At 43.7% G+C, this 143,615-nt stretch overlaps 3 protein-coding genes across 4 annotated transcripts in view; 1 reads left to right on the top strand and 2 right to left on the bottom strand.

The window, feature by feature from the left end:
• BLZF1 (basic leucine zipper nuclear factor 1) overlaps positions 1-9,142 on the bottom strand; it is a 9,872-nt gene extending 730 nt beyond the window's left edge. The window contains exons 1-7 of one of the 2 annotated variants that reach the window (XM_059819955.1): positions 9,106-9,142; positions 7,191-7,247; positions 5,634-6,073; positions 4,757-4,956; positions 2,392-2,520; positions 1,589-1,808; positions 1-686 (exon numbers count right to left, since the gene is read on the bottom strand). The exon at positions 1-686 is cut by the window's left edge and continues 730 nt beyond it. In XM_059819955.1, coding sequence (XP_059675938.1) covers positions 501-686; positions 1,589-1,808; positions 2,392-2,520; positions 4,757-4,956; positions 5,634-6,073; positions 7,191-7,209 — 1,194 coding nt within the window. In that variant the 5' untranslated portion in view covers positions 7,210-7,247; positions 9,106-9,142 and the 3' untranslated portion in view covers positions 1-500. Of the gene's footprint in view, positions 687-1,588; positions 1,809-2,391; positions 2,521-4,756; positions 4,957-5,633; positions 6,074-7,190; positions 7,248-8,839; positions 8,871-9,105 lie in introns of those variants that run through there. The other variant, XM_059819962.1, reaches the window with a different exon arrangement.
• Positions 9,143-24,368: 15,226 nt separating this feature from the next.
• On the top strand, positions 24,369-101,382 carry NME7 (NME/NM23 family member 7). Its single transcript, XM_059822371.1, has 13 exons — positions 24,369-24,419; positions 27,708-27,746; positions 29,101-29,208; positions 32,685-32,851; positions 37,629-37,739; positions 41,468-41,518; positions 43,957-44,164; positions 47,472-47,577; positions 62,117-62,181; positions 62,985-63,053; positions 66,441-66,542; positions 85,297-85,404; positions 101,339-101,382. Exons 1-13 carry the CDS (start codon positions 24,369-24,371, stop codon positions 101,369-101,371), a joined length of 1,218 nt encoding a protein of 405 aa, XP_059678354.1. The 3' UTR covers positions 101,372-101,382.
• Positions 101,383-101,413: 31 nt separating this feature from the next.
• ATP1B1 (ATPase Na+/K+ transporting subunit beta 1) lies at positions 101,414-116,550 on the bottom strand. The gene is made up of 6 exons (XM_059826982.1): positions 116,417-116,550; positions 113,596-113,724; positions 106,311-106,466; positions 105,376-105,560; positions 103,439-103,519; positions 101,414-102,817 (listed from the first exon to the last, which is right to left on the bottom strand). Exons 1-6 carry the CDS (start codon positions 116,514-116,516, stop codon positions 102,551-102,553), a joined length of 918 nt encoding a protein of 305 aa, XP_059682965.1. The 5' UTR covers positions 116,517-116,550; the 3' UTR covers positions 101,414-102,550.
• Positions 116,551-143,615: the final 27,065 nt, after the last annotated feature.

Genomic DNA, 143,615 nt, shown 5'->3' with positions numbered 1-143,615 from the left:
CCTTTTTGTTACTAAATTTAAAAGGCTGAACATAGACTTGGGGACAATTCATCACTTTGGCTAAGATTAAAAAAAGCAGCATGGAGCTGACTGTTTTCCGTTGCTTTTTTAAAGCATAACCTATCAACACTTCATTTACTTTGGTATAGTTATGTTTTTGTCTCCCTCTAAAAGAAATTCATTGAGATTTGCTAGTAAGATTGTACACCTTAAGTAGTCAAGGGCATCTCTATGCTCTACAAATTGGACCAGCATAACATCTTTGGTCTCGCGTTTGTAGAAGAAAATAAGTAGCTTTCCAGACTGAAAAGTCATAGAAGTATCCCAGAGGCTAAGGAAATCCTGTCAGTCCCTAACTTCAAGAGGTAGAGAAGCAGAAACTGCATAATTTCCAATGTTAAACCCACCCATTATGGAAAGAAATAGGAAAAAGGGAAGCCTGCTGAACAACTAGCATAATCCTTCAGAAAGAGCGCATGTGCAAGTTGCATTGGCTGCGTTTAAAGGGCTATCAGCTCTCCTTGACAGTGATTGCAGCAGTTGAAAGTTACATCTTCATATCTTGTATATGGGTGAAACCTTCCAATATTCTTCTTTGTGGAAAGGAAGGAAGATGGAGAAGTCTCAGAAAAAGAAACTTCTGTTGATGTTTCTGTACGTGCAGCTGGATCCAGTACCCGTAGCACCTAAGGATGGAAAAATTGAGACTGAACATGTATCTATTACATTTAATGGGTTTTATCCTTCTCTAACAGCTAGGAAGGATTTCTGCTCAAAAGCAATTTTTCAATTTTCTTCCAAGTTGAAAACTAAATATCCATCTATCCAGACCCTCTATATAAAGACATTAACTACTGTTTATAAATTAGTAATTAAATTAGTCATGTCCATCAGAAATCCAAGGTATCATTTTAACGAGAATAAAAAAATTCTCTTCTTTTTAGCAGAGTTAAGCAAAACCAGGCAAGAACACCACAGATCACTAGGCACTGCGAGCATCCTGCTGCTCAACTACTACTCAATTGCTTCCCAACTAAACTATTGGTTTAGTTTGCTATTTAAACATCAAGCTTCCTGAAGTGAAAGCTTTATCTTGAAAGACAATCATATAGCTTCTCTCTGTGTTTCCACCCACTTTGAACAGAACTGATTTTTAGGGCAATATAAACTACTGCTGAAGTGTTATGACTTATTCCTAACTGAACTAGGCTTCTTCTCCCACTCAGTTTTTAAACTCAACTTAGTAATTTCAGTTGGCTTCCTCCTGACACACTAACTCTAAACAAATTTTGACCCAGTTATTTGTGGTGCTAGGGGCAGAGAAGGAAACAGTATGTATATTATTCATGTTGTTCTGCTTATTCTTCCAGCTTTGTTTTTGTGTGTGTGGTTTTTTTGTTGTTTGGGGTGTGTGTGTGTGTTGTCTTTTTTTTTTAATGAGGGAAACAGACAGCTCTATTCAGAATGTTTACCCTGTATATAGATTTTTTAAAAAGGCAAGATATCAAGTAGTTAACACAAAGCAAGGCACTTCTTTCTGGAAAGAAGACTCTATACCGACAGATGGAGATGCATGAAGAATTCTTACCATTTCAGCCATTTTCTCAGCAGGGGTATTGCAAAACTCCACAGCAGTTGAAGTCTTTTTTGGACTGTTAGTGCCAACATTTCCAAGCAGGTGCGAGCTTACAGCTTTGGCTAGCTTACAATTCACAGCTGCTAGCTCTGTTGTAGTGTAAGGCTGGGCACTAGGATAGTATGTCTGTTGTCTCCCCCACTGAAGAGAAACCATCAGCTCCTCCAGCAGCCTGTGCAGAAAGGAAAAAAAGTTTAATAGTGGGTTTTGTACCCTATGCTATCAGCACACAACATATTTCAGAGGAATCATCTCTTCCGAAGACTTACTGCACAAGCCAAATATTAACTAAAAAAGGAAGTGTTTAAACACAAAGAGGCAAACAGGCTATTCTCCAAGGCAAGGGCTCACCAACACACTATTTTAGTATTGGTAAAACTTATTTTACATCAGGCAGGATAAGTATTAAAAAGCTAATGTGGGTAGAAGATTTTGTATGTTTTGGAAGGAGATAGAGGAGACTTGAAGTCAAGACAGTAAGTGATTAAATAGAGAAAGTCTGAGGATATGAGGGATGTCAGTTCCACAGTATATATGACCCCTCACACCTCCAGGGAACGATGAAGAAAGAATTAATGCTGCTTTGGCTTTTTCAGCTCCGAGACTGAAAAGTGACTATACTATCCACCAGCATAATTGATTTTTGTTGAATATCACTGGAACAGGGGAAAGTTATTTGATTCTTCTCTGGCCTAGAATAAACTGACAGAAATGAAAAGTTTGCACAGAGGTAGTCTGGATTAGAAAAATCATACTTGTGTGTATCAATCATTTCTTGACGGAATTGATCACGTTCATTCAGCAAGTCCTGGATTGCACTTTGTGCATCCCTGGTTTGACGCTGAAGAATTGCTCTGGTATTGGTTAGCTCATCAGCCATAACCCTGCAAAAGAAATCTCCAATCAGTAGTGTCAGTGAGCAGTTTGAAAGTCACCTTTATTCTACTACAGACCGTAATTTGTCAGCTCAAACTAAGTATTAAGCTGTGTTCTCACCCCGCTCCCCCACGCAGGGCCTCTATCAACCTTATTACAAAGGACATGTATTAAGAGCAATTTCTGTTCAACTACAGTCAACTCAAATGCAAGATCTGTATCAGGAACAGTGTGGCCAGCAGGAGTAGGGGGGTGATCGTGCCCCTGTACTCGGCACTGGTGAGGCCGCACCTCGAATACTGTGTTCAGTTTTGGGCCCCTCACTACAAGAAGGACATTGAGGTGCTGGAGCATGTCCAGAGAAGGGTGATGAAGCTGGTGAGGGGTCTGGAGCACAAGTCTGATGAGGAGCGGCTGAGGGAACTGGGGTTGTTCAGTCTGGGGAAGAGGAGGCTGAGGGGAGACCTCATCGCTCTCTACAACTACCTGAAAGGGGGTTGCAGAGAGGTGGGTGTTGGTCTCTTCTCCCAGGTGACAAGTGGTGGGACTAAAGGAAATGGCCTCAAGTTGTGCCAGGGGAGGTTCAGGCTGGGTATTAGGAAAAATTTCTTTACTGAGAGAATCGTGAAGCACTGGAACAGGCTGCCCAGGGTGGTGGTGGAGTCACCATCACTGGAGGTGTTCAAGGAACATGTGGATGAGGCATTGTGGGACATGGTTTAATGGGCATGGTGGTGTTGAGGTGATGGTTGGACTTCGTGATCTTACAGGTCTTTTCCAACCTTAGTGATTCTGTGTTTCTGTGATTATGTTTTGACTTGCTGAGTTTAAACAATCTTATGTCATTTAATACAAATCTAGTAACATTTTAAAACACCTTGAGTATGTGAACATGGTGGACAAGCATCCTGACAGATAAAGCTAAATACATTTTGTTTTACTAACACAGTTCTCACAAGTATGCTGTAATCATGTCTTTTCATACTCATCTCTAAAGATGACAGCTATGGCTGCAGACTGCATTCAGTCATCTCTTTGCCTTTCTCAGGGGCAATAACTAGATGTTATATGTGCCAGATATGAGCATTTAAGAGCTACAAATAAGACAACTGTTGTCATATTTGGCTATGCCATGAGACTTGGCATGGACCCCTCAAGCAGGTATTTCAAACGCCTGTGATACTGCAAACGCAAAAAACAGAATGACATTTAAACAACCACCAGTTAGAAATCTGAGAGCTCAACAAACTAGAATGTTACAAATATCGAAGGGTGTTACTCTTAAGCACATCACCACACTGTTGTTCCTAGAAGGGACTTGCATCCCCGATCTCAGAACTCCTATTAATGCTAAAGAAACAAGTTAAATTAGTATAGTAGCACTTGCCTAGCTAGGACTATTACAAGTATTTACATTCACTCAACATGCTGAAAATTCTAACAACCAGCAAATTAAAGGGAAGACACTGTATTCTATTACCATTTCCTTCAAGCATTAAGGCCTTTTTGTAATACGCATTAACCATCATAATTAAAATTCTGTTAGTTATATGCAAGTACAGTAAAAGATTAAAAATCCTAGAACACTATTTACATATCTGGTAAGACAACTACACTTAGCAAGTTAAAAGGCTAATCCATTGTCAAATGAGATTCTGACATTCAGACTGGTTTAAGATTTGCTCCTGACTTTTGCTACCCATTATTTTATAGTTATACAAGTAGCAGTAAGGTTCTGAGCAGTAACACAATCAGCGTTTATGAGAAGGTGCCTCTACTCTTTCTTCCATACTGAGCTGCCCTTCCCAGTAGATCCCTGAATCACTGTAAGCTGAGTTCTTAACCAAATCAACTTCTTCACACATTGATGATTGTAACCTACTTGGGAGGTGAAAATCAAGCTAATTACTTTAAGATGAGTCAAGACAGCTATCCTAGAAGATACTTTTACACCCTAAACTGCACACAGTCTATCAGAAATAAGAACTTCTCTTGCCATGTTGACAAGAACTGTAGTTAAGAAGGTTAAGATCCACTGTATTACCTTTGAAAAGCAGAACTATTCAGATTTACAAGGAGCTTACTGTGTAGCTTTTCTGTATACTCTAACCATAGAGTAGGTATTAGTATAGCTGTTGTGACTGTCCTCGGCATATTTAGGCACATTCCCAGCCATTGCAATGGACGTATGTAATAAAAGACTGAAGGAGAATGCTGTTGTAACAGTTCTGTAAGAGGGAATACCTGCTTGCTAGGAATTTGCTTCGCCACACATCGCATTGTATAGACATGCGCTCCAATTGTTCAGACAACTGAGACATATTGCGGCCCAGGACTTCATTTTCTAGGATTAGCTGATTTTTCTCACGAGCCATCCGTTCAAAGTGATACTCCAGATCATCCCCAACAGAAGCAACAAGTAATTTCTTCAGCTCCCGGTTCACCTAGAATTAGAGCAGACTGTCTTGTAATTACCAATATAGAATGAAACACCTCCTACTTCCAGAATGCAGTGCAAGTTATTGCAAATACCTAACAAGAAATTGCCTCTTTCCAGAATGGGACAAATCCAATGCAGAGTATATTAAGCCTCACAATCCACTCCAGTGAGCATAAACATTTGAGATTAATGCACATTTAACACATTCTTGTTTAAACTCTAACAGAGGCCAAAGAGGACAAATGAAAGCGTGCTACAAGAAACAAATAAAGTTTCAGTAGTATTCAAGTCTTGAATCAGTAAGGTATCAAAGGATTAGACAAGACATCCACAGATTATATCATGCACAAAATTACAGTCAACCCTCTGTGGCATAACATTTTTCACTTAGTGGTTGAGTTGAGGAGCAAAATCTTTCCTCATGAGAGATCCATTACCCTACAGCCCTCTAATGTGTTTCTCCCAGCTTCGAGCCTTTGATACTTTCATCTGTTGTCAGAGAAGCAGCACTGGATTACTTATATGTACTTCTACTCTGTATCTTAGCTGATAAGTTCAAATGGAAAACTATCTGTTTCAAGGCTAGAGTGCCATAGCAGTTCTCTCTGGTCACATTCACAAACTGCTTATCTAAACCAAAGCAGCCCAGCTGTGTGAGAAAAAATACCTTTCATTTCTTACCTCTGTCTGTATACGCAGCTGATTAGAAAGACCTTCTTTATCCTGTAGCAACCGCTTTTCTGAATTCTTTAGCTTTTCGATTGCATTTTTCAGCTCTATCTGTTCTTTCTTGGGATCTGCAGCTCCATCTGACTGATGGAATGTGTCTCCTTTATGTCCCACTGATTTAGCTACCTTAGTATTTTTAGTTGGAACAACATGGGTGATAGCTGCTTTGGGGACTAATATGCGAATAGCTTCGATCTCCACTGATTTATCAGCATGTACTTTCCCTAGCTGCAGAACTCCGGGACTCAGGGAAGAGACTGTCTTTTTATGCGGGCTGTGGGGGATGTGATGGTTCGTAGTGTTGGCTCCAGTGATTACTTCCGCCGATTCAGCTGTCTGCTCTGTTTCCATGCCATCTCCAGGTCCTCGGATGGGTGATGAGGTATCATCAGCTAAAATTTAGAAATAGCGGAGGGCAAGTTTACCACCTTTCACTTTCTCATAGTCTCATTGTAACTCTTCACTTAATTTCTGTACTTATAACCTACAGGTTTTAATTTCACGCTGCATGCGTAAAATAACCCTTTGCAGCAGCAATTCTAAAGCGCAAGTTAGAAAAGTCCTTACTCAAGTGTGTGTTGCTCATTAATACTAATAATACGAGACACAGACATTGACTTGAATTGTGTTAATCTTAACTTCTTGCTGCCATACAAGGTCAGATGCAGACGTGAAAAAGAGCTAGTAAGGAGAAAATTCTGGATGAGTACTCATAGGTTGAAAGCAAAATCAGGTTTTAGGAGCAGTCTCATTTTAAAAGCAAGAATTAAATGAAAAGCAGCTATTTGCTATGTAGCTACTAACACCTTAAGAAGTCTGGCAGACTTCTAAGTACTGTCTACCATGTGCTTTAGTTGTCCGAGTGAAGGTTTAACAACAAGCTGTTCTGCTTCATTTCTAATCAATAGACCCCGGTATTCCCAGCAATACTGAATTCTGCTCTGAATTCTCCAATATGCATAATAATGTTTACTGACATTCATTTTATTTACGTTCACTAAGTTTTCAGCTAAATGAAACATTATTGTAGTAGTTTCCTCACAATGGGTGAAGGCAAGAAAGTTTCTTAGAACATAGCTACACATACTGGTTTTCTCCCTCCTCACACAGTGGGCAGTTAACATGAGCCTGCGTCCTCTATCCAAATAATGAATTTCAAAAATGCTGTAGTAGCACCATTATATTGCCCTGCTTTCAAGCTGGCTGAATCAGTACCAACAGGTTCTAGAGGAAGACTGACAGACAAGTGTACGGACAGATGACAGTACCAGTGACAAACTTGTTTTGCAATACAAAGCTGGATTAGAAAACTACATTCAATTAACTGTTCCGTCCAGGCAGCTCTGGTTTTCACTGCAATAATGAAATCACAGAACTACTCCCTAATAGCTACATAAAAGGAATAAGTTTAAATGAATGGAGCCTGGCATACAGTGTAACTCTGGTCTTTAGAATTCAAGTTAAAGTACTTTTAATCCAGCCTGCTTAGATATCATGTGAACCACCTACCTTTTTCTAGAGATGTCATTTTCTCTTTAGCAGTCAGCTCTTCCTAACTATGTAAGTCTGAGGAGGAAATGAGGAGAGGAAAAAAATCTTTAGCAAGGTAACAGTAGCAGTTAATCTTGGAGTACCCCATTTTCTAGTACAACCTCTAAACTCCAGTTCAGTAGCACAGTGAAAAACCACCACACCAAAACAAAGGAAAAAAACCCAAAATGATAAAAACCACACCAGGACCCAAAGAGTTAAAACGAGAAGGCCTATGAGACTTCTGGCACTTGTTTCTTTTTTCACTAAGACCTGAACTTCAACTCCTATCTCTTGCTCCTCATCCAGTTCCAGTTTCCAGTCCTCAAATTTCTCTTTCCAGCCTCCCTCCTGTTTTCAGCCAGCCTTCATCTCACCCTGTAAAACTCTAACACTCCCAGAGTACAACTGCATGACCATGCACAGATAACCTAAGATCATCACAGAACCACAAGAAAGGGAAATCCCACACTGAACTTAAAGCAGACCAAGAGGTGAGGTGGAAACAATGACAATTTTCTACAGCTTTTTTTAACAGACCCTATTCCCTGCTGAAGCAGGAGTCAGTGCCCTGAGTGGCTGCACATGCTTAGTTTAAAAAAACTCTACCCCCAGTGTGGCCCAAACAGCCATCCCGGCCATTCTCTCCCTTCTCCATGAACTCTGCTGACCATCGCCTCCTTTATCCACAGGTCCATCCGCTCCCAACTCCCCAGGGCACTCACCTCCCTTTTTTAAGGTCTGCCACTAGCTACATTAGTTTGAGATTGCTATATCCTGTTGGTTTTTTTTCTTTTGCTTTAGTTCTCCATTATTCAAGGGAAATCTCCCAAAGCCCTTACTTCCTTTCATTATATCACTACCTGAAAAGGCTTAACTACAACTTTTTGACTTTCCACTGCTACAGCTCTCTGCCCTGAAAAGATAATGGTCGCAGCGAACACGCTACTGCCAGCTTTCTGGATTCATGATCTGTTTTGCGAGAGGTAGGTTTATCTTTTGTGACGAACAGGAGACAAAAGAAATTACTTTCTCTCCTTGAGTTTTCTCAAACTACAGACACAGGAACATCTTGCTATCTGTTGCTTCTACAGCTAGAGTTATGCTTTCGCTTATTAAAGACCATGATGTGCTAATCACCGCTACTGTTCATTCATTTTTGATTGAGGAGCTCTACTCTTTTGAGGAGAACAAGGAGGATGAAAATGTAGCTGCTCAGAGAGAGGCAAGAATACTCCACAAAAAACCTGATTATGAGCATTTGGTCTTATCTGCTTCATCCGAGACCACCTGCTGCTGATTCTGCCCCTTCACTGTTCATGTTATAATACTGTCGTGTTACTTTCAAAGTCTCAGCGTAAGCCTCTGCACACACCCCCCCCCTTTTATCACATCCCTATAGGCAAATCTCCTTCACTGCTTGAATCGTTAACCACCGCACCTCTCAGCTAACGTCGTGCCCCGTAGAACCCCCCCCCCGACAAACACCGCCAGGAAATCCTGTACGACCACGGCTGAGTCACGACCCACGAGGGCCTCGGAAAACCACCACCGGCCCAGGCCCAGCCCCGGCCCCCCAGCCCCCGTCACCCCTCGGCTACCAGGGGCGAGGAGCTGCCCCCTCTCACCTCAGCCCCGCGGCTCGACGGTACGCGGGAGCTGGACGTTACCCACCGCTCCGGAGAAGAGGCTTCTCACCCCACGGTAGTATAGGCCAACACGGACCGAGTCCTCCCCCGCCCGCCTCAGGGGGCCACCCCCGGCTGCTCTCGAGCTCCGGCCCTGCTGCCACCAGGCCGGACGCCACAACCCCCCTGCCCTGGCCCCGGCAGACCCCCCCGACCGAGCAGAGGACCGCCCCGCGGGAGGGGCGGCGGGGCCCCGAGGACGTTACCGGAGCGCGCAGCAGCACTGCCACAACAGACCCCTCAACTGCCACAACCGCCGCCTCCCCCAACTTCCGCTTCCTGCGACGGGCGGAGCACTCCCACGTGATGTCCCCCCTCACCCAATCGCTGGGCCGCGCACGGGGGCGGGGCTTCGGTTGCCAGGTCGCGGCTTCGCGTGGCGTCACGTCGCGCTCGCGGCAGCAGGGTGAGGCGGGCTGCCTGCTGCCGCCATCGCCATCGCCATGGTGAGCGCCGCCGGGGCCGGGGCCGGGGCCGGGGCCGGGGCCGGGGCCGGGGCGGCAGTGGCGGCAGCTCCGCGCCGTCATGCCGGCCGCCTTCCGCAGGGCGGCTGCCGAGGCGGGCGGCGGGGCAAAGCTCAGCCCCGGGGCCGCTGGTGCCGAGCCGCCGGAATAACGGCCGCGGGGCCCGGCCAGGGCTGCCCTCAGGGGCAGCGCTCCCCGCTGTGCAGGCAGCGTGAGCGGGGCGGGGAGGTGCCGCCGCTGTCCGCCGCCTGCCCGCGCGGCCCGGTGGGCGCCGGTGAGGTTTGCCCCGGCCCTTCCTCCCGCCCTTTTCTGAGGGATCCGGCCAGGCGCGGGAAGTGGGTGATCTGCAGCCGGCGTCAGGTCTCGTTGATGCCCAACCGGAAAGCTGTTTGCGTGTCCTGAGCGAGGAACAGGCTAGTTCGGAAACTGGTGAGGGTCCCGGTGGGAGGGCAGCTGGTGAATTTTACGAAGGGAATACATTTCGGGTGCGGCAGTCTTTATTCCTGCCTGGATCTTCTGTTCAGTGATGGCGGGAAGATGACAGGATGTCGTTGAGGGGACACTGGTGAAAAAACAGTTTGCACTGATAGAACAACTGACTGAGTTCCTTTTTGCCGAAGATGGTATGCAAAAACCAGTGTTGCAAAGCTGATTAAAACCCAACAACTTTCGCATCGAATGTTGTCCTCAAACACACATGCAGGATACAGGTAAGAGCCTGGCCGATGCACCCTCAGCTTTAAATACCTGCCTCAAGCAGCTCAGATTTGCCCCAGCTCCTCCAGCCCCTGTAGCGGCTTTGTTTGCACCTTGCTTTCAGAACACAAACTCAAGATCGGCATTTGCCACTTAAGTAGGAAAGCCACTGTTTGTTTTCAAATACAGGGGTTACAGGTCTTTTGTTTAATAGGGGCAAAGTTGTAATTTTCAACTCCCATGTTGAATTTATTCATGTTGGCAGAAGTCCTGCTTTGTGAGTTCACGCAGATGCCACGTAGGTAAAACGTTGGCTTTGTTGTAATTGACTGTCACTACGAGTGTGATGTGTTTCTAACCTCCCTTTATTTTTGAGGTGACGCCAAGTTAACTGGTTCATTAAAGTGGTGTCGAATCTTACAGCAATCTCTAGCAAAACGTTTTATGGTGTATTTGTTTAATTTGTTTTGAAAGGCCTTCAGTGACAGGAACTGCATGATCTGTGACATAATTCCACAACAAGAAGGCCACCAGCATCCTGGCCTGTATCAGAAACAGTGTGGCCAGCAGGACCAGGGAAGTGATCGTGCCCCTGTACTCGGTGCTGGTGAGGCCGCACCTCGAATACTGTGTTCAGTTTTGGGCCCTTCACTACAAGAAGGGCATTGAGGTGCTGGAGCGTGTCCAGAGAAGGGCGACGAAGCTGATGAGGGGTCTGGAGCACAAGTCTGATGAGGAGCGGCTGAGGGAGCTGGGGTTGTTCAGCCTGGAGAAGAGGAGGCTGAGGGGAGACCTTATCGCTCTCTACAACTACCTGAAAGGGGGTTGCAGAGAGGTGGGTGTTGGTCTCTTCTCCCAAGTGACTAGCGCCAGGACAAGAGGAAATGGCCTCAAGTTGTGCCAGGGGAGGTTCAGGCTGGATATTAGGAAAAAGTTCTTTACTGAGAGAGTGGTGAGACACTGGAATAAACTGCCCAGGGAAGTGGTGGAGTCACCATCCCTGGAGGTATTCAAGGAATGTGTGGACGTGGCATTGTGGGACATGGTTTAATGGGCATGGTGGTGTTTTTTTGGTTGATGGTTGGACTTGATGATCTTACAGGTCTTTTCCAACCTTAGTGATTCTGTGATTCTGTATCATGATGATTTTAATAGTTCACTGAGTTTTTTTCGTAATATATTCTATGCTGCAAATGATGCTAGTGATTACTTGTTCTATCCTTGGTGGCTATAAAGATATTCTATTTTTGTCTTTTACATGCAGAAGAGCTTGAAAATTATAACTTTGCCCTTTCCTCTTTTCACATTATTCTACTCTAAACAAATTTTGTTCTCTTAGTATTTTCCTATTGATAGTGTGCTTTTAAAGTTTAGATTTTTTCCCACTCCCTCCGCAGATTTCTCTAAATGTGGTGTTTAACCTGTACATTGTTTGCCAACTGCTGTGTTTCACTGCTGCTGAACAGAGCAAAATACTTGTTTCTTTTGTCTTACATAGTGCCAAGTTTGCCATCCTTTTTTTTTCCAACTGTCCCTCATTGCACTCTTACTCTCTAACTGCAACCCACTTTCAGATCTTTTTTCCTGTGTTATTGTTGTCTGTCTAGTTTTTCCCCTTGTATTTGAATTTGTTTTCTTGATCATCATTGTAGTTCTTTGCACCTGTCTCTATAGAATTTTCAGATTATCATTTTGAGTTCTGCTTCTGTTTACTAAACTGTTTGCAATCTTCCCCGTCTTAGTTACCAGCCCAGATTCTGAAAGTGCTCTTTCTCAGTTTCATTGTCAGTGTAATAAGGAAAATACAAAGTAAAGCTAGGTGCATGGTTGATCATTTTGGAACACCATTTGACTCTCAGTTTGCAAGAGAAGTATTCCTAATTACTTCTTCATATAGTAGTCATAACTGTTCTTCAGTTTAAGCTGTAATCCCCTACTCAGTTTGTCAGACTTTCAGGTGACTTTGATTAAAAGCCCAATCGAAGCCAAGTTTGTCCCATCTGTGGCTTCTCCCTTGCTCACTGTGTCAGAGAAAGATTTGTACTTGACAAAAATTTGTTCTTGACAAGTTCACATTATCTGCTTTTTATTATCTTACTGTCTTCCTAGATGCCTAACGACTGACTGCTTAATTATCTTCCCAAAGACTGCAGTTAGATTGACTGTCTCTCTTGCCCTTCTCCGGTGCCCTGGGACCTCTCTCTTTTGGTTTTCTCTGGCCTTTCAAGTGTTATAGAGTCCTGCTTGTTTCTTTTATACTTACTAAGCCACCAGTTTTCCCACTCATGTACCTTCCTCCCGGCAGTTTCCTAAAATACAGAAGTAATAATTTGGTAGGTGGAAGATGATAGGAAAATAGATGTTTTGGGAATGTGTGCTGCCCAATTAGGTATGGACACAGCATCCTGGGAAAGGGATAAGTTATGTGACTGTTGGACACCATGACTTTACACACCTGATCAAGCTCAAGCATTTTTAAAACACCTTTTCTCAGGAACAATGAATCAAAAAATAAAAGACTCCTTCCAGTGGATTCAAATATCAATCTACAAGCTGGATTTTAGCCTCAGCAACCTAATTGTATTCCAAAAGTAATGAATTTTCTGCTAGAAAGCTTGACCAACCTTTAGTACTGTGTTGCTTCCAGTCAGTCATACAGATTGTATTACTTTTAACATATATACCTACTCAGAAAAAAACCTGTTACAAGTTATATCATGGCCACAGAAAAAAAATGCAATAGCTTTTAGTGGAATCAGTTTGGAGAGTGTGTTAGACCCTACACTTCAGTCATACGGAAGCAGCGCACTGGAAGTAGTTGTGTGTATTGTAAAACTGGGCACATAACTGTGGTGGAAGCTAAGGTAAGGGGAGAAATGTTCTGAAATATCCTGCAGTTATTTGTCTTTCTATGACAGCACTTTGGCTGAAAGATCTGCTAATCATTGGAAAACAGTTTGCATTGTCATCAGATGACAGTATTTCAAATTGGCTCTAATGCATTCTGGCATCTTGATTGTACATGTGTGACACATGGCTGCCGTGGATGGTGAGCAGTAAATTCCCAAAGGGAAACTTGCTTATCTCCATCTGAGATGTGTTGTCTCACTTGGCTGCTGGAATGTATTATTCTTTAATGGTGCCTTTCATGTAATCGCACGCAGAGACATACTGGACCATCATCTTAACAACGTTAGTTTCTTTTTATTAATGATTTTAGTGCACTCTGACACTTTGAAAGTGTTCCAGATGTAGAAATGCAGCATTTGCCAGAGAACAATGGCCTCTGTACGCAAGCAACGTGTCACACGGATGCAGAGCCTTATTGCACTTGGAGAGGCTGTACATAGGTGCAGTTCGGTGATTTCCTTTCCCTCCACTCTTTAAAACAATTATTCTTACCCCTGCACATCTGACAGCTGCAGCCTACATTACAAAGACTCTTTAAACAACAGGACAGGCAAATATTATTTCTATCTTGCCCATAAAGAAGTCGAGGCACATAAAAGCCAGGTGACTTGTCTAATATGATGCCATCTGGCTTTGATTTTGTGGATGTAGAAGCACATGGTTAGTGGAATTTGAGTGTCCAAATACCTTAGTTCTTTTTGCAAAGTTGAGGGAAAATATCTATGAAGTAGACTCTCCTGAAGTAGGTTGCCAGAGCTTACAGTCTTGTAATTTTGACCACAATCCTGCATGTATCTGGAGATGAGCAGTTCAGCTCACTTCAACAGAAAATTTTACAACTTGTATGTTATATATTTATTGTTGTTACTATTATTATGATCAGTTCATTGGTAAGACCCCCAGCTTAGAGAATATCAACATGGAAATCCTCAGTTTAGACAGGGAACTAAAATGAGTAATTTTTTAAAGTGCTTTGATTCATCAGTGGGAAAGACTTATTTCATGTTTTGGAAAATGGATCTTAGAAAACAGGAAGCGAATCAGCTGTTTCTAGAACTTGACAACAGTGAGTCCTGGTTTCCTCATGGTCCAGCATATCATGGTGTGATCAAACTTTCAGCTGAAGACTTTTTAAAGGCAATACAGCTCATGGGGCAGCTGTGGAATATACCTTTGTTTACAGGAGTTTCATTTGGGAACCAGTAATCTCAACCATACTGGATTAGCTGGTAAAACGGGATAACTTTGGTGAAGAGCTGTCATTCAGGGCTGATCATATAAACAGACAAAACTCTTTCTAGCTAACAGACTTTCCTGAACAAGTGCATGTTTATAAAATAACTTTTCTTTTAATAATTTTCAAATCATATACTTTTTGATGCAAAATGGTTGCCTTAAAAAAAAAAAAAAAGGCAATTATAACTCTTCCAGGAAAAGATATAAAATCTCCCCAAAAGACACTTTCCTGATACTTGAGAAGATTTGCTTCTTTGGTCTTAAAACGAGACTCAGTTTCACTTGAGTGCCAGCTGGTGATTACATTGATTTTTTTTCAGCTGCAGAGTGGCCTGACCCTTTCAGTTGTAAGCTTGCATGACAGAACCAACCACAAAGATAAGTTTCCTTACTTAATGGCTAACTGTCATTTGCAGCATTTCATCACAGGGAAAAATAAAACTTTGTATGCAGCGTGAGGAAAAAATAAGCAAAATGTTATCAGGTAGCCTTTAAATACTTATTGCATGGTGAGTCTTCCTGTGAGCATCAAAAATATGACATGGTTTCTTCTTGAACTAGTGTTTCCAAATCCTGCTAATTTACTTCTTGAGCAGACAGGCTATGTACATTGCAGAAGATGTAGCTGATAAAATAACAGACTCTTTGGCCCTCTGTCAGCCAAATGAAAACTGCTAGAAAATGTGTTTTTCCTTTCTTCCAGGAGCTCATTTTGGGTTTGATGCTGCCATCTTTATGACATTATGTGCTATATAAAATACCACGCTACAAATATAAAGTTGACAGGTTCAGAATCCATGGGATAAATTACCTCCTACTCCAGCCAAGTCTTGGCTTTGGCTTGCAGAAATTGCCATCTCTCTAAAAGTAATTTTAGATGCATTGATGGCTCTTTTGATGGAGTGGCTCAAATAGTTGACAGTAGGATAGTCAAAGTTATCTGGCATTACCTAATGATAAGTTCGATACTAAACTCCCTTTATCACCCAGAGTTGTCTCTCCGGATCCTTCGGGTTGTAGGTGCAGTTCTTAATAACGTTGACACATCTGTTCTAATTGTATGGTTGGGTGTTTTTTTTTTTTTTAATATTGTCAGAAACTGAAGAACTTCAGGAATTACTCAGTGAACCATTGCCAGGAATAAAGAAAAGTTACAAACTTTCCTTTGAGTTGGCAATAAAAAATAACAGGGTTTGATGACAGAGCCAGTGGTTATTTAGAGAACTGTTCCAGGCAGATTTGGTGTGGATAAAATTTATACTGAAGAATGTTGTGTCAGAGCTCTTAATTTTTTGAAAACACATCTAGACCGTTCTTAATACATGAGCCCAACAGATCTGTGTAGGTTCTGGAGAAGCTTGGAAGGATGGACGTTACCTTTGGGCAAGGAGCTGCCAAGCTATAATAGGAATCATAGAATCATCATTTAGGTTGGAAGGGACCTCCAACCTGCTCTAAACAGGTCTAACCAGACCAGGCTGCTCCAGGCTGTGTCCAGGTGAGTCCTGAACATCTCCAGAGATGGAGATTGCACACCTCCTCTGGGCAGCCTGTGCCAGTGTTTGACCACCCTCTTGGTAATTTTTTTTTTCCTAATATGTAACTGGAATGTCCCATGTTTCAACTTGTGTCCTTTGCATTTTTTGCTGTCACTGTGCGCCTTCGAGAAGAGTCTAGCTCCGTCTTTTTGGTGTCTTTCAGTTAGGTAGTTGTAGACAGCAGTAAGGTCACCCTCAGCCTTCTCTTCTCCAAGCTGAGCAGGCTCAGTTCTCCCAGCCTCATCTTGTCTGTCGTGTTCTCCAGCCCCTGACTGTCTTGATGGCCAGTGGCTAAACATTAAAAACTGAACCTTTTATCTTTTTCTGTTCAATAGTGTCTGTTTCATTTAAGCCAAGGGAATAGTGTGCCTCTGAAAAATGTTTTTGGCTGTTGAGTTGAGCATTTTAGTGTCAGTTTCTAAAATATTACGGTGATCTAGTATATCCAGGTGGAATACTCTGTTAATCATTAAGTGGCTGGTGAGGAACAGTGGTAGTAGGGAACACTGATTGCTGTGTGTCTGAAGAGGGCTTTTTCCATGAACATTGACCTTCAACTGCAATTGTGGCTACCAAGAATAATCACCAAAAGTACATTTCCTGGAAGTAAGCACTGTGCTTGGCCTAATCCTCCCAAACTATTCGGTGTTCACTTGTGTCCTTACACAGACAGAAACCAGAGGCACTGGTGCCTAAGCAACACGCCAGGGTCACTCAGTAGCGTTTTGTGGGTAGAACCCAGTAGTTCTCTTTCAGCCAACACAATGGAAATTAAAAACAGCGTAAGATTTGATAAAGGGAGTAAATTGTGTATAGCTGGGCTTTGGAACACAGTGCCACAGCTTAATACTAAGAATGAAAGCTTAGCAAGTATTTGCACGTATAACACGAATATCCCCCCCATCAGATGAGCATATGCAGAAGGTAGGAATTCTTTTTTTCTCACGCTAATGCCTGATAGAGAAGTATGATCCCAGTATGAGAGAAACTCTGTGAGGTGGCCCTTGCAAGTTGTCCTGGAGTGGACAGCTCTGGTACTCATTTAAAACATGTGGCATGGGCATTTTTGGAGGCTGGGTATTGAAGAAGGCCACGTGCCCATGTGTCAGCAGTTTTCCTGTGTGAAAGGACTTTATCACCCAGGCTGAGGTGATCTGTGCTTTATGATTTAGTCATTTCCACCTCCTTTTACAAGGTTACTAATTTTGAGGCATAGTGCACTAGGAAGAGATAGCAGAGATGGCTTCTTACTGATCGTTTCAGAAGTTAATTCTTGAGGTTTAAATAAGGTGCTCAACCTGCCTTTGAGCACCAGAGGGTGCTCCTGTATTTGCAAAGAAGTGGCTCTCTCCGGAGATGTGTTCCAGAGAGCCTGTTGCATGTTGTTTGCATGGGATTCTTCAATAATTTTAACTACCTTAAACATTTTTTTAAAATCACACTTTTTCTGCAGAATATTCTAACACACTTGGAAAGAGAGCCATGTGTAAGAGGTCTACACATGGGAAGGGGGGACATGTGGGCATTCATGCTTGAGGCTGTGTACCTGTTCTTCCACATGAACGCATGTACATTTAAGTATGATTCTTCGCTAAACTTAGCATCCCTCCTATTTTTATCCTTTCTATGTGTTCTTTCTCTTACTGTAGTATCTAGGAGCAGGACTGTATTATGCCATATATTTTCTACTTACATAATAGCAATGCTGCTCTCGCCCTGTCTGATGTTCTCTGTTACGGTACACTCTTTGGTAAGTGAACCACGGTCTCTAAGCCTGAACACCCCCAAATCACTGGGGAGGAGGAGGGGAACCGGTGTCTGGATCCAGTCCTTGCAGCTACTGACATTCTGGACTAGCAGTGGCTCCTGGGGGCAGCTGCAGAGGCGGTGGGCTGGGCAGCATTAGTGGCCCTTTCTAACTTCTTCCGCAGGTGCCTGGTTCCTGTGCTGCAATGAAGGGTCTGCAGAAGCGGGAAATGAGGATGAACTAACTGAGCTGCCTCTGCCATGTTTTCAGCAAAACTAAGGGGGGGTTTATAATGCCTAAATAGTATGGACATTTTAGCTGTTAAATCTTGCTATCCTTACGTGAAAGAAATGATGATGATTATTCCCATTTTACAAATGGATAAAGTGGGAAACATTGCCTCCTTTTTTTTAAAAGTGCTGAACATCAAATGCACTAATGCAGGGGGTAGCTGTGAAGGTGGAACTAAGCAACTTGACCAAAACTATGTATGGGATCGGAATCTCTTAGTCACTGTCTGCATCCAGCAGAGACCTGCGCATCTCTGAGGAATAACATGGTCTGCTCAAAGCTGTGATGGCAAAAGTCCTATGTTCTGGGAGAGAAATAATTTTTTTGAATTGTAGAACAAATCTTCGTAAGATGAACCTGTAAAAGCTCATTAGGATTGGCAGAGTTTAAGAACACGATTGTACTTACCCACTTTGCTTCCTCTACCCCACAGAAGTCTTTACTTTTTGACAGCTTTACTAATGGGAAATTGCTAAACCGCTTTTATCATGAGTACTTCTGTTCACATGTAACTTGTCATTAGTCTGACTTCAGAATAAAGGATATATGACCATGACATCTGTACTAGCTGAAGTCTGGATTTAATCCAACTACCTTAGAATGAATATTTGACACAGTCTGAGAAAAAATAGTATTTTAATGTCAACATTTGGTTAAACAGTAGCGCAGATAAAATGCTTGCTTTAAGTGCCCACAGTAGTGAATAAGGAACGTGTCGGCAGAGTTGTTTGTCTACTTCATAGGATCGTAAATTGTTACTCGACTGTTATAACCTCTGACTGTTCAAGGTAGGTGCAGCGTGTGTGGTCTTCAGAGCATTCACACAAACTCCTGGGTGCTAATGCTGGCGGTATCAGCTGCCTGAAGGACCCTCTCTCCCTTAGCTGTGATTCCAAGACAACCAACCGGTTCTTGTTAAAAATGCTTTTCAGAAGATTATTACGAGATGAGATAATCTGAAGATGCTGTAGGCATTATACTACTGTGAAGTGCTATTGACAGCTTTGGTTCAGGATTTGTAGGTGTTTCCTTTCAAACCTCTACTTCCAGCTGCTCGTAACTTTCTAGAATTGTAACCATTCTGCTTGAAATTTTCCAGGCGGATTCTGCTGGAGGTTGAAAATTTAATGGAAGACTTGAATAAGAATGTATGGGGGGAAAAAATTGAAAACATTTCAGAATCCTAATTAAAAAAAAAAATTCCGTGTTCCTCTGAAGAGCTTTAGTTCTGAAAAAGTTGGAAATTGAAAGCTGAAATTTTGCCAGAGGAATGTTCTCTATAAAAGAAGACTACCTTTGAGTATTGCTATCAACTTTATTGTTGGGCCAAGTTTTGAGCTTTTCAGAAATGTTTTTCCTGTAAGTACAATATAGGTTGGATCATGTAATGGGATGTGCACGGGTAGCTCAATGTACGTGTAGCCCTGTTTCCCTTTCTGGGATCATATGCAGACACTAACCTTGTAGTTCAAAGTCAGAGACCCAGCATTCAGCAGCTGACCATGGCAGCGTTAGTTCTGCCACTACTGACTGATTAGGTGCAAAGCACCTAAACTTTATGCTCAAATGTAATTATCTGAGATGAATTGTGTTACAAATGCTGTTCTGAGTCAGGGAACAGCTCTGCTTTCCCTAAAATCACTGTCAGACTCCTCTTGAGTTAGTGGAGGCAGATAGGCACATGCTGAGCACTACTGACTACTCTTAGAGGAATTACCTGTGATCATGTAATTAAGAGCACAATAATATAACTTATGATCTGCAGCTTTATAAAGCGCGTCTTGTAACATGCATTAAATGGTGACATATTCCCCTAAAGACAAGGTTTATCTGGTCTTCTAAAACTAAACCTGTCTTCACAGACCAGTAAACAGTAGTATGACATCCTTCATGACTTTTGGAGAAATTGTGTTCCGTAATTAGAAAAATAACATTAATCCTGTAACTACGTACTTAACTATAACATGTAATTGCAGAGGATCGGAGTTAATAGTTGAGGATTTCAATTTATGATTCTCTTATATGAGAGACTGGGAAAAAAAAAAGAATAGGTTACACTAATCATGCCTACACGCTTCATAGGAAGCTTGCAGAATTTACATAATCTAGTAGTAAAAGAAGATTTCTTGCTTAGTAAAGTGGCAGAACAGCCAGAAAACTTCTCTGATGTGAGGTGGGATTGCAGAGTCCTAAATCTGAGAAGACAATTTGGGGCCGTCAGCCTTCTCCAGAAGTGTTCATCATGACCCCCGAGCGTAATGGGATGATTTACTGAACTCAGATCCCTGTCCACGAGGAAGATTGACTTGGTTAGTGCTACAGAGACAGAAGTATCCCCATGTTACTTGTCAATAGATGGTCCAGGCAGCAATAACTATATGAACGTATATAGTCCAAAAGGCATCTGAGAAGCCTAGGTGCCAGTAACATTGGGAGTCAGATAACTGTGGATCTAAAAGAAGTAGCACCTATTTGCAGCAGGGTAAATGTTGTAAAAATATAAGTGTTTGGCTCAATAGATTTCCAAATATGATTAAGAATTTTAATAATTTAACCAATACTTAATTAGTTTGAAATAGTTGCCTAGAATTTGTGTGAAATTTTGAATAGGCAGGATTTGCTTTCTACAAGGGGAGGATAAAAAGAGGTATGCTTACAAAATTCACCAGTGAGCTTCTGAATATGAGGTTTAGATTGAGAATCATCTGTAGTCAAGACGTTGTGATGGAGAATGCAGTTGCCAGATGTTTCTCTGTTTGAAAAGTGATCTTTTTTTTTATTATTTTTTTTCTTTCGGACTGAAGAAAAGCCTGTTGTGAAAGCGGTGGGAGGTCCAACAGCAGCGAGGGAGCTGCAGAAGTGGAGTTCTAAAAATTATACCAGCTCATGGGTCAGAAACATGAATAGAAGAGGAGGAGGAAAATGAGTTTTAAGAGACAGAGCTAATTGAGTGCTCTATCGACACAGTGTTGTGGATTTAAGTTTTGCCTGGAAAATATCCTGTATTACGGGAACTGTGAAGATAGAAGATGGGTTGAATAACACAACTTAATAAGCGTGCGCTATTCAGGATTCATTTTGGGATTTAAGGTGCATTACAATGCTGAAAATGAGAGTGCTTTCTGCCACTCGATGTTATTTGTTAAATACCACCAGTAGGTCTGAAGTCTCTTGTTTCTGTCTTGCAAAATTGTCACTAATATTTAATGGCTTAGCTACTTCTGCACTTTTTTCCTTTCCTTTTTCTTTCACAAATTAAGATTTTTCTTTTAAAGAATTATTGATGATGGAATATTACTTGTAGTGTGCAAACAGAATTTTTCATATAGCTGCTTTCAACCCTTTTGCCTCAGAAAACCAAAGTTTGTGTGATCACAATCTGCTTGTGTGTATATGACCGCTATCTTGTGTCGTAAGTCCCACCCGCCCTCCCCGGTAAGTCTGAAATTTACTGGCAAATTTTAGTCAGATTTGGCAGAGGCATAATGATGTTCCTCCAGGTTTCATGAGAATGGGGAGGGGGAAGAAACCCTCTAAGGCGTCTTTAAAGAAAGACTTCAGCGTGAGCTTAACTGTGGTTAGACATCAGGGAATCCAAGTGGGTATGAGCCTTTATTAAATGCCTGAGCTGAAGAGAGGCTGTGATCAAAACAGTCAGGGATGAGAAACACGAGTATAGAGGACCAGGCCTCATTATTTCTTGTGCTTGCAGAAGTACTTGTTATTTAGTAACGACTTGTCATTTAGTAATGACAAGTAGTCCTAAAGAAAAGCAGAGAACAGTGGTTTGGAAGTGTATTTGCTGAAGATTGTTGCCTGTTGTAGTTAAACATACTGCCCTTCTTGTTCAGTCAGACTGAAGGGCATGCAGTGCCTGGAAACTACGAAGATAGACATGTTTGATGGAAAAGCAAGTGGTTTGCTCAGTGATAAAGTGACACCATCCATTTTGCTAACCATTCCTTCGCTCTCTGAGATGCAACTCACTGTAGCAGTCCAGGCATAGATTGTATTAAAGGGAGTTAAGCTGTCTGATTTGTATAAGCTAGAATTGCTTTACAGCTTTTGTAATACAAGTATCCCTTTTATTTACTAGAGCCCAGAGTGTGGCAAGCTCTCCCAAAATAAGTATTTTGTTATAGCTGGAGAGAAGGAGGCACAAAAGGTTAAGTTGACTTGTCTGAGATTGCACGGAAGTCCATGAAGAGCTGGGAATGCAGGAATCCCAGTCCCATTTTCTATTTTCCATCAACCTTTATTTAGCAAACCAGAGGTTGTGCATGATCTCCGCTACCCCCTTCCCCCTCCGGTGAAAATTGGTTGCACAAATGGAGTAGGGAAGCTCATTAAATATTTTGGCATCTACTAATGTCGTTTAGCTTGACACGTCCTGTTTGATGTCTTGACTTCATCATTTTATGTAATGTTTTTGTAGAGATTCCAATTGTTTTAAGGCTTTTTGATTTTCCTCTTTCAGCTTTATAGATTTATGTGCAGGGGACTGTCACACATAAGATATCCTTACATGAAAGAAAAGCACTCCTAACCCACTGGTTGAGACAATCTTTAAAGCTAATTGAAGTTACTTTTTTTTATTGTCTGATGTTCTGAATTCACGAGCACTCAGTGCTACTTGGAAAGCTGGGCGTACTGCTAGCATGGAAGAACAGGAAAGCTAATAACAGTGAACCGTATAAAGCAATCGAAGTATTTCTGGGGCTCTTAAGAAAGCGGGTGATATTGTAACAATGCTTATCTCTGTGGCCTGCTGGGGGAGTGTGAGACTGTGAGTAGCTGCCTTTGCGGACGGTGGAGGTAGATCTGGCTGAAGTTTGTGACTTTTGCTCCTCAGACTAGGAGTTTATGGGTGACTTTCTTTTCATTTGTGCTGAAGTCTTCTCACGGTAGAGTTAAATCGGAAGTGGCGATTGTTCTGGAAGATGAGTGATCAGGGATTTATGAGCTTTGAGGAACTGTTCCAAATAATTCATAACAGGACCTAGATACCTGCTGTTAGAGATTGATCTACATCTACAGCAATAACTTCTGGACCCAAATCTGAGAACAATGTTCTTGATGAAGGCACCTGGTCAGGTCCCCCACTTCAACCCACCGTCTGAAGAGCATGAGGCCAATGTCTGTCTAAGGAATGCACCAACACATACGGCAATAGTTATTTTTTTGCAGAACCTACAAAGAGGAAAGACAAGGAGAAAGACAGCTGTTGACCGGCCATTTCAACAAATTCTACGTTTTGCCAAAAAGAGTGGTGAGCAAACTCGCATACGTTTGTGATTTTTTTTCCTCTTTTTTTTCTAAAAGTGTAAGGTAAGTACATGTTGATGCATGAGCAGGCTACCTGATGTTGGAGTCAGTCAGCCTCGTGATATCTTCACCTGAAAAGTTTTAAAATAATTTGTATCCTTGTCCTTTGATACCATCTCATTTTTTAGAAAAATATTCTTGCTCTTCCAAAATATGTTCGAGAGTACCACCAGCCTGGTTGGGGGCGGGGGGGCAGGTTGTGAAAGAAATGTTTCTCTTAAAATTATTGCCAGAAATTTAGCAAGTTTCAGGGCAATCTTTCCGGAAAGTTTTTTTTGTGTATTAGGAGAAATACCCATTCAATGTGAGAATTGTTCCTGTCTGCTGGTCCGTCCTGTTCCTCGTAATTTTCATAGAAACAGCTTGATTCTTAAGATCAGTGCTTGACTGCAGGTTTTCCCTGTGACAGCACAGAGTTTTACAAAATATCGTATACAGATATCAAGATGGATCCTTTTGGCTCTGGTTCAGCTTTTACTGAGGTTTGTGCAGTCTTTTTATTGCTTCACTGGGGTTTGATTCAGGTCCTTTGATTCTTTTTCTCTCTGGTCTGATTTCAGAGTCACTGAGTCACTGAGAAAATCAAAGGAGCAGCAGACACGAAGCTGCCCACTTATAAAGTCGCAATACTCTTCGTGACTCCTAAACTTGTAAATATGTGGGCAATAGGTCGTGAGCCTGTGTCAGATATGTCATGCCTGTTGAAGTTGCTGATAGCGTGTATACGACTTCATAAAGACCAGATTGCTAATAGCATGTGAAGATGCGCTTTCTAGATACCTCAGGTCTTTTCTCGTTTTAAGAAATATTTTGATACTCTTTCATGTGAGTTTTTCTTGAGTAGTAAGCTAAAGGGGTTATGATACATTGCAGGTTGATAACTAGTTTAAGCACAGGTAGTTGTTTCCAGTCAATTACAGATCACAGAGATAACAGCTCAAAAGCACGGAGTGACAAACTGGCAGAAAAACACTAACTTCAAGCTTACCAGTGGGACAGAATTACCTGTATAATGGAAAAAAGAAAGTCATATGAAAGGCAGGATCTCAATAAAAATATGTTGCCCATATACTAGCAAGGGGAATCATCTAAACTGCCCTCCCCTTAGACCGTGGTAAGTCTGAGAGTGCATATGACCAGCAGAAAACAAATTCTGTAGCTCCCGATTCCCTGCGTTCTCCATTTGTAAGAGAAACTTTAGGATGAAATTTCTAGTCAAACCTAGAGGAAGAGGGCAGAAGTATTCACCCCAGAGTGGTAAAATGGCGTGGCAGTCAGGAGGCATCTTGGACCTGGGAAAAACAGATTCACATGTATGTTCTGTATCGTTCAGGCCAGAGGCATAAAATTGTTTCTCTACCTTCCCATGCAAGTTCCTTAGTCCCTGAGCTGCTGTTCTACCACTGTTGCTTCTCATGAAAACCTTTGGAAGATCTGCTTTTGTTTTATTGCAGAACAGAAGCCCTTTGGAAGTCTAAAAGCTTTACAGGACAAGAGATTATTTCCCGTCCAGCTTGCTAAGCATTCTGCTTTCTGGTTATGAGCTTCCTTGGCAGCTACGTTCCAGGCAAACCATTTCCCTCTGCAGCAGAGGATTTTTTGTGAGCACAGTTCTTTCATAAATGCTTGGATTTAGCTTCCAAAACTTAGTCCCATGCTAGCTAAGAATGACTGCTTCCCCCATCACTTTCAGAACTAACTACAAATTTTTAATTTAATTCAGCTGTACTTCAATAAGTGTTTCTGATGTGCACAGAGCCATCCTACTGCATATTCACACATACTAATATAAACAAAAAAGCGTAAGCTAGCAAAACCTACACATGCATCCAAATGTTTTTCTGTGCAGCTTGTAAAAGGAGGAAGAAAGAAAAAGATTATTCTTTCCATTTTCACAGAAGGTTTACTCCTGACATCACTGACTTCAGTGGCTCTAGATTTTAGCATGGAAAGGGACTGTAAAAATTGAGCTGAAGACAGCTACTCTAAAACTATCCATATGTAAATATAAAGTGCACAGTTAGTGCTAGGTTTTTTAATGCTGGTAATTTTTCCACTGATGTGAAAAGTTATGAAAAATTATTTCTCCCTCATTAGGTATTGCTTGATTAATTGCGTAGTCATGGGAGTAGAGGCTATGTGGGATTGTAATCAGGGTACAGTACAGAAGTGAATGGAAACTAATGGTTTAAAGCAAGAATTTTCTGAGTTATAATAATGTATTTATAGATTCACTTGATTCGTTATTACTCGAGCTGTTCACAGTGATGTGATTTCACTAGTGACTACTGTACTTCAGCCATTTCCTGGGGGAATGAGGTGCTGGGGCTCTCTTGTCAAGGGCTGTGAGATCTTCCCCTTTCAGGACTCAGTGTTGGTCCAGAGCAGTATGGTGCATTGAACACGATACCACCTGACAGGTCATTGCTGGGCTTTAATCGCTCTGCTCTGGACAATTGTTTTCTCTGCGAGTTTCTTTTGTTAGGAGGATGAACAGAAGCCAAGGATGAAACTTAGCGTGCCGTCTCCCATAGTACTTTCTCATCTTTGAGACTCCTTCCCACATTGCGGTCTAGGGCACGCCAGTGAAAGGGTATGTGAGAAAGTTGTTTGCCATACCAGTTCTGTTATTGAGCGGTAAATTGATTGAAAGTAAATGTTCAGGAAAAATAATTTCAGGGCTGTGAAGACTTAAATTTTTATTGCACTCCTTACAATATGTGATGGGAAGTGGACAGGTTTTTGTGTTTGGTTTTTGCCTTCAAAATCCTACCTCTGCATTAAATAAGTAAATAAAAGTCTCAGTTCTCATTCAGAAAGATATATTATGAGCTTAATATGTACTCACTTTTTAAAACTTACGATTTTAGATTGGTTGGTGTATTTGATCACTTGGAATGGCGGTTTTACAGTGATGCCTGGCAAGGGCTCACCAGAATATGTTCACATTATTCCATGTCATGGTTGTATTCAGGATTGTCTTCTATCTGTTTTAAGACTATTTGCATGAATCTGCAATAGTAAAATTGCAGTCCTACTGTGTTTTACATTATACTTGTTTTGGCAGGGTCTTCAGGTTGCTTTTAATATTGAATTTCTTCACTTCGCAGCGCGTGCCTCTGAAACAATCTGCCCATTCACAAACATAATCCAATTAACTTTACAGTGTTTCCCATAAGCTCTTAAGTTTTCTTCTGATACTGTTCTCTGTGTTTAGAAATACATATTGTGATAACTTTATGTCTGTAAAACAGAGGAAATTCTAGTTATGGCCTAGGAGAAGCTTTACAGACTTTATTTGGTCATTTTAGGAAACTGTTAGCTCTCCGTATTTTCCAGATACAAAATAAATCAATTCAAATTTTCCTGCTTACTGGTAACATTACTGGGTGTTTGGTAGTTAGTTCTGCAGTGTTTTTCAAGTCTAAGTAGCATTTATTACCTTGCCTTTGCTTACAATGCTAAAAGATGATAATACAGAATAGTAATTTCTGCCATTCAGCTGAATAAGAAGCAGTGGCCAGCAGAGCTTGCTGAATAACAAATATCAATAGCTCAGACATTGAATAAGATCTTATAAATTGAATTTGAAATGGATCTTAAGACCAAGGTTGTGTTAAAAGAAAAAAAGCAGACCAATTTCTCACCAGACAAGACACGCAATGTAGTTTCTCACTGTAAACGTGAAGATGCCGATGACTGATACTGGTGACTAAGTGAAAAATCTAATGGTGTTTTCTTTGCTTGTTCACATAAATACATTACTTCCCCGAGACAAGTAAGCATTTGGAAATTTTGGAAGTTTTGCTTAAATGAAAATTAGTAGCTCCTCTGGCAACTGCTACCTGTATTTGAAAGTGATGCTATAGTGTGAAATGAGTCGCATGAAGTAATGCAATTATATATGTCTTCATCTTATGAGGAGGCATTGATTAAGGATGGTGCATCTCTTTTTATTTCATATATCACTAGTCAACTTCTGGAGGTAGTACTCTAGAAGCAAGGACAGTTTTTCTTTTTAGACAACATCTTTGGTAGAGAGTTGCTTCTCTATAACATCCATCCTTGACAAGATGATGGTCAAATTAATCGATCAAATGTTTTGTCTTGTCTTCCAGCAGTATGAGTGTATTTAAGATCAAGGTTGAAATCAGTCTATTATTATCTGCCAAACATTATTATTGCTTATTGCCAACGACTTGCCTATATAAAAAAATTAAGGTGTAAGCTTTGACATAAGAAAGAGTTTGTTCGGGCTTGCATATCTCCAGAACGACGGCAGTAGCAATGAAGACACAAGCATGACTAGCTTAAGTAAGGGCCAGAAACCAGGATAAGTCCCCAGGGAGTTTTTGTGCTGGATGCTGCATCTAAAACAGGAGTTTAAGTATTGTCAAAGGCTGCAGCGTGTAGTGTAGAGATAACACAGAAGTTAAATTAGCTCATGTAAATAAGGCTTTCAGAGCTCTACAGACTTCTACAGTTAGAAATGAAAGCTTTGCATCCTTCACGGAGCACTGTGCTGCCCCCACTGCGTACGTCTGTCTGTGATACAATCATGTCTTCGTTTTGCAGCGTAGGGGTACCATAAGGGCTGACAGGCGGGTGGGGCACTTGCCGTGATACTTTTAACTGAACAGGTACAAGTATTCATCACATTGTAAAATTCTGAAACTGTTCTTCATTCTCTCATTCTTTCCCGCTGCTGCTTGTGTTAGGACTTCAACCTGCAAAAGCACTTGGTCCTAAATCAGTTTTAAGCTGAAGACGCTAAAAGAAAAAATGCACTGATGACAAAAGCAAGATCACTGTTGTTGTGTTGGTGGGGTTTTTTTGTTTTGTTTTAGGGTTTTTTTTTTTAATGTCTCTATGTCTATAGGCTTGCATTCACTAGGGAAATGATTATGATTCTTTTCCTGCTAGTGTTCCAGAATAGTCATGGAAGCCCACGGGAACTCCTTCTGTCCTGTTGCTTATTGAGCAGTCCTTGAAACAACTGAAATCCTGCTGTTTTCTATAATCTGAAGGACTAAAAAGGCCTACATGGCTTCAACTGGAACTCCCAGTGGTACCTAAATGTTTAAGGTCTATAAGAAGACTACAGATACGTCTAAAGAGTGGAAGCCTGTGACAAGACCATGCTTACCCGCAGGAGTAGCAATCAGATTTAGAGGAGGTGTGGAAAATAAAAATTTAGAGCTCCATCTAACAGCTACTGGATAGCTGATATTGCAGTATCAATAGCTAACAAACATATACCGCTAAGAGGTGTTAGAACTGCACGTCCACATACATTGCATCGCCTTTGTGCTTACTTTCCTGTAGGGGGTTATCCTCTGAAGGATGAGGAGTGGAGAGAAGCCACACATATTGCTACAGTTTTAGAATTCTTGCAGTCTAGCTTTCTTGTCACACTCCTTAGGGGCAGAAAATGAGTTGTAAATGAGGTCGGGCTATTTATGCTTTGTGTATATTTCAGAAGTTAAGTAGTGAATCAAACTAATGTTGTCCTTCACTTGAATATGTTTATCTCATCATTAACAGGAGTTCAGATATGGCTGCTCAGGAGGAGGAAAGTGTTTTCTTGTAGGATGTGTGGAAAATGTGTTAAGATTCTATAATTTAGTTATGAGCAAACACATCTTTTTAACAAATGAAAGTAAATCAAATACCTTCACAAAGTTAAGAAGTCTAACAACAACTTCTACAACAGTCAACGTTTCATGGCTGATGAAATCAGAATAAGTTTTGAGATTGCCTGGAAAACTGCCATGCTGTTTCCATCATGCTTAAAAGATGATAGCTAACGAGTGAAAAGTTGTCACAGGCTGTGGTAAGCAGAAGATAATATGCAGAGTGTGCAAGTGCATTTACTAGTGATTTTTTTTTACTTTTCTGTGAACAAATGCAAGGCAGTTTTTTATTTGTGTATTTTTACATAAAAAACATGTATGCTTTCTGTAATAGCCCTTTTCCCCCCTTTCGTTTTTCCAGAGTCAAGATGACAGATTTGCTTTCACTGCTGAATGGTATGACCCAAATGCTTCACTCTTTCGGCGTTACGAACTTCTGTATTATCCAAAAGATGGATCAGTTGAAATGGTAAGAATAAAAGAAAAAATATGGTGTCACAAGTGTAATATCCAATTAAACAGTCTGTAAAATGGCAAGCTACTGTCTATGCCTATTAATTTTCCAGATTAGGAAAATGTAATTTAATATGTATCTTGCTCTGTTTCTAAAACTAAAAGAAAAGCAAAAATACAAGTTCACAGTGAAGCATGTGGAAGAGCTTCCACATTTCTGATTATTTTTTTTTTTCTTTCTTAAAGTTTGCTTTGAATTGGAAAGATTAATTTTCACAAATCTGTTTTCATTCAATCCCTACTTGGGTTTCAGAATTGAAACTCAGCAGCACTGACCTACTGCTTGAGAAACATAAATTGAAGCTGATTCCAAACAGGGGGATAATCTTCAGCAGGAATTCCAGAAATCTCTGAAGAGTAAAATGTAAAAGAGTCTTATCAAAGTAGAGGAAATGGTAAATTGCTTTTAATTTGGTTTTAATGAAAGGAAGGATGCTTCAGATAGTGGGATCTGAATTTTTCCATCAGTGGTGCTTGCACAGACCTTTCTGTCTTGTGGTTCATACAACTAATCCCCACTGTTTATTAATAGCAGATTAAAACAAGCATTTTGCAGAGCAGGCATATATATAAAAATGTAATATGTACTGTAAAGATAATCCTAATAAACCAGCCAATGCTTTGCGCTTCCCTTTGGGAATGAGTGAATGGTTTGCACTAGTCTTTTCCGATTTTTAATGAAGATGTAAGGGTCTGAGAATGGCCTAGATTTGGATATTCACACTTAGTAATTTCATTATCAAATTTTATTTTTCCTGCTATAAATATCAGATGCAGAAATAAGAAAGCTAGTGGAATCTGCCTTTTCTTACCCAAACTACTGCTTACTGAAACTCTGGTACCCACCTGTGTGAGGAGATGCACTTTGCACTTTTTACTGATACTCTCTTTAAACACAGTCATGATGTTGTCCCTTTTAAGTTAGTTCTTTGTATGATGACTGTGCGTGCACAGTTGTCAAAATGTGAGGATTTTTATTTTTTTATTTCCCAGAGACAGTTTAGCTAATCAGTCAGGAGCCGTAATAATCTTCCTACACAACCATGTGTAGGCTGGCAAAATTGTTGTTCATTTCACCTACATGTCTCAAAACCAAGAGCTTTCAAGGTGTTCTTGAGCTTCTTAATGCATTCAGCATCAAATACCTATGGCTTGGTACACTTTTGCATTTTGCTAGTGTGCTCTTAGGTTAAGAGAGTATGGTGTGTACACAGTTATGAGTGTATATGGATTGTGTGGAATCAGGACAGGTGTTAAAAAAGCAAAAATGCATGTAACACCTCTATAGAAAGAATGTATCAAAATCACTTTTGGAGGTGAGTTTGTGGACAGAGATTAAATTTAGAATTCTCTTTGGATTTTTTTTTTAAAATTTCTGCAGATTTTAGTGATTCTTTCTTTATTACTGCCTAATTCTTCTGCATCTTTTGGTATCTTCCTGAGGAGATGACAGCCCACTCTTACCTCTAACGTATCTGAGGAGAAGGGAGGTAATGGATATGAGCCAGCTTCTCCCTGCTTATGAGAAAGATGTTTCATCCCCTTTCCCACCTCCCTGACAATAGCTCTCCTTTATCAAACACCTCAGCTGAGGGTGGAGCAGAGCTGTTGAAGGCTTCTGTTATGTGAAGTCCTCAGCTTTCCTCTTCTTTCTCAGTCCTTAATGTCTTGCTTCCTGTAAAGAAAAATGACATTGGGAATAATGAGACAAGTTTCCAGCTTGCTTTGCAGCTGGAAGAAGACAGCATAGGTTTTTGTCCAAGGACAGCAAGCAGCTTTTATGATCAAACTGGATCTCTTGACAAAGAGATGCCCCATTCTCTTGAATTTTCCATAGTTAATAACTCTCATGGGGAATTCTCAAAGCCTGAACAACTTTTCTTTCTACAGAAGGTTTCCTAAAAAGAGAGAAGAAATCTTTAAAAAGGACAGATTCTTAGCAGAGAACTAAGTTGTTTTGGGCAATTTACTTCTACATGTACATGGGCAGGAGGGGAAGAGTCCAAACAGTCTTACATTTCTTCTGCTGTGGCTTATCATTCGCTTTATAAAAAGGTCTTTTAAACAGATCCAAAATTCCACTCTAAAGAAGAATTCTTTAACACAGGTAGATGCCTCCCCCCCTCCTTCATCTTCTGCTTGAGAAGAGAGAAACTGGGTGTCTTTCTAGCAACTGTTAGTGAAATAACCAAGGAAATGTTCAGATTTTTAGTCAGTATATTGAAGAATTTGAATATGGTTAAGACAGTTAATAGGCTTCCGGGCAATGTCCAGGAAAATACAAGTAGCTGAAGTCAAGTGCTTTTTTTTTTTTCCCCAGCATGTTGTCATTTCATTCCCTACCGCACTTGAACAGAGGACACTTAGAAGGAACATGTATGAGGGGTAAAGATATTTCATCAGGGAAGGATTCTTCCTTATAATCCTGCCTCAGCAGAAGGAAGTATCAAAATAATTTATATTCTCTGATCTGCAAAGTTTTGGCTATTCTGGAAAAACTTACAATTCTTCTAGCCTTCTGACAGGAGAGAAATGTATTCACGCATTTCAGAACATGGAGGAGTATGTAATTTTGCTCTTAATTTTTTTTTTCCTCCAACATTTGTGGCAGTGATGTTCTGTCTTTTAATGCTATTCTAGCCTACATACCATTGCAATGCAGGACAGTAATTCAAGACAGAGAAGGGGAAGTTTGGCCTGAGGAAGACAACACTCTTCCTTTCATAGGATTCCACTTCCCCAGGAACCTGGAGGCATCTGTAATATCTACATGCAGTGAAGAAACTGTTCAGCAGTTGCCTTTTGTGCTTTGCCAACCCACCCAGAAAACTACACATTAATGTCTTGCTTCTTGCTTGGAATGATGATATATAGCTGAATTGTCTTGACAGGCTTTTGAGCTTGCAGCTCTAGGCAGTGAGAACGTCTCAACCTAGTGTTGCAATCATCCATCCGTCCCTAATTCTGACTCTTATGCAGTCAGATAAAGCATAGTATCACTGGAACAATGCCCTGAAGAGGAGACCTGCCACAGTGTGTATCTTGATCGTTCCTGGTGCGAGCCATTGGTCTGTGAAACAGCATAGGTCTGCTAGGGGGAACTCTCAGTGAGACTGGGCAGAGGTATCCACTAGGCACCTGAACCATTTATCACAGCTTGAATTAGCACAAGCAAATGATAAAATAAAACCCGTGAAGATAGCTGTCAGCCTGAGACTATTTAAACGGAATAAATTTGTAATTGTGGTTTAGTCTTCTAAGATTTCCTGATACACCTGTAAGTTCAAAGGGTTAGGGATTAAATCAATTTATTGATCAGCTTCAATCCCACAGTACTATGGAAATTTCTGAAGGTAGGGTAAAAATTATGTTGAGTTTGCCCACAGCTTAAATCTCTTGCTATGGTAGATTTTAATCTTCATTTCTCTGCAGTATGATGTGAAGAACCGTCGCACCTTTCTGAAGCGCACCAAGTATGAGAGTTTACACCTTGAGGATTTATTTGTGGGCAACAAAATTACTGTTTTTTCCCGTCATCTATCCTTAGTAGACTATGGGGATCAATATACAGCCCGCAAGCTGGGGAGCCGCAAAGAGAGGTAAGAAAGCACATTTTTTGAAATCTTCCTTTGTGGCCTGGATCGTGCAAAACTAGCACCTGTCTCTCTGGCATCTGTGCAGAAGCCTAGTGCCTTACCAATCAGACCTACTCGGTGTTAGTAGTAGTAACTGAAAACACTATGAACAGGAGTGAAAAAGGCACATTCCCATTCTCCATTGTTTTTCCCACTATGGAGGATTTTTTCTGAGCATTTTTTCAGCAACTCCTAAACTCTGTGTGCATGTGGACAGGAAGTATAGAGTGAGAATGTCAATAAAACCTATAGGCTTGTTTGTTAAGACAAATTTCATTTATAATGGATGAAGATAAGACTCATCATCTCTTTTTGGTTGAAAGACTTGCTTTGGAAAAGACTTTAAGAGCTCATCCAAGAACAAAAATATCAGGAGAGACTTAATAAAATGACAGTAAGATTAATTTACAGGAAATTTACATCTGGTTTGACTGCAGTGCTGGTAATCTCAAAATGTGCAAATTAATAAATTCTGATAATTTGCTACAGCTTTTTTTGAAAAGAACACAGCATATACTCTTAGGTATGATGTTCCAGTGAGCCCTATTCACCTACTTTCTTGCTCCCTCCCACTAACTGGGCTTATTTTGAACTCTTTTTGCAGAGTTGTACGTAACCAGACATACAGGAAATGTTGCAAGTTTTAACACACATCTTTGTCTTAACCTCACAAAAACATTGCCATGGAAATGACTGCCATAATATCTTTCCAGAAGGAGTTCTAGTACTTTTTCTCCAAGCCGGGGTTGGGCATGGTGGAAGAGTAGCAAAGGAGGTAGAGAACACCAGAGAACGGCTTCTGTGTATGTGGCTGCTCTCTCTGTTCCTCAGTGGATTCTGGGGTAGATTACATCTGTCTTCTTTACGGTTTTTATATCAATATAACTCTTTATAGTTGTGTATTTCCTTCTCTGCCTAAACTAGCATAAGCCCTGGTGCTGATGCAGTTGTACCGAGAAAAGGCAGCTTGTGATAAAATGACATTTTCTTCTTGTAAGGGAAGTTGCTGTCTATACAGCAACACTATAGTTGTGTCAATGAAGTGGTCCTGGGAGGGGGTAAATTTTTGTACTGCTCTACAAAAGGAAGGAAGGGAATTTATGACATGTCAGCTGTTTGGAAAACATTTTAGGAATGTTGGCTGAAAGATAACATAGATATGCAAGTGGTGTTACATATTCAGAGTAGCCCAAAGGAACATAGTGAAAGGTGTCTTAGACAGGCAAGGGATCCTCAAAATCCAGTTTCTTCACAGAAGCTTTCACTGGGTAAACATATTAAAAGAGTCCTTGGGCAAAACAGTTGCATATGAGTTATTTGTCTTTTTGGCCTGTTCCTAGCAGGTTTTACAGCAGTTATTAGTTAAATAGATATAGTAAGATTTCTGCAATACATGATAATTCCTAAAATAATCTGTATGGAATTCTATTAATAATTTTAAGGATGTTGTATGAGGCAGAATGTTTCCCCGTCGTTTTCTTGTCTTTGTGCTGTACAGGACTATCAGCAGTTTAGTTCGACTTTGGAAATATGTTCTTTGGTCACGGAATATGTCTGCAGACAGGCTCAGCAAAGGCCTTTGAGGGAGACTGAGGAATGTATATTAAAAATCTCAAATGTTTTGAATTAGAAACTTTTGTTTTTGTCAGTAAAGCAAGTGAATGTGACTCTAGGTACCTGAGGTACAAAATAGATGTGTAAAAGGAGGCAAGATTTGCACAGGCTGTTTCTAGCATTAGGCTAAAATTATTAAGACAGTTCTATGGAGTTTCAATTTCTACGCCTACTTCTCTTAAATCTTGGGTCAATTTTTAAATACAGCCATATTTGAGCGTTCTTCTTCCCTGCTCCCCTCCCACTGTATCCTAAGGAAACCATCACAAACACTGACTAAAATGGGTAAGTAAGCATGTGCTTACTTACAGTGTACCACATAAGGAATCACTGGTGTGGGACAGGGATTTCTGTTTCTGTAGTCTTTCACTTGTGATCCTGGGTGGTTGTAACCTGAGGTAAACATTTGTCTGACTAGTGTGTCCTGTCTAAGTCAGTTAATACCACTGGTTTTGAAAATGGTGTTAGAAAGCTTGTGTCTCAACCAGAAATGTTTGAATTCTTTTTTGATTGGGATATGTTATTCTTATGCTTCTAGTCATTGACATAATCAGTGTTTCTTCCTCTACAAGACATAAGCTACTGTGCGTGCAACAGTCCTATTATTAGAAATAATTAGATCTCAAAAGCATAGCCACAGCATGCTTTGTGCACCGTTCCTTTGATCAGTTCCCATCTTCTGTTGTTTCAGTACTTGCTGCAGTACTGCTGTACAGTCCCTCTGAAAATACAAGCAAATGAGCTTAATTTTCATTCTTTCTCCTTTGTTCCTAGACATAAAACTGTTTCAAAATGTACTTTGCAGGCTGCATCATGTCAAACCACAAGAAACATATTCCTAATTAAAACTAAAAATAGGGCACATGAATCAAAATCCAATCTCAGAAACAGTCTTCAGCATCCTGAATTATACTTTTCTTACCATGCATACCTCTGCGAAGCTCACACTGAAATGTTAAAGTTTATATATCAGTGTTAGAGAAAAGTTGTTGTAAGAGTTGCTCATTGCAGTTTGTATTAATGTCTTCTAGGTAAATTGCTTCATAATGCAATATTTCATTACGTATTGGTAGGAATTACAGTTTTACTAGAAAGCTTGAAATTAGAAAAGTAAGGGACAATTTATTTCTAGCATTAGCAGTCTGTCTCCAATAGCCTATGTAATAACATAGATTCAAAAAATTATTCCTCAAGGAAATGCAGACGGCACTGGAGGTCTCGTTCCAGTGGTTTGATCCTTACTGTTCATGGTAAACGACAGAGTTGAGAACCTCTGGAATATGCCAGGATGCAGGTCATGCACTGTGTGACCGGGAGGGTTTGTGTCAAGAGCGCAGCTGCTCCCCCTCATGTGCCTTGATGCATGTGGCATACCCTGTCATATGATAAATAATATCACAAAATGAGGTGGAGCTGTGAAATCCTTGGGGAAGAGCGGAGTAGGCTATGGGCCAGAGGCTGCATGGAGTACACTGGCAAACTGTGTTGAATGTTGGTCAGAGGTCAGCCTTTCCTCATCTGAAGATAGGGCTACACCAACTTTAGTTTGCTCTGCAATGGACTGAAGCATGGGCTTGGTTGACTACTCTCATGCAGTTTCTGGCTACACCCTTAGTCCATCAATCTTTCTGTGTCTCATTTCCCAACGGATCTGGGCCTAAGCTGGTCCATGTAGATGAGCTTCTTGATGCTTGAGGAAATCTGTTTGTTTCTGAGCTCTGAAGGTCATCTATGTCTCTCCCTTAGTTTCAGATGAAATGTCAAATACATTCAAATCTTCCTCTTTACATTTCCTGGTCCTAACACCTCCCTTCCTTTAGATTTACTAAGAAATAGATAGTCTGTCTGTTCCCAAAGCATCTGTCAATCTGGGGTCACTTAAGGTTCAAAGTAAATGTAGTGTAAGTTCATTCATCTCCTGTAACCTCAACATATTTGCCCTGGCTAGAATGTATTGTTAGTAACCTAAAGGCTGCTTTCCATGCTATGCTGGTATAGAAAATGAGAAATTTGCAATTATTTGCCTTTCATTTAGGGAAGTACTGCAATAAAAAATTCTATCTGGGGTAAAAGATGGAAGGAGCTCTTTAGGATTTTCAGAGACGTGGAGTTTCTGAGATACAGGGTTGAATAAATCTGTTGATTTGTAAGCTGAGCACATTTGAAGCTGACTCACCACAAGATAAACGCAAATAGAAAATGCCATTTTACAGACCTTCTCTTTGTGCTTGTTATTTTTGATTAATAATATGTTTAGTGCTGATGGTGTACTTGGTGCTATGCAAAGCGCACTAATAAAACAGTCATGGCCTTGGGGGGATGTACAGTATAAAAAGATAATTATCGAGAAGACAGGATGTACTTGGAAACAAAGATGTGGGGGAGACTAGAGATTTTTGGGTTGGTCTCCCTTAGAATACAGCTGTCCGTCAGTGTAAGAGACGTAATACCTCCTCTGCCAATCTTTTATTGTGTCTATTAACAGTGTCAGCTATTTGGCATGCAAATTGTATACCATGAAGTGTTTGTCCTGTACCAAGCACAATAGGACCTTCTTCTCACTGAGGCCTCCAAATATTTAAAAAGTAATAATAAAACAACCATTTCACTTTGAGTTTTATGGAAGAGGCACATGTTTAAGCAGTATTTTTAAATAGGGAATTTTAACAGCTTCATTTTCATGTGTATAATGATTAACGTTAGGAAAAAAGGGAGCTGAGCAAGCGTAGAGAGACATTAACAAATCAGTTCTGTTCTAACATAGAGCCATGAGTGAGGAACTATAGAGATACACTAGCTAAGGAAGAAATGGTCAGATTGTTTGCTCTGAGAATGAAGGGAAAAGCCAGTAAATAATGACTGCTGGTGGAACACTGTGGGCTGACGTGGGTTAGAAAGCTGAGGAAATTGTAATGTGCAAAGCTGGTTCTTGTCAGAATAATGTCTTGCGCAGGCATTCAAGAACAGCGTGGAAATTGATGAGACACTGGGACTAGGATTTTTGACTGTGGCAGAATTTCTCTCTTTGATGTGATGTTTTTTTGTCTGAATATAAACTCAACATGCACACCAAATGCTCTAAGGAAAGTAATGTTGACTGTATCTCTCTACTTTTTTTTTCCCCCAGAACGCTGGCTTTGATTAAACCTGATGCAATGCCCAAGATCGGAGAATTAATTGATATCATTATTAATGCAGGATTTACAATAACTAAGGCCAAAATGATGGTGCTTTCAAGGTAAGGAATTTTTAAGGTTAGCTGTATTGTATCCAAATATTTTTTTTGCAGTTACGAGCATTCTCTGAAGCTATCCTGTGTTGTTCCACACATCAAATCCATTCCAGTGAGTAGTAGAGGGAAGACTCATCAGCTTCATAATCATGTAGGTTTCTGAAAGCATGTAGAATTAAGCTAAGTATTAAAAAGTTCTGTGCAAGTGAGTATGGGTGATTAAATATGTGATGTCTCTGTATGAATCCAAGGTGACTACCACAGCTTTAGCAATTCAGCAGTGTTTACTACTGACATGTCCGTATGTCCTCACCTCATGGCTTCCTGATACAAACCATATTGCTGATTGCAACAGCGTTGTCTTTAAAGTGGTTGGTTTAGTCACTCTCAGTAAATCCGTTGTCTTAATTGGTGCTCACGGAACCCAAACTTGTTTTCTTTTTAATGACTGGAAGTCCCAGGCAAAGCAAGTGATCTTCTGATGTTGTTGCAGGGTTGGACAGATTTTACTCATGCATCTTCCTAATCCCCCCCAACCTTCACTGTTCTCCACTTACCTCATTGAGCCATAAGATTTAAAAAAAGGCATGTTGCAGAGGAAAGAAAAGATAATTTTTTTACCCTAGAAGACTTCCCCAAAGTTACTGCTCTATTTCTCCGTTGTTGGTTTGCCAAACCTGTATGTACAATGTGTCTTTGAAAAGAAAAGCTATCTGTCTTGCATAATACATTTTCATATGTTCTTATGGTTTCTGTATGAGGTCAGGAACAATTTCCCCCTACCTCAAAACCTTTTTGGCTTTCTGAAGTACTGATAAAACAACTATGTGACTTCCTCCTCTTGTCTCTGCATTCACCTGCTGCAATGTTTGATGATACTGGTCCCAGATCCTCCCTCAAACAACTCCAGCTCGTGAGTTCAATCAGGTTTCTAACGCTGATTTACAATTCACAATGTCTTTCAAGCCAGCTTTTTTTGGCTTGCTCTCCTGCAGTCTGAGAGATTTGATCCTGAAGTGTTGTGTTGGGTGGTTCTTTATTTCAGTGTCTGTCTGAGAACTTGAAGAATTGTTGAGCCAAGTCATGTGCCTTAGAGTTGACTCACACTGAAGGGAAGAAACTTTGAGACTTGACGTTTTATTGCCTATTGCTATATAAAAATTTCTGCTTGTCTTGTTAATTGGAATTAATTATTAATAAGCATAAGATTGGGCTGTGATACTGGATATATTTAAAATAATGTCTTGAGTATTTGTGGTTTCTCTGCATACTGTATACTCTGTTTCTTGGGACTGTGCCATTTTAAAATGATAGAACTATGGATTTGCCAAAGTCTTCTACCCTTAGACCTCTACAGGCATGCTTGTTCAAACCAGCTTCATCATCTATTGCTTTCTTTAAAGGGATTATTACTGACATTTGTCTGGCAATCACTGTTAAGTAGATTCATGCCTTCTGTAAAAATTGTAGCCAAGAAATGAAAGTGAGGGCAGGCACCTGCTTTGATAGGTCAGCTCTCTAGTCTCTTCATTTAATCATGTCAGTTCAGTCTATTACTCCCAGCTGAACACTGTTTTCCATTCTTTAAAAGCAGAGAACTAATGAGAGAGGTGAAATGAAAAAGGAACTAAATTATACAGCACAACTGGAGTTTTATATTTATTGCAATAGGAATTCTTAACTGAGTAGTAGACCTCAATTTGTTTCAGAAATATAGCCCTCAAATATTTCTTTGTGTTCAGAAATGATAATACTTAATCTGTTTGCATACCTTTTTCATGTCTGCTTTCCAAAATTATTTGGTGAATTAGTTTCAGAAGAGGTTTTTCTGGTGAAATAGTGAATTGTAAGCAAAAACTTTAGGCTATTTGCAGAGTGAAGCTTGAGATTGCAAGAGTTCCTGTGACTAGCATCATTTTTAAATCGTGTTTCTGCCTTAGTTATGAAATGGAAGGAAAACATTAGCTATATGCTCAATGAAAATCTTTTGAATTTTGAATGGCTCATACTTATACTGAACTGAAAGCAACAAACCAGGAATTATTCGGTTCCAATAAGCAGGTGGTCATTTTAATAAAAAAGCTGGAGAATGCTGTGACTGTTCAAATATTTGTCAAGGTTAGGAAAATTAAATTCTTCTTAGGTTCTTCTCGAGGTTATTTCTTTCCTCTGGCAATATTGGGCTTAAGTCTGGACTGCAAATGGGAGAGAGATGTGAAAAGTTCCATTGCAGATAACAGAACCATGCCTTTGTTCATACTTGGAATCTGTTATTTGAAAAACATGCAGGTTATTTCTTTCAGTAAAGAGAGCTGCTCAAAGTGAGCAAAATCATGGAGATCAGAAAAAATCAGAAGACTGTTTCTGCAGGTAAAAAAAAATTTCCAAGTAGGAAATCTTTTAGTCTCCCTGCAGCTCTGCTTTGATTTTGAACTTTGTACCCAGACTAGGGGTGAGCAATATTGCTTCCTTTCACCTGTCAATCCTCCTGAAGAGCTTGTCCTTTTCCACAAATTCCAGCTTCAGAAAGTGGTATAGACCTGGATTTGGAGCAAGCCAAGACCCAGCTTGTGCTTCTGAACTGGAATTTTGAAGCTGCAAAATAACAGGGCTAGACTTGAAAACCTCCATGGATTTTTCTAGCTGTTGCCATGCAGACAAAGCAGTGCAGTAAGCAAGAGTTAAACATGAGAAGCAGTTGGAGAAAAAGCAGGGAAGAGAGTAGGTTGGCTAGCTGCAGGGGGTGGTGGGGTGAAAAGCTGCAGAATGGTATGCCCACCAGTGGATGGATGGTGGGTCTGCACCATGGTCCCTGAAACTTGTGTAGTTGGGTAGCTGAGCCCAGTGCTGTTAGCAGTGTGGTTGTGGCAATGCAGAGCTTGGAGGGGGCCACCACCCTGTCTGAAAAGGGTATGTTTTTGCTTCCAGTACCTGAGTAAAGGCTAAGTAACAGCTGTGGTACAGACATGCTGTGTATGCCTGGTGGCCTTTATTTGCCTGGCAATGTAAGGAGCCCGCCTCATTACAGAAACCCCATCGCTTTGGGAGAAAGCAGTGTGTAGTAACTGCTGTGTTCCCCGAGGGGAAGTGCAAGACCAAATTGAGTTTTCAAGTGGGAAAGTGTGGGAGAAAGCAAGTTTTAATTTGGAGGGCGTTGTGCTGCCTATGTGACTTGTAACATTTGAGGATACTGAATAGAAACCAGGTTATGCAATATTCTGTTGTGCACCGGTGTAATCAAACACTAGCCTTGATAAGGAAATAAGTTCCAGTGAACCAGATAAATTGTTTATTTCTGCTTTAAAGCCAAACTTCATTAACCAACATACACACTCAAGCTGAGATGAAAGATGAAAACAACATAACAGCGAATGGCTTGGCAAGAAGGTGACTCTGCTGCATTTATTTATCAAGCTGAGAATGTGTGGACCATCAGTGACCCTGAAAGACCATGCTACAGGCTTCAGTAATTGCTTCCTTCCCAGAGCAGGAGCATAAGGAGGAGTCAGCTACAAGCTACACCTGTAGCCGCACAAAATATGACAAAGTTAAATGTAGTTTCTGTTATTGGGCATGAACGTCCCACAAGCTGTTCAGCTTGGGAAGACATTACCTGTAGAAACATGTTGATGAATGATAGTCTGTGGTTTTGAGGGGGGGGTTTATATATATGCATGTGCATATATCTGTATCTGTATCTATACATCTGTATCTATGTCTTTTTACTCTTTCAGAAAAGAAGCAGCCGATTTCTACGTAGACCATCAGTCAAAACCTTTTTATAAGTAGGTACATCAATTTCAGCTTGACACGTATTAAGCTTATTTATTGAATGCACAGGATTAATTTACCGTATTTGGTACTGCAGGACTATGGGAAAATCAAAATCTTGGTTGAGTGGAGCCCTTTGCAAAGTATGCACCCTCTTCATTTTCCTCCAGGGACAGATCCTTATTTCAGCTGTTCAGGGTTTTAACTCACACTCTTTACAGCCTGATGATATCAGGGGAATGTCTTTGGTCTCTCAGAAGGGAAAATGCTCCCAGCAAGGCAAGACTTCAAAGCCAAGGGAAGGAGCATCTTCAGGATCAGGGTGGAGCTTGCAGGTAATGAGAATTAGGGGGGAACACTTAGCTGTGAGAATTGATTTGGTACCAAGTACCCCAAATCATAAGTAACTGAAAGGATAGTGCGTGGGGCAGTAGTTTACCGTACTGCTACCCTTGGACAAAAGGTCAAACTTCCATGATGCTAGACTGCTCCACCTAACATGAAAAACCTTAGTCTTTCCATAAGTGACCAGATTGTGTCATTTCTACTTTGCCTGAAAGTGCCAACAAACAACTTTCTTTTCCTCCCTCTGGATTTGGCAGTCTGCCTCTTTTACGAAGAGGGTGCAGCTCTGCCTTGTGTTTTTCAGCCATGTTGGAACGTGGGTTTGCACTGACTTGGTCAAAACTGACCTGGTTTCAGTACTGTCTTGAAGTGCTTGAGTATTAGGATCTACCAGCTGCTCTCCTGCAACAGCAACTGATTTATTGTGGGTCCAAACTCAAACCCTTCACAGATACATGGCCCCAGGTTATGTCTGACCATGTTGGAGATCAGAGGAAGATTTAGAATTGCCTTTTCTTTGCTGAGTAAATCTGCTTGAATATGTTGATAAATAAGCAAATATTTTGCCTGTAGTGTTATTTCACAGATGTCTATCTACACTAATGGTAATTATCTGAGGAACTGTAGCCTTTGTCCACTGTGATGTGCCGGTCTCCCATCCTACAGTCCTATTGGCTACATCTTCCGTATAGGATTTTTCTCTAAATTAGAAACAAATAGTTATAAAGCATTACAAATCAAACAGAACAAGAATCTTCAAGGCAGTGAAATGTAAAATCTCTGACTCATTTATATTTAGCATTGTATTACTTGTCTTTAAAATCAGATGTAGTTTGCAAGTTCACTAGTCAATGTAAGTCTAGTGAATAGTACGGAAAAATAGCAATTCTACTTGTTTGGAAAAGAATGTTTTTCATATTAAAGAATTTTTAATTTTTAAAATTTATTTAATATTCAGGATTAGTCTGCACAGTAAGCAGTGCTGTAGAAATTGTTTTTTTCTTGGGTGTATCTATGTGTAAGCCATTTAACTGTATCCTAAACAAGCAGTTTCTGACCAACAGAACCTGAGTTCCAATAGCTTTTCCCTGTGTAGTTTCTTTATGTAACTTTTCATAGTTTTAATATTGTTCCTTTAGCAAAGAACTACTAGGATTTCTCTTCTCTTCTTGCCCACTGATCATTGCATAAATGATCATTAGGAAGAAGATGGTTGGAGAACCATACACATCCACAACTATAATTGTGTAAAGCTCTTTCTTGAAGAAAGTGGTACAAAAAGCATTGCATCAACTTTCTCCTTTGTTGGTTCTGTCCAGACTACACAGTGAAAAGGCAGGCTTGTTGGTATGCATGTTTTGTAAAGAAATAGAATTACAGTTATGGTGTTTTGTTTAGTTTTTAAAAAGAATGCTTGGGTTTTCAATTTTGGGTGGTTGTTTTCTGTGTGAGCGGGGTGGTCAGGGCAGGAGGCAGGCTGCTCCTGACAATCTCTTCTCTTTACTCAGATTCATCCTATTAAAATCAGATGACTTCTGCTTATGCCAGGATGTGATAACTCGTTTTGTGGTTAAGTCCCCTCTCCCCCACAAACTTTCCAAATCATGCTTCTCCCTTCTCTCCCACTTTGGATTTTGCCCAGCCAAAATCCACTGGAGAAATCCACGGGGCGGTGGAGCAATCCGTCCTGACAGCACTGCTGAAGTTGTGTTAGTTGGGAACACACACAGGTCATGTGTGAGAATCCTGAAATCCTGCTGTGCAGAAGAAACATGCTTAGGAATCGTTCCTGTCAGACAAATGGTTAGCAGGGTCTCCTTCATTGTTGCCAGTACTGATCTTTTAAAAACTCTTTTGAAAGCAAACATACTACATAGTAGCTTGAGTGAGTTTGTATTATCTGGTTCTTTTTCTACAACCATAATAAGAGGGGAATGTCTGCACAGGACCTAGTCCAACCTCCTCCTCAAAGCAGAGCCAACTTCAAAGTTAGATCAGGTTGCTCAAGGCCTTGCCAAGTTGAGTTCTGAGCATCTCCACTGGATCATACGTTTTTGTTGGTTTTAATTTGTAGCATGGATCACCATGTGCTGTTTCCATTTTGCAGTGAGCTTCTCCAGTTTATAACGAGTGGTCCCATTGTTGCTATGGAAATCTTAGGAGATGATGCAGTTTGTAAATGGAAAACATTACTGGGGCCAGCAAACTCTGCGGTGGCTCAGACTGATGCACCGGACAGCATTAGAGCGAACTTTGGACATGATGGCCTAAGAAATGCAGCTCATGGCCCAGATTCGGTTGCTTCAGCTGCTCAAGTAAGTTTTTGACTGTTTGTTGACTGTGGTTTATTTTTACTTTATCTGGTAACACCTGGGTCAGGAATTCCTCATTTTTTTCCCCACTTGAGTTCAGAACTAGTTTATATATTCTTCATGTATCCTTTTTAGCATAGAGAAAGAAACTGTCTGAAAACAGAAATCTTGTTTATCTCTCACGAAGGGGAACCTTGGGCACTTTGATCAGGAGAGCATGCCTGGTCATTTTTAATGTCTTCTGTACAGCACAAACATTGAGTTAATTGCATAGTCTGCGTAATCTACCTATAGCCTACCAATGTTGGTCATAAAAATAAAGGGATTAAACAATTAAATCCTATTGTGCCCTCCTGTGTTTTGCTTATCTGTTCTCCTCCACAGTCCTCACTAGTCCTCTGCCTGCAGCCTACTTTTCTCTGCTGTTATTGTTCAGAATGAATGATTATGAAAACAGGCCACTTTGAAGTGGTTTGTGCTTTGAGAGGTAATATAGTGGGCTTGGCTTTGAGGAGTTCAGTTCTCTTTTGCTTTGTTTGCAGCGTGTCTTTCCTTAGTGCTAAGAAAAAGCCCTGGGAGTGAGTGATAGATATTACCAGCATTTCTGCAGAATTGAGGTGACTATTTATGTACGTTGTTGTGGGGTAGATATGCTGATAAATGATGGCAAGAATAAAGTTTACCTCATGACTGATTGGTATTGTGCTGTGGTATCTTATGTCTAGACCAGCGGGGGAAAAGATACCAGTTGTTGCTTCCTTGATCCTTGTCTTCTATTTAAATTGGAACAGCTGCAATAGCACAGCTGGAGAGAGACCTGGCCTGGAATACCTAGTAAGCTGCCAAGTACTGTATACTAGACAATATACGCCGAGATTATATGCCGGTGGTGAGGGCAGAGTTGGTCAGCCTCTTCTTCTGGCTGACTCTTAGGCTGCACGGCAGAGCAAGCTAACTGCGAAGCATGGGCGGTTTTCTGCTGGTCAAGCACTCATCTTGCTTATCTGCACCACGCCTGGGCTGCTGGATCCTCTCCGCGCGCCTCTGGTTTTGATAAGAAATCATATGCTGGACCTGAAGTACTTTTTCTGCTGGCGGACTTGATGAAGATGGTTCAGAGTCAGAAAGAGTTTGGATGAAATTGATCTTTTCTGATGAAGGAGAATTATAGTCAGAGAAGTCTTTGTAGTTCTGGTTAAATTGCTAAATGTCTTCATATGGAAGGGTGAAAGTTTCTCTTTGTTCCTGCGTACTGCCATGACAACTGTGCCAGCTTTTGAACCGAGAGTGGAGGAAAGAGTATCTATTAGCATAAAATTTTGATTAGAAGCATAAGTATGTGCTTTGGCTCAAGTTTGTTGTTCTTTTTGCATTTCATTGGTTTTGAAATGCTGTTTGAAGGCCCTATTCATCTGCAGCGTTTTTATGACTGTGGGATTATTTTGCTGAACTTTTTGCAGGTGTGTGCATCTTTCTGGTGTTCCTGATAGCAATCTTCTATAAATCAACCCAAATTGTGAATTTAATACCCCTGTACCTATTTTAATTTAGTAGGCCCAGTATTATAGCAGTTGCCATGGAAACTGGTTGGCTGCACCTTGCAGAAGCTTTGCTGAAAAGAAAGAAATATGAGATAAAGGGACCTAAACAAACTCTTCTGAAGGAAAACTGAAGTCTCAACCACATTTAATGAATGTATTGTAATCTGAACAGTTGGAGTGGAAGATTGCATTGTTCTTTTGGGGGCTAAATGACAAGTGAAAGTATGCCTCTGGTATACTCTAAGCTGGTGTCTCTCTGCAGGCCAAATTCTGGAATTTCTCTAGATCAGGAATAATGGGAAAGGAAAAGAATTTTCTTTTTAAGGCTCCACTTGGTTATAGTTTGGCATTTTATTATCCTAGTCCTTCAGCATTATTTAGTTACTTTCCTTTTATGACTTTTAATGGATAAAACAAGGTGTTAAATATTGTAAATATTTTGCTGCCTTTTCCTGGCTGCTTCTTTTAGAGTAAACATTAGTTAACGGAGTGGGACAAGGTCTTTGAAGCATGCAGCATTTTATCAGTAGAAGGATGTAGGAAATGAATCCGTTTGTCTCAGATATGCCCACTTAAAATATGGATTATTTGCTAGGAGAAAAACAAAAACTGTTTCCCCTTCTATTGAAAGATCCATTAGTTTGAATTGTGTAATTGTGAGGATTACAGGAATCGTCAGAGTGCCATGAGCTAAAGACTGGGAGATAGCTAAGTCTATTCCATCTGAATTGAGCTAGTAAATTAAATGAGACAATTCCAGGAAATGGCCTTTAGCCCTGCTACTGTTACACAGGAAAAAATCAGATAGATTCGGTAGTAGTATTGTCAGGATATTATTATTTCCCTTAAATAGAAATTTATCAATTCTCTTACTGAATTTGACCAATAGGTCTGAAATGGAATCTGTGTTTTGAGCATTTGACTAATGTTAATTGGCAGATTGTGTAACATGTGAATAAATGGTATGAAAAAAGTGTGAAGCTGGCAGTGAACAGTGGAAAAAATATCACTGAGGAAAGAAACCTGGCTGGCAAGCTCACCTCAGTATGGACCAAGACCAAAGCTGTATGATACCTGAATAGTGATGGTGGGAAGAAAGGAAGTGATTGGAAGCAAAGAGGTTCTTTTGATTCATCCCAGAAATCAGAGCAATTCAGTTCATCAGCTTCAGTTCAGTAAGATTAAAAAAAATAATAGGGTCAATAAGGCATGAGGCGTGAGTCAACAATTTTAGACAAAGTTCAGTTGTTTTAAGACAAAAGGAAAAAATCTGTAAACGAATGGGATGGAGGTCAGTTTTGTGCATGGAAAGAAAATATACTGAGAAATAGATGGTAGTTGCATTTTTGCTGTCATAGTGGAAAAGATGATGTGAAAAGAGGGAAGATAAAATATATGTATATGGGAGTGGATTTGGGAAAGATACTGAGGAAAGAGAGAGAGAATTCAGAAAACTGGGAACACGTCTACCAAATGATTGTGGCAGCAGCATTTTGAATGCTCTGAATGGAAGTGGATTGCGTTGCAGACGTGAAAAGAAAGATTGCAAGAAATATTCAAATCATGTTTTTATGATTGTAGCAATGGCGCCAGAGAGGGAAAGATATATTTGAGAGAATATTATAGGCAAAAAGTATTTGTAGCACAAAAATCTATAATTAATGTTTATCTTCTGTGACTGTGGATGCTTCGGATGTTGTTACTTATGATAAAAGCTGATGTATGCAGCTAGATCAACCTAAAATGTGTTCAATTGCAATTGTTTTCAGGAGCTGGAGTTGTTCTTTCCCTCCAGTGGCGGTCACGGACCAGTCAACAGTGCAAAATTCACAAACTGTACTTGTTGCATTATTAAGCCTCATGCGGTTAATGAAGGTAAGCAATGCAGATAGTGGAGGTGAAAGCAATGTGTGCTTCATTGTATCCAGATCATTCCTGTGCCCTTTTTTGGGAGAATGAGACTGCAAGAGCACAGGGTATATTTCATAGTACATGCAAAAGTATGCAGATACGTTGTCTTTCATACACCTTTAGTATTTCTGCAGTTCAGTTCCATGAAGAGTGAGCCATGCGCTTTCCATGTGGATACTTGTTAATTTCAGAATAAGAAGAGAGAGGTGAAAAGAAGAAGGATAAAAATATACGTGAGATTTGATGAATCTCACTGTGGCAGCTTACCATGTCTTTGCTCCTGTCTGCCCACCACACTCATCTGCAGGAGGTTAGCATCCTCACAGCAGAGTGAAAGCAGGACACCTGGCCATATTGCAGGGCCTTCCACTCACGCAGTACCACGTTACGTTAAAATTACTCACAAAGGGAGATTTGTGCCGATATGGATCTTGTTCTGCTGAATACAGTGGGGATGGAAAGCAGAAAGGGCTTGTTTATTCCATGGAAATGAGCCAAAGACCTAAAGCATTTGTTGGACTCCATGATGCTTTCTGTGCTGGAGAATGCCCTGTGAGCTCACCGTATGAGTATTGGAAATGTTTAATGCCCAACTATTACCATGCAAAAATAATCTCACTTTTGTGTCCTGTACTTAGATACAGGAGCATGTTAGTGCAGTAAAATATTTTGGCTCTGGCACTGCAACAGTATTTTTGAGTGCAGAATAAATATTGCCATGTGAGAGCACCAAGTTTTTTCTTGGTAAGATGCAGAGCACACTGCAACGTTTTAATCACTTCGCTGTGGATAGCTGAAATGGAAACAGCAGAAGTGGCCGTAGCAGTTTCCAGGCCTTTCACACCTCAAGTGGGATGTCTGGAGAGCTTGCTGAAAAAAAAATGGCTTTCACAAGAATGAGTCTCGCACTCGCTGCTGATAATATGCCTGTTATCTGTTTGAGGCCTTGCATGGTATCTACTGCTGATAAGTCTGCCATGCAGCAAAGACAAAGTGATGTTCCTTTTACAGAAATACAGGCAGCAGCTGGGACTATGATCTTACCTAGCTAAATGTTTGCAGAGGACAAACTTTTCCATGGCAGGATTGTTAGGGTCCTTAATTTGATTGTGAAAATAGCGAAGTGGATGGCTTGGGCTGTGCTTTCTTATACTTAAGATATAATTTCTATTACATATGGGGGCTCAGACTCTCTCTTACTAAGCTCAGGTTGTCCCTTCCTACTTTTAATCTTCTTCATTTCTGTAGATTTCATAGTGCCCTGTCTGTTACTTTCTTTTTTCTTGAACTGCTCAGAATTTTTCTGAATCACCAAAGGACAAATTCCGGCCCTGTTTGCAGTCCCCTCTGGGAGCGTGAGTGTCTGGAGGAGGTGGGGGTGGTGAGAGAGAGAGAAAGAGGTACGGGTACAGCTGAACAGAAAATGTAAGTGCACACCCAGCTTTGCAATGAAAGAAAACGCTAGACAGCCTGGACTAAAGTCGAGCTTAGTATCCACTATACGGTCCTTTTTCTCACACCACAGAGGGCAGGAAAGGCAGACCACAGCTGCCGAACAGCAACTAAAATTTGAAAGACAAAGTGTACCTTGTGCGAACGTTCTCCGTCCGTATAGCTTTGATTACTACCCTCAACAGAATTAAGAAATCAAAACTGAATTTTCTTTTCTGAGTCAGCAAAGTGTTTTATCAATTTTAAATTAGTATCAAGAATGATGGAATTCAGGGACTGGCTATGCTTTTACCTTACTAAGCTCTGTTTTTCCTGCTTGTTTTCTCCAGTGTTACTCTGAATGTTTCAAAAGCCACAGGTGCTGCATCTCTTAAAGAGATTATGAGACTGAGGAGGTCTTGTAAAACTTTCCAGAAGTCTGGCTTCTGATGGGGAGTTGGGCTTAGGGAAGTGAAGAGTCACTGGGGCTGGGCAGTGGCCTCCCTCTTTGGCTGAGAGCACTGCTGTGGCTTCATATTGCAACTGGACTGGTTCCAGTCTGCAGTTTGAGGCAAGGTGAATCCTTCTTCGCAAGGGCTGCAGGAACTCTCCAACATTGGCCCAATGGGCCAGGAGTGTCGCCGGGGAGAGGATTTGGCTTTCTTAGCCTGTCCTCTTCTGTCTTCCTTAGTCTTTGTCATATTCTTCTTCAGCCTATTTTTGTGAGTAACAACAAAAATATCACTGAGTGGCATCTCTTTTGGTACCCTTGGTCTTCTTATAAAGCACTTTGCATCATCACAGTTGGAAGAACCATGCACAACAGAGTAGAGAGCTGTGCACTAGCTTTGCACCAGTTTTTGGAAGTCTTAATTCTGAAATTACTCTCTTATGATTAAACTGCCTGTTTTAAAGTTGAAGGAACATAGCCTTTGCCTCCTATAGATTTCAAAGCTTTTAGAGTTTTGAGCATGCTGTGTGGCAGTGGCAGGCTGTCTCTACGGAAATGCCACCATTCCTTCTTCCCTGTGCAGTCTGTTTTGGAGTCAGGCAATAGCATGCTGAAAGGGTTTGGGGGGACCAAACAATCTGCTCAGGAGAACTCCCAGCTGCCTGTCTGAAACAGGCAGACAAGGGAGAAGCCCAGCTTTAGGGGTTAGAGGGCAAGACGTGGCAGCAGAGCAGGTTGGCCCCATGGATTGTGCATCTGTAGGCAGAAAGTTTGAGAAAGGAAGGGCTGAGCTCTTTGGGCTCAGCGATCCGTGACAGAGTGGGGAGGCCCTGCTCGTGTTGTCTCCCTTTCAACGGCTGTTAGCAACTGTGTTCAGTGACACCCGAGACATTCTGGTTATGCCAGCAACATCTCCTGTATCTCTGTTGAAGTAGGTGCTATAGCAACTAGTGAGCTGCCCTTTTGGCAAAATTGCATGTAGAAGACTGCGTGGTCTTAAACATAAGCAATTTGCTTACCCCCAGCAACAGTGCTTCTAGCTGTGGCTGTCCACCTTGCTGTTTCTGGTGGGGAGAATATAAGTGGAAACACAGCAGCTGGAGAGGAAAGGAAATCCTGTGTGGCCATCAGTGTGAAAAGGTGGTTTGGCAGAGGCAGAAGCGTGGAGAGGAATTTATGTGGGTCAAAGCAGCAGACCCTCTTATGCGTTGCAGATTTGATTTGTGCTCCACAAATTTTCAGTATCAAGTATCTAAAAATAAGCCTTTTTGTCATTTCCTATGCGTTGCTGTGGCTTTGAACTTGGTTATCTAATTACCATGAATATAATCTGCTCATTACACATTTACAATTACGTGAAGTTTCACTTACATACTTGAGCTTGTATGGAGCTTTAGTCTTTATTTCTGCAGAAACATTTGACCAAATTCATGATTTGAATTTTGCTTTCCAGTCCTTTTTCCCAGTGTTTCTTCTTCCTCCAGAGTCAGTTGCATAACTGATTCTTAGAAGGAAAAATCTTCTGGTTTTCCATCCTGGAAGATGGTTTGCTTTAACCACAGCTGTAAGCTAGGAGGCTTTTCAGCGAGCTTACCTTGCTGTCAAAAAGCTGGATCTAATCTCTAGTTTGCGCCGGTTAATTCTCGGACAGAGTCCTTTCTTAGAAACTGACTTGGATTACCGTAGAGGGTTTATAGGGTTCCTATCCAGCAACAAAGCAGTGGAAAATCACTGTTGCACTGATGGGCACACAGAAACATCTGTTGCTAGGCAGCCGCAGCAGCGCAGCCCCACCACCTGCAGCAGGACCTGGCGCAGCGCTCACGCACGTCCTAAGTCCTGTAAGCGAGAGCACCGAAAGTGTCTGCCAGGCTGCCGAAGAACCCTGGGGCCTGATAAAGGGTGTCGGGGGAATTACGCAAAGTTTAACTTCAGCTGTCAAGGGTGCTGGTAATGCTGGAGGGGTGGTATGGTATCGCCGGCCCTCTAGTAATGTGTATCGTATACGCCTCTTAAAGAAGTAAGGCAATAGCTGTTTCGTCAGTCTGGTGTCAGCATGACGTCTTCTGTGGAGGATCAGAGATGGGAAGCCAGCTGGGAACGCCGCTGAAGGCAATGGACAAGACAACTTCAGCTCATTTCTCTAGCAGCTCCTCCCAGTGGAGATGAAGCACGTCCCTGGCTGGCTGGAAAGTTGGCAGCAGCAAGGTGGTTGCATTTTAACCCTGAAGACGGTTTGCAAGAGCAGGCCAATTCCTCTTTATTGGGAGCTGCAAGAATGCAAAAAGCATTCTCAATGCTACTCCATGCAGACTTGTTCTGATCAGGGGTGTGTCGGGGGGAGACGATGTGGTTTGACCCCTCTGGAATCTGTCACGCTTTTCAGTGTCTCTTAGCTGCCTCCTTCTCTTCTCCTGAGACCAGTTTTCAGTAGAGGAGGATGGTAACTAGTAAGCACAGCTCCTCAGTATGTTGATTAGGATTGTAGGGTTTAATTTTTTAATAATTGGAGAGTTTTAGTGTGGATCTGTGTTCTGTAACCCACTTGCTTCTTGCACTTGAAGCTTCTGATAATTCAGATACAAGATCACAGTTGCAGTCACTTAGACATTCTCTTTTTTATTAGATCTGGAGGTATGAGCAGTAGTGTTCAGAAGCTGAAATTGTAAATGCACCAAAATGGATGAACTTCAGTTTAATGCCCTGAGGACAGTTATGACTCGACTGTTTTGTTGGCAGAAATAGCACCTTGTAGATTACTGGGTGGGATTAACTTTAATGTATTAATGTGTAACAGTTTAGTCATGTTTGCTGTAGGAATTAGAATTTGGTATTTCATGACTGGTTTAAGGTTTCTTTGATGTTGCTTTTACCTAATTCCTCTGAGAAACGTGCAGGGAAAAAATGATGAAAATTGTGATGATCAAGCTATAAAGGCTGAGGTCAGAAGTTTGTTATATTTCACATTTTGGACTTAGCTTACAGCACAGAGCTTGAGAGGTGAAATCCTGCCCTCCTTTTCTGCAGTGCCAAGCTGAGACATGGGTCCTCCTAAAGCCAGAGTTTTGTCAAAAACAAATTTGGCGCTAGAACTGTGCCATGAACTTGAAAAACAAAACTGCTAGTCAGGAATTCGTTGGACCTGATGCAAACTGAAAGGCCTGCCTAGAGGTAAGGAAGGCTCTACAGTCTTGAGGGTGCCTAGATGTGAGACTGGCTACCCAGACAGGTTTGTTCTCCTAGTATGTGTTAAGCTTGAGATTTTGTTCTGACATTGCTGGTAAGTTAAACCCTTGTCCCTCTTTTGTAATTAAAAAAAAAAATAGTAAGTTACAGTGCGGTCTTCCACATTATTCTTCAACTAAAATTTAAGTCTCATAGAAAACAAAAGGAGCAGGAGCGGGTTCTTCCCAAATGGAAAAGATATTCTATGGAAATGTGGTTTTAGACCTGTTCTGAGTGGATGATAAATCTTAGAGAGCGCTCCTATCTTAACTTAAAACATACTGGACTGTTTTAGAAATTCATAGAACTTTATACTGATCAACAAAATTCTGCGTGACAGATAACCATAAGAATCATATTTCCTTATTTATGCAAAGACTTAAAAAAATTTTAATGAAAAGAGTAGTTCCTTGCTCCAGAGACAAACCTAACTTTGACAAAAAGAATACCAAGGACAGTAGTTCGGTCTCAAGCAGGTACAGAAACAGGGTTTACTTATTTAGGATCTCAGATGAAGTTACTTTACAAGAGAGAGTGGGGAGAGAAGGACTGAAATCCAGCATTTTAGTAGATTATATGTCTGACTGCAAACTACTGAAGAGCTGTTCCTGACACGCAATATACTTATTTCTCTTTGAAAGAGAGAGGGCATTGCTGTGAAAATGTCCAATTGACCTCTGTAATGTGCTAAATATAGTTACATATATATAGTTAAGAAAAGAAATAAGCTGGAAAAGAAAAAAAGGATGAGATAGAAGAGGTGCAAATTTGTCATAATTCTCAGGACTAGGTATCTATATTTTTGGTTTTTATCACAATGATTTGTATTTGTTAGATAAGATTTTTAAAAATTGTAAACAAACTCTGAAAGTTTTTTTTTTTTTCACTCTGGGTTTTTAGACATAAGTTTGAGTAACTCATTATTTTGATTTTCAGGAAACTTAGAAGTAGAACAAGGTTTTCAGAAAGCTGTTTTCTCATACTTGAGAAAAAATGAGGAAAGCAATTTTCTCATAAGTAATCTGAAAGTACATCTTCTGTCTGTGATAAGTATTCATAATAGACAGGTGAAGTGCAGATGCTGTGGACTTCACCTCATCGTAGGCAGAACTTTTCTTTGTATCTTGTCTGCAAGGTTGAGTACAAAGGGGCGTCTGTGATAGCCTTGATACGCTTAACAATTAGAAGTCTGGAAGGAACTATTTGAAGATAGAATCTGGAAAGGGAAAAAAAAAGTGGCATGAACACAGATCTTTGCAGATGCTTCAGAGGTACAGTGGATCGTTTGAGATGTGAACTCTGGATATTCCCACATGCAATATGACAATCTTAGTGCTGCAATCATGTGAAAACTGCCTAGTAAAGCACTGTGTTTTCAGATGCAGGCATTTTTTTGCAGAGGGATTTGCCCAGGCAGAAGACGTATTTATGCAAAATTAAATGCACTTTGTTTCTTATGTTTTCCTTGAATATATTATATATAGGGTATTGAAGTCTTTGGTGGTGTCTGATGGTGCTGGGTTTTTTTGTTGTTTGTTTGGGGTTTTTTGTTCTCTTTAGAGAAGCTAGGAAAAAGTGATTAAAATAAAAGCAACCTACTTTACCACTTTATCACCAATTTTTTAGAAAAAAACTTAGCTTCCATGAGAACAGTAGTCCATCCACTTCCATCTATGTTTTAAATTCTTTGCTGGAGTTGTAATGATGGATATCTCTTGCTTGGGATGTTTGTTTTTGAAACAAGCCTATGTTGTTTCTTGATTATTTCCTGCGTAAAGTTTTAGCAACTTGGCATTGGCTTCCCAACTTACACTGACTTTGGATTTCAGTGGCTAGTGGGGAAGTGACATTTACTTTTTCAAAGTATGAAAAATATATTTTACATTTGAATTGATTAAGGTAGAGGGGGAGGTGAACTGAACCTGGAAATCCTTTCTGACAGTTTGAGACTGGAAGGAAGAGGAGGAGGTATACTTCACAGAAAAAAGCAGATAAAATGGCTCAGCCAATCCTTACTGAAGCTTATGAGTATCCTCCTACTACTGGAAATAGAGTGTTTCCCAATAGTGTTCAGTAGACTTATATTAGTGGTGCTCCTGTTGCTGAAAATCATCTCTCTGCAGGGACGATGGTGTTAACATTAAAAAAAGAAAAAGACATTAAGAACGAGTTAATGCATTAAGAACTACATTTTGGGATTTTCATTCTTGAAGGGTTAGAGAAAAGTTAATTCTAAGAGTGGTCCAGGGAGTTTCAGGCTAATGAAATTTCTTTCATGCCAAGGAAACTGATGAATCAAGAGTCTATAATTTCATTTAAACCACTTAGATAGTGATGATATGATGGACATTTACCAGCATGTCTTTTTTGAAGGAAAATATGCTTTGCTGGTCTCTGAATTCTCTCAGTATGCTTTCCGTGAAGGAAGGTAAAACAGAGCCAGATAGTCTAATTCACTTGAATATCAGTGCCTTCGTCAGAGTCCCTTGCTGTTAGGAAACCAACATTTTCCTTTAGTGAGGGAATTTATACGTTTAGATTTGTGCAGCATAGGCATCTGCATAGCTTTAAATATTTTCCTGAACATTGGACTGGACATGAGCACATCAAATTAAAAGGTCTTTACAAGTGAAATCTTGTCACCCATCCTTGGGCCAGTTCTTGTCAATATTGTCATTAATGATTCCGGTGGGGAAGGACAGAGCATGCTTGCAGTGTTTGCAGATGGTACCAAGCGTCTGCTACAGTTTTGGAGGATGTGATTAGAATTCAGAACATTCCTGATGAACTGCAGAAATGAAGCAATGTGAAGAAGAAGAAACTGAATATAAACAACTGCACAGCACTACCATGGAGGAGGGAAAATAAATGCACAAATATAAAATAGAGAAGAGGTGGCAGGGTATCAGTGAAAAGTCTGTAGAGAAATGGTTGGAATAGGGATATAGCATAAGCACAATCAGCGTTCACAGTGCTGGACACACTTTATTTAGGGTTTTTTTTTCAGTAACTAGTTCTGCTCAGTGCTGGTCAGAACCCAGCTTGTGTACCATGTCCAGTTTCTGGGCACTCTGTTTCAAAAATAACATAATGAACTGAGAGCAAAAAGAATAAGAGATTTAGCCAATGAAAACTTGAAGGGTTTCATTTATTTAACCTGAGATGGAGAAGACAGGGATATACAGCTTTCTGTATGTAAATTTGGAAAATATGTGCATATTTACTAATTTAGAGGAAAGATTTAATCTAATCATTAAGGAAAACTTCAAAGTATATCACTGGCCTGATATCTGGGGATGTAATGGAACCTCTGTTACCAGAAGTTTGGGGGAACATTTTAGAAAAATTTTAAAAATGCAGTCAAACTTCACTATGCCTTGGAGCAAAAGATAAGTATCTTGAAGTCTCTTCTCTTACTGCCCTTTTCAAATCAGAGTGTAAGGAGAAAGGCAAGGTATTGGGTCTGAAAAGAGCCAAGACACAGAATGTAGGAATATGTGATCGTCTTTTGCCAAGTTGAAAATAAATGGTAGAGCTTACAGTATATTTACTATTGATCTAGGACAGGGAGTTGGCAAACCTTCCACAGGAAGTGGAATATAAAATTAGTAAAGGCTGGAGCAGATTATAGGGGATCTCCTGAGGGTTTTAACCTCCAGAGTTAAGTTAATTGACAGTGTAACAGCAGGTTAAAATTATTGTTCATAATTACGGGCTAATGCAGACTACAATGCATAATTTTAACCATTTCCTCTCCGTAACTGTAACCATTCATGAAAAGTGTTCAGTAGGGATAACCAGAAAAAAGAAAGAAATATTAGTAGGCATACAAACGGTTTGAATTATTATACTGAATGCCATCATATAATCCAGCAGTACAGCCTCAACTAAAATATCATGTTTAGTTTTGTTCACACTCAAGAAATAAGCAAAAGTAAATGAAAATCACTATAGCCATAGAAACATTCTCCTGGCCAGAGTGATTGACCATATTCTTTTCAAGTGAATAAAAATCAGAGTTTATGTGCTGAAGGAGTACAAGATAATGAACAACTCAAAAGAAAGAAGTAAAAAGAAAAGCAAACCAGATATTTCTTTTTAAGCTTTCTCTTAGCACAAGAACAATGAAAGCCAGAAACTAAGCCTTTCTGATTTTTTGTAAACATACAGCCATCAGTTTGCATTCAGCATTAACTGTTGCAGAGGTACTGATCTTTCCTTCTTAATCTTTCTTTCTTCCTCAAATTCCCTTCTCAAAGGGCACACACTGCACAGCCAAATTGCTGGATACTTTCTGTAGCCTGGCTGTGATCTTTGACTTGAATTTCTGTATGGATTTTTGTATCTGAATTGTAAGTGTGACTCTTCCCATCTGTTTCCATGCAAGAACTCCCAGAACAGGTTTTTTTTTCTACAGGTTTTCATCATTTTGTGTCTTAATGCCCTGTCTGGCATTCACAGGCGTGGTCTTGCCTTGTTCATAGCAGTTCAGAAAGTTGCAGCTGGGATTAAGCCTTTGAACCTTCTACCCGCTTTGAATCTTTCTATTGATTCCTGTTCTCGGTCACATCAAGCGCTCAGCCGTTTTGGTTTCAAGGTCCCCTAAGATTTACTGTCTGTATGCATAATTCTTCTTGTGCTAGCAGAATGCCGACTTCTATTCTCCGGTAGAGCAGTGCTGCTATCTTTTGTCTTCACTCTTTTAGTATTTTCAGTTGAATATTGTTAGTAAAGATGTTCACCGGTGCTGCAGCGTTGATAGAGCTCTCCATAAATATCTGTAAAGGTGCACTTCAAACTTCTTAAGGTTCTTCTATAATATAATGCCTAGAGACAAATGAGGAATGATGGAAAATCTTGGATTCTATCACTCTGAACAATATTCTGTCATCATTTCCTCACGTGTTCCTCTTTATCTTCTGTCTGCATCCACTTGCCTTTCCCCCCCCCCCATGGTTAGGCTGGGTAGCTTTTGAGCTCCCCTTCTCTCTGTTGGCCCAGTGCGTGTCGCTCAAGAGACCCTCTGTCCCTCTGTGACTCGCTTCTTTGTGCTCCAGAGTACAAATACAAAAATGACTGGATATCCTTTTTCATACGACACGCAGCGAGGCTGGGAGATCAATAGCTGCAGATTATCACTATGGCCAAACTTTTGGGGAGTCTAGAAATGGTGTATTTATGTTGCGTAGTAAGAATGCCTAGAGTTGTGTTATTTCTAAGTAGAAAAAACCTTCTTCTCTAAGAGAAGAGATAGATAAACCTTGTTCTTCGGGGGCAGGTTGATCAACTAGTGGGAAGAAACGCACTTTTTGAGAAGGACGTCTGTCAGCTTCCTACTGCACGGCGTTTTGCAATGTTATCTGAAACAAAGATTCGTGAGAACTTCAACTGAAATACATTGCAGGAGGGCCCAGCTCCGAGTCCCGCTTTTTCCTCTTTTGGAATTCCAAAAGGGCTTTGCTCAGAGTCAAGCCTGATTGTGGTTCTCCAGAGTTTTGGCACAGGACCTTAACACTTGGCAATAAGGAATCAGATAATTTCATCATACTGTGAAGAAAAATTGCATTTTAAAATGTCAAAAATAGACATGAAATGAAATTGCTACTTATAGTTAGTGCTACTTTAAGCATCTGGTACCAGTTACTTCTAGAAATATGTTATTGGATCATTGATCTGATCAGTCATGGCAGTTTGTGTATTCCTGTCAAAAACCTGTTGTTGTTCCAGAGGAATTATTTTTAATTATTGGAAGGGTATTAAAAAATGACATACAGAGCTTGAGATGAGGAAGCCAGTTCTTGACTTGCTTTGAAGGAAGTCTGCTGTCTTGCCCAATAAGCTCTTAACAGTGGAATGGTTAAACTGGGAAACAGGCCAAGAATAAAGGGAAGAGAATGTAACATCCCTAGTCGTAGGGCTGGTGGTTCGTAGTGCTCTGGGACTGGCAGGTCTTGGTAACACAGCTGTTACATCCCATTAATTAAAGTGCTGTTAGGTTAAAAGTGACTTTTCTGAACTGTTTTATTTTATTTTAATCCATAATTCTGCAAACAGTTGTAACATTTTTCAGTCTGATGTCTTCCCTGCTACTTTCTGCTTCTTAATGAAGTACAATTTTCAAATGTTGTATGTTATAAAGCAACAAATTGTAGAAGACCAATGTAACTGATGAGGTCTTGGTGCCTTATCATTTTATCTGATTAAAATATGTGGGAAGATAATCTGTCCTGTATTAGGTGCATAGTAACATAATGCTGCCTAGGAGACATAAAGCGTGTTCACACTCTCTCTCTCTCACTCTCATATTTGTTAGGATTAGTACTAAATTCCCCCGGTTGTATTCAGTAATGCTGGTGATTCTTTTGTGCTTTGTGACTGAAAATGCATCATAACTGGTGCCTAATCTGCAGCTTTGATTTGGGTTCTTAATGTAATCACATTTTAAACATGCACTGGCCCTGTTTGAAGGGTCCTTAAAAAGTTGTTTTTTCACTACAGATCTGGGTTTTAAAGTTGAAAACAAAATGTTGCAAGCTTCTGAAATGGCACTCTATCTAATTAGTTCTTCTTCTTTTCTTCAGCCTTATCTGCCCACAAAGGAGAGGACACGTCCCAGTTTAGTCATGCAACTGGCTGAAACAGATCCCAAGCTGAGCCTTGAGCTTCCACTCTTCTGTTGCTTGGGGATTGCCTCTATGCTTTTTGTTTCTATTTTGGTTCAGGTAGAATTTGAGAGGAAAGTGTCCCTTGGAAAAGTGATATGTGTATTGCCTAAACTGGGACAAGGGAGGCCAAGTCACTGGATTTGCAGATCTGCACTGTCACTGGCAACTCACTTATCCTCTTGTGCCTCAGTTCCCACATCTGGGAAGCGGAGCTAACATCCTGCTTTGCAAACATAAGTGGAATCTCATGCCTCTTCCTCAAGGCACTTTGAATTTTTTTGGGAAGACATCTGTCTGTGTATGATGGTGGCAATAATTCCTTTGATTAAGCCTTTTGGGTGTTGCAGTCGTGGGCAATCTGTCTGGAGCAACAAGGTGCTCTGTTGCTCTGATGAGCGAGAGTGAACTCAGGAATACAATGTAGGGGAAAATCTTGATAGGTTTATCACAGTTAATTATTAAATGAACCTTGTATTAAAGACCTTTATGCAAAATACATTCCTACTTTGATTTCTGTCATTAAAGGAGCCTGTCTCCTCTCTACAGAGAAGAAAAATCTTAATGACTTCAGTAGAGAAACAGCCCAGAAAGCTGAATGTTTGAGTCCCCCTTTGTTTCTCTAAAACATGGATTTTGTCCTCGGTAAAACTACCGAGGACAAAAGTTCTGTAAAAAGCAGATCTCCGTACTACCCCAGAACCTGATAGCTGATGAGTATTTTAATTAAATTCTTGCCAGCTGTGAAGGCCTATGCGAGTGGTGCATTCTTGACTGATAAAGTGTAAAATAGAGATCTGTCATGCAAGGCGGCTTTCTCACACCAAGGTAGCCTTGCCCCTGCAAGTGGCGGTTGCCATTTGTCTGCCACTGCCCTTTCTTCCCTCTTTGTTGGTTTCTTGTGAAGCAGTGGCTGTTGACTGGAGTATTGGCTCTGGAAATCCAGAATGAGGAAATGTTTGTGCTCTGTCACAGATTATTTATTCATTTATTTATTCTGTCACAGATTATTTATTCATTTATTTATTCTCTGAATGATCCCCAGCCGGTCACTTAATCTCTTTATAAACTGGCCATTCATCTCTGAAGTCAAGACTTTAGGCTGGCTGCCTCGCTGGAACCTGTGTGTGGAAGCGTCTTTCAGCCTTTTCAGCAGCGTGGACAAAAAGAAACTAGAGGTCTGGTTTCTCTCTCTGACGTGGTCTTGCATTTCCTGGGCAAACCTGTCCAAGTCCCTTCATTTTGCTGCTGCATTTACTTTTTTTTACCTTGAAAAAAAGGGGAAATAATATATTTTCCTGGTTTCACAGGAGTGTTATAAGGAAACTTTTATCAATGCTAGTGAGCCGTGGTGTAACAGTATAGTGGGATGGCAGGAACTACACCTGCCTCCACTTGTTTCTACGTTCTGTAAGCTCAAGGAGCTGCATGGACTGAGTATGTACCAAAATACCAGGTTTTCCCTGTAGCAGTTGGAAGATTTTTTGGAAGAAGTATGCACTGTTTTATATGCGGCAAGTTTTTCTACATAAACCTGAATGTGAAAGTACGGTGGGGAATACTTCAGGGACAGCTTTTTTCATTTTCATTTGTAGATACAGTTTTTGAAAGCCCTCCAACTATCTGTCTCATTTACTCGGAGCTTCCACTGACCTTTTAATGGGTAGGAAGCTCACCAATTGTATGCCGCAGGTATTAGCAGACTGTGTACAATTTAGGTCTTGAGCATGCTAGAACCTAGATACCAGATGTGTTTTATTCTCATCTACTAAATTTATGCAGTGCTAAAAAATCCTGCAATTTAAAGACTAGTCAGTAAAAGGATTTAATGACCAGGAGTTAAATCCTGCTGTTGTCATTCATTACAGGGTATTCATCTATGATTAATTCTGCTCTGAATAAATGTCCAGAAATGTGTAGTTTCTCACAAATTGTACAAGAGGACAGGCATTTATGTTCTATAAAAATGGTGATTCTGTGAAATTCACTCACTGTACTTGGCTGACATAATCTTTCAAATGGCCTAATTTTGTAAGAACAGGCATATCTGAAATACACATTCAGTGGAAAATCAGGGGGTTCTTGTTCTCCGAAGTTTAGTGTTTTGTTTTACAATGTTATTCAATCTTTGAGGATGCATTCTGGAGAGAATAAAGCAAACAATACGATCAGCAATAACATATCTGTGAGTTATAACCTTAGAAGCAGTAGGTTATTTTGCACTAATGTGTTTTTCCCATAGAAGACACGAACTTTTATGCTGGTTTATTGGCAATATTTATTATCATCCTGCATTGTTTCTAGCTTAAAGTAGGACCCCCACTCTGGTGAACACTGTATAAAACCAGCAAAATAGGCAGCCCGTGCCCTGAACTGATTACTGTTTAAGCATCAGTGTTGCCGGTGAAACTTAATTAAAAATATAAATCTTGATCTTGAAGCAACTGGGTGTTTTGCAGTTGATCTGAGAAAAGCAAAGGCTTCACTGATTACCTTTTTTTGGTAGAGATTCTTTTCAACAGCTGCATGGAATTTAGTTGTTTGAAATCACCAACACGTCACTTTGAATAGAACATAGTGTATGTGAACTCAGCTCTGCTCTCTGCTTTCTCTCACAGCATTTAGCAAACACTGTTTTTTTGGTTTGAAGAGAAGGGGCATATTGGCATAAATACCTTCCAGTTGTAAATTCTGCTTTTTAAAATTGAATACTGTCTTTTGTGTGTTTCTTCAGGGCTAGCTGGAAAGATTATAAAAGCCATCATCAATGAAGGATTTCAGATCTCAGCTTTGCAGATGGTAGGTTTCTTTTTGTATAAGTTTTTCTGATAAACAACTTGGAGAAGTGCTGTGTGCGCTTCACAGCAATGCACAGGTGTTTTCCTGCAATACAAACCCCATGTGCAGACTGTGTAGCAATGTTTTGGGATCAGCACTGTCCTTGTGATATTTGTGGTTTATTATTTGATTGATCAGCTGATCTGTTTCTTGTTGCTGGGTGACCTTGAGCCAAGACATTTACCTCTCGGTATCTCAGTTTCCCTATAGTTGGAAGGGGGATAATGATATCTGTTTCTTCTGGAGCAATTTGAGATATCTTTACAAAATGTACTAGCTAAGATTAGAGAAATTATTGTTACTATCCTTCCCCAATTTTTTTAATCTATATTTAGTATGAATTTAGCAGAAGGTTTTTAAAGATACTTAAAGGATTTTGACCCCCTGATCCCCCTCAGCCCTTTGACTTTTGTGAACGTCTCGAGATCTGAAATCCCCCTATGACTCAAATCCCCACAACAAATGAAGAATAGCCCCTTTCCTTTACTATGCCACAAACAGATCCTCTTGCATGACTTAGTGACATCAGCCAACACTGCGTTGTCTACTTACATTTAAGGCGGAAGAACATACTGTGTGCTGTGTTGCTTGTGGCATCATTGGCTAAGTTGTTGACAAACTTCATATTATAGCTGTAAAGCCATTCCTTTTACCTAGTAAAACTTAAAAGAGTATTCTGAATGTTTGCTGGTTAAGAAGGGTTGTCTGTCTATTTTTTGTTGTTGTTGTTTAAGGCAGATTGGCTAACATTTTTGTTTTCTTAGTTCAACATGGAGCGTGCAAACGTGGAAGAATTTTATGAGATTTACAAAGGTGTTGTCACTGAATACATGGTAAGCATAAGTTTGAGAAGAATCTGTTTAAAAATAAAATATGATTAAATGAGGAAGCGGTCACATCTTTCCTTTTTTGGGATTGTGATAGGATTTCTGGTATTGACCAGTTCTAGCTTGTTCTCAAATGAACTAACTAATCTCGAAAATTGTGCTATCTATGTTGTAAGAAAGGAGTCTTTTGTGAAAATTATTCAGCCAAGGGATTTGTAAAATACAACAGAGTGAAAAAAAGACCCCTCAGATAAGTTATTTTATTGTGGTAGAGCTGTGACAATGTGTCACATCTGTATCTTTGTTTGATTTGATATTGCAATAATGGCTTGGACCAGAGTGTATTTTTATTATTTTGTTTACAATGGGGCTGATGTATTTGAATGCTTTTCTAATGACATTTTGAGCTATTCTTAAGTTTATTGATCTGACTTTTGTGGTTATTCAGAAAATTTAAGAAGTTTAAGATATGCTGTAATCCCAGTGGACGTCTAAGTCTCTATATATTATTATGTCTTGTTGTACTGTCACATAAAACTTCCTGACTATAGATAGAACAATGGGAATACAAGACGACGAGCTTGCATTTCTGTATTACCTGCTGTCGGAGGATTTCGGTTCATTTTACAAATAGTAATGCGTTTAGCTTCACTGCCGTGCTATGTACTATGCAAATTATCCTTATTTTTTAAATGGTTAAATTATTAAGTTTTCTACACAGTTACTAGTATTACTCCAGGCAGTTACCAATGTTACTCTGATAATGACATTTTTATTTTCTTCCCCCCCCCCCCTTATGATTTTTAGTTTACCTTACTTCAACAGGGTTTGTAGATTTGTCTTTAAATAGGTTAGGAGTACTGTTAGTTCACTCTCAGATTGGGGAATACTCTTAAAGTCCCCTCTGATAACACTGTTTTTGACAAGGACCAAAGGAAGATTGGACAGGCAGACTTGTAGGTATGTGGCAGAATTCAAATATGGTAATATCTGACCAGAATTTCAGGGCCCAAGAATCCCATGCTACTGCAAAAGTCTCTGCCTTGAACCAAATTGGAAATTCTCTACCATCTTCTGCAGCTCTTTTGTACAATCTCTGACCCCCTAATAAGTTGCAAATTTTAGTTATGTAATTTAATTGAAGAGTTACTCAGAAGGGGAAGTGACGTTTAAACAGGGTAAGTCAATAGAGAAGATATGTTTTACATGGGATTTGAAGAAAAGTGAGAATCAAGGGCTCTGTCCTGCAAGCCATATGTGCTGGATGCATTCAGCTGAAATTAAATTAAATTAATATCTCCATGCACTCAGGGTATCTGTGAAACAGGAGAACGTGGAAAAGCTAATCATGATGGTAAAGGGATCCAGAGAAGGCACATATGGGAACAGCAACAGATATTGTCAGTGCAGGCCGAATAGGAAGAAGTATGTTGCAAAATAGGATATTGAAGAAAGAATATGACCTCTTATATCTGTGACTCAGAACCGTCTGTTTTGATCTGAATTTTATTTATCATTCCAAAATAACTCAGCACAGAAGATACTTGGCATCCATAAATCCTTTTCAAAAACTGTACTCCTGTTTCTTCTGGTTACCCCTTCTCAGTCAGATAAAGGCTTGACATTGTATATAGAGCACTTCTGCGTGAAAAGAAAAAGCTGAACATTTGCCCAGAATTTTAGCTTTGTTGGTATTTCCTGCATGGGATTTTGCAAACTATTGATTAGGTTTTGTGTTGTTCTGCTTTGTATTTCCTACTGTAGCCAGAACAGAAAATGGGGAAAAAAGGAGGGAGATTGTTTTGGGTCAGCTCTTTTGTTTGTTAATCAAAAATGCTTGAGCTTGATCCAGCTCCAGGAATGGGTCTGGTTCACCACAAGCCACGTTATTTGATGAACAAACTATTTGCTAAAGAACACTTGATTTAGCTGTAACTGGGAGTCTTACCAGAGGAACAGTGTCTGCTATTTAAATTCAACTCTGGACTTGATGAGGCTGAGTAAGATAGACCAAGCTTGTCTCACATAGTACCACCTCTGTGCTGTAGTTGATGGCAGCTGGTCTCCAGTCCTCAGCTTTGTGTTGTAATGAAGGAGTCAGGAGTAACTTTGCTCACATTGTTTGCTGTTGCTGGTGGGATGTCAGTGCTGATACAGAAACAACAGAAAAGGGAGGAACAAGAAAAAAACACAGTTTGCAGGGAGGAATTCAGTTGATTCAACTAAAATTAAAAGCCTGTTTTTTCTCCACTTTCCCGTTAACAGTTATTCAGAAGACAGAATTCAATGAAATTGTAGAGAGTGGTGACTTTGTGGCAATTTACTGTTTCTTAACAGAATGAAATATATTGCCCTTTAACCTGTTCTTAACAGAGGATCTATTGGTGATAAGACAGTTTTTGGAATTAAAATACTTATTCATGTTGTAGAGCATGAAACTAGTCTGCACTCTTTTCATGTCCTGTCAGGAATACTTCTACCTACATTTCCTAGGATCAGGTTGATGATAGAGGCACTTGGCTAAAATTCTGCCCATGGCTGCTGGGTGTGATTGCAGTACCTTGCTTGTCCTTCCTTCTCCTCCCTTATTTCCTGTGAATGTTTCCTCCTTTCCCCTTTCCTCATTGGTTTTGATTTTTTTAATTGTCCTGATTTGTTTAATACTTGTCTGCCCAAATTTCTAGACAAGGATGCAATATAAGGGCATGTTTTAAAAAAGGAAGTCAGACTAGAACATCCAAATAGGTTCTTTCTGCCTGTGAAACCTATACCTCAAACTCCATATTGGCACTAATGCCCAGAGTTAATTTAAGCTTATGAAAACTAAGACCCATCTAAGACAGTGAGAACCAAAAGCCCAAGAGACATTTTAATGACTTAAAGCCATCAAACAGCTGTATATTTGGAAACAAATATAGGCTGTGTACAGTGCTCCCTGTAGGGAACACTGCGAAGTAACTTGCTGCCTGTGGAACTGGCTGAACATAGTGTGTTTTTTCAGGCTTATACCCAGCAAAGTGTGTTCCATTGATTCAGTCTAGTTCGACAAGTTATGGGATACTTCTGTGAAATCTGGGTCAAGATCAATAAGGATGTACCCGCAAAAGAATTTGGAGTATTGTGGATGCTGTTGCATGCTGTTCAGTATCCTGTTGAAGCTGAATATCCAACTTACCTCAATCTCCACCTTCTAAACCAAGTAATAAAATGGAAAACATTTCTTTTGTTGTGAATACTAATGACATCTTTGTTTCATGTCTTTGCTTTCCTAAATGCACCGATATTTCTTAATTGTTCCTGTCCTGTAAGTTTGGGCCTAGTTTTGGGGAGGAATACAACCCTTGCTAATGCCCAAAGAAGCTCAGATTTGTTTCTGTCTTTTTTCTCTTCCAGGATATGGTTACAGAGTTGTGTTCAGGCCCTTGCATAGCAATGGAGATTATACAAGCTGAGCCTCCAAAAGTGTTCAGAGATTTCTGTGGTCCTTCTGACCCTGTAAGTACTTGCTTGAGTGATAAGGAACGCTTAAAAAGTTGATGCGCTGTCTACGTGAATTAAAATACCACAGTGTCGTATGGCTGCCACGTACCTGCTGCATTCCTTGGAAACATATAAGCATTACCTTATTATGGAGGTCAAACGCTAGTCTTAGTGGACCAATTTGCAAATCCTCTAGCAACTCTTCTGATCTTACCCTAAACCAAATGATAAAATACTGTGATGATACATATGTGAAAGGAAAGCTATCTAGGCAAAAATCTCTGTTAAAGATTCATAAATATTCTAACACAAGGCTTCAGAGCCCTGGAACAAATAGCATTGCTTGTTCATGCCAGTGTAAATCAAATGTTAGTCCACTGCAGGCTGGCATTCTCCTAGGATGAAACTGTAAAAGGAGAATTGGTTCCTTTGTTCTTTAGAAGGAAGCGAACAAAAAAGGGTGTAAAAGTTCTCCTACCTGTGTGCTATGCTGATGCTTCTAGCTTTTATTTTTCATTTCTTGAGGTGACTAATTGTATATGCGTGATACTGTGTGGAATTTGGAGAGAAGCATAAATGCTGTCTCCAAAAGTTTGCAGTTTTTTGTTAAACAGTGAAGGCTTCTATACCACCTAGGAGCCAGGAGGTGAAATATCAAGATGGAGGCAATGAGGTCAGGGTTTGCATGGTTTTTTGGTTATGATTTGATGTTTTAGTTGCAGACTGAGTGGGTTTACCAGTTTCCATGGGAAAAAAATCACACAGATTAATATTTGATGGGGAGAACAAGTTTTTCAGGATATATTATTCTGCAGATCCAGAGTTTCCATTACAGAAAGCACAAGTTAAAGGCATTATCCAAACCTTTTTTTACTTCTCTTTGGTAACATTCAAATGTTTTTCTGCTGGGTTAGCATTTTGTAAGCTGAGCATAACCTGTTTTTCTGACTTAGTTTTAACTGCAGGATGATATATCAGTACTAATGTACACAATTCTGTGGTTTCGGTTTTGTTTCAAATTCCATGTTTAAGGTTTCTGGTCTTTAAAACTTTCAAAGATGCAGTTGTTTTATTTGGGCCTATTATATCCTTTTCACGTTTCTGGTTGTTTAATGCCTGATACATTAAAATCAAAATATACTTGCAAACATCACAGCTGCTTTAGGTTATTAAAGACAAGTGTACCTATACAAGGGGAATTTCTCTATTTTCCCATCACATGAAAAGCTGTGTCATAGCCATACAACATGTGTGTGACCAAAGGAACTGTTGATGAGCTGAGGAACTGAGGAATTTATAAACTGATGGCTTCTCTGGGTAACAGAAGAAAACAGCAAAGGAAGGAACTAACTTCCTGCTTCTCCAATCTCTTGCTGGTCACCTACCTGTGCTGTTTGTGTTTCCCTTTTAATGGTTAACGGTGTGACTTGTGACGTGAAAATGAGTACCCACCTGCTTCTAGTGGAAGCAGGCACCTGTAAATTATGGGCACTGAGTTCGTAGCAGTTACACTAATAGTATGTTTGGAAGACAGGCAGCTGTGTTCTATATTTCTGTCTACTGTTTTCTATAAGAATTGCAAATTAATTGATTCTTCAGGCACATAAAGCATATGTACAGTAACTACAGCTGCTCTCAAGAGTGATCTTTGCCTGAAATTTAGCTGCCTCTTTGGATTGCATTTGTAGCTTGTCCTTGAGGAAGAAGGGACTAAGGTATCTCAGTCGTCTTTTGTCATTCCCAACCAGAATCGTCAGAGAAGCTCACAACTGAACTTTGTGGTTACAATATCTGTCTCAAACAGGGGTAGCAGAAACCGTAACAGCAGTTTCATTATCTAGCAAGGTTATATACAGACTATGAAGATATCATGGACTTGATATTCTAGTGGTTAAAGTAAATCTAAGTGTCTTGCAAATAGTGCGTTTTCATTGAGAGATCTGGATCTCTCTGTAACTTGTTTGTTTGTTTATATATGCTCGGTCCTAATGTGTGCACAGCCTGTTTACAAACACAGGTGAAGAGCAAGTTTACTACAAAATGTACCTGATGATTGGGTCACTTTGGCTCTTGTTGAATAGTAGCCTATGTGGCAAGTAGTGCCGCTGAAATACCTGTGATAACTCTCAAAGCAAGGTGCTGTTTGAAGTGAGTAAAGGTGTTGGAATTTGACTTATATAATTAATCTCTCTCAATCACATGTGCTGTTAATTATATCTTAGATACATAGCAAATGCAATAATTACTTTGTGGCAAGTCAGATATCTAAACTGGGTATGAATGTTAATGGCTCATTCAGTCTGTTCTTGGTTTTGCAGGGGGGCAGTTGGGGTACGCTTCAATAAAAGGCATCCAAAAAGAGTTGATACAAATTTTCCCAAATCAAAGCGAGATGCCATTTGGAAATAGGTCTGCTTTTGTCCAAGTCCCTTGACGTTTAGGGCTGAAGAAAGAATTAGAGTTGTTCCATTTTGAGGATTATACTTCAAGAAGCCAGCGATTTTTACCAAGTGTACAATGCTAAAAATGAAATGGAACTTTGTGCTATTTTCTATAACTGGGTAATATTTTGTTAGCACTGCAGGTCAGTAAAGCTCTCTGCCAAAAATATCCTTCATTATAAACCAGCTTATAAATACTTTATTAAAACTTCTCATGTGGTAGTAGGAAAGACCACTAACCAAAAACCTGTTTTGAGCCTCTTTGTAGTAGTGTACGAACAGCCTATCAAGTGTGGAAAGCGGGCAGTGGGATAAAGATACTTGCCTGTAAGGAGCTGTGCTGGACATGCTCACTGTCAAAATTACTGTGAACTGATTGCAGGGCTTAGTCTCAAAGGTTGCACGCTTGTGGAACATTTGTCCCTGATGGATAGTATACGCAGTAGGAGAAATGCTTTTCTGCAGGTCTTGCTGTTGCTTGCATTCTCGTACACCGGCAATTTTTTAGTGAATGGCCGATTGGGTCATTGCACTCTTGATGAACTGCCAGCATCTTTAATTACACTAGGCTGGAGTGCAGCTGGATTTTTTGGTGTCATTGGTGGTCTCATCTGAGGCCTTTCTGTAATCTTTCAGATCAGCCGTGATGCTTGTTTTTCTCGTCTTCTGATTGCAGCCTCTAGCTTAGCTCTTCCTCACAGCCAGGTCCCAGACTGCTCGTGTGACTTGCTCTTGGTGTCGCTCTGCGCCTCGTTCTCTCCGCGCTGGAATGCCTCTGTGGCTAACGTGTAGGGCTTAGAAATGGAAAGCTCTCTCCGCATCTACTGTAATAAGCAGGTATTTACGCTTTACTTATGGTTGCAGCATCCCTATAAAAGGCCGGCGGGCCATTCTGGATGCCATTCTTGAAAATACTGTTTCTTTACAATGTTATTAAGGACTGTTTAAAAAGGATCTCAGAGTTCCACGCGAGACTGTAGCTTTTCAAGGAGGGGAAGCACCCACAGCCTCTACTATGCCCTCAAAGCTAGGAAGTTTGAGATGGTGAGATCCTAAGTGCTTTTATTTGGATATTTAAATTTCAGATAGGAATGGGATTTATGAAATGACTTTGAGTTCCACTGATTTTCTATGGTGTATCCGAATCATTTAAGGCCTTTTTCAAAATATACTATCAAATCTTGTTATGCAGGTTGTTAAATTACGGGGGTTTTTTGTGCTGGGTGCTATTTCACTCTGTTTCTACTGGTGCAGTTCTGACATCAAGAGAAAAAAAAAATTACACCTATGGCAAAGAGGTAACCGCTCTAGAAAGCTAGGATGCGGAGTTAAAAAGTTAATTAAATCAGATTAATACAGAACACAAACCTTTTGAACTTTTGATACACACTATCACTTAGAAATAAGAGTTGCTAACTGCACCTGAAGTTCAACAGAAAAGAAGCTACGTTTCTTCTTCATTGTAAAGAAATGAAAACGCTTGGAGGGGTTGGGGGTAAATACAGCATAGTGTGCACTATCAAGAAAGCTGTTTTGTTTAAGTGTGGTAAGAAAAAAACCCCACAAACTGTTCTGCATCGATTTGCCATTGTTTTACATGGATCAGGAAGCAAAAGCTATCACGGAAAACCTCAACTTTGGAACAGGGGGATGGTGGCCCAGGAATCCCGTCACTGCTTGAGCGTGTTGGCATCAGTGTTTCATTTGATTGGTGTTTTGTATTTTTGGCCTTTGGAGCACTTGGAGGCCTTTTGTTATTACTTAGGTCTGAAGCTAGAGCTTGTTTTCACATTTTCTTCATGCAGATTCTATGCTGAAATAGCTGCTGGTAACGTTTTGTCATGGGATTGTTGAGGTGATTACTTAGTATTCATAAGATACTTGTAAAATGCTGTAGAAATTAGATATATTGCTTTTATTTGTTTATTTTTACTATTCTTTTGAACTTTCTTCATACACAAATGAAAAAGTTGGTTATAACATGTCATTCCAGGAGTCTACATCAACTACATGTTCCTGGCTGATTGCATAACTTTTAGTAGTCTTAAGAGCTTTTAGTTAGGATTGGCAGTCTGCTAAAAGTGACTCAGGTACCTTCTGCTGTGAGATATTAGTGATAGGACGTGCTGCAATATTTCTGCATCCAATGGGCTGAAAAGGGATTTTCGTATACTTGCTTTAGATCCTAACATACATTCTTTTTACATTGGGGATTTGCAATTTTAAGGGTAACAGTGTATTAACAGTCTTTTGTACTTTTGCATCACCACCAAAGAGCTAAAAGGGAGATTAGGTCGTTTGAAACAAAGCGGTGAACTGAAAGAGCTGGAGTCTGCTTTAGCTCCATTCCTGACCTCACTGTGTGACCTTGGACAAAAAGTTCGATATGTTTCTGCCTCAGTTACCACATCAGTTAAATAGGGGTAACGGTATGAGCCAAAGAGCACTGTTGCTGTAAGATTTTTGTTTGCGTAGACCTCCTGTGAATCTCTAGTACTGAAAAATATCTGCGTGTGAGGCCAAAAATGTTGATGGTCATTCCTAGAACTGCATTAGCAGCACAATGTTTTCATATTACAGCACATAAAAAATAGTTCAGCGGAAGATATAAAGAAATTTAAAGGCTATTTTTGAGCTCCCAAATATTCATTTTCTGTTAATACTTTCATAGCTGTTTCAATGTGGATTCTCCCTGTAGCCAAGTGAGCCTTGGTCAGAGTATTGTGCTTCAAGAGAAATAAGATTTACCAATCTAATTCTTTGATAAAAAGATTTTTATATAATTGATTATCTGCTCAGATAGCCTGAGTTGTGTAATAATAATAATAATAATAAAAATTTTCATTCAGCGCCAGACTACTATCAGCTGGAGTAGCAAACAGGTCGATCGATACCAATTACGATACCCTGCTGTCTAAGCCTGCAATGGGAAAGACACGATTGAATTGCTTAGATGTTATTTAGGGTCAGTCATCTGACTCTGTCCTTTCAGTTTTTAATTTCCACGTCAGCCTCTGCAGGTCTAATGAAAATGATTTCTAGACAATGTTAAGGCCTCTTAGTTGGGGGACATGGTAATTTTGGAGTGAGTAAGTGTCTGTGGAGGGAGGTTCTTCCCAATAGTGCAGCCCCCTTTTGCTGAGCTGACACTGCTGGTTCATAAAGCCTAAAGTCTCGGTGGGTTCCGGACTTCTCCTGCCTCGTTCTTTATCAGCCCTCTGTGTGTGGGCAGAGGGCTTATTAAGACTGGATCTAGAAGAAAGAAAGCGTTAAGACAGCTGTGTTCTAATGACCCACAGCTGTAATGTGACCCTAACCATGAGTTGCCACCAGCACTTTAGACCGTCAATATGTTGGTGCATGGTTTGAAATACACCTCCAAAAGTGTTATAGCTTGTTGTGAGAGACAAGCCTGTGTCTGTGTGGGTGCCAAACACCGCACCTGGGGCAGTGAGTTGCTTTCCCTGCTTTAAAACAGATGGAGTCTGCGCTGGCTGCACCAGAAACAAGATTGATACATAAATGTCCTATTTGTTCTTCCTGTCAAAGCTGTGTGTAGCCCTGGGAACAGCTTAGAGTCAAGAATCCAATAATTAATTTTTACAGGCATGCATTCAGTGTTCACAGTAAGTTCTCCTGATGTGTTTCTCTTGCTTCTGAATGGGTATTGCAGAGGTCTGCCAGCCCCTGACACCCTCCCCCTGCGGCCCCGTTTGCTTTAATTGCGTGTGCGCGTGCTTTGTAGTGGCACGCATGCATGATCTGGTTACAGTTTTGAGGTGACCTGCTTAGAGCTCTGTTTCTTGCATACTGTCTTCTCCAAGCCACCCTTTGCAGGTGACAGCAAGTCCTTTGCTAGGAAGAGGGACTTCAGCCTCACTGAAATACGTCTTTGTGGAGAGATTGGAACAAAAATCAGAGCACTGGTAATGGTGGAGGAACCTTTTGCTTGCAAGTGGCTTGCTTTAAATGTGGCTTGTTATTGCCTGAAGGTTGCTGTCATATGATGGCTGTTCAGTGTCATGTGGAACTGGAGTTTGTAGGTTCACTTTGATTCTTGAAGGGTAGGTGCATATGTGTTGAAAATTGCTGTTATTAGTGGTGACTGGCAGTCTCCATCAGGAGACTAAATACTGACAGAGCCCTCAAGACTGAACTCTGCTTTAAATCCAACGTGATTGAGGGATGTTGGCAAGGTTACAGTTTGAAATAAAAAACTTTTATCTGCCACTCCTTGTCTGAGGCTCCAGAGCTATCAGATTTGAACATGTCAGCAGTGCTACATTTTCTGCTTAAATAAATCCTGGATGTGAGGTCATTGGACTTGGATTCAGTGGTCACAAATTACAGTAATTTGGGAAAGTAGATAATAAAAAATATTGCATTGTTTGATATCAAGCCCACTGCCACCGCAGAAGTATGACACTGGAGGAGTCTGCTGCTTTCATCCTCTGCAGAGAAGGTGCTGGGGACCTCTGGGAGAGGACTGAAACTGAGTACATTTGCATCTTGTTTCCAGTTGGTGAGACACTGGAATAAGTTGCCCAGGGAAGTGGTGGAGTCACCATCCCTGGAGGTGTTCAAGGAACGTGTGGACGAGGCATTGTGGGACATGGTTTAATGGGCATGGTTGTGTTGGTTGATGGTTGGACTTGATGATCTTACAGGTCTTTTCCAACCGTAGTGATTCTGTGAATGCCTTTTTTTTTTCCCTCAGTTGGCTACCAAAGCCCCTCTAGTCTAGGTAGGGTTTTTTCTGTAGTTTCCTCTGCTACCTGTCTCTATGATATTTTAGTATCCCCTGATGGCAAGGCACCTTCTTAACTGCAATTTCTGGACATTTTCAGGAAGTTATCAACATTTTGTGAAAGATTCTCTATGCCCTCCTGGAAAATAGCATCAACTTCAGAAGCCTCAGGGTTCCCATCTGCGTTCCCATCCTTCCCTTGTGTTGGGCTGTCTCTGGCTTTGAATTGATTCTTCCTGGGCTCCTCACACCTGGTTCCAGGCTGGACTAGCTTGCCCTATTTTAGCAACAGGAGAGAAGCTGAACGTGAGCCGAGAGACTGAAGGAAAGCAGGGATGTGCCACAGGCATTAAAAGCACTGGTTACTGATCTTCCTTGACTTGCTGCGCTGCCATAGAGACCTCCTAGCTACTCCCCAGAATGGATAACATGCCAGGGTATCCTGGAGCTAGGTTTTTAGGCCCTTCCCTGCAAAGCATCACAGGGTTAGCCTTTTTTGTAAGGGTTTAAGCCACACTTAGAATATTTACTTTTTAAGAAAACTCAATTTCTTGGTCAAGGACTTTGTACCGTTCAGCTCTGCAGACACATGAAGACATTTAGCCTAATCTGGCTCCATCACTGGAGGTGTTCAAGGAACGTGTGGACGTGGCATTGTGGGACATGGTTTAGTGGGCATGGTGGTGTTAGTTGATGGTTGGACTTGATGATCTTACAGATCTTTTCCAACTGCAGTGATTCTGTGATTCTGTGACCTGAAATCACAAAGATTAATTGTATCTATAGGTAGGTATGAAAGAAGCCTGAAAGACTGGCTTAGGGATCATAAAGGCTCCCTTTGCATTCAGACCGAGTGCATCCCAAAGTAGTAGGTGGGTGTTACTAAAAAAGTGATATTTTAAGCATCTATGAGGAACACAAGATTCTTATAAATGCTGTGAGTTACATAAATTTGTCTATTCAGCCTTAAGAAGGTGTTTTTTTTCAGATTGTGCAGGGTTTTGATTGTAACTGTCCATCTGCAGGGCTGGTTTTGCAAAAGGAATGCTTCCATGTCCTGTTTGTACTGCATCTTCCTGTTTAGGTTCTCTCCAAGCTTTGAATATATGCCATGTTTTAGGGAGTGGTGTTACAGATTTCGTATCTCATATAGATCAATCATATTTTATTTAAAAGGTGACCAGACAAAGTTTTTAAAATGCTTGCTTGCCTAGTTTCTTTTATCATTTCCTTGTTTGTTTTTTTAAATAATGCTATCTAATACATTTCAAAATACCATATCCTTATTGTAACTCTGCTTACATATCTTAGATGGATTAAGGAGAAAAGTTTTGTTTCTCACTACTGTGGAAAAAGAGGTAGGCTTCTAACATACCAGGTGATCGTGTGATACCAGCCTGGTATAGACAAATACACAATGTAATTTTACACTGGTAGGCTGATCAAAGGTAATCCGCAGGGTTCTCTCTAGGGCTTGTTTCTCCCAGCTACACTGGACTAAAATGCAATTTACCTCACCTATGGGAAGGTTTTAACACTTTTTAAAAATCAAAGTATTCTTCCCACTTGTGAAAATATAGTCTTTGTCAGTAAGACACAGAGCTGGTCATAAGAATTCCCAGGTTGTAGTCTCCTCCTGCGATCACAGGAGGTCTACCGTCCTTGGTGACTCCCTTTCTTTTTAATTTGGGTGGTTTTTTTCCCAGTTCTCCTTTGGACTGTTCTATCACAGTTCTGCTGTAGCTGCTGAGGTTTCTGAGAATAGATTCAATAATATAGTCAGTCCATAAAAGCACAAGGTAAGAGCCTTTTCGAGAGTATGATGGTTCTGGGTTAATTTCAGTCTTTGTGGTTGTTTTCTTTGCTTCCCTTGTGTTCTGTTTGGTTACAGCAGACAGCAAATCACTCTTTTACATTGGGCAGTGAGGTTTTTGAATAGGTAAAAGTTAACCCCTGAAAGGAAGCATTCAAGCAAAAAACAAATTCTGTATAACCTCAGTCCTTCCTTGGAAAAAGGGAGCAGTGTTTCCAGAAGATACGGGAAGTGCTGAGGTCACTCTGTCTGAGAAAGAAAATGATACTGTTATGGCACTAAACAGCCTTTTCTCCTTCTCCAGTTTCTTAGCATCCTGGTCACAGTGACCTTGTGTGTTTGCAGAATCTGTGATTTGAATAGATTAAAAGCATTTGCTTAACATGCCTGACTCAGGCTTTTGTTGACTATAGATAGCCTTGTCCTTCACTTGAATTCTTCCTGACTTCTGGTTGGAACATAGTGGTTATGTAGTGCTGCTACGTATACTTCAAGTTATGAAGTAATACAAATGATACCTCCAGTAAAAAACTATTAAGAAAATAATAAGCCAAGGTAGAACTTGGTAGAACGGGCTGCAAGGGCTTTTTCTAGAGCACGATAGAAGGCAGTTAGCAAGAGTCAGCACACAAAGGTGCTTGTTGAAAATGTGCAATAAAGGAAGTTATAAACGTGTGGAAAAAAGGCAGTAGAACACTTTTCCATATAACCGTGATGATGTTGTGATCTTGAGTGTCCTGAAGTTGACTGTAGCTGTCCCAAAAGGTTTCGTGTCTTTCAGTTGGCAGCTTATGAGTAGTCAATTCTTGGATGCGCGTGACTTTCCTTTTTTTACGATCCCTTGGAATAAACAGGTGAAGAGGATGATCAAACTCTTATCCCAGAGGACTGCTTATTCAGGCTCTGCTTCGTTAATGAATTGGTGCTAGAGCTAATAATAACCAAACAGAAAAGGAGCTGCAGGTCACAGTGTATCTTACGTATTCTTGATGATAAATTGGTACACAAGAGATTGATCTGAGGGAAAGTGATCACTGCTGGAAGGAGATCTATCAGTTTCTCAAGTGGGTTTCCCCTAAGAGGGATCAGTTGGCTTTCTAGGTGGCATAGGTGGTATCCTTGTACTGGACATTGCAACAGGGTGTGTATGGACTGAAATTCCCTAGGTGCTTTGCATGCCTTTGTAGTAATGCAAGAAGTACGTGCTGTGGCCAGAGTGTATCTGCAGTCATTTTCTGCTTGAGCTACATTATTGAAGGCTTCAAAGTGGGGCAAAAGAAATACCATGGCCTAGGCATTCCCTTCTGTAACAAAAAGAAGTAGGTAGTCTGGTTTTGCATTTCTGATGATGATGGGTATTATTCTTACTTATTTTAAATCCTCTCTGCAATTGCTGATAGCCACAAGAACAGCTGCAGTAATAGTTTTTATTCTGTACCACTGGTCTCATTGTCTGTGGACACTATTAACTGAACAAAGGCATTTGAAAAACTGGATATAAAATGATGAATTCAAATGCTGAGAACCTGCTGAGTAATTTGGGATGCTGCTTGCTGCTCTGTTTGGTTTAGGCTCACATTCTCTTTTCTACTGCAGGGCCACCTGAGCAGAATTTTTAGCAGCTTCTTTTGCCTACAGTATGATAGACTGCATCCGATGTGCACATGGGGACTTCCCTTGGACACTCCTACTAAGAAGTTTTCCCTTTCTCTGTGTCCCTTGACCTCCCAGATCAAGGGACTAGAACGAGGTCAGGGTGGAAGATGGGTGAGCCGTAGTTCTTCATGTTCCCGTGGCAGCTCTCAAGTTCCTGTAAGTGACCTGGCATGGCCCGAGTTTTGCAGAATGTGGCTTATCGTCAGAGTGCTACACAGGAATTAAAGCAGCATTAAATCAGGGAGAGAGAATAGTTGAGGAACTGGTCTGGGAATCAAAAGATCTGAGCTAAAAGTTAAACGTTGAACTTGTGATCCTCGTGAAATATGGTTTTTTGTGCTCCTGGGAAATTACTGTCTCCCTGTCTTCATTTCCCACTCCAAAAAATGGGGTCCTTTCTGCTCCTATTTTCTGTTCTTCGTGTCTCTTCCTATAAGTTTTCCAGGCCAGGAACCATCTATTAGTATGTGTAGGAACACTGACTAGTACAGCTAGTCCTGAACACAGCAGGGGCTTTTAAAAAACAGTTGTGACACAAATAAGGAGTGATTCCTTCCATCAGAACAGGGCTGTTCACAACTGTGTGGGAAGAGATGGCAGCACTGTGCCTCCAAGGAAAAGCTTGGTGTTGGATTGGAAAGGCTTGAGGGCACAGAGGGGAAGGGAAAGCTCTCTCCCATGCTAAGCCCTGAATGAGAAGGCTCTCTGGGGTTTGCAGCAGACCTGCGAGTTTTATCTTTCAGCCCATCTGCGTCTTCTGTTGAAGTGGATGGTCCAAAGTTGGTTCAGCTAGGGAAGTCTCGGTAGAATTTTGAAGCGTTTTTTTCTGCTTTGCAAAGTGTAAAGCTCATTATATCAGGACTGGTTTTGCAAATGTAAAATTCCATCTCGAAAATTGCAGAGGAAAATTTATAATTATTCTTTTTTGTACAGGGGAAAACTCAGCCGAGATACCTGCAGACTAAAAATAATGTCTTGCAACTTCATAGTGACTTTCGCTGGAGGGTCTCCAGATATTTTGCTAACATGAATTAATGACATCCCAAAATATCCCTTGCAGCCTAGTATTTTTTTATCATTGTTTTACAGGTGAATTAATAAATGGATGAAATTCTGGATGCCTCGAAGGCACTGGAAAAGCATCAGTAGGACCGGTATTTCACCTTTATAGCTTAAAGTAAAGCAACTAATAATCAAATTTACAGTTTTACTGTGTTTTCTGATGTCTTGTGGGGCTAGTTGCTTTTCAGTTGTTAAATGCTTCCTTCTTCCGACTTGTCAAGTAATGTAAATATCCCTTATTGCACCCAGATAATACAACAAGATAGCTAGATATTTTATCTTTATTCCTATTTTGTGACCAAATTTCATTTCGTGTGTCAGTTATCCCCAAGACTTCACCATCCAATCTAGCTTACACTTAACTCAGAGGCGTGGCTGCTTGCTCTTACCTAAATTCAGCTCACTGGCAATGGCAGATAGGCACACAAATACAACAGTAAGTAAGTTTCTGAGCAGGCCAGTTATCGTTAGAATTGCCTAAACATCAACCAGAAGCGCCAAGACGAGTGAAAACGCTGTCTCAGGCTGGCAAATGTGCCACGTTTGCTGCCCACAGCAGAGAATCTGCAGAGAGTTGGTGCAGCACCTTTGGGCTGCCAGAGAGGAGGAGTGGTAGGGAACCTGTGGGAGTGAAGCAGAGAGAATCAAAGTGCCTCAGGGGATGGAGGGTGAGAAGGAGACAGTGTAACAACTTCTACAGACTTGTGAGCTTCTGAAAAACTGCCAGCGCTGGAGTACGGAAGATAATTTTAGGTCCCTTAACAAAACTTCCAAAAGATACAGGGCTTCAGACTGGTAGTTCAGAGGTGGGCTGACTTTAAAATAAACTGAAAAGCAGATGGATTTTTTATTTTTTTATTTATTTTTTTCTCAGACCAGAGTAGACTTTTGTAACAAAATAAACTACGTTTTGTTTACTTGCTGCTACTGTTGCAAAACTATTTGATTTCTGGAAGGAGGTGAGCCTCAGATGCGCTTTTTACAGCCTTGCAATTGAAAATTTGACTGCTGTTGCCTGGATCAGATCATTTAATTTACTGAACAAACCTTTACAACCACACTGTTTCAAGTACATAACTGTATGAACGCAGATTTGGCTCAGTTAAAGATATGAGAAACTTGTCAGGATGGCCAGTAAGTAATTGGAGGCATAAATATTTTGCCATCAGTCAGGAGAAGACAACCTGAATGTCTAGGTCAAATGCACAGTGCTCAAGGGGTAGAAGATTAGGCTAAATATTATAAAGACTTTTAATGCAACCTTTCCTTACTCTTGAGAACCTGTGTATCAGTTTGTTTTGTGATAAAGATTATGAGATGAGGGGTGTTCAGTGTGTGTGTGTGTTTGGAGGAGGTTGTTTTGGTTTGATTATTTTTTTGCGATACGTGGCAAGTACAAAAGACTTTCTGATAACACTGACTCCCTTGGAAGTGTGCATAAGGCTGTTGATACTGACTCCGTATTTGTACATGACGTTGCTGCAGCTCATGTGGAACGCAAAGAAAGAGAAGATGTGTCACTGTCAGCAAGAGACTTCTGTTCTGGATTGGTTTGTGAAATGTAAGCTGAGGGAAACCTATTGCATTCTCTTAAACGCTGACCTGGTTTTGTATTTAGAAACTTTCTGAAGTACCTTTCAACAGGCAAGCCCCAGGTTTCAGGGCAAAACGTGCTCTTCCCCAGTTAAAGAATTTGCAGTGGCAACAGCACCATCTTATGTAGATTTTTCTCTCTATAATATAGACAGAAGGCTTAACACTGCATTTAGGGATTATTAAATGGACCTCAAATTGATGCAGGAGTAGAAAATTGTTGTGTTCTGCAGCAGCTGATGTTGAATGCAAGGTGGCTCGTCGCATGAAACTGGGGAACATAAACCAGGTCAGAGCTGAAGCACACACATCAGAAGCGGTTGGCTAGAGTTTGGAAGGAGTATGGGCTGCAAAGGAAACGTGCAGAGCAAGCGGAGGCAAGCTAGCCCTTGTGACATCCTGCACAAGACCATCTGTGACCACAGATTTCATTTTGACAGTTAAGCCTTTGTCTTTGGATAGGAACTTCTGTGAAGGATATATCAGACTGATTAGCTGAGGTTGTTCCCACAGTAACAATAACGTTAAGGTGTTTAGCTTGAATAATTGTTACAGGAGATGCTTGTCTAGTATTGTATTCTGCATGACAGAGACTGTGCTGCTTTTATCATTTTACCTCTTGCTGATGGCTTGTGTAGGAATGAGTATTTTGTACAGCTCCCTGCTGCAACCAGCAGTGTGTGATATGACTGGTGCTAAAATCCCCTGAAAATAAAAACCAACTGAAGAGCTGTGATGATGGAAAGAGAAGAGAGAGGCACTTATCCTATCTAGCATACATAGCTGTTGTACTGCAAAAGAGTCATCTTTTTTTTTTTCCTGAAAGGGCTTACCACCCTCCGCTCACTACAGAGGAAGCTCAGGTGCCTCGCTTGGATGAGGTAGTCAGCTTTCCCATGTTCAGCCAGATGAATTCCACGGTGAGTGGTGGAATTTACATTATTTCATTTGTTCACAGTTAATGTGTGAACATTGTTCACTTGACAAGGCCGTAGCTGGTCCTTAAAAGGAGAAAGGCACTTACTTGTTTGCCTGAGGCTGGCTGCTGCCTTCTGGATCAGTTGGAACCCTCAAGGGGAAGGAGGGACCATCTCTTTCATGACAGCAGTGGAGCATGGAGAACTGCAGAAGAAAAAAGCTTCCTGAGTGCAGGGTGGGGAAAGCAGAGGTGGGAAGACCAAGTCAACATAAAGCCTTCAGAAAGAGTGATGAATGAGGAATGCCAAGAAGAGCAAGGAGCAGACGTGCAGTCAGGGCTCGGATAGAGAAAGAAAACAAGATGTTTTACTGGGGACTTAGAAGGGACTGTGCAAAGTTTGTTGCAGCCCAAGAAGTCCTCTGAACGCTGCTGGCCTGAAAGCAAACCTAAAAGAACGAACCTGCCCTGGGAGCACACTGTGGGTAGGAGAGGGTTTGATCACAAACTCCTATTTTTATTCTGCTTTGCTCAAGAGAACCAGTAACAAATTTTCAAGGTTCCCTTGTTCTAGTTCATGATCAAGTAGAAAAAAGTTTTAGGCTGTAAAAGTTCCTTTGTGTGTTTTTGGTCCGTTCAGAGTTCGTGCTGTTTCTCGCTGAGGAGGGAGGGAATGGTTGCTGCGCAGAGTCAGTGGTCACCTCTTTGGCTTTTCCTTGAATGCCATTTGAACACCAGCAAAGCATGAAATGTTTAATAGCAGTGGCCTTTCAGCCTTTCTAGATACCGAATTAGGTATTCAGGGCAGATGCTTTAAAAAACCTGGCCAAATTTTCTTGAAATCGGCAGTTTTGGCTGGAATACATGTTACTGTTCTATATAACTTCCCATCGAACCCATGAAAAAACAGCTATTGGAAGGAAAAGCAGTTAATGAGCTTTGCTCATGAGTATGTTTATAATTTTTCAGTCTGATTTTGACATTTTACTGGCATTGGTGACATTTTTGTTTCCCTTCACTTGTATAGAAATAGAAAGATTTTAGAGTGTGCTAAGTGCTTCGTGCAGGTGGCGTTGCACCGGGCACAGTTACATGATCAAGAGAAACATGAAATATATGCACTTGTATCTTGTGTAGGACAAGGATCTTCAAAGGGCTACCTGTAGATCAAAGCCCAGCCTGTAAGGTGGGATCAAACAGCCTGCTGAATAAGACCAAAGAGGAGGTACAGCAACCCTGGGGGTTTTTTTGCAGCAGAGTGTATTCTTCATGTGAGGTGCGAGTTGGTGGCATCCCCATGTACACAGGCACATGAAGTTCCAGCGCACACATGTTACTCTCCTCTCGTGCATATGGTAGAGCTGTAGCTGCTCTTAACTCCTCCATCATCCCACTCTCAACGCCTTTCAAAAAGTTTTTAAAAACCAGTACACAAAACACATGCTCTGGAAACTAGACTCAGCAGAAAGCTTAGGAAAAAGAGGTTTAAAAGGGGGTGGAGGGGTGTGGGGGAACCAACCCAAACCCCCACTATTATATTTGTATTTCTCTGTTGTTGCAGATGAGGCCCTATAAATAAAACGCTTGGCAAGCTTCCTGTTGTGGAGCAGAACAGTGTATATTAATATATGTGCTATGAAGAATAAGTTCTGTAAGGAACTCTCTTCCTTATTCCCTGAAATGTTCCCAAGATTTCCAACCATACATGCACAAGGACACCTATATATGATCCATACAGCTCTTTGTATCTCCATCATTTACAGAGGCCTTGTTCCCTGAGGGTTCCTCAGTGGTGTAGTAAGGAAGCGACAGAATAGTAAAACTTCGGAATTGACAATTGTGATCCATTTTTGGCTATGTGACTATAAGCAGAGACTGCTTTCCCTCTCATCCTGTTTGTTGACTGATGGCAAGAAAGGCTTATTTAGATTCTTAAGAATCAGCTGCTAACAATGTAAAGTGCTGGAGGACCTACTTCTGTGTACTTCTGATCTGATGCAATCCCAGGCAGAACAGAATGAGTCCCTTTTTGTGCAAGATGGACTGATGAGTTTCAGGAGGGCAGAAGAATGCGTAGCAACCTGCGTTGAAAAATTGAAGGAAGAGTAGGAGATTGCGTACTGCAACAGTAGGAGCTTTTGCCAATGTTAGTGAGGGTCCGAGAGAAGAAACATGAGGTCTTCTGTTACGAAGTTGTGAAGTAGAAATGAGAGCTTAGGACAAATGATAGGTCAGGAGGCAACAGCTGCTTTTAAAGGAAGGAGAAAAAAAGAAAAAAAAAAGAAAAGTGGGTTTGGTGAGGAAGATGGGTCAAGGGAAAACTTGGGAAAGTTTCATAAGAAGCAGCATTTTTGGACCTGTTGGAGGATGGAACAGTTTGAACAAAGAGTTTGATGGATAGGAAATAAACAGAATATGAAATAGCAAACTTTAGCTTTTTTAGATCTGAGCTGTTTCTTGCTAAAGTGTTTCCCAAAGTTTCATAGCCACAATAATTTTTCCTAATATGCCCAAATTTTCCTTAAAATACTTGAAAGCCTAGTGCTATTGTCAGCTTCCAGACAGCTATTTGTTACTGGAATCAACAGTTGTTTCACGGAAGGCTTGATTGAAGTGTCACATAGCTATAGTTAACTGGCATGTGACTTTTGTTTCTCCAGCAGACGTTGTTATCGCAAGCCTTTAATGAGGACCATGTTGAGGAGTACTGTTTTTTTTCCTCCTTGGGGCTTTTTTTTTTTAAAGTGCAACTCTTGAACTTTCCTCTGAAGCAAAATTTGTTTGATGTTGTGTGTATCTTACTCAAATATCCTTGACATCCATATCCAAAGATCCTGTATAACCTGTGATGTACACACAGGAAGAATGGGGAACTGAAACTTCTCCTCGTAGCATGTTTTGGGTTAGACACACTCCAAGCATTAAAGCAGTTTAATTGTCTTCCAGGTGGGTAACAGATCACCATAGGTAACAGATCTAGGTTACCAGGTAACAGATCACCGTAATTGTTAATTGTTATTACAGGAAAATGTCTAGGACTTGCTGGGCTAAGAGAAGATCTTGCCCTTGAAGTCCAATTGTCTTAGTTTAGTAATGAGACACAAGTGGGGGAAGCTGGAAAGAGGCTAAAGGGTGTTGTCAGATAATGCTCTTGTGAGGTCTTTTGGGACTAGCTTAAAACATTCGCTGCCATCCCAGAAGAGACTGTGCATCATGCGAGTGGCTCTCATCTGTACCTGTGCAAAATTTTCCAGGTCAGCCAAGAGCCACTACTGAAGTAACTTTGAACCCGTTTGACACTGGAAGTTAGGAAATGCTTGGACTATCCGGTCTGGTGACTCGACTCGACTCCAGCTGTGAGACCGAAACAAACACCTGGGAGTGGCACAGTGAAACTGTGCTGGCCACTTCCAAAATGATTACACCCTAACGTACCCAGTGCCTTTTCAGAAAGGGGCCGATCTAGGCTCTGTTGGCAAGGAGGAACGCTTTTTTTTGTTCACTGACTGTAGCGTGAGCTTGTCATCGGCCTGTCCCCTCAACAGGCAGCAGTGCTCAGGAGGCGCTCATGGAAGAATGTCCAAAGCGTTTCAAGGAGGGAAAACTGGGTTAATGCCATCACCACTGAATTTTAAAAGGAGGCACACTGTACATGAGGTAGGCTTGGAGAAGCACGCCAGGGTATTAGGAAGAGAGGCCAACAAGGTCTAGCACAGCTGGCATAGGAAAGGGGTTAAAAGACAACACTGCAAGGTGATAGTGCAGAGAAGTACAGCAGGACTGCATTATGCCTTGAAAGAAAAAACAGGGTGGAGAGGAGAGCCAAGGAAGGCAGTCCTCTGCGGTGTAAGATGAGAGATACACCATAGTAAAGAGGTAGGGGAGGAATGTTGTCTCAGGACCTGAGTTGTAGCTGCTGTAATAAGAGAAACACTCTGAGAGGCCAAGGAGGCGTTTGGCATTGCAGATGAAGAGTATTGAAATGTCAACTTCAAAGAACCGAGAAAGATGTAGAGAGAGGCTGGACTGATCGTCAGAGAGGATCAGATATTGGCACTAGTCACAGTCTCGGAGCACCACCACAGAAGGGAAGACTGAGAGCCTGTTCAGTAGCTGGGCTTCACACATGTCAGGTTTTGAGGCAAATAGGTCAGTGTTAGGGGAGGCAGTCTGCAAGGTGGTGCACTTGTGTCCGCTCACTAAGGACAGCACATTCTGGGCTTGAGAGCTGCAAAGGTATTAACATGTATTAATACAAGTGCCAGGAAGGTGTATCTAATATGAAGGGTCCTGCATTTCACCCGAGGTGGCTTGATTGGCCCGATTTCAAGCAGTTAGTTTTCACAATCTTGGTCGTGTTTCTTCAGCAGTTGTGTATGGGTGTACTGCAAGCTGGAATTTCCCTCTTTGTTTTCTTTTATAGTGTACCACACATACATTAATAGCACAATAATGTTTTACTTTATAAGATTCTCTCGTGTCCACGATATAAAGGAACAATGTGGTTCACAAAGGTCTTTTGGTTTTCTTGTGTTCAATAGGAAATAGCCCGTCATCTCCGACCTGGAACTCTGCGTGCTGTCTTTGGGAAGAATAAGATTCAGAATGCTGTCCACTGCACAGACTTACCCGAAGATGGACTTTTGGAGGTAAGACCTGCTAGACAAACATGTGATTTTATATCATAGGAAGTTTTAAAGTGAAAAGCTATACTTGACACTGTTTTAAGCTGTTGAAGTGTTTTATATGTGGAACAGCTGCGTTGGAGACCAGTGATCAACTAGAAACAAAAGCAAAGAGTTTATTAAAGGCATGTAACTCGGTTAATTCTGATACTGTAAAAAATTCATCCATGCAGTTTTCTTGAGTGAATATAGTACAACAAAATATTTAATGGAATGAAAGTCAAGAGTCTTCTCTTTGACTGAATGTGTCCTTGGGACTGGATATCAGCACCTAACAGTGCTTCTGCAGGGACACCTTCTTAGCCCTGTCTTGGATGACCACCATGAATCCTGATCTGGATTGTCTCTACAGTGAGCTTGTGTGGGGCTTAGAATATTACAGGCACTATGGATTCAAATTCTCCAGGTAGTGTCCAGGTTTATTTGTAGACAGGCATAATTATGGACTTCGGTTGGTATTTCCTGTGTTTTATATTAACTTACTAATTATTATCTGATTTTGGCTTTGTATGCTTTCATTAAAGTCCAATAAAATGGGAAAATGTTAAATTAAGGGAGCTTATAAAGACAAAAGTATTCACTATGAAAATGAGAACAAGCTCACTCACTTAACTGCATGCCTCAAAACTAAGGTCTGTACAAGGGGATTGAAGCGGTGTGTAAGCGTGTCTTGGATGGATCTCTGCATCAATGCAGATGTTTTTCCAGCGCATGCATAGCTTCTGTTTTACTGTCTACATGTATTTGTGAGTGTTTTGCTGTCAGACTATAGTAGAATGATGGAGCAGCAAGAGTTTTCCTAGCTTAGATAGTTTTACGCTGCCAAAATGGTGTTTTTATGAGGGGAGAGGGAAAGCTAACTATGTCACCATAAAGTTAAAGTGCTGTTTGCCAGGAAATTGCATCTAGTTCAAGGAATAGACTAGTGAAATTCAACACTGAGAATGGCAGCCAGTATCAACAAAGTTGCAGCTTTTTAAACCATCTCCAAGCTGTCATTAAAAGTTGACAACTTCTAGTTTCTGCCCAACGGGACTGGATTTAAACAAGCAAACAAGTATTTGTCACAACGTGCCTAAAATCCCTCAGTCATGGCTTTTCAATGGCAGCGGAAAGAAAGGCATAGCCTGCAAGGGAAGAATGAAAGCCTCACCAACACTCACAGAGCGTTTTAGTACTTCAGCAGAAGTACTCTCTCGTGTGTGCACAGTCTGTCTCCTTTATGCTGGTGCAAAGCAGGTATAACCCCATTTTGCTGGTTGTTTAAATTGAGTTTACACCTACTATAAGTGAGGTGGATGGCACAAAGCAGTTGAATGGCTTCTCCAAAACAAAAATTGAGCCTGGAGTTCTTTCTCAAGGTCTCCACTACATGTGTTTGTCCTTTGAATCCCACAGCTGAAACATAAGCTAAGTTCTTGATCTAGTGTTACTCTGACTACGCACTTTGCAGTTCCCATTGCAGACTGGTCATTTTAACAATCATGTATTGATTGTATTTTTTTGGGAGAGGGGTCTAAAATCCTTTTTTACCATAGGCATAATTGTACACAGAATGTGGCTCTTCGTCTGTCTGTAGTTTCTTCTATAACAGTCCAGGTTAAGCCAGCAGTTGTAAAGGACATCAATCAATGTTCTTTAATGAGTAAACAAAGCAGTGAATGTTTCATTCTGTTTGGCAAATAAGCATTATAATGTAAACTATAGAAACCTTTTTACTGCTAACACTTTAATTCTTGGAGTATCTTTAGATCTGTGTTCTGTAAGAAGTATAGTTGCCTGAAAACTTAGGTAAGCAAATTTTATTTTGCTTAAGTCCAAAGGCTTGTCACAACTGATGAAAAAGAAATGGTACAGTATATACAGAGATCATCCTCAGGAAGGACTTTTTCCTCAGTGAGCTTTTCTGTGAGAGGAGCTCATATCCAGTCACAGAGGTCTCATTTGCTGGCAAGCAGAAACCAGACCTTTCTCCCCCCTCAGCCCCAGTAACTGTGACAGCGCTGTACGTGCTGGGCTAGAGCAGAGTGACTGTGTGGCATGCAAGACAACCATAGAAAGAAACTGAGCCAGACTAACATTTTTAAGAAGCATGCTGTTCAGTAAACGGTACTGAATGTTTTCATTCTTTAATGGATAACTGAATATTTTAATATACTGTGTTTAACAGAGCAATTACTCTCCTCGGAGGAGGAGGTGAATTCAGAGATAGGTAAGGCACTTGTCATTGAGGAGAATGACCTTGGCTATGTTGGCGCAGTGGAACTTGCTTCTTTTGATACGGAGTTAGCGTGCGTTTGTTATGTCCATGTTCTGGTAGGAGATGTTGCTCTTGCTGAGATGTTAATGCTGTTGTTGCTATAAAAGCTTTACAGTATCATTGTAGGACAACTGATTAGTAGAGGAGTCTGGAGTAAATTTCAGAGAGAAATGTGACCTACTGGACTTATATTACAAAGATGAAGGCTCCTTTTTAAAACCACAAAGAAAATTAATTCATCCCTAGCAGGCTCTCTCCTTTCTTCAGGTGGCATTGTTTTCTGTACAGTGTTAATACTCTGCTGCAGTTGCTACCCGGTATAGCTCCAAAACCCAGCCTATATGCAAATTCTTGCACTCCTGTTTTGCTGATGAAGGGTAAGTTTGGCAATCTGAATTCAGGCAGAAGAGCTAGGAACTCCAGAGTTTCATTTCTAACTCTGGTGCTGATTTTATCTGAGCTTGGCCAAGCCACTTTTCAGATTTTGGCATGAAAGTGTTTGGCTCTGACATTCTGTATGAAGATGTTCTGATTTATATTGCTCTTCTCCAAAATAAAATACTAAATGCAACAAATTTTAGAAAGCAAACCGCAGAATCATTATTACAAATCATGACACAAAATTTCCTACACTTTTCCCCCCCCCCAATTCCCACTACATATACATTGGTGGGGGTTTTTGGGGGGTTGTTTGGTTGGTTCTGACGTTTTGTGGGAGTTGGTTTTGGTTTGGTTTGGTTTTTGTTTGTTTTTTGTCTCCACCCTTCTCTGCAGTTTCCATCGCCCACAGTTTAAGATCTAACTGAAATTTGAAAAGTATTTGCAATGGCAGCTGCTCTCTGTTGTCCACAGATGGAGACTTCTTAGAGGAGATGAGAGAGGTAACTGAGGGCTAGATCAAATGCTTGTTGAATTTAATAGCCAAACTCTAGGTGACTTTGGCGGTTCATACTTAGTTGACAGTCACTAGGAAGGGCAAGGTAGTGACCTTTCTCCCAAAAATCATGACCAAGGAGTACTCAGGGAAAGGAGAGAGAACAGCGCTGTCTCAGGAACAGCAAGGACTAAGTAACTAAATAAGGGCCAGCTTGTGCACCTAGTTTTAGAACACTATATTTGATTAACGTAGTACAGCAGTTTTTCAACGTTTTTTTGTTAGACCTCTTTTCCATGGACCTGGAAAAAGGAAAGTTCACTTTTAATCTTAAAAAACCCTCCAACAAACAAACAAACAAACCCCAAAAGCAAATACCAGCACTTGCTCCCACCAGTTTGACCCTTAACTCCTGTCTTTGTTCTACAAACTACTTCACGTTTTAGGCAGTGACTAAAGCATACCAGAATTAATGAATAACTCCCTTTGGGTCAAGAGAGGAGGGGAGATGCAGTTGAGTGTAAAACGCAACTGATCACAATGGAAAAATCAGTGTATTTTCAGTTGTAAAGCTATAACTGCTTCTTTTATTCCTAGTTTGGTGATACAGGAGAAGGGTGAATATTGCCCTGAAGCTTCTTGGATGATCTCTTTGACTTACTGGGTCAGGCGCTTATTTATTCACTTCATAGACTTGTGTGTCCTCGTATCAGTACAAAATGTATTTTCACAAGTGACAATGGATAGACACGAATAGCTCAGAACAGTCGGTTTTCTTAGCCTTGTCATCAGTTTCTCGTTTTAATGGGAAGAGGAAAGAAAGGAGGAAGTAGAGAAGGGAGTCTGATAATGATGGAATATTTATCAGATGATGGGGTTTCATGAGTGATGGCTAAAGCAGCAGCTTCTTAATTTTTCTGATCAACTGATGTTGCATAGGACATTCATTCAGAGCAGGGGTTTCCATTTGTTTCCCACATCCAAAGCAGGTACTGCTCTACCTCTTGTCAGGTTTTTTTTTTTTCCTGTTTTATATAAAGCAGGTACTATTTGGAGCAAGCAAACTATTACAGTATTCACCTGCATTCACGTTCCTTCTGAGTCAGGTAGAGCAAGGACTGGAACATGCATGTTTTATATGCTAAGTAAGTGCTCTATTGAACAGACTAGGGACGGTTTTGCATTTGTGTCTTTCATGTACACGTGGTGAAAGATGATTCTGTTTCTCAACTCACCGTCTTTGACCTGAGGAACATTTCTGATAAATACCTTGTTGAAATAGAAGCTTGCAAACCATTTGATCTGATGAATCATCACTCTCTAGACAAAACAAGTTCCCTTGAAATTAGACATTCCTAGACTAGTTTTAATCAAAGTACTTGATACAAGGTGTTGGTGGCTACCAGACTTCACGGTTTATGTGCCTTCTTAAAGAAGTGGAGGCAAATTAAAAATCAGTCCGTGAAGGCCTTATTCACATCACTGGAAGTACCGTGAGTAAAACTTTCCACAGGAGGTGGTGCTGTACACACACCTCAGTTCATTGGGTCTCAAGTGGCCGAGTACCTTTCAGATTATGCAGGAATCCACATAATCTGCAATCATTAAAAAACTGGTAGTCTAGACCTGCAGTTATAACAAAACCAGTATTTCTGGGTTTTGGCACGCTCTGCATGTAAATTGTTGCTCATACTGTGCAGTTCAGGGAGGGGGTGAGCAGTTCCATAAGGCCATTTGTACTGCAGCAAAACACTGCGGGGATGATAGACTGCACACGTCTGGGGTAACCCAAAAGGTCTCTCCATTGGGGTGCAGCCTGCTGTGTCTGAGCCATCCACCCTGGCTTTACGTTCCTATGCCATGGTGTTTGGGCAATCAGTCAGTCTCATGGCGTTCCTTTGCATAATTAAAAAATGCTTAATAGTCATACATGCATATGTGTGTGCGTACTTAGACATAGAGGGAGAGAATGCTGCCCTCAGTAAGATGTGCATGAAAAAGGATTTGCTGTGGGATGGGTAAAATTTGAGTTCTGGGTGAAATAACCTTCTCCCTGTTGCCGAGGAAGATGCTGTTATTAGGTGACTAATTCTTCCAGCGGACAATAACGTGGCAATCGCTGCGGGAGTGCGCTTACACGTGCCTTTGTGCGTCTGGTAGGTTATGTGTGAGGCTGCGGAGGGGGGTGGGCAGTTTTCATGGGAGTGGAGGATGTGCCAACTGCCTTCTCAGTCTTGCGTCCCCATGGGCGCTCTTTCCACTGACTCCTCAGGGTGCTGCGGGCATGCCTCTGCATGGCTGCTGGGTGCCGTCAGGCTCCGCCTTGGGCATTGGGACTGCGGAGGGAGATGTGTCAGTTTTCAGGGTCGCGGGCAGCTTTCCAGCCAGGCAGTGGCAAGGACCTCCTCGAGTATCGTTTGCTGGCCTTCTCCCTTGCCTCAGAACCATTTGTGGCATCCACAGACATGAAAATAACCCATCGAAGGGGGATGATTTTGCTGTTATCAAAGAAGAGTGGGTTTTGTTTGTCTTCTGAGAGAGCTGTCATGACGGTTGGGTTTTTTCCCCATCACTTCTTTGAACTTCAGCTGTGCAGTGGTGTTCGAGAGGGAGGCTGGGGACTGGCAGACTGTGCAATGTGCTGCTGGAAGCTCTTCTTTCCCTTGCTCAGCCTCACACCAGTGAGCCTGGCTTACTGTTTCTCAGGCATTTAAGCAAACGAGTGATATCATCTAGCTGGACAGATCAGCTGTGGTGGTCTGACGGATGGAGACTCACGCAAGTTCTGGCACTGGAAGTTCAGCTGGCTGGATCCAGCCTTGGGGAGATGGGAGGTGATGTCAAATGATAAGCCATGACAAGACGGGCCAGTTCAGCAGATGTGTTTTGTCCAGATGAGTGCTGTGGGCGATGAAAACCAGCATCGTTTTCCTCAGACTTGGTATTAACTAAATGCTCTGACGAGTATTAAGAGCCGTGCTGCCCCTGGGCTTTTGGTGCAGCGTGTCTTCCACCCGCTAGAAGCCAGCTGTCCTTGGTCTGGCATTCCAAATAATGCCAGGAGAAGCATGCCTTATGCCTCCTTTCTCTTTGCCTTTATTCAGGGAGGCTCAGGGGAGGGTGGTGTTATAGCAAGCTGTTCAGAGTGGACAGGGGGGCACTTGCCTTGCAGCAGGGGCACACGACAAACGCTTCCCATAACCGTTTCCGTAAGAGCAGAGTCCTGTTACAAAAGCGCTCCGCTGGCTGCCAACTTGCATTTTTCTGTTTGCTGCTTCCTTGCCTGCCCGCTGCCATTGTCTCGACACGTGGGGCGTGCTGCAAGGTGCTTGCTATCATCCACCCTGGAAATGCCTTCCTACCAGTAGTGAGCTGATCCGTGGGTTGTGGTTATAGTGCAACGGTTTAGGATGGAAGACATCGGAGGGATGCCGCTCTGCTAAACTAATCTTTTTGCTGCATCAAGGTATAGTCCAAGCAATTTAATAAAGCATGTCAATGAGTAACTCTCAGAAGCGTCAATGTGCTTAGTGTGGAATTTGTGTATGTCACACTCGGAACAAAGGTCTCCTGCATTGCTTGTTACCGATTAACTTGTCCGGTATTATGCAAGCTGCCTCTACCAGCTGAGAACTAACTCTCCCCATTCACAGGGCAGCGCAGCTTGTAAAACATTACACAGCAGAAGTGCATAGCATGGCAATGAACCTTTCACTGAGGGCATTTCAGCTGTACAGCATTTCCCTCAGGAGTCTTTAAAATATTAATAAAGAAGCCATTGTTTCACTCAGTCATACGGCAATTTTGCAATGAAGTCTTTTATTAGGGGCCCATACTGAGCTGCATAATCCAGGGTAAGATGCTTTTAATCATCTCCAGTGAAAAGCAAAAAATTGGAGGGTTTGGGTGAGGTTGGTTTTTGGTGGGGTTTTTTGCAAGTTTTTGTGAAAGCAGTAGCTATTTTTGTCTGCCAGTTGGAAATTTCAGTCTCTCCTGGTACAAAATGATCTGTCAGATAATGGTTATTATGATTCAAGTGCATCTTCATTTTAACTTTCTGAGACTTTTTATCCAACAGCTGTGGGAACAGGTTGGAAAGAATCTAGACTGTAGGAAAACTTCATCTTATTTGGTGGTGTTTTTGCATATCAGAGGATGTTAGCCAGCACTGGAATTCTGTCTCACGACGTTTCCTGATGCTGTATATATACTTGTACAGAGACTTAAGTAATCTTTTTGCCTAGGCCTGTCTGAAGAGAAATTAAAATTAGAAATAGCAGTAACAGAGGGATGGATTTTGAACACATGTTGGTGATTTCTCTTTTTTAAAAAAAATAATTATGGTATTATTAGGTCACTTGCAGCCTAATTTTGGACATAGGTTGTATAATTATTATACTTGTGGGCCAGACAGGCAAACTAAACTGGAAACTTGTTTAAACAGAGTTGCGAAATAGTTCAGCTCTTGTGCTTCCACTTCTGGGTAAGATCCGAGGTCCAATTGCCCCTTGTTCTGCCAAGTCTGAGGTTTATAAGTGCCAGAGAGAAGAAGTTAAGGAGTGTGAACCAAGCAGCTCCCAAAGCTCTTTAAGTTTCACCTGATCCTGAAGGTAACCTGTGCGATAAACAGGGCTTGGCTTTTGGCACGTGTTCGTGTTGCGCTGAGCAAGGTAATTTTGTGGAGGGGAGGTCAAGGCAGAGGGAAGGCGTGACACTTCTTGATAACTCATCTGAGGCCCAGTTTGTGTCTTTGAGGCTGCTGCCTTCTTTCTTTCCTTCCCTTGGCATGTTCTCATTTTGAACCAAAAAGCCCAGGTCCTCTTTCCATTACCCCTCTTCCTCCTGCTGAAGCATAGCTACAATTTAGCCGCAACTCAGCTGCACGATGGGCAGACTATGGCAAAGAAGAGAAAAAAGCCCAGGGGAATAGCTTATACAGCAAAAGCAGTAAGGGGACACTGTAGTTACACAGTCACGTAGAAGCTCAGAATCTCTTTTCGTTTCTTGAGCAAGGGGTCCTGCGCTTTTTTGTGGGGGTAAGAGAAGCACTGTTGTCCTCTAACACACACTGCTGTGTGATGCAAATATATTTTCATGTGGATTCCTATTCTTGACCTCAGCCAGTTGCGCCTCCCACCTCTCTCTCAGAGGTCAAATAGGCAAATGATTAGCTATATCGGTACTTTCTGTGTAGGGTTTACCCCTTCCCTCATCAGTGCAACCTCCTTGACTGGCTACTGTAAACTAGCAGTAATTAAGAGGAGAATTTAAGTCAGCTATCTGCATACTTGTGTTGAAATGTATGTGGAACATGGGAGGAAAAAAACAAAGCCAAAGGTTTTAATATGGATAGAACGCTGTGAACAAGATTTCCTATCCTTCATAGAGGCTAACACCACGGGATATCTTGAGTTAAGAGTTTATCAAGCTCTAGAAGCCACTTCTTCTTTCATAAGTAATAATAACTCATTATTCAAAGTGTAGCGTCATACTAGTATTGGGTTTGTGTTGTGATAATACTGAGAGCTTAGACACTGGCCGTGATGATCTGTGCAAACACAGAACAACATAGCAGTGGTCACCTGAAAGGGTGTTGGCTGTAGTCTAGGGCTCCTCGAAGTCACCGAGCATCTTCTGGTTTATGTAGGAGCTGGATTCTCCCTCTTCCTCTTTAACCCTACGTGCATTGGCAGATAGGCAGGAATGATATAGCTACAAGTATATCTGAGATACACTGAGACATGTAGGCAAGTCTCTGAGCAAGAGGCAATTCTTTTAAGTGGCCAGAGTTGCTAAGTGGGCAAGTTCCCTTCCGCATTGGTGTCAGCGGTAGTTACTGCTGTTGTGCTGGGGAGAGGCAGCGTGCCGAGACTATCCAGCTGCAAACCAGGAACTGTGGGCTTTCGCTGGTGGCTGTCTTACTCAGTCCAGCTATTGAACAGGAACTTGGTCACTCATGTGTCAAGAGTCTAGTCCGGTCATGACGGTACGTGGTTTAGCACACAGCAGGAGTGTTGAAATCACAGAGGGCTGCTGAGAATTGAAACGAGCTCTTGGCCTCTTAATACCGACCTGTTCCACAGGGGAATGGAGCTTTCCAGAATCAGTGACATTGCTCAGAAGGTACTTTGAGCACTACGCTGGGGGAATTTATGCCGTTAGTTTGGTGGGTTGTTTCCTATCAGCACAGGGAGCCACAGTCTACGCAGGAGCTTGTGATGGTGCATGCAGGGCCACTGCTTGAGGATCGGGTGGTGCTTCTGTTTGTTGTTTGGTTTTTTTTTTCCCCCCAGGATATTTTGTTACTGTCTTATCTGTCATAACTTTTGCCCTGCTGCCAGGTGTAGCCTGTTGGGTCCCCTGGCCAAATACTACCCTGCAGAACACCTTGGTTGCTTAGGAAGAGCTTTAAATGCTGGCTGCCTTCTACTTCATTTATTTACTTGTTGCTTCCATCCTCATTGAATCTGTGGTGTGGGTGGAAGCACGTTCTTGTTCTCTCTCTGCAACCGCTTCCTCCTCTATTGGCCATAGTCTGGCAGCTCATGAGGACGGCGACTTTCAGTGCTGTCTGAGTAGGCTGGAGGGCCATAGCTCAGCATTGGCGAGGAGTCTGCCCCAGCGTCTGTGGCTTGTATGAACACATCCAAACCAGGCTTGACTTCGGTATTTCAGGTGCTGGCAGCAGGGGCCCTTTTCAGGGTTTTTATCCAGCGTTCAGGATGTCTTTGCAGCTTGCATCAACGCCTGCGGTGGTGCGCTTAGCGTCTTGGCTGTACCTAAGGTGGCTGGTTCAAGGGCATCATACAAGAGCTCCGCAGGAGCTCCCGATTTTGAGGCAGGCAAGTGTCCCTCAGGATAAGCCTGAAGTGCAGAGGCAGTGATCCTGGTGACTCAGTGAGCTGCTTGGGATCCTGGGGAAAGCAGTACTTGTTGTCATGTTGTAGTTTTTCATGGGTGATGGGAGCCAGGACCTTTCACTTCATTTCATTCCAGTGGCTCTACCAGGCCAGTGATCTCTTCTGATGGCAACCAAAGATGTTACTAAAGAGTAGAGCTCCCGGTGGGAGAGTCCTGGGCTAATATGTTCAGCCCCAGCTACTGAGCAGTTGGCTTATGCCGTGGAGTGGGCAGAGTCAGTGAACCTGTATCCTCTTAGTATCTCTACTTCAGAAATCAGTGGTCTGAGTCAGCACAGTAGTTATTTATGATGTAAAAACAACACTTGGTATTTTAAATAAGTTTTGGGGTTCACTTATTTTTCTTGTAGTCTTACAGAGTAAATAGCATAAAACTTGCTTTCTTGGTGTTTTGATTGTGGTGTAACAAATTACTGTCTTGTCCTCTCTTTTACATCCAGTTTGGAATTCAGATTTCTCTAAGCTTTTATTTTATGGTACAATTTCCAAATAGTTTCCCTTGCCCTTCTCTTTCACTGTGTTTTCAGAGTCGATCATAACCATACGCAGTGTTTGACGTGACTGTGTTAACAGCACGTAGCATAAAAGCAGAATGCGCTCTATGTTATCCTTTAGTGTTTCTTTACTAAAACCTTCCATTACAAAGTTTTATTTTTTGGTGCATAGGGGTTTTTGTCCCAGCTGTACTTTTAAGAAATTAACTTGGATTGTTGAAGTGCACATGTACAAATTGTTCTGCCTTGGGCAGCCTGACCGGCTTTATTTCTTTACAGTGTGTGATGCTTGAGAGAGAGGCAGGAGTGACTAGCTTTCCTTTGGGGTTTTTTTTTTGGTGGGGTTTTTTTTTTTTTTGAACAAACTTCCTGGGACTAAACCCTCTTCAGGTTCACGTGGGAAAATAATTCTTTATCTTCAGAACAAATAACACAGTGAGTAAGTAAACCCTCTTCTTTGACAACCATTTTTATTTCTGGGCTGCTTGTGGCTGGAAGGATGGTATGAATCCATGGGGTGTCGTCGTATTAATCTAATGATTTAGTTGTGTGAGTCAGCTGAGTGAACTGTAGCTGAGATGCATTTTAGGTGTTAGCAAGTGCACTTGCTAACAGAGTTGGCAGGTTCATGCTGATGTACAAACCAAGATTAATGGGCAAAGAGAGATTTTTGGTTCCTACTAGTGACTTCAAACTGAGATAACCTGTAAAAAATTATAAGACCTAAGTGTTTAAGGAGAGCGTACTGATGCTGAAACTTTAGACCAGCAAAGACTCTCTGGATCATGAGCCTGCATACCTACGCTGAACCAAGGAGATACAGTTCTGTGGTGGTTTTGGGGGAGAAGGTGCTGGTGAGCATCTGCCCAGCTGCGTGAAAGGCACTGAGACGGCTGACAGGCTCTAAATGAATACAGGGATGAAAAAACCTTCCATCTCGTGGCTGCCACTTCTGGTTCGGCAGAGATAAGGAAGGACTGAAATTGCCGTCATCTTTCTAGGGATGAATGAGGAGTGAATCTGTCATCTCAACGTATTTCCTACTAGTATGTCTCCCCGTCAGCCCCCTTGCTTCTGCCACGTATGATACTAACAGGGTCTCTTACCAAAACTGCCAGCCCAAGGGAACAAGGGGAATGGACCCTGTATGTTGAGGTGCCCTTTCAGTGCCGGGGTTTTCTTTGAGGCAAGCGGTAATGCTGCCTGTATGATATGCTGGTACCGTTCAAGGTGTATCTTGGTCTGTCCTGCTGTAGACAAAAGCTCTGACTCCAAAGCTGCTCAGCTGGCACCACTCGTCAGCACTGCTTTTTGCTTTGTTTTCTGGGCAGAAGGAGAATTAAATTGTAGATGTCTGTAATTCTTACACTTGAATTCCTCAGGATGCTTTGTGCCTTTGCTGGGTCCTGCGTTATTACCAAGATCTTTTCCTCTCCCTTGGAAGACCGGCTGCCTCACTCAATTTACTTCCCTCTTTTTTTTTTTTTTTTAATTTTTTATTTATTTTGCCTGGCCTCTCCATGCTCTTAGTGCACACATTGTTCAGATGATAATCGTTTGTGCTCAGCCAGGGCATTAGACTGGATTTTGTTATTGCCTGCTGTATTAACTCCTGCAACTTTGCAGTAATGCGTGGGAGCAGCCAACTTGGTGAACGCGAGTTTTGCAGAGAGCGTTTGCGACTGAAGCAAAACTTCATGGAACTGAAGTAGCTCTCAGCTTCTCCTCGATGAAGCGGTTTGTAGGGTCAGAGCCAGAAGGTCACAGTTATTCACCCCTTATTACTTCCTGAGCATTATTGTTGTTTGTCCCCGAACAGGAGCTAGGGCAGGCATAGCTCCGTGCTGTAAAGCAGGTAGATGGTTCCTGGGATCTGTAAGGAGAGTATGGCTGTTAAATTTAATCCTGTTCCACCCCTGGGAAGGAGTGAAGACACCTGAATGTTAGCATCATTTGAAGGGCATTTGGTTGGCATCTGTGAAATGCATTCGGTTGGTTTCAGATCAGTTCCCGGTGTGGGTTTGTCCTCTGCCACCTTTGGGTCCTGTAAAGAGACCAGAGGCGTACTTGGCTCAGAGAAGCTGACTTTGCCCTAGGTCAAATGTGAGGCTTCTTGAGATGCTTTGTACGGGCGCAGCTCCCTTTGCTGTGGTTTATACTATACTCGGACCCTGGGAAAGAGAGTAACTGTATTTCCTAAAATACAGAGTGCTTTGGAATACCTAACCCCCATCTGGATGCCCGGTGCAAGTACCTCCGAGTCCTGGATCCCCTTGGAAAAGGAATTGGTGCTTTTAGAATGGGGTTCTTCAAGCTGTCTCCAGCTGGGGCCTCACAAGATGGGGGCACCCCAAAGCTCTTGGGAGGACTGAACTCCTTGGGCTTGGTTCTTCTGCAAAACACCGTATGTGTTGTCGTGCGAGTGGGGTAACGGATAGCCCTTCTTTCTGGCACTTCTTGTCCAGCGCTGCCCTGCTCCCGAGGGTGAGATGTTGGAGAGCAGGATCCTTTCTGTGTACCACAGATATGCCAGTTCTTAACTGGTTTTACTGGGAGCTGGGTGGCACCTGACCCACATAAAGATAATTATATTATATATAAAGAGAACATACCGGCACCTAGTTTTGCACGTTATACAATACGTAGTGTGCTTGTTCTGATGTCTGAGCCTTGCCAGTACAGTCTTGTGGATCTTCAACAATCCAATAAAAGCTAATTGAGGAGGAAGAGGTTTTCCGGAGGTTGTAAGTAAGCTGAGGTTGTTCAGCCTGGCCTGGGAAAAATGGTTGCACAAAATCAGGGGCTTTTTAAGGACTAAAATAACGCAATGCCTTTTGTTGCTAATAGCAAGTGAGCAGGAGTTGGGCAAGGACAGCACTCACCTGCATCAGCGTGTGCTGCAGGGGCACATCATTACTGCACCCCCAGGGAGGCCACGCAGCTCCGGCCGAGGTAGCGCAGGAAGTGGGTGAGAGTCGGCGCAGCACCCGTGAAACCTGCCCCATCTCTGGGAGATGGGGCCTGGGCTGAGAGCGGCTCTATCAGCGCCCCGGGCTGAGGCTGGACCCGGCGTTACTACCCACAAAGGAGCAGACTCCACTGCATTGGGCCTTTTTCCTTTGCTCTTGGCGCAGCTCCCCGCGCACGCCAAGGGTTGTGCTTGGCCCGTGCTGGCCAGCTGCCCTCGGCCAAACTGGGAACAGGAGCCCAGAAGTGCCAAGGCTCAGTGGTGTAAAACTGGTAGCTGGGGGTGTGTGTTAGTGCAAGTGTTCTTGCAGACACAGCCTTAAAGGTTCTTGTCCTTGACTAAGTAAGTGTGTGTGTGCGTGCGTCTCCCTCGCTGCCTTTTATTTGTCTTTTTGTGTGTCTCTCTCACCTTGAAATGCAGGTGTTCTGTATCAACGAGAAGGGAGCTAAAATTCACTTTAATGGCTACAATTATACTTCACGATGTTGAGCCAATCTGGCAGAAAGAACAACATGTTCAGACTGGCAGTTTATAATGTAATGTCCTATTAGGCGGTAAGGAATCGGAGGAGAACAGATTTTATATAGGCAATACAGCACAAATTAAAAAAAAAAAAATAAATTCTCTTGAAAGCAATGCAAATTTTAAATTGGGGTGATGAGATGGCACATCTTGACACCCCCCCCCCCCCGGGGTTTTGACTGGCCGCCAAGCATAGCAAAGCTGTGTCAGCAGCGTTTTGTGAAAGGGCAATTTATTATCAATTTTTTTTTTTTTTTTGTGTGTGGTCTCTGTTTTGTGTGTTGTGTTTTTTGTTTTTTTTAGAAAAACCATTCTGCAGCCTTTTAATGCTTTTTCTCTACTAGGGCTGACAAATTACAGCAGCATTTCTAAGGGGAGGGGACACATCCGGCTCTGTGGATTGTGGGGTGTTGGGTTTTTTGGGGCGGTGTGTACAACTGTTCGGTAGCAGAGTTGTCATGAGGCCTGTGACTAGTTGGGTCTCGGCAGTGGGTGGCTGCAGGGTGTGCGGTGGGGTAGCTGCTGCCGTTACTGCCTAGTTAATTAGTGATCAGCCTGCCTGCTTTCACTAATTTGGTACTAGAAAGTGATGGGGGGGAGTTTGCTTTTTGCTGTATTTCATCTGCTATAACTTGAGTACATTATCGGAGCCCCTTTTGCCACTTGCTCACTGAAGCCAACGCAGGCACCGTAAGTTTTCTACACTGTTTGTCCCAACCCCTGGAATAAGCCATTATCTTTATTACCAGTTCATGCTTGGACTTTGTGCTCGTATAGTAAATTAAAAGGCGATAAATCATCTACCCATGAATTGGGGCTTTTATAAATAAAGCAGGTTCAGGGGGAGGTGGGGGTGTTGGTGTGGGTTTTTTTTATTTGCTTTTTAAACTGTCACAGGTTGTGCACCTAAGAATTGTGTTGTAGGGGCAGTTGATCCTACCACACCTGAGCCATGCACCCCCTGCCCCCCCACAGTGGCAGCAGTACACCCCCCATTGCTAGCAGCTTCCGTCAGCACGTATTTTAGCACTTTAACCACAGCGTCTTTGTTAAATCCTTACCTCGCTATAACCGTACAGCAGCGAATGAACCAGTGGAAGGTGAGATTGCTGCTAGCTCCTGCTCCCAGGGAGTAGCGTGAAACAGCCAACTGCACCCGCTAGCCACCATAGCATACCCAAACCACGCTTTTCCTTCTAGCAGATGGCAAAAAGTTGAGCAGCTTGCTTTTCCAGTATAGTGCATTCCAATTAGGAAGGCTTTTTCAAGCAGCTTGCTCTACGATAGTCCGGTTTTGTCACTTTACATGGAGAAATTCCCCCTGGTAATCTGCGTCACACAGCATAAAGTGGTCTTGACCTCTGCAAGAAGCCAACTGCCACACTTTGTCACCTCTGAGCAGCCCTGTCACGCAGAGCCTGTTCTGGGCACTGGGCTGTTGGTCCAGCAGCAACGCAACCACTCACTGTCCTGACAGTCCCTTTCTTCTGCTCCCCACTTCACTGTGCGCCCTCCCCTCTGGCAGGCACATGCTGCTGGTGGATGTTTGAACCCCCCCAAAGGAGAAACCTTTTTTACCTGTGGTTACTATGAGAATGCATGGCCTGTGCTTCCAGCCCTGGAGAATGTGCAGTAATGGTGAACACACCGGAGACTTTTTGAGTTCCTGATGGGTGTGATTACAGCCTCTACCCAGCTCAGGGAGAGGGGAAAACAAAGCAGTAACTCCAAACCACACTGTTCTCTAGCAGACATGTAACACCTCTGCTCAGAGGTCAGAGCAGCCCTTTGAGGCAATGCCCACATGTTTCAACTACCATTTGGGAACAATAAAGATGTATTTTTTTTTGTTTCAAATAGGTGCAGTACTTCTTCAGGATTCTGGACAACTAACAGCCTCCATCCTCACACAACGCAAGAGACACGCACACAGAATGGTGTGTTCATTCATTTATTTGTCCAATGTTTCAACCTGACTGAAATACAAGATCAACAAGAGCACTGTACTCCTGGCTATTATTACATGTTAGAACATAGAGTTTTGCACTTTAGACAACATTTAACACCATTCTATGGGGTACTGCATTGCTTTTATAAAGTTTAAAATAAAGATTTATTTTCAAACATGTGACTTTGGTTTATTTCATACATTACACTTTCTTGCAGAAAAAATAAAATTGTACAACTGCATAAATATAAAATTCTTCCACCATGAAAATGGTTAAAACATTCAATAAAGACATTAGCACCACAGTGTGCGATGCCTCCAGCAGGAAAAAGAAAAAAAAAAGGAAAAGAAAAGAAAATATACAAAGCAAAGAGGTATGCCTATCACTGAGGAGAGTGATAGTCTGACCCGGTCTCTCACACAACATACTGGAGGATGAGGGAAAAGGTGGAGAGAGAGACAGCATTCGCTACAAAGCACAGTACACAATCATCTATTCTCTTGAACGTCACTTAAGTTAGTTTCCCCTGCCACCCCTCCAAATAAAATACCCTAACACCACAGAAAAGTCAGAAGCCGTATGGAGTGCTGTTAAATAGTCTCACAGGTGGGCCTTTCTTTGAAAAGGAACAAAATAATGAGAAGTATCATGCCAGTTCTAGTCCCATTGAGTATTTACACCTTGGACAGCAAAAGTCTTTGCTCACGAGAAGTAGAAAACAGATACAATACATGGCTTGAAAAATGACCAGGGTATGCACCTATAGTACTGTACACTAAATAAAATACACAAGGCAGCAATACTTAGGGGCCAGAAACACTGCTTACTACAAGTCAGTTATGGAATCATAATTTACAGTAAAAATGGGCATGTCCCAAGGCTCAATTTTGTTTTCTTTTGTCATTTACAGTAGAATAAATATTTGTCACTATTGCTACACTTTGTTTACATTCTAACCTAGTAAATGCAGAAAGCTAGTGTAAAGCATATAGATTATGTGTAGGTCCCATACGTATGACAGTTTGTTCAAGACTAGTAGGTTTTCTTTTTTGTTCTTTTTTTTTTTAAACTTTTTTAAATGGCTAGGAGGAGGGGGCGGGGGGGAAGAGAGTTGTGCTTACAATCAGCTGCTTTTTATGTCAAATTTAATATCAAAGCGTCCCTGGAAGCGGTCTTTGTCGCTGTACTGGATGTTCTGCCCGTAGGCCCTGCATTCCACACGCACCTCCGTGTCGTAGGTCAGGTTGGTGAACTGCACCGCCACCAGCGGCTGCAGGTACCGTGGCTGCAGGAGCTTGCCGTAGTAGGGGTAGTACTGCAGGGCGAAGCCGGCGTAGCCACCCATCCCATAGTACTCCACTGTGCCTATTTTGTCTGCATCCTCCTCTCTCTAGGGAGGCAGGAAAAGGAAGAACAAACGATGACAATCATCCAGACTCTACCTTTTGCAGCCCTTTTCCCTAGCAGCATCTGGTTTTCCACCAAGACCGCGACCTCTCTTTGGTCATTACTGATCCTCATCCTGACAGGGTGAGGACGGTCCCGATGGTGGAAAGGACACTTAAACCCCATCTAACACAACAGGCACCTCCCAGCGCGCGTCAGCCAGGAAAAGGGCTTTTTCCTGTCATACCAATGCAATATCTTTGGCTAAAAAAAAAAAGTAAGTTGCTGTTTCTCAGCTGCTTCACAACGCCAAGTAAAACACCTCTTCCCTGGAGTCCTTTTTTCAGCCATCCCTGCTAAGAGCTCCAGCACTTGGAAGCAAAATAGCTGCTTCCGAGGATACCCTTTGCTATCCGTCCCTGCTTTTACCCCTCCCTGCGAGGGCAGCGCTGTGATTTGTCACCAACGGGTGTTTGGGAAACTCCTGTTCCAAAGGGGGAGATATCCCAAGTAAGAACCACCCCAGTTGTCTGCGGAAAGGCAAAGAGGGGTCACTACACTTGGACAAAGCGGATAAAGACTTAAGACAGTCTTCCCGACTCTGCTGTATTTTATTTCAGCTTACCTTGGCAGCGCAGTGGACAGGGATGAGATACGAGTTGTATTTTGCCATAACCTCTGGAGGGAGGCTGTCATTTACCGGAGCCTAGAAGAAACCCAAAACAAGGGGATGTTACACACCGGACGCTTCTCTGCGGACTGCGGCACCTTTGCAGCAGCAAAGCTCAGTGGTAGGAAACACGTGCCATTAACCGAAATCCCTCCTAGCTCAGCGTCAGAGGCAACGGCTCTTGGGACAAGACTCGCAGCGTAACAACAACTAGAAGCTCGGGAACAAAACCTGAGCAGAGCTGTTGTCTGTTCTTACAGCTTCACTGCTGCGGATACCAAAGGAAGCAGGATCAGGCTATTTTCCATTTTGTGGTGTCACTGGGGAGGGTGTTTCGCAGCAGAGCGCTAGCCAGCGGGGTTTGGTTGTGCAAAGCCTGGGCAGCGGCGTGAAGCGACGCGCTGCGGAGGATTTGCCACCTGCCTGCCAGGACTGGAAACCCACAAGAAGGAACAAAGTGACAGTCACACCCTGACGCTGCTGAACTTCGACACCACCTACGGGGAAGGACAAAGGCTCCGAGTGTGTCAGGGAAAGGTGGAAATGCCAAGTCTGATGTTGGTCTTTGGTCTCTTAAGTGCAGTAGTTTTGCTTCACAACCTTGCAGGTCTCGGATCTGCTTTACGCACACCTTGCCCAACACAAGAGCTATGGGGTCTCTGCTGGAGCATGGAACAAGGAAAACAAATATTGCCTTGGATACACGTTTCATTGAGAAATGACATGTGTAAGTCATTCCTTGACTAGTCCCTGCTGCCTAATGCATTCTGGAGCTCTTCAGAGCTCTGTGGCGAAGAAAAGAGGAACACACCAACCCTTCTCTTCCCCAGTCAAACACACATATCTCATGTCATCCCACAACCACCGCGTACCAAGCACAGCGCATTCCTGCTAAAACGCACCCGCTGTTTCCACCCTGGATCAGATGAGCCAAAATTCAACCCATTTTCCTTAGCACAGGGCAGGCTCCCTTCAAAGAAAAATGTTCCTCAAAGCGTGTTAGCTAGACAGCGCCATTCCCCGTCCTCAACTACGCTGACGGGCGGTGGTGAAGGTGGCTTAGCACACCGTTCGCACTGTTTTCCAGCCAGAAGACGGAATGGCAGGTTTTGCCCACCACCTTGTCCAACAGCATGTGCTCTGCCACTGAAATCTTAAGAGAATTTTTTAGCATTTAAATGTGTTGGGGGAAAAAAAAAATAGCAATAAAAGCCATTCCTGGCCAGATTAACCTCCTTCAACTTTACTGCAAACGCGCCCTCAGGTGCGGCACAGAGCAAGCGGGTGGTAGAGACATCCTACAGCATCTGGGAAACTGCGTTAAATAACCTAAAGATCTCCTCACCTTTCTCGCAGTAAGAGCTATGCCCAACTCTCAGATGTAGTTTACGCTTCAGAGACTACATATCGGTCTGATAGCGAATATTAGCACGACTTCAATGAAGTGGTTTTAGCAAGGCACGCAACTCTACGCTGCCTGAGGAAAGAATGGAGTAGCTCGGGGCATGACACAATGTACTGATCTTACTACAGATAGAGTCGGTCTGGGACAGTCCCATGGAAGGACATGGCAATTTAAAATGTTTTTTATCATTTGATGAAAATAACCACTTAAAGCAATTCAGTTAGCGGGTTTAGAAGTTACCAGATAAATGACCAGGAGTTTGCATGAGGCTCACTGCTACTTGTTACCAACTTAGGGCGTGCAGTTTTCATTGCTTTTTAATATAAAAGTATTTTTAAAGCCAGTTACTCAAATAATCTCACAACTTCCCCTCTGCAGAAGGGGTTTAATAGTGATCTCTCTCCAGAAACAGAAAAGCAGGCACAGCAAATCCACAGCGAACTCCTCCTCCTCCGTAGCTTCTGCTAGAACGGGAAGAGATACTTGCCTTAGGTTTGAAGCCGATAATTCTGTTGAGCTTGACGAGGATGCATGGTTTGCCATCCCTGTACCCAAAGGTGGGATCATTTAGTCCAGAACAGTTTTCCAGCCATTCACGTTTGAATTTGCAGACTTTCTTCTGGCCCTGGGCATCACTATATGGTCCTCTGTCTTTGTAATCGGTAGGTACGTCTGTCATGGTGGGGGGAATGAAAAGACAACCACATGCAATGTGACCTTTCGCTTGTCAGGAACAGCAACACTCATGCTTCCTGCGTAGTTAGGATTTCCCCCGTCTCCAAACAGGTAAGTGACACCGTCTTATCGAGGCTGACACCACAGACCTGCACCCAGCCACCCCCCCGACGTGGGCTGGTCCCAGACCAGCAAGTTTACGGGGCTTTTGGTTTTTAACCAAGGATTCTTCCAGACTACAAGGGAACAAACACGTTTGTAATCCACCGGCTTAGAGATACTTTTTTTTGGCAGCTTTTACATGCACATATTAGGAGGTGATAGTCTCATTCCACATTATGACATATAATCTATTAAAGGTTAATACCTCCCCGACGTTTTGCTGCGTTGCATCAAGAGCACCAACACCGGCTTTAGCAAAGTTGTCAGTAAAACCCCCGTGGCTTCCGGAGAGGATAAGGTCAGCACCATGTGCTTTGAGAGTCAGCTGCAACTCTCTCCAAGTGAAATCTGGAAGTTCCCAACCATATAACCTCTACAGTGAGCTTCTAGGTACATCCCTGGCCCAGTCTGGTCTGTCCAAACTAATCATGTAATGAGCAGCCACATGACTGAAACCAGAGCCTGCCAGTTCACCAACATGCCCTTGGCTACGATAAAAGGAACGACCAAAGGCAGAGAACACCCACCGCTCACCCTCAGCTTCTGACGGACCTGACGCAGAGGCAGGAAACTATCGAGACTTACCCCCACAGTCCTGAAAGACTATGTTTTCAGTTTGTTGATCAGCGCTGTAGTCCTTTAAGAACTTCTCGAGGTTCTTCACATACGGCTCAAAACTTTTGGGATCGGAGGCAGTAAAGGAAATTTCTGTCTTTTGTACCTGGGGGATTTGAGTCAGTCCTAAGAAAAGCAAAATCAGGAAGGAAACATTAAGTACACCCCAGAGTTACACAGCCTCCAAGCCATGCAACGCACACCGAGAACATAACTCATTCTAATAATCTTTATTTGTCAGACTTCGGGACTTGCACAAAACAGCTTAAGCTCACTAGAGGGGAGGCTCTGACGGGCTCTTATCTCCTCTTGCCAACAACAGTCTGGAATAGTCATCATGATGTTTGCATCACTAAGCAGATAAAAATCACAGAATCCAGAAGGGAGGCTATAAGTCAAGGTTTTCCTCAAGAAAAACAGTCATCCACAGGTCCCCTGCCCACTTCTGCCTCCTCCCCAAGGACGGAAGGGAAGCTGTCTGCATGTGAGACCAACCACACACAACAAAGTCCCACGGAAGCCTACTCTTACGTACGTATCTCTAAGAGGTTGACTTGAAAGTCTGCAAAACACACCATGTGTTCAGGATAAAAATCAGAGCTGCCCACTCACGAACCCTCACAATAAAATAGGAGAGGTTTCCCCGAGTCAGGTATGGTTGTAATCCACATCGCCTTTGTGTAGTCTCCCTTGTAGGACGCAGGGCAGGAGACGTTTTCTCACTCAGTAAATTCCTCAGCCTGAGCGCTTTCTCTGGTCTTCTCTCTCCATAAGCAGGTACTTCTGATGGCAGAAATAGCCCCCTGAGCTCTCTAATCAGCAGCTCACCACTGAGCAGGTGAGTAGGAAATACCACCACACAGGAGAGATGTTTAAAAGACTGTCCTAGATTCTGGGCTGTGTAACTAGCTCTGCTTTCGACTTCAGGAGGATGAACAGAAAAAGAACGCATGGAGAAGAGACAGGACTAGATACAGGTAACGCCTACCGGTGATGAGAAGTGCCAACGCCTTTGCTTTTCCTTATGGGACTTGGAAATAGTTGCTCCTGCAACAATGTTTAGGTCACATTTTAATTGAATGCCTTGACGCATGGCTAACACTTCCAACTTCAGTAATGGGAACTGGAGTTCATGCTGCTTTTGTGGTGGCCACTGTAATTGAGGTCTTGACTTCTGTTCAGTTAGTCAACTTCATTTTAGCAAGAACAAGAAAAAGGAGCAGGGGAGCAGCATTTGCCTTGACAGCTTTCGGAACAGGCCAGTTGCCAACAAGTTCCCCTGGTGCAAAACCCGGGCAGCTTAGCTGGCTGGCCCCAACCCACAGGAGCTTGTGACTCCAGCAATTTTTCCAAAGCCACTTGAGTGCTTCTGCTTAGTCCCTCCTCAAGCCAGCTCACCGCTCCCCCCCTCCCCGCTACCCACCGAGTTGGAATTTGTAACCTAGGACAAAGATTAGCTTTGTTCCCCTAAACGCAGCTCCTAGTAGCCAAAGATAGCAAGACACCCAGTGAGTAGCTCAGGGTTTCAAGTTTTATTCCGGGAAGCAGCTTTAACTGCTCAAAAGTCCCTCTGGTACAAACTGACCAGGTTGAGTGTTAAAAATTTAGAAGCAACTTGCCACTCCGCTAACAGAATTACATCCTACCCCCCCCCGAAGTCAGTGGCTTTCAACCCCTTTTCAAGCAACTACTTGCACGCTCGCTTCATGGTTATAAATAAATATATATAAAATAAATAAGCTGGGTTCAATTTTAGTAAAGGACTTCAATCCCATCCTGCCAAACCCTCCTCATGTTACCACTCAGCTGGGACGCAAGAAGCTCAGAGTCACTTGAAGTGGCTATCTGGAATCGCAGCGAAGGCGGGCTTTGGCTCCTCTCCTGGGTCTGCCTTTTCCAGAGGTCAAGTTACAGGTATGTCATTCAAGTGTATAAATATAAAATTCAAGAAAGCTTGGCCCGGCTTGTTAAGCTTCCGTCAGGTGGTTAAGCTATTAGTTTTGCTCAAGACCTCTAAAACCAAGGAACTCCCCACCTTGATTTCTTTACCTTGTCCAAGGTAATGCATGAAGGCAGCCATACAGACACGGCAAAGGTGAAGGGAAGGTCAGCAATATACACCCTGCAGTGTGAAAAAGCCACCGAGCAGAATGTCCCTGTTCTCCGGTTAGGAAAACCTGGCCACTGATACGCACAGTCCAAAGCCAACCTTCTGCCCATGAGACAAGAGACTTGACTGGAAGAATAGACACCCATCCAAAGCATCCCTGTCTTGCAAATCTTTGCTGAACAGCACTGAAGTCCAAGAAGCGCTGCTGTACGGCTGCTCCAGCGGCCAGCACAAGAGAACAACCGTTCCTGCCAGGTAGGCTCAGCCTGTGGCCGTAGCTGGGCTGCTTTCGGACGTACGTGGGGCATCTACACGTACGTGGGGCATCTACACGTACGTGGGGCATCTACACGTACGTGGATGAACCAGACTTAGCTTTGGTACAGCAGGTACTTTCTTTGTTTAACAAAAGAGCAAAGCGGAGATCAATCTTCCCACTTACAAAGTAAATCTTTGTGAAGATGAAAGGCTTGTTATGAAAATAGCTTTATCCTGATTAAAAACATATTACTGGCTTCCACCACAACCTCCATTCTCACATACCTGCAACTCACCTGACACAAAACCCTAAGCACAGATTTGTCACTTCTTGTTTTCCACCTGTACAGCCCACAGCCAGAATAAAAGCTTCAATGCTGTTATCAGAACAGCACTATCACTGAACCCCTCTTAAGCAATCTTGTTTTAAAAAAAAAGTATTTGATCTGACAAGAGGAGGTAACCTCTGCAGAACACACCTGGAACCTTTCTGAAACCTTTCTCATCCCCATTAAGGGAACAGAAGCAAGTAGGGACAAGAGGAAAAATTCAATCCCCATTAAGGGAACAGAAGCAAGTAGGAACAAGAGGAAAAATTAAAGCTGAGCCATTCCAGTGCTACCTACCATGGGCTGCTAGACACCTAAGGAAGTATGTGACTCCAATAAAGAACAAGGATGAATAAGCCTCTTAGGGGCTTCATGCACATGAAGAAGCCATTCATAAGCAAGTCCTACAAGGAAAAGAAAGCCTCAAGTGCTTTCATAGCCAGAAGTCAAACCAACCTTCTCCCCATCTTCAGACTATAATCTGTTTGCCACAGTTCTGCATCTCCTACTATTACCACCAGAGATGCACCACGGTGCCACGTGTGGCGATGCTGTTCTTCACACGTGGAAGAATCAAGTAACTTACTGCTAAAATATCGACAAACCACTTCAGGAAATTTCTGCAAGCGGCTCTTAGAGTGCGTTGCTAGGAAATACGATTCCCATCTTCACTTGACTGACACTGTCCACATAAATGAGCGATGCCTTCACTTGGTAACAGACACCACCTTCTGTTGGTTTTCAAACTCTCTGGATGTACAAAGATACCAAAAGCCAAAAAAGCATGTAAAGTAATTCATTTTTTTCAGCTATGGTTCCACTTCAAACCACTGTTGCAGATTAAAAATCACATTGATTCAACTTCATTTAAAACCAGATTTTCCACACAGACTTTATCATTCTAAGCTGCAGGAGCAAGACTTCAGGAAAAACAGTGTCCTGAGGGTGAAGAGGAAGAAACTAGAAGTGGGAAGTCAGGCTTGTTATTAAGAATGGTTGTGTAAGTTCATAGTAACCACTCTTGCTTCACCACACAATGCTCATTTCCAGGTACCATGTAACCTTGGTTCAGAATGAGTCTGAACACTCCTGGGATGACACAGATGACGAATTGCGTGATCACTATACCATTTCTATTTACCACCCCCCCAGCTCCCTAAATGAGGATGGACTTGAAAAGCCTCCATACCAAGCGACATCCTTCCAAGCTTCCAGCCACCCTCTACCTCATCCCCAAAGTGCAAAAAAGGAGGTGCAATTTTTCTACAAATGCAGCAAAATCTGCTTCGGCAGACAACATCCCCGGAGCCCGAGATTCCGAGGTTTTTCCAAAGATAGGTACTGAGACGGAAGCAGAAAAGTCCTTCTTCACAGGAGGTGGCACACACTCCTTGGGGCTTTCCTGCCACCTCCCTGCTGCTTATCCGAGCGGGGAATACACACCAGAGCAGCCTTTTCCATGCCACACTCACTGCCCAGGCACATCGGGGCCGGGCAGCACTTGAAGCAGGGATACCTGCAATCCCCTTGAGCAGGGATTCTTCCAGCTGCCACTTCAAAAGAGCCTTAGGCAGCAGTGAGCTCTCTCCCCGCTACACCAGCCTCAGTGGCGGGATGCTGCGTTCCCCAGGATGCGTGCCGCAAGACGGCAGGATGCACAGCCCAATTTATATTGGGGTGGGAAGGGGGAAAACGGCGTATTATTTTTTTAAACACCCAGTACGCTGCGTTTAAGAGGCAATAGCCTCACCCTATTAGCAGGTGAAGTCCTCTGTGCTTAACGCAGGCTCCGACCCTGCAGCGCACACGGAACTGGGACCCGGGGCTGTGGCAACGGCGAGGGTGGACAAGGTGAACTGCACTGTCCCTTCCCCTGGCCCAAGGAAAAAAAAGAGGAGGAAAAAGGTATCACGGAAAGGTACAAAACTCAGCTTGCCCTGCAGCCCTGTATAACATTCCTGGTGCATTCAATGCAGAAACCAATTAGCATATTAATGACTCTTGGCTACAAAAATAGCACTTTATGGCTTTCAGTGTTATGCCCGTGTCAATAACTCAATAAAACATCCTGTAGGTTCTGTTGCTGTTATGAGATCTGCTGTATTTAGGAACAAGAATGATATTACAGCAACCCCTACAGCATTTTCTCCTGCAAATCCTAAAGGGAAGTATAGTTTCCCCTTTCCCAGCCATATTGGCCTGACACAAGAGTGACTTGCCCAAGAAAGGCAGAGCACTAACAAGAATAAAACCAGGTTTTCCAGCTTCCTAGAAAATCCAGGGCTCCATCAAGCTGCCAATATACTTACTTGGCTTGCAAATCTTCCCACGAGAACCAGGAATGAGAACTGCACAACACCCTGTTTTACGTAGTTCATAGTCTGCAGAGCTCCCAGATCACAGAAAATTCGACTTCGATGCCCACACGCGCGTTCATTTTCTGTCAGGAGAGCAGTTGTGCTTGCAGCACGGGGGAGAGCCCTACGCAGCGGGGGAACGCAGGGATTGCTGACCTCCCAAACGCAGCAGCGCAGCAACTCCCTGAGTGTCAGTCTCTGAAAGCCCACATTAAAAGCCTATTTTGGACTCGTGGTCTAATGGCTGCTGCGCTACAGGAACAGACTCAACGTTAAGAGCCAACCTCCACCGCTTCCACATCTGTAGAAAGAGCTGTCGCATGATGCCCTGCAAAGGACTCTGTGCCATTAACAGGTAATTATTTTCTTGAAGCTGTATGCGCATGCCATTACAGCGTGGTTCAAAACACTTGTTTATTGGGTTGCCTACTGTCATGTATTCAGGGAGCTGGATTTTCTTCCCCTGGATTCCAGCACGTGTCCTGAAAGTCCATTACAAAGATACCTGCTGACCTTCCCACTCTTCTTCCATTTTGATTTCTGTAGCACACGCTCCAAGAGCATCTTGAAATTCAGTTCCCTTTTTCCGTTTAAAAAAGGATAAGCCCCAGAAAAACTGGTGCAGTATGCAACTAAGAGATGAATAAAAATCCTCCGTGGGCTAAAATCTTACACAGAAGTTCTACCACAGTGTTGCTTTGACATTAGAAGCGCAAACTGCTATTACATAGAAAGCGAACAGTTTAACTAGAATGAGTAATTACGTGACATCAGGCTAAACAGCAGGTCTATCTGGATGCGACCCAAGAGCCATGTGCTTCTTCGCTAATTATTTCATGTCTGGTGAGACCACTGGGCTTCAGCCGGGGAAAAACACATTATTAAAATAACTACTCCACCATTAGCCATTTTGGCTTTTCGGATGCAGCTAACAGCTCTGGGCAGTATCAGTGACAGTTTAGTCTTTCCTGCAAATGTCAGAGCTCATTGCAGAGACAGAAACAGCCACTTTCAGTGCTAAAGACAGCATTTACCCCAGCCACGCTGGTACGTTAAGTGCCACACACCAACACAGCAGTTCCAGTCTCTGTTCTGTCTTTAAAAAGCGCTGGTGGAAAAAGCAGTGATCTGAAAAAGATGCTGCTTTGCTGAGATGTAACACCAGTTGGTGATGGTAACGTTCCCTGTGTCGTTAGAGCAGGGAATAATCACAGCATTGCAGAGAGCGGGGCTGTAAGATACCATACGACACCAGAGCCAACTTCTGTAGCTACAAGCCATCAGCCTCACAATTGTCACTTAAATACCACCGTTATTAAAAGCTTCTGAACTGTTTTACAGAGCAACCGGAGACAGATCGTTACCATCCCCAGTGCCAAGCAGCCTCAAGGTCATTTGTAATGTGGGAAAGCAGCAGTTGCGCAGCTCCCCCCGCCCCGCTCCCAGCCGCCGCTGGCTGCGGCAGGAATCGGATAGCGCAGCAGAGCCTGGACGCACAGAGCAGGGAACCTGCGGCAAGGGCTAGCTACGCCATTTGCCCCTACCCAAGGCAAGCTGGTCGCAGACGCTGCGCAAGTCATCTCTAATTTTGAGCAGAGACTTATTCTGTCTAGTAAAGACAGGTCGTGCATCGGCAACTACAAGACCCACCTTGAACCTCCCACGACACATTCAACTGAAATACCCGTTAGTAAATGCTGTCACCTCCTCTAGATCACGCAGTGTCGTTCAGCGTTGGCTAATACAATTCAGTAAGCGCACCCAGAATTGGTACTGTCCCCTTTCTCCTTGTGCACCCCAGTTTCACAGCTAAAAGCTAACGTTTTACCTTTGGCCCTTCACTTACCCATGGGAACACAGCTGCTATGAAGAAAAACTGAACCCAGCTTCTTCATACAGCTCATTCCCAAGTGAAGCCTTTTAGCCTCACTCCATCGCTTCGGTTTAGGGGAAGGGAAGAGCAATCCAGGTTTGAGCTCCTCTCAGGAGGCATATTTCACATGATGCAACCTTTAATTCTAGCAGGATTGCCTTCAAGCCCCAGTACTGTTAACACAGAAGGCTGAGAACATACCCACCCCCTACAAATATGTGTTGCAGCAACAGAGCGCTTATTTCATCCTCCTTCCTGAGGTGAGTAACCAACCCACCTTCCCAGAACAGCTCGCCCCGAGTCAAACATGGGCCTCCTGTTCAGTTACCTGGAGGTGCCACTCGATCCTGGTACTTGGGCTCAAATTCACTGACAGTGAGCAACATCACTTGGATGGTCCCAATGAATATACCTGCCAGGCAACCGTAGAAGATGACATAGAAGAGGAGGATCTTAACTGCAAGGGAAAAACAAACAGAAAGAGGAATCAAATCAAGCCCTCGGGACAGTCACAAACTCTTCGTTTGCCACTTGCAAGGAAGAGCGCAGCACGCTGAATTCAGATGGCAAGCCCTGCTCCAGAGGCATATACGGAACAGCGAGGTTATGCCCCGATGAAGACAGAAAATACAAGTCACTCCAGTTGCTTGGGGGGCTGGAAGCACGAGCGCCTGAAAAACCTAGAAATCCATGAATCAGGATTTGGGATTGTAAAACGTGAAGATTAAACCGTGTTCTTCCGTATTTTAAAGGATCCCTTGGCTGAGCCAGCACTACCATCGCACGCTATCACAGGGGACAGACTTCCAGCGAAGCAAGCACCCAACAGCAAGAAGCCATACTAAGGGTGTGCTCTAAAGAACACCCAATTCCACGAGGCTCCGGGCCTCAAAGCCATTTCCAGGAGAACGTACAGTAAACGTTTCATTCAGGTTTACAAGCAATTGTAAAGCCTGATCTCCCCTAGTAATTCAGGCTATCGCCCCCATTAAAGACAACGGGAGCAGAGTTGGGGCCCCAATTAGCTCCGATACTCAATCTCAAACATAGGGAAGTACTCGGACACGTCATAGTACCGCACGTTTGCCAGCCTTGTATGTCTACAAAGGCGCTCCAGCACTGCTCATACCAATTAAAAAGTGAATTACATAATGAAAGACTGAATTTAGTTTCGGTCTAAAGGGAGATGCCTAGAATAATCTTGGGGGGGGTGGGTGGAGATGAGCCTGGAGACACAGCGTGGCTCAGACTCGGGGTATCGGTTACCAGTTTACAAGGATTATCTCAACTGATTAACTGCACAGTAACATGCCGTACTAGGCATCACCAGGCCGCCTACGGGAAGGATAAGCCAGCCCATGCCAAGCAACTATATGCTTGGAACAAGCAGACCAGCGCAGAAGCCAAAGAGTACTTGAAAGAGAGCCTGCTCGATCCCGGACTGTCCTCATCTAATCGCAAACAAAAAAAAGAGATGGTTTATTTGAAGGACTTGAAGCGCCCAGCTGCAAGGGAAGGGGAGGAGGCAGTAGGTGGAAGTATTCCTCCGCCCTTCCCAACCCCATCGTAAAAAAGCTCCATCAGTAGAGAAGCCTGCAGCCGAAAGCAAGCGGTTCTGGTTGTTTTCTTTTCAAGTCTGTGAAAGACAAGGTGAGCAGGAAGGACAGCCAGCGACATCAAGGCTGAGGGACACACGGTCAGGAAGGCAGGCCCTTCTCTCGTCTTCCTCACGTGAACCAGAGGCAGGGGAGGGAGCCAGGGCTGGAGGCCAGAGGTGGGTGCAGTAACGTGGTGCTCCAGGAGTTAAAAGCACTCTTTGGTATCCAGGCAGCGTAAAGCAAATGGCTGTGACGTCAGGGACGTGTGGAAATTTTTTCCAGAGCACGGTCATAGGAGGTGCTGTTGTAACAAACCAAACACTAATGCTGTTGTCTGCAGCGTAACGCCTTTTTGAGTTTTGTAACATCAAAAGGCAAACACTGGGAGGTAGCTTATTTAATCAGGTTCCCAGCCAGGATGCTCTTAACGCCAAAGACACCTTAAAGGTCAAAACCACTCCTAGGACTCAGATAATACACAGCCGCTCTAGCGAGCGAGCACAACGGGGTTGAAGGAGAAAGCTTCCCGCAACAGGTAGGTTTATAACGGAGGGATCGGACGATCAGCCTGCAGATCGACTCCACAAACGGCAATCAGTCCTAGGCGGATAGGTACGGGCACTCTGGGAGAAGGACGGCTTCAGCCTCCGCATCTGAAGCCCTGCGCAGTTGCCTGGTGCCTCAGGAGCTGAAAATACCTATCCACGCGCACCCGCAACCCAATTCTGCTCACGTAAAGATACAGCAGGAGCCTGCTCTAGTCCGCCCGCCTGCCAGAGCTAAAGCCGGCGGCTCCGGATGTGGCACCTCCGGCTGATCCATTACAACGGGAGGCGAATTCAACATCGCAAGGGTGGCACACCGGCTGTGGTTGGCAGCAACTGGAAGACTGTCTATTTGCGTAAAGAAAATGTTAAAAGGCTCTTAGGCTAAGTGCTATTTGTACAGCACCTAATAAATGCATCATGAGCTTTTAATCACGATCGCGCATATAGCCATTTCCTTCTCGCAGAGGCATTCAAAGGCAATTGTTCTCTCTCTCGACGAGGTGAAATTAGCTCGGTTTCTTTTATCCAGAGGAAAAGGGGGAAAAAAGAGAAGGCAGCCCGAGGTGCAAGGCGGCTGAGGGCCGGCAGCGCAGGCTCCCCCGACGGCGATGCTCCCGGGCCGGGCCAGCGGCCGGGGAAGGAGACCCAAGGACGAGGCGCCCTCGCCAAGGTCGGCCCGCCCCGGGCTCCATCCCGGGACCGGGGGCCGACCCTGCCTCACCCCCGGCCCCACCTCAAGTCACACCCAGGCGGGCAGCGCCCCCGGCCCCCCGCGGGGCCCCACCGGGCGCCGGGAAGGGCCCCCCCCCCCCCCCCGCCACCGCCGCCCTCACCCGCGGGGACGCGTCGCGCCGGCCCCGGCCGCCTCCCCCGCCCCGGGCCGCCCTCCCCGGGGGCCGCAGCCCCGCCGCAGCCGGCGGAGGCGGGGCGGGCCGTGCTGCAGTGCCCGCCGCATCGCCGCCGCCCCCCGGCCCGGCCTCGCCGCCCCCGGCCCGGCACTCACACCAGCTGCCCCCGGTGCGGCCCAGCAGCTCCTTCTTCTCCGAGTTCCAGATGAATTTCTTCCAGTTGCCGTCGCCGTCCTTGGCCTTCCCGCGGGCCATGGCGGGCGAGCGGGCGGGCGAGCGGTGGCGAGAGGTCTAGCCCTCGGCGGGCGGCGCGGGCAGGCCCCGGCTGGGCTCCCTGCCCCGCGGCACCGGGAAGGTCTGGGGGCGCCCGCCCGCGCTGCGGGGCAGCCGGCAGCGCTGGCCCGGCAGGGTAGGGGGGAAGCGACCGGGGGCGCGCGGGAGCGGCGGCGGGCGGCGAGGGGAGCGCAGCGAAGCCCACGGGGCACAGAGCAGCCGCGCTCACCGCCTGCCGCGCCCCTTCATATACACCGCCGGCTCCGCCCCGCCGCGGCCCCCGCCAATGGGCGCCGGCAGAAGGCTGCGGGGGCGGGGTCTGCGCGGCGAAGGGGCGGGGCCCGGAGGCGGGCGGGGCCCGGCGGGGGCGCGCCGGCCGCGGGAGCGGCAGTGCGGGAGGGGGCAGGGGGGCTGCGGCGCCGGCGGCAGCGCGGGCCGGGCCGGGCCGGGCCGCCGCGCACCTGAGCGCTGCCCCGCCGCCGCGCCGGGGCGGGCGCGGGGGGTGCGCGGGCGCGCCGGCCTGGGCGCGCGTCCCTGCCCGGCCCTAGCTGCATGCGCGCCTGGGTGCGCGTGCAGGTGTGCAGGCGCGGGCGGACGCGCACCTGCACGCGCGTGCCGGGGCCGCAAGGCCCCGCCTGGTCCTTTAGTCGCTCCCCCCGCCCCGCCCGCTCCCCGCGGGACCCGGCTCCCGCCGAGACCGCGCCGCCCGCCGCAGCGGAGGCTGGTGGGCCGGGCGCTGAGCCCCGCCTGCCTCCCCTGCCCCTGCCCCTGCCCCTGCCCCGCACCGGCCCGCCCGCCCCGCTCCTCCCGGCCTCGCCACGCTCCGGCCGGCTCACGTGTAACACGGCTGCGGAACACTTCACGCAAACGGCGCTCCCTGCCCGGCCCCGCGGTAGCGCTGGAAGCACCTGCCGGGAGGGGAGGGCGGGCAGCCGGACGGACAGACAGACAGCCAGACAGAGGCTCCCCGGGGGCGCGGTGGGGAGCGGCACCTGCCTGCCCACTTGCCCCCCCCCGGGGAGGGGCTGCAGCAGTGGTGGGGGGGACACAACGGGCCGCTGCTGCCCCGGTCCCGGTCCTCCGCCACTTGGACCTTGTGGGAAAACAGAGAAAAGGATAAAGGGCATTTAATGGACCATCGTTAATCCGCTCTGTGGTCACAGGTAAAGAAAGTGCCTTGATCCCACGGTACCCTTGATCCCACGGTACCCTTGATCCCACAGTACCCTTGATCCCACGGTACCCTTGATCCCACGGTACCGTTACAGGACGGTTAAAGTCACGCGTGTAAATCCAGGCACGCTTGGGTTTACCTCTGAATTTCCTATTTGGTTGCAATGTATTCCACCTATTCTCTTGCCCTTAAGCTACTGATACGTTCTCTCCAATTTAACTCCATCCCTCCTCCTTTTTTTTTTTTTTTATTGGTCTGGGAATCGGGATGAATGCATATAAGATGGGCCTTTCCTTCGCACCACCTAGCAAGTGCACGTTCCGGAGGTTACCTGCAAGAATGACCCAGCCTGAAACTGAGGACCACCCAACCAACCACCCAACCAACCACCCACCCACCCAACCTCAGCATGCTCTTCTCAGATCTCAAGAAGAAGTCGTCTAGCCACCATCATCTCCGACCCTCCCTAAACCATTAAAATAGCAGTCAGCGGACAGGACATAACGTAGCACCCTTCTCCAAGTGATCCACGGCTACAACGCAGAAGCAGCCCCTGAAGCAGCCGACGGAGACGCCTGTTTTTTTAGGCCACCAGCCTCAGCCTACTGAGCCACACGGGCCAGATACCCTCAAGGTCACGCCGCCATTCGTGGCCGCGGCTGAGCGTGGCCTCCCCAGCTTTCGGCTAGGTTTCTCAAGCCGTGCGGGCTTGTGGGTTAGAAAGAAGATGGGGATCGCACAGGAGGTGTAGAGAGGCCGTGTGCCTAGAAGGCTGTGTGTGTTTAACTGGGAGCGTCCGGTTTGCTGAACGCTCCGTGATACGTTACGCGTGATCAAAGGGAGCCAGGTGTGCCACCCGGATTTGCATCCTAGGTTAGGAGAATCGGCTCTCAGTGGCATTTATGTGATGGGAAAGAGCTAGAGGGAAGAGGATAAATGGCATCTCTCTTTTCTCCCTGGTGTCTGGTCAGAGCTGGTCTCTTAAAGACACCTGCTGATGGTGGGTGATAACAAAAGCAAACACGGACAGCAGGATCTGATACCCAAGCGAACACCATCTACGCTGCAGGGAGGACAGTATCAGTTACAAGTTAAGGCGGCTGTGATTACAATCAAGCCAATAAACAGACAAGCACCGCTGGAGGAAAAAAACCACCCGTTTTTAACTCCCAGACCTCAGCGCAGTTGCTGGCGTAGCCAGCTAGGCAGTTTCTCTCGGCTGCCGGGCCGCCAGCTCTGCGCTGGCCACGGGGGAACTGAACCAACGCTCCTTCTAATGCCCTGGGTGCAATTTACGGGCCAGGTATCCCACCCTCCAAAGGGCAGCAGTTTGGGAATTACGTGTGGGTGCGCGGTGGCGTCACCCAAGCATGAAGTCTACTCATCAGACAGCCTACCCTTGGGTGCCGTGCCTGGCATTATCCCCGGGCCGGGACTCAGCTCATCTGGTCTGCAGGGGAAAACACCGCACAAGTTAGTTCAAGGCACGTCCGCCAGCAGCAGTCGGTGCAGCCCTCCCCTCTTTGCCTTCTGCCCGAGCAATGGGGTCATCCAGAATAAACCAGGCATGGGATATTCAGGCAGGTTCATGGGGATATTCAAATCAGGGAAGATTTGAATGCGAGTACACTCTCCCACAGCATTATTTCCTAAGCCCACAGAGAATGAGTTTGGAGAAAGCGGCTAGAGGATATTTGAATAATCGTATCACAATTACATGACAAATGGCCACCCAGAAACACGATCTTCCTCTGAGCACATTCTCGCCGTCGCTACAAGCTCTAGTGGCACTGGTGGAAGCTGAGCTGCAGGAGCTCCTGGCTTCATCAGTGTTTGTTTAAGGATCACCGGGAAACTCTCTCCTCTTCCTGCAAGCGTCTGCATTTCTGTATAAATACACAGAGAAGTCCTGTTGGGTTGGCAGCGGCCAGCGATACCGAATCTCCGTGACTGCCCAGGCTGGGGCGTGCGGGATCTGGAACGGGCGAAAGGCCCTTCGTGAGGCTTGCACACCGTTCCTACAAACTCTTACCGTCCGAAGCCTCAGTCCCATGCACGCTCAGGACACACACTGTACTTGATGTCGGTGAATTATCCTCTCGGAGTCGGCAGAACTAATAGGCAACGGGGTGCCAAATTTTATTCAAATTTACTGTTTGTTTGGCCGCTCAGATATCAATCAGGCCGTCTCTAAGGCCACCACTATATGATCTGATTTTTTAAGGCGATAAGGGCCCGAGGCAACGTTCGAAACTGCCAAGAACAAAATGTGCAAGGCGATCCGTGTCCAGGAGATTAGCTGCAGGAGAAAGGATGGGGCCGGGGAAAGCTGTGCGCCGGCACCTAGGAAGGAACAACCTGCAAGATGGAACGTGTTAAGGGCTTTTCTTGCCGCTTAGCATGTGAAGAGCACTCTGATTTTCTCCGGTGGGTTTGCACATAGCCACCAATGGGATCCCTGCTTCCTCTGGGTCTCTTGCCTTGCAGGACTGGGATAAAGCACCCAGGGCAAGGAGACGTGTCTTACTACAGGGCAGGAGGAGGGCGGACAATTGCTTTTCATGTAGCGGCGAAAGAGAAGGGCCCGGCGCAGAGCAAAGCGAAGTGAGGATTTGTCCAGCTTGGTGGCTATTCTGCCTATTAGTGCCATTTGTGGGGGAAAATGAGACTGTGCGGCTGACGGTCACACGCAGCAACTTTGGGTAGCGTGTGATCTAGAAACATCTCTGAAGGTGGCTGTGGGTGATGCTGCAATACGCAGCAGAGGAAGGAGAGAGGCACGCCGGGGAGGGGAGGGACTTTCACAGGCTGCGGGACCAAGTGCTAATTATAAGATGACAGAAGGGTGCAAAATGGCCTCAAGTAGTTACTATTCGTGGGCTGCCACTGCAAACAAACGGGGCTGGGCCTCCTCGGGCTGGCATGCCCGGGAGCTGGAAAAGGGCAGCTGCTCAAGAGCTTGGCACCCAGCCTGCAGCACCCAAAACAGGTGAGAGGGGGCAAGGAACAAAACGGGCGACGAGCTGCCACGGCCTCGCAGACTGCGAGCGAGAGGCCGGGTGGCACACGGGCATTTTACACCCTTCTGGGAGCTGCAAGGGGCCTCGAAGGGGAGAGGAGCGACCCTTGAGAACTGCCTTCAGCGTCCCAGAGAGGCAAGCGCTGGTGTGCGGTCCCCACACCACCTTCCCGGTCCTGCAGGGCACTGCCGTAGGACCGTTCTCCGATTTTCTGCCTGGGAGGTTTGGGAGAAACAGAGCCTGCTCAGGGGCTGCTGCACATTACACTGGCTCAAGCAGGGGCTGTAGTCCCCCAGAACACAGTATGACAAAAGTAGCTTTCCAATGTTCCTCCTTCCTCTCCTTGTCCCCCCCCCCAGATGTGGCGTCACTAGGGATTAGGATTATACACATACGTGGTTGGTCCTCTGAGCACAATGACTGCGTTTGAACAGATTAATTGCATATAGCTATGCAAGCTGGGGTAACCAAGCTCAAAAAATTGTAAACTGGTAGGCACTGAGAAAGTAAATATATATAGAAATAACCTCCCCCAAATCCGGCCATGGGGCCAGTATTCTTTTCTTTAGTATCAGTTCGATAGTTGTGTAATATAACTTGTGGGGTTGTCTGCGCAGCTCACCCTTGGCAAAATGATCTGGAAAACAACAGATGAGTGTAAACAGCATGGGTGGATGGAAATCCCAAAAGTGTCTGAGAGGGCATTTGCCCAAAACTGATCTTCCTGAAGAGGGAAACAACCATCAGTCCTCAACTGATCATGCTAAAGAGGATGGCAGCCATCAGCTGGATTAAACGGTAACCGGGGAATGAGAAAAGACAATTCTGAAACAAAGGATGAGTTGGTCTGAAAAGCTGTATAAAAGAAGCATAAAAATTTGTAACGGAGCAGGGAGAAGCCTCGGACTGGGAACAGAGCAGCAGTCAAAACCCCATCTGGCACATCACAACCTCTGCTGAGACTGGAGGCAGCAGCTTCCCCACCCGTGAGACACCGTCAGCAGCCGGCACTCAGCGCGTGGCCTGACCCCGTGGGATGCAGCGTGGAGGGACTCACACTCTGGGGGTGTGTGGGTGACCTTCTGGGGTGCCTTCCCACCAGCGGGTGCATTAGCTGATTGTAGGGAGTAGCGTGGGCACCCCTAGAGCTGGAGCAGGCACAACCCCAGTGGGAACGGGGTGTAAGCGGGGGGACCCGCGCTCCCAGAGGTGACTCCCCCACCAGTGAGAGAAGGGTGGGTGCCTGCGCGTGTGGGATGAGAACTTCTGGGGCTTAGTTACAGAAGTGTGTTTAGCAACGCGCAGTAATTTTTTAGTGTTTTCTAAGTGTCTAACATTGTGGTTGAACTGCTGTATTGCTGACATAGATCCTGAATGTATAGTTCACTGATTGTCAGTTAATTACATGTCCTTAATAAATCAATAAACCCTTTCGATCCTGATTTGGTTTCCCCTACGTGAGCTGAGCCATTTTTCCCTGCAACAATGAGGAATTGCTACAAGTTTTTGACCAATCCTGGCAGGAGAAGGCCTATATGCTCAGTGATGGAGAAAAGATTCACTTCGTGTTGAACTGGAGACTAGGTGCAGGCCAAGGGATGGTTTCTGAGGTGGACTGGCTGGCAGGCGGAGACAGAAAAAGGGGGATGTGACAGAGACAACATGCCGTGTGCCTGGTGTTTGATAACTGGGATAAATACTGGTGGACGGTGTAGAGTTCCTCCGGCTGAGCACAGCCACCAGCAGTGAAACCTGCCAGCTATCAACACTGTTCTGATGGAGGCAAAGGCAACTTGTGAAGGCAGCAGAAGTCAAACCATATTGCCAGAATTTCTCTTTTTGGCTGATGCAGGAAAAATTACTCTCACCTCCTCACTGCAAATAATGCGAAAATACTTCCTCGCACAAAATCCACCCTGTTTTCCTTGGCCCATCTGGAAGTGACCGCCACACAGGGAAGAAGCATTACCCAGGAACTAGCTATGACGCTGGCAAGAACAGCACGTGTTTTGTGACAACGGGCACCTGGAGCCCTTACTGGAGCGGCAGCCAGCTAGCTCCCTGGGACGCAGTCACCGAGCTCGGGCAGCTACGTGGGCAATGCAGCTGCAAGGCTGGGGGACTGATTTGGCTTCACCCCTGTCCAAACAAAATGGTCCCCATTTGGCTCCTTCGGATATAGCAGCACTATGCACCGTTAAAACAGGCCGCCGTTAGTTTTCTGTCTTGGCAGCGAGATCACAAGGCTTCACTCTCCGCTCGTTCCTAACCATGGTTCGTAAGGGGTTTCTCTTGGCAGGTTGTGTTTGGGCACCAGCCTGCTCGGCTGCCCCAGTTAGAGCTCTGCTGTCTCCAGGGCCAGCCAGTCTGGGATGTCCAGCGTGAAACCAAGTCGAAGAAGGAGAACTAAATAAACTCCAGAACTATTTGAGGCCTGCTCTAATAGAGTTTAAAAAGAAAAACAAAATTGGAGTGGAAAAACATTTCTATCTTTAGCCATCAGGAGCAAGACTTATCTAAGCAGCACCACGCAGGAGCTGGCAATGGGAATGGTAAGTTAGGGTTCGACTTGTTCCTAAAATCTTCTTTTAATTGTTCGGTCAGGGCCACAGTGGGATGCTACATGATTTACAGTGCCTGCCAGAGGCCATTCTCCTTCTCTTCATGGGAGGTCCTTTCCCTAAAACAACTCACAGATGTCTGTGATAATTTTAAAGATTATTCCACCATTGCCCACACTAAGAGTTCTTAGCGACTGAAGGTAGATGACTCTGCAAACCGGGAAGCCTGCTGTCCACCGTGCGCTTCTTGGTGGTCTTTGCTTTGGTTTGGGTTGTCTGGTTCCACTGCAATGTCCTGCGATGACCAACACCGCACCCTCACCTGCAACACAGTAACACAATGTGTGTAAAAACCAAACAAATTTTGACTGGAGAATCTCTCTCCAGTCCTCAACATCCAGTTATCGTGACAAAAGGCATCATGCAGCCGTGATGGCAATTGTCTGTCTTTGTTCCCCTGACATAAATTCAGTGCTGTGGTAACAACGCTGGAGTCTGAAATTTCCTTTTCTTTTTTAACCAGTCCTGCGCGGACTGCAGGACGTCACACAGCCTCAGAGGCATTCACATACAGGCCAAAGGAGGCAGACACACATCTAAGAGGAGTTTAAAAAGCACTGAAGCCTTTCTCATTATAATCAGTAGCAGCTGAGGACCTGACCCTGTGGATGATTTGAAAAGCTGGATGGGCCTCCGTTTGTATTTTTAGATGCTCGTGTACCTTGGAAAATCTGCTTTGACTTTCCACAGTTCAGCCTTTCTGCTCAGATAGCCAGGATACATTTGACATGGACATTTGTACCAGACCCATGTCAAAGCGGATCCGTTCTGCAAAGGCATGACGGGAGCTGGGCACTTGTGTCACTGGTGTCCACAGATCCATCAGGCGTTTCTCAGAAACTATCAATTCTGGCTGAATAAGACACCACAAGTTACAGGCAGAGGGAAGTGAACACCATAAGCAAACCACTCCATCATGTCCGGTCTAACAACGGGACAGGTAGAGGAAGACAGCGCATGTGATGATGCTACTGTTATTTACGTAAGGCGATACATTTGGTTTTCTGTTATTTAAACCCTATTTATCAGCTGAATAACACAAACCCTTGGAGGGTGACAGGTCCGTGACAGGACCCATAAGTCAGCTATAGTTCTGAGTTGTACTTTTTTCTTATGGGAAACATCCCCAAAATACCAACATGTAAATCTGTTCTTCTGCATGTTAAAAGTATTCCCCAGGCAACCAGGATCAGGAACTGTACTTAAATTCCCTTTTCTCCCCACCAGTATTTCCTTTTGAAAAAGGAGTCACTACTGGTAATCAAAGATTAGCTACTATCGCTTGATATTCAAAGCACTTCACAAACAAACACTCAATACCAAAATGGCCTTAGCTAACCAATTTTATTACGAGCTAGTTTTGTTAATTCTAAGAACATAAGACTGACTACACCTGGAACACACCAAAGGTCCATTTAATCCAGTATGTCTTCTCCAGCTGTGGCCAGCAGCTAATATTTAGAAAAAGAGCCTAACGACAGGGCAAGTACAGAGTGACCGATGTGACCTCCCGGGTGCCAGCAGTCTGCTGCCTTGGGATTTCCCAAACCCGGGAGTACGCTAAGTAAACTGGGCGTAGCCCCAAACCTAATCTGTGTCTCACTTTGGAGAAGCAGTTTGTATCCGGCACGTTGCACCTCAGCGGTGTGACTGCAGCCTCTGCCAAGTTCACCTGAGTGAGCTTTAGAGGCCAGTAACTGCGCAGAGGTGAGGGCAGGTCTCATAGCCACACACGTGAACAGCTATGGCCTGCGCTGGGCTTTGCACTGATAACGTTTCATCGCGGTTAAGCAAGGCGGTTTCAAGCTGTCTCTGGTCTTGCTATGTAAGCCACCACCAGCCTCAGGGGCCCCACAGATCAGCCTTCCCATGGGGCGTGCAGTACCAAGTAGACCACAGACTTCAGTGGACACCGGATAGCGTACCTGATGAGTGAGGTACCTAGCTAGGTGTTCATCTTACTGTCACCGTGGTATTTGAGCAGTCACCCACATGTCAACGCCACCAAACAACATACTAGCTTATAACGTAAGAGTGTACGAAGAGCTCTGAATCTTCCACTCTGAGCTCCTTCTTCGGATGCAGTCTCCTAGCACGTGGGAATTGCCTCTCATATTTCAGTCGAGGTGACCGACTGAGGTGGCTTGCATGTCACCTGTGGTGACCCACTGACTCACAGTCCTTCCCTTGCTGCACTGTGAGAAGAGGCCTGCCACATGGAAAGACTCACTCTACTAGGCACATACTTAATTTATAAGTGCTAATTAATTGAATAATGGGTTGGTTAGCAAAGCCCCTGGTCTATATAGTACTCGAAATGCCATCTGGAAAACGGCTGGTGTGGTTAGTAAGATGGGTGCTCTCTTAAACCTGATACCTTTGTAAGAGAATCTGTCCCAGCATTACTGATGAGACAGAACTTAACAATGAAGATGCGTATTTTGTTCTCCAGGAGACTACTTTTGAGCTCGCAAATGTTTGGCCATTGGGACGGTGATCGGTGTGCTTCATTCCCATGACAAGCAGTGGGATGAATATCCCGTTATAAATGGAAAGCAAATAGTTTACTCGAAGAGCTTTAAATGTCATCAGTCTCTTAGAAAACGCATGTCAGTAGGTCTCATGTGACTCTGAAAGCAGTGTGGCTGTTTAATGTAACTTCTGCCTCCAGCTGGGCCCACTGGGTGCCTTCGACTGAGAGCAGCTATCTTTATACTGACAGCCTTATTCCAGGTCAGGGAGGTTCTGACCTGCCTCTGAACTGAAAGCCTGAAGCACTGGACAGATACTGCTGCTTCAGTTCTTCCACGTTTATCTCAAGGATCAGGTTTCCAGGGTTCTGCTGCAGTTGAGTTCCCGCAAAGAAATGGCACAGGAAAGTCAACCACATCAGGTGCTCACAACAGACCTGCAAATCCCTCTCTCCCCACTCGGCTTCAAAGCACGTTAAAGAGTAAATGCATATACATCGTTACGGCCCCGTTCCTAGCAGGTAGGTACGTGTGGTACTTGGGAAGCTGGTGGCAGAAGAGAGTGGAACCAGTGTTTTGCCACCTCGGGTACGGCTTCATGCAGGTGACGGCACCATCCTTGCTAGCTGGCAGGCGTCTGGGAGAGGGGTGCAGCTGGGAGCCTCGCACAGACCCACATGCAGTTGCCCACAGCCTGCGGCTGCTGCGCTCACAAGTGAGAACTACGCGCGTCTTGCCTCATGCCTCCCGCAAAGCAAAGCGCTTTCTAGGTATTAATGAACTGCCTCCGGCAGCATCGCTTTTCCAAGGTAGAAAGGTCCCCATTTCATCAGTGGGAGAAACTATGGGTTTGCCTACATGGAGACGCTCTGGAAGCCTTATTGGAATGAACTTTGCAAGCTAAGGGAACTTTTAAAAACTTCATTAAATCACATTAAAGCCCCACATGGGCACTTTAACTTAAAGGTATGTTTATTCTCTGCAGTATACTTCACCTCCAAAGCAAAGCGAAGAACATTTAACCTAGCTTACCCTAATTCTTACTAAAGGTGTCCACTTCAAGGCAGTTGATTCACCTATTTGAAATCCATGCTTTTAATTCACTTAGATGACTTTTTCCTCAGTTTTCCTTTCTAAAGCAGCCATTCAAGAGAGAGAAGAAGGGACTTCTTTAGGATCATCCAGAAGAAATGCCAGGAGCAGAAGTGGAGGAGCCCAGATGTACGCAAGTGTTCAGGGAAGCAGCTTTTCTCTCCGCTACCTTTCTATCACTGCTGGAAATGTTTTCTGTGGATCTAGCCCTTCTGCACTCTTCTTCTACCCCTCCCACATCAGGCTTTGCAACAGACCCAAACAGCAGAGGCAAGACAGGAAGAACGAGCTAGCAGGTGTCTTGTCCGGCTGCAAGCAACACTGTGTAGAAAATTCATAAAAATGCCACAGTCCTTCGAAACTGCAAAGTCTGGGGATCATTTATTCTGCCCTTTCAGGATAACACAGACAGTATAATTTCATCCCATTACTTCTTCAGTCAGCCTGATAGCTTATCTTTGACTGAAGCATAAAGTGAGGTATTTGCTGCAGTCAAATTGTTCCAGGCATTTTGTTGGATGCGTGTTTTTCATGAAACCAATTTTCCCTTTAGTAAACTACTTTTTTATAATCTTTTCCCCTCTGACAGACAGGCCTTTCTGTGCAAGTCCATAGTCATTGCTTTCTTGGGGATGCAGCTTTGGTCTATAGCAGCTTAAAAAAAAAAGAGGGGATAACCTCATTCGTTTCCAGAGGTCTGAAATTATTATATGAGCATGAATGCAAATTTCTCCTAACCTCAAACATCCCTCTCTTATTGTCACTGCTGTACCTAGGTTCTGGAGGACATACAATGGGTCCGTTTGTCTTCCTCACTGTGTCAGCAAAGCAGCTGGAACAGGAACACCAAATCCTGCAAGCTTTGCAGCGTGGTCCCAACCTCAGGCACTCTACAGAAGCCAAAAGGAGAACCTGGTGGGCAGCTTCAAGGCAGTTACGTGAGCCATGAATTTAGCCTTTTCTCTTCCCCTACCCAAATGGCAGCATGAGGTTGGGCAGTGCAGAGAGATTCAAATACACTTTGGAATAAAGCATAAAAATGAGCAAGACAGAAAAATGGAGAATAGCCTCTATAGGGCAGGTAATTCACTCACAAATATTTTAGTCTTACCAGACTAGACTTACCACATGGCACTGTCTCAGCATTCTGGGATCATCAGTAACGTTCGGAACATATATATAAGAAGTTTTCCAGTGATGGATCTTAACACGATACTAAGGACAAGAAGCACTATTTCTTACCTTTTCCTGAGAGATGTGAAAAGTGACTTGACCTTGGTCACACTAGACAGATGTTTACTGGAGAACTGGGGGCAACACCCAGAAGTCAAATGATAGTTACAGTATGTTTGGCACCTGGATTCATAGAGCCATCTGGCCAAAGCTCACGGGGTCCACAGTAGAGCTGGGACCAGTCATTAGGTAGAGATCTGTAGACATGATCTTCTCTTGCAACATTCATAGATATCCACCCATCCCACCTTCTCTATTAGCAGGATCCCTTGGGCCCAGACCTTTCCTCAGGCTGCCAGTCCTCTCTCTGGAAAACTACAGCGCTCTGACAAGCCTTACAGAAACAATGTTGGAGTCATCATTAACCTGTCAGGGACTCGTGCCCAGACCTTTATTACAGTACCTTTACATGAAGCTGAATAAAACACAGCATAATCAACTGAGTCTATGACAAATGCATTCCGTTTGCCTAATTTTCTCATTTGCCACAGAAGAGAGTTGGAATTATTCTTTCCGAGCAAATGCGTTTTAGCTTTTCTCATTAGCTTTTCGTAATCTTTAGTGCACAGATTGGGAGGAAAAGGCTTTCAGCAATTTTGGCCGAAAGTAAAATGACTAAAGGTTAGAACTGGGAGCAGGAAGGAAGGCACCACCGTTCCAGAGAAGCTTCCAGCCTCCTTCTACGAGTTTGACTGCATGAGGAGTTTAAAAATGGCAAAAAATGACGGAGCCAGACAAATCCTTACCCAGGTAGTGGAATGGGCTGTTCAGGTCAGATGCTGTGACTCACACAGGCTGATCTAATATAAATAGCCAACTTAAAAATGAAGGGCTTATCTGTACTGAACTGTCACTTCCAGCCTTGGTTAAGTCAATTTAGATCACTCCGGTGAGTTAACTTTATGGTCACACTAGACCTGTGAAATCTCACATGGTCTAAGGCAGATATAGGGACGTATTACATAGCATGTGGCATCCTGTGTACATGCTTGTATCTGTCATCTGACCTAAAGGACCATCCACTCTCCTCCAAACCACTGCATCTTCCACTGCACTGTGCCCCGTGCGTTGGATTTGAAAGAAGCTGAGGTGAACTCCCACAGCTGCTGTACCCTAAATTAAAGACAGGTCAGAAGCCTCTCAAGCGTTCTCCTCAAGCCTAGACTTTGCAATAGATGCATACCACTCCTAGGAGTTGCAACAAGGTCATCGGACTACTATCTAGATTGAGTAGCTGCCAGCACCATGCAGCCTGAATCACAGCCAAGCTGGACTGTATACCCTGTCATCTACGCAGTGCACAATCTACTCGAGATGGGGCTAGCCAGTACAGCACTGGAAGCCACAGCTAAGAGCACCATAGGAACGCATCCCTCAAAAGGAAATTAGTTATCCAGACAAACATTTTTTGTTTTGCTGACAGAACTGTGTCAACACCAGGGCTTTCACAAGCTCTGTTTTTTTCACGCTCCTATCCAGCTCAGCTTCAGGAGCAGAACGGTGAAATGTGGGCCAAATGCTCTGAGTCAGCGAATCCTTTCTACATGTGTGAGAGCAATCAAATATATACGATTGATCATATGTAGCGAATGTTGCAGCATACAATACCCACGGCCAAAGGAAGCAGAACATGCTTCATTTTGTGCTGTTTTCAGGGAAGTGGGAGGCCTATTTGCTTGTGCACGACCCAGAGCGTGGGCAGGGCTTCGGGAACTTGAAGTGAAGGTCACCCTTACACACCTCCGCACAGCATCACCTGCCTTTGTCGTAGCTGCCCTTGTCTGCAGCTACGGGACGCTGGCCCAGAGGACGTTGGTTGTGACCGAGGCACGCACACGAGGTGCAAGAAGAGTGGGAGAGCGGTGGGGGAAGAAGAGGCTGTTGCAGGCTGTCAGCAAGGCAGCCCTTCCGCACAGAGGCACATGCAGCACACAAGTCCCCAGACTGCTGTTTGTCACACCATGTACGAAGGAGAAAACAAGACTTAAGGAAGATGATGCCACTTGTAGTGTATATCCTATGGCAGATGAGCTGTAATTCTTTGTCTGTACAATGTTAGAAAGTGGGGGTGGTGCTTTTAAAGATATTTTCTATACTGGAGCTAAGAATGGCAGGTTTCACAATGAAGCTGTTGTTCAATTAAACGTGAATCAGTGTGTTTGCAGACCTGACTGAGACAGGGAAGTCATAAAACAAAGACACTAAAACTTATCAGTAATTCTTACCATTTCTTAATGATGTTTCTAATCTATGCCTTTGACTCTTTGGTCATTCTACTTCGTTCTCTGCTGCTGTAACATTTAGAAAGTAGCTGAAAATTTTATGCCGGTTGTTAGCTTGTCATATTTGCTTTACGACAGCCCAAGACAAAGGCCGAAATATCATAAAATAAAAGTCCAACCTCATATTTAGAGTCCTGAGTAAATGGCTTGAATTTCAAATGAGCAGAACTCACAATCTCTCTCACTGCTTTTAATAGAAACTCAAGGGTTCCTGAAAAATCAAGTCTTTTATCAGACGGTCAGATATGGTCTTGGAGACATAGCTTTTTATGCAAATTATAGGCACAGACCTTCAGTGAACATTGCGCCATTAGTACAGTTTTTGGGCGGGGAGACTCCTTAGTACAGGAAGGGACCTCATGAGGATATTTGTGTTTTCTCTTTCAAATGATTTGAGGGACAGCTTTGCATCCCATCAGGCTGGTTTAGCCCCAAAGGCTGGATCACTGAAGACTTCTGTTGACCTACGTAGCAGTAGGGGTAAGCTGCCTTGCTGGCGTCACTCTTGCAGCAAAGCCCTGTTTTCTGCTTGAGGGTTACCGGCTGGTACGGAGCCCAGCCTTGACAACACGCCATCGCCACAGCAGAAACACCTCCCTGGTAAAACTCACTAGTGCTGGCACAGCATTTGTAACAGCGCTGTGGCTGAAAGACCCGCTTTTTTGACTAGACCTGCTCATTCAGTTACCGTCGTCACACCCATGCATTGGTGCTGTACATTGGCAAAGCTTTCACTTCCAAGAAGAGAGAAGAGTTAAATCAATGGCAGACTCATTCAGGCTATTGTAATGGACTTTAAAATTGGGAGTTGTATTGGTATGGACTTGGTTAAGCGAAAAACAACCTCCCCTTGACGCATACACATAACCACAACAGTTGCGCGGGCATGCAACTATATAGATCAGACACTAGCATGAAAAGTGTCTTGGTGACTGAAGAAAGACTTCCATGCAGTTTGGTCACATGGCAGGATTATGCAGAAGAAATGGCATAAAATCAAGTTGTGAGGTGCTAGATTCAAAGCTAACAAAAGGAAACACTTCATCAAATGCATAGTTAAATTCTGGAGCTTGCTGCCAACAGTGCTGTGGATGCCAAAAATAGATTTCGAAAAATGATTTGACAAAGTTGCAGACAGATCTATTAAGCACTGTTAAACAGCAAGATTTTAGGAAGCTTGCAGGAACCCACAGCCTGGCAAGTACACCAGAGAATTACCACTACATGCTTGCCTTAGCTTTCTCTAAACATCTGCTACCAACCACCAAAGAAAAGAGGATACTAGACTAGACAGATGTTTAGAGTGATCCAATATGACCATTTTTCATTTAAAACTTTCTATGTTGCTGCTAATTTACCTTAATGATGAGGGTCGTTAACCACAGTGGTTCACCCAGTGCTTCATAAGTGCATCATAAGCAGCTGAGCCATCCCTGCAGCCCAGGCAGCCTCTTCAAGAGAGAAGCTCTAAATCAATGCGGAGATACTCATGCCATATTCTCCCTAGGTTAATTTATCCAGCTGTTGCCTACAAGAAGGTAGAACTTCTCAGGCACTTAGTTCACCTGGTGCAGACATACCCTAAGGGGTTCGCCCAGCTCAGACACAAAGGATTACGCCAGGCAAAGATATTGATTCCAGGTCTCCCAAGTGCTTTACCAGCACCCAAACACCTGATCTGTTGTGCTTCTCAACTCAGGAGACAAGTGCAGGACAGGGAGGAGGTGGTAAAACAGGCAAGAAATAATAATTATGCAATTGGCTAAAAGGATATTGCAAACATTTATAGGTCGGCACATCATCCCCCATTAAAGTTTACAGTGCACACCTCACTTTGGCAGCCTTCTTCATTGGTGTGAGCTGTCCTCTCTGCACAGAAAACTGAACATGCCTGGGAATCCTGCTGCCGTAGTGGTTATTACCGCTGGTATACATATGGTCAAACTCTGTTTTAGCAAGGAATTTGTCCTCTGAGCTGTAACATGGATTGGACTTGTGTACACAGGTGAGGCAAAAACATGCAGTAACATGGTTAGCAGAGAATTGTGCTGTAACGTGACCCCTTGGCATAGAGATCTGCCTGCGTAAATGCCACTCCAGGCGTGACAGATGGAGGGAAGGGAGTTTCTAATGCTGCTGCATTATACTACTGCTCCCAAACGTATCAGATCCCAGACCACTGTGATTCCTCAGTGTTTTGCCTGAACCACTGTGCCCTCTTACTATGTGCTACTGGCCATAGTCCTGTCCCCGTGGCAGGAAACCCCTGAGGTAACTCCCCAGAGAACGCCAACAGGAAACCCAGGTTTCATTCCTGGTTCTGCCCCAGGATTTCTCATCATTGCTTAGGAAACTGAAGAGGTGACATCTCTGTGCCTCCGCTTCTCTTCCGTAAAGCAGGGCTTGCAGCAGTTTTTAAGCCCTAAGGAATGTTAGGAGAATGCAGAGATGCGAGGGAAGCTGTGAGGTGCTCAGAGACCACCACAGCACGTGAGAGAGGTGAGCCCCATGGATGGTGCCTGATGGACAGAACCGGGATGATGAGCTTTTCCCCTGACGTGCAGGGCAGGTGGCCGTAACTGAAGCTCACCCTGCCTATGGAAGACCTCCCGAGTGAGTTGAGGTAAATCCAGACTTTGCCTCTTCCGCCCTGCTCAAGCTTTGCCTTAGGATGGCAGCAGGACAGATGGCTGACCTGTGTAGCCTTGGATCAACTAGTCAGGACCTCAACTAGGAGGGGACTCTTTGCACCAGCATCACAAGCACCTTGTTCTGGCACAGCTGCAGAGCCCTATGCCAAAATCTCCCAGCTCCACGCCATTGCTGGGAAGAACCGCAGTTTCTTAAGACTTCCCTGAATAACCATACAACTGCATGTTCCAGAACAGCTTGTTCTACCTCAAGCCATGTGGTTATTTCATCTAGTGGTGGGCTTGGGGGGGGGGTGTGTACTTTATCACCAGCTGCAGCAGGGTTGAACTGTTTCCTGCCATTGATTAAGGAAATAAAAGTCACCAAGCACAGGTTTTCCTGAAGTCCTTGCGTGAGGCTCTTCCCCTCTGCACGCTCTCCAATGATCGTACCGCTTTGCCAAGCCTTGTTAAGGCTTCTCCATTGTTCTTCCTACGCTGTCAGTCAATCACGGTTGCCTGTACACCCTGGCAAGCTTTGCAAAGACGAATATGCAATTGAGATCCTTAATTAACGCCACGTAACATTCAGATATATTCACTGGGGAAGGGACATGTGAAAGAAATCAAGCAAGAAAGCTAGCAGAATGGGGGGAGGGGGGTGGACCCCTTCCAAGGATTTTATCTGCAGAAAGATCTAATTAAGCTAGAATAGTATGCAAGCTCGCTTAAAAAGAAAACGAACATCAAGAGAAGCTGAAGCTAACAACCAGCTGTCTCCTCTTTGAGAATTAAACGCATTAGCTCCAGAGGCAGAAAAGAAAGGGAAAAATAGGCTTACGATTTGTGTATCTTAAAACAAGTGAAATCTACACCCACTGGTGTAACACTGCAAATCTTCCACTTCATTTGCTTCACAGGGGCAGGTCTATTCACTAAAGGGAAATGTCCCTCTCTTTGCCAGTTAAAAACACAGGCTCTGCTGCCCGTTGTTGAGGAACCTAGTCCTACCTTTCCACTTTCTCTCCAGTCCAGCCCAGGCTTCCTCCCCCAGCTTTGCTGCCTGGGGTAAGAAGTCTGAGGGGCCACGTCGAAGGCATGGTGACCTGGATTTGGGATTGAGGGAAGATGATGCCATATTGTTCATAGAGACCTCACAGAGGCGGAGGGGGGGAACATGGAACAATGTGTTAAACCATTAGTTCAAGAGAGAAAAAATAGGCTTCAGCTAGTGATTTCAAATGTCTCTAAGAGAGTTAGGTACCTAGGTGACCTTCTCGGTGAGCTGGACTCCCAGTTCCTCTAGGGTATGTCTACACTAAAAGGAGTTTTCCAGCATAATATATATATATTCCTAGAGCCATGACAAAAATATTTCAGTAATGGAATGGAGATGCCATTCATACCACTGAAGGAGTTATTTTCTCAGCTACCTAAATAGACTAAGCTGTATAATTTATTTTTCTCTTTTTTGCAAGCATAATTGAAATTATATTCGGGCCAGCGCTGATATGAGTTTTATGTGTATTCTCCCATATACTCCCAACTAGTATACCACAGCCAGACAGCAAAAATTTTCAATGCAGAAATAATCCATATGCACATTATCAGTATCACCATTACCCTTTAGCAAGGGAAGAACGAACCCAGGGAAAAGTATTCACTCCAGTGTGAGAAGTCGCACAGCTCTGCTGAAGAGCCAACAGCAGTAACTCTGATTTTCCCACCCTTTATTTAACTTCTCCATTCAGTGGTCTGTCCTCAGCCCTCAGGACCTTGAGGACGCCAATGGATCTCAACCCATTTATGGTTGGGAAGTTTCTACCTCTGTCTAAGCGTTACCAGAAAATAAATTTATACCCATGAACTAAAACCATCAAGAAATCACAATCCAATCTGCAAACTCTGCAGGACAATGGAGAAGCTGAGCAGCCTTCAGAGCACAAAGCAACACAAAGTGCCTGGACTCCCAGCAGTGACTTGTCAGCGATGCGTAAACTTATTGCCAAGGAGATACAGGGTTGTTGGAATCCAGATGAAGACCCAGATCAAAGAGCTGCTGTAGTTTTCTATTAAACAGGCATGTAAAATATTACACTGTTACAGATGCATTTGCTCAAATGCCTGTTCTCCCCTCTTGCTTAGCTGGAGGGTGGAAGGAAAAGTGTGCATTTCTATAGTCCAGGAATCAAGTTGGGTTTTGCCTAAATGTAGAGCAAATCAAAGGATCTAGGTTTTCAGCAGACCTAGTGTTTTACGAAAGGGAGTGACCAAGCAAGCATATATTGCTATGATAAGACTGAGAAGACCAAAACGGCTGAAAGGCTATCATTCCTTGCCCTTGGAGACTCCACTTGAACCCTTTTAGGTCTGGCTGAGGCTTAACCACTCCTTTGACAACTGTCCAGCCCATTCATGTGGGCAATGCACCAAGAACTCAACAGCAAAGCAGGGAGTAAGAATTCCTAAATGCTTGTGTTGAGAGGGTCAAGAGACCTTCTCTAACTGAAGAACTGACCTATCAACCCCAGTTTCTTCTAGAGGAGAGCAGTGAGAGTGGGCTGGTCAATACCCATCAGAACGTAGACAAAAATGAGATAAACAATTTAGAGATGTGGAGGTCTTGATTATTTTGAGAACAGGAGAGAGCAGTCACAAAAGCCAAGCAGTTTTTGTATACAAGGATGAGCACTCCAAGCGCTGGAAGATGTTTAAATAGAAAATTAGTAAAGGACAAGCAGGATAACGAGGTATTATTGTATATATTATATGCACATGTATAAGGCCTGCGTTATTCTTTTAAAAAGGGCAAATAGCATATGAAGAAAATTAGCAGCTCCAAAGCAAGATCTGGATACGTAACTGACTCACCACTACAATTACCTCCCCTCCCCCTAGTTTTATTTGGGAGAAATGGTTTAAAATTTCTTGAGTTTTTAATTGCGGTTTCTCAGGCATTTCTAATGGGTCATATTTCAGCTGCAGCATAGTGTCTCTAGCCTTCTATTTAAGTAATACTTCGGTTTGGTGAAGAGAACAAACATGGCCTGGGAACAGACTGCAACCTCACCCAGTCAAATTCACAAATGTAATTCTAGGCTTTTATCTCCTGCTGCAGTCTGCTGCTGAAAAAATATATTATGTGTGATTATTAAGGTAATCATAAAATATGACATATTGCTTGACTTTGTTACAATAACACACACATACACACGCTGCCCGATTGGCAAAAAACATCTCAAAAAACATCTTTGTCTATATCACATCTTTGTCAGCTCTCTGACTGGCAAAACATGTCTTTGTCATCAGTGGCATACCAGGATACTTTATCCTGGGTTTTACCCATATACTCAGGAATGTTTGACATGACTATAAATAATTCAGCGCTGACACACGGTTTTTCAAAAAGATTTAGTCTCAGTTATAATGCAAGATAAAGCCAAGTGCCTGGTAGGAAGGAGACAGTATGAGAACCATGCTCTAACCATTTTCTTCACCTGAGTGACTAAACAGTGAAGATGGCACTTCGGAGACCACGTCTTTGTGGGAAAATGTAACCAGCTGAAAAGCTGGAACAGGCAGAGCTGGTGGAAAATCCCCAGCACAGCACACAGCCCCTGATGGGAGAGCCAGCAGCAAACAGTTAACACATTCCTGGCCCAAATAGATTTCCTTTCCACAAGTCCTGGCTTGTGGAGGGCAGGGTGATCTGAGACAACGCGCTTACAGGACACATCTCTCACTGGAATGCGTTGTGGAAAACAGGGGTTAAAAAAATACAATCTGTGGTAAGAGGGGTGGGAAGTTCGCCTGCTCCCAGGATACAAGCAGCGTGCGAAAAAGCCCAAAGAAGAGGGGCCCAAAGGGAAGTTTCTTACTCTTGTCCACAGCATCAGGACCTCGAGACAAAAGGAATTAAAAAAAGAAAAGGAAATAATCCAGTCTGGCTTCATCCTTCCAGCCTGATAACGGTGAAGACCAAGTCTCAGCTCAAGGCTTAGGATTTGGTATTTCTGCTTGTTCCAAGGAGGCTTGCTTGACTTATGACCTCCAGAGCAAGAATCTCCTGCTGAGACCTTGACTGGTAGAAGGCAGGGACTAGCTGTCCTTGCCTGATGCCCTTTTCATCATTTCATGCCAGTCCTCAGAGCAGGAGGAGCAGAAAAAGCTTTTAAGGTTAGGACCACATATCTCTGGCCCCCTCTGTGACGTTTAGGCAAAATCCCTGCCAGCCCCACAGAAATGCCTCAGTGGCGAAGTGTGTTGCTGCATTTACAGCGACATCAACTTTCCTTCTGGAGTTCAAGGAGAAAATGCTGCAGAACAGGACTCCGCCCCTTGGCTTTTTCCACTACCCTTAAGGGCAACTTGGGACAGCAAAAGAAAGTGACCGTGAGAGTAATTTTTCTGCACGGACACTGCTCCCCTGCAAACCAGCCTGTAGCACCCGATTGCGCCCGGGGCGGTGCCGTGCACTGACCCTGTGCACACATGGCTGGAGGCTGACGTAAAGCACCTCTGTCCTTCCACTCGGCCTTGCGGAGGCACCTAACGCACAATACCTGTGCTGCTTCTCGGCCGGTCGCCCAGGCTGACCCGCAGCCGGACCCAGCGCCAGTACATACTCTTTCCTGCTCGCTCTGATGCCTCGCTGGCTTTCAACTGCCCATGTGCCAGCACAGGGCCCTTCATCAGTGGACAACCGCTCCCTCGCCTACGTGGCCCAGCCTTGCTCCGCAAAGAGCCCAAGGAGGTGCGGGGTGCTGGTACCCTGCTGCTGCCGTGCCCCGAGGAGGTGCCGGAGGAGCAGCCCCGGGGCTGGGGCAGTGCTGTCTGGCACCCGCTCTGGTCCGGTATGCCGATCAAACCAGTTACACCAGCACCGCTGTCCTCCCAGCCCCCACGCGGAGCTGGCCGGGACACGGGGAGGCCTCCAGGCAGACAGGGGTGGGGATGGGACCTGTGGAGCTGCTACGGCTCCTTCTTGGGTGCTGGCCAAGAAGGAAAGCCACGTGGCACCTCGACCCACGTGGTTTGGGGCCAGCCATTACAGCCACTTGCTAACATTGCACGTTAAAGTTGTAGCATAAGCAGGACTATACTATAAGCACGGGTACACAGCATAATTAAGCAAGGGCCATCTAAAGAAACAAATGTGAAAATCTCCCTAAGGCCGTAGCATTCCCCATGACTCCCATTTTCCAAGATGGAATCTGTTTTGTCTCCCTCCTCCTAACAGCTTTTTGACATCTTTCAGTCTTGGAGACCTTTCCAGTGAAGTTTCCCACGTCTCCCAGCTAGTTCCCTTAGAGCTCCTCTAGCACGGACAAAAGCCCTGTCCCTTCCTTTCCTTCGCATACCCATGCTGTAGGCTGGGATCACACATTGATCTCATTTTTCCTGTCCACTTCTTTTGCTACCTCCCTGCCCCATCATCTCCTCACATTTCCCTCTTCTACTGCTCTACTTTTTTCACAATTCCAGGGAAGGCAAAGCAGAGATTTCTGCTGTGGGGCTGTGAAAAATGTGATTCTGGCTGGGAACAAGGTCAAGAGAAAGAGAGGAGACATGAAGCCTGACTTACTAGGCTGGTGACCAGGCATTTTTTCCAAGGCAAGCTTTTCTGAGGACTGACACAGTAGATGGGTGGACAGCAAATGGCTTTCAGAGAGAAACAAGCAGTGTTTCACCAAAGGTGACAAGGAGCATGCACGACTGGGCCGGGCCAGATGTGTGGCTCCAAGCCCTCCTGTACATCCCAGCACTCCTCCACTCCACTGTGAGCCACACACCGGCTCCTCAGGCTGGAAGACGTCTGGTTTATAATAAGGAGTGGACTTTTCCTATCAGTTGTTGTGTTTGTCACTGCTTTTCCTCCTCATTCTTGTGAAAGAAAAGATATTATTCTCCACTTGTGCTTACATGTGATTAGAAGTTGTCTTTTGTGAGACGCTGTGCTTGGGTCAGAGCTCCTGGGTAGATGTAGAACAGATGTCTGATATGAAGGGAAAATTTCCAAAATACAGTAATTTCACACCACCAGGTCAAAGCCCTCCTCTTAAAGCAAAGGCCCCATGCCTTTTCCAGGTGGTAATTCACTTATGAATTTTCTGCAAACATAAAAGCAACGTAAGCATTACTGAATGAACTGACTTTATGCCAGGCACACACTCCCACTCATAACTGGCCTATTAAAGTCACAACCATGCTTATCCTCCCCTCCCCTCCATTTTGACTGTATTCAGAAAGAGAAAATCGTCCTCTGGGTATGACTGACACAAAATGCCAATATCCTTCGCCCATCCTTGCAACACATGTGGCAACACTGCTTTGAGAATGCATCTGCCTCGTCCTGCCGCTCACCTAGTATCGGCTGTTGTGCAAGTGCCTTCTGGAAACCCCACAGTGTTTTTCCTGTGAAGCTGACAGGGGCTGAAATTGGGTCAGGTTTTGAACGTGGATCACTGCTTCGGTGGGCAGGGTGTGAACAGCTGCCCGAGCCAGCGCAGCTCTGACGCTTGCCCTTTCCTTCCCACGAAGCGCTGATCTGTACTGCCGCAGCATCCCAAGCTCCCTGGGCAAAGGCCCCAGGCGGCCAGGCGAGGGGTGCGCACCTCAGTAGGGAGGTCTCAGTTTCAGAGAGCTTATGCTTGATGCGATTCAGGTTCCAGCAGGATGGGAGTTAAAGCCCCGCTCGCTACCTGGGAGCTTCATCCAGCCGTCGCAGCCTGCATTGCTGGCGTGCCTGGGACAGCCCTGGCTGCTTGCGAGACAGACGGTGCGAACATCGCAGACAAGACGTGCTCCGAGCCGTAATTTGTTGCAACGCTTTTGGGGTTATAACCTAAATCCGTGGATGTGCGTTGTGAAAACCGGGCAACGGAAGGGGCGAGAAATCAAACCCCACGTGAGTGCCTGGGTGGCTCCTGTGTGCTGCAATAGCCTCTTCACCTCCCTGCGCTACTCCCGTTGACCTTGACTTCGGCAAGAAGGCTGCCAGCTTAAATCAAGTGCAGACTAGCAGTGCTTAGCTGTTAAATTCCAGTTGGTGACCGCTGGCAGGCTGCGCAAAATTAGTTTTAGGCCTCAGGGGTTCACATCTTGCTTGCAATGGGCCCAAATTAGCTGTTCGGTTATGGGGCTGAGATCTGAATGGGCAACTGAAAGTGTTCTAAACCGAGAGAAAGAGCAAGGATTTGGGAGGCTTTGCCATAACTGCTTGCCTTGCCACAAACCTGTCACATAACCATGCCCAAGTCACCTAGCTTTTAGCCCCCTCGCCTTGCTTCCCTGGAATCGGGGTAAGCACTGTTTCAGCAGGGTACTGGGGGCAGGTACTCTGAGGCCTGAACGAAGTTTGGCCATTGTTGGTGACAGATGCCCCAGAAGGGGCCACAAGAAAGAACTGGTTAGCACTGACACCTTCCCCTTTCCTGCAGGACATCATCTGCACTCTCATGGGTGCAAGGTCCCAGTCCACCTAGAGCAAACGCAGGACAGCCCTGCCTGTTCTCCATGCCCTTGCGGGTAAGACAAGGCTTCAGGCTCCAGGGCTGTGAACAAGTTACTCTCATCAATGCTAAATTTACTTTAAAAGCAGCAGCATCAGGTTTTTTTCTCACCTCCTCCCTCCCCACAAGTACATGAAGTGCCTTTCAGGTAACAGGCCATACCCAAGGATTCCTCAAGATGTTAACACAGGAAATCTTGGGTTAGAGAAGGCTGCTGTTGTTAGGACAACACGTATCATAAATGCTTCCACTGCTGCGTACTCCCTGCCTGGCCCCAACCACTCTCCTTATGCTTCACGGCCTCTCTCCCACTTGACAGGCTGCAAATGAGGTCAAATGCTCTGGAAATGGTTTGCAGCACTTTTTTCTGTATATAAGAAAAAGCCCCAAATGAAAGCATTTCTCAAGTCAGCACTATATGAGCAAAGATGCCTGAGCTGCAGTGTTGAATTAAAGGTGGTGTTGATCAAACTGCTGCAGCTGACTGACTTTGCACGGACAAACCAGGCCAGCGAAGTCTGTGAGCCATTCATCTCTGCAAGGACCGAGATGCCCTCCTCTCACACATCTGAACGGCAGATTCGGTAAATGATAATTCATGACTTACATTTGCATGGTGTGTCCATTCCATAGCAGCTTTCCAGCTGCAAATAGCAAGGCTACACATCTGGCCCTGTACTGCTGTCTGGAGAAGGAGAAGGCTGTGTATAACCTATCAGATATGCAACTAGGGGGCATGGAAGAATTGATGGAAGGGAAGTCATAACATCTGGGACTTGGCAAGGTTAACACACTGCAAAGAAAAAATAGATCCATGTGATTAGAACCAGTACACAAAGCGTCCAGACCTCACAATTACACGTCTCACTGAAGACATGGCCGGTAGCACGGATTTTTCTAGCACTGTGGGGGCCTTTCCTGCTTCAGATATAAGATTGCCACCTACTGACCAATCGTCCCTGCTTTGGGCAATACCCTAGATCCCGATCCTCCCGCCTAAGACTCTCCATTCTCCTCCCATTATCAGCAAGACTCCACTTCATTTAGTTTGTGATATCTGATCAGATTGCAACCAGAGGTCATACAACTGTACAGACCATTAAGCACCAGTTCACTTGGGCAGAAGCAAATGGCTCCATTATGCTGAAGTCCCATTATTCACGCAGCTCACCTTAAGCACCAGGATATCATCTGAGCAAGGCAGTGAAAGCAATAAAAATGCAATCTGCCCAAGACATGGTTCTTGCTGGGGAGATCTGGATGTGGAAAGTATTTCCAGATACTTCCAGATCTGTGCTGCTTAATGTACAATGGGAACACATTGCCAGCGCCTAGATTTACATGTCTGGGACTAGAATATTTGGACACATGTTGTTGGTTTGTGGCACCCTGTCCCTACCTGCCAAATGCAGAGAGTAGACTTTTAAATTACTTCTCATCCAAATGCATGTGAAAAAATATCCCTGCTGGAAACTTCTCACTGTAGCACAGTTCTGTTTGTGCTGGAAAACCCAGCTATCACCACCCAATAAACCAGAAGAGTGATCTTGGAGGGATTCTTCTCAGCAGATGTCCAAAACCAGCAGATATTGCAAGAGGTAACACCCTTGCTACAACACTCTTCTGAGTCCTGTTCGTTACCTACGACAAGCCGGCCACTCCTTTTTTGCCGCTTGCTAAGCAGTTTCTAATTCCCATAGTCTTTCTTTAGCTGCTATTTTGCTGAGTATCTCACGCGTGTTTTGAGGCCCAGTTTTCCTTCGCAGAGCTGGGGTAGCCGCATCGGGCTAAAATCTGTGCATTTCCGTGTTTTCTCTCGCGTTTCAGTCACAGCCTCTGCCTCTGACTCAGACTGGTGTTTCTGCTAGGAGCCCAGGGAGGGAGGAAACAATAAATAGCATCACGCCCTCCTCACGTGGGTCGTGGTGCAGAGCTGAAACAGAAGATGAGGAAGAGGCCGGGCTGGTGAGGGAGGGGGTTCAGCTGAAACTAACCCACATTTTGAGGATTCCTCCACTCTAATGGAGCACTGAAGCAGGGGTATTACCAGCCTCTCCTTCTCTCATACCGGGACCCAAACTGGCTATTACTAGTTCCTAACTATGGGAAGCATGAGCTGTCTGTCTTAACCTCCCAGAGCTGGCGACAAAGCTGCCCTAAGAGGCAATTAATGCTGTCGGGCAAGATGAGGGCAGGTTAGCATGGTAAAGGTCACGGACACAGGACACCCAGCCCCGACCGAGGGTGACGCTGTGTTTGCTTCCCTCCGGAGAGCAGCATTAAGGAGAAGTCAAGCACAGGCCACTTTGAAAGAGCAATGCTTTGAAACAGTGGCGGAAAGCTAAATAGCTTTACTGGCAAGGAGGGATAGAGAGCTTAAGGATTTCGACAATAAACAACTGATCCTCTGACCTGATTCAGAACCTGGTCTGGTGAGAACCTGGATGGTGACTCAGCCTCGGAGGACTGATTAGTGCTCTGCATGCCAGGATATGCTGGCCTCAATTTGGTTCTTTGGAGATACCTGCATGATGAAGAGCTCTTTATATCTGGCATGTATTGAGAGGTTTAGGAGGCCACTAGGCAGAAACCGAGTCAGCCACTTACTTTTACAGTCAGTACCTTTCAGCCAGAAAGGCCTGATGGTATCCCAACCATAGATTCCTTGGTATCCCAACCATGGATTCCTTGGTATCCCAACAGAGGCAAGCTGGCATGAGAAGCCACACGCATAGAGTTTTGTGAAGCTCCCCTTAGAAAGGCCCCGGGTGCATGTGGATGTCCTCAAAACATTATCAAATGCTTTCCTTAGGTGCCTACAACTTAGTTCCTTCACTCCTCAGGGTGCTGCAGCTTTTAATAAAATACTTTCCTGCCTCACTGGTTGCACAGTTTCAAATCTCAGCCTTTGCCTCCATCAAGCAAGGTACAGCTACAGGGGCAATGTTGTAATTAGCAAACCTCAGTATTGCATTTGCAGCTTATTTTCTCAGCTAATAATAATAAGCCACACCACTAAAAAGCCTCCTGTTGCTGCTTTTGCCTCT

The sequence above is a fragment of the Gavia stellata genome, chromosome 1, assembly GCF_030936135.1.
Source record: "Gavia stellata isolate bGavSte3 chromosome 1, bGavSte3.hap2, whole genome shotgun sequence".
NCBI classification, from domain to species: Eukaryota; Metazoa; Chordata; class Aves; order Gaviiformes; family Gaviidae; genus Gavia; species Gavia stellata.
This window is presented reverse-complemented; position numbering and strand designations above follow the sequence as displayed.

Bases quoted from the DNA above. Each gene is read 5' to 3' on its own strand.
- ATP1B1 (XM_059826982.1), bottom strand. From the start codon at position 116,516: ATGGCCCGCGGGAAGGCCAAGGACGGCGACGGCAACTGGAAGAAATTC. The intron at 106,467-113,595 runs GTAACTGAACAG...TGCTTTTCTTAG, and splicing joins GGATCGAGTGGCACCTCCAG to GACTGACTCAAATCCCCCAG. The intron at 102,818-103,438 runs GTAAGCTGAAAT...CTGCCTCCCTAG, and splicing joins CTGTCCACTGCGCTGCCAAG to AGAGAGGAGGATGCAGACAA.
- NME7 (XM_059822371.1), top strand. From the start codon at position 24,369: ATGGCGTGGCAGTCAGGAGGCATCTTGGACCTGGGAAAAACAGATTCA. The intron at 27,747-29,100 runs GTACAAGTATTC...TCGTTTTTCCAG, and splicing joins TGATACTTTTAACTGAACAG to AGTCAAGATGACAGATTTGC. The intron at 37,740-41,467 runs GTAAGGAATTTT...TTACTCTTTCAG, and splicing joins AAAATGATGGTGCTTTCAAG to AAAAGAAGCAGCCGATTTCT.